At 44.1% G+C, this 142,996-nt stretch overlaps 4 protein-coding genes across 15 annotated transcripts; 2 read left to right on the top strand and 2 right to left on the bottom strand.

Moving 5' to 3' along the window:
- Positions 1-11,733: 11,733 nt before the first annotated feature.
- TP53INP1 (tumor protein p53 inducible nuclear protein 1) lies at positions 11,734-24,186 on the top strand. Of its 6 annotated transcripts, none has more exons than XM_074577459.1 (6): positions 11,734-11,864; positions 15,536-15,817; positions 16,305-16,653; positions 17,153-17,245; positions 18,348-18,381; positions 20,733-22,259. In XM_074577459.1, exons 2-6 carry the CDS (start codon positions 15,706-15,708, stop codon positions 20,748-20,750), a joined length of 606 nt encoding a protein of 201 aa, XP_074433560.1. In that variant the 5' UTR covers positions 11,734-11,864; positions 15,536-15,705; the 3' UTR covers positions 20,751-22,259. The 6 variants fall into 6 exon arrangements, with proteins under 6 accessions (XP_074433560.1, XP_074433559.1, XP_074433563.1 ...); XM_074577458.1 differs by having other exon boundaries at positions 16,302-16,653; positions 20,733-22,252; XM_074577462.1 differs by lacking the exon at positions 17,153-17,245 and having other exon boundaries at positions 20,733-24,186.
- Positions 24,187-35,551: 11,365 nt separating this feature from the next.
- On the top strand, positions 35,552-50,338 carry CCNE2 (cyclin E2). Of its 5 annotated transcripts, none has more exons than XM_074577454.1 (12): positions 35,552-35,570; positions 37,944-37,982; positions 38,073-38,181; positions 38,363-38,422; positions 40,366-40,517; positions 42,609-42,744; positions 45,279-45,425; positions 46,666-46,761; positions 47,018-47,152; positions 47,986-48,097; positions 48,841-48,995; positions 49,406-49,900. In XM_074577454.1, the coding sequence occupies exons 2-12, from the start codon at positions 37,969-37,971 to the stop codon at positions 49,505-49,507; spliced, it is 1,218 nt and encodes a 405-aa protein (XP_074433555.1). In that variant the 5' UTR covers positions 35,552-35,570; positions 37,944-37,968; the 3' UTR covers positions 49,508-49,900. The 5 variants fall into 5 exon arrangements, with proteins under 5 accessions (XP_074433555.1, XP_074433554.1, XP_074433556.1 ...); XM_074577453.1 differs by lacking the exon at positions 35,552-35,570 and adding an exon at positions 35,845-35,899; XM_074577455.1 differs by lacking the exon at positions 35,552-35,570 and adding an exon at positions 36,209-36,289 and having other exon boundaries at positions 38,366-38,422; positions 49,406-50,338.
- A 415-nt stretch (positions 50,339-50,753) lies between these two features.
- On the bottom strand, positions 50,754-76,532 carry INTS8 (integrator complex subunit 8). 3 transcript variants are annotated; one of them, XR_012585774.1, is made up of 27 exons: positions 76,307-76,530; positions 74,665-74,839; positions 72,132-72,272; positions 71,635-71,706; positions 70,456-70,507; positions 69,255-69,437; positions 68,638-68,745; positions 67,757-67,912; positions 67,149-67,249; positions 65,666-65,807; positions 64,409-64,479; positions 64,095-64,270; positions 63,065-63,198; positions 62,304-62,414; positions 61,411-61,612; positions 60,744-60,865; positions 59,501-59,685; positions 57,978-58,011; positions 57,260-57,316; positions 57,114-57,175; positions 55,904-56,022; positions 53,925-54,028; positions 52,286-52,343; positions 51,537-51,610; positions 51,391-51,455; positions 51,244-51,287; positions 50,754-50,966 (listed from the first exon to the last, which is right to left on the bottom strand). XR_012585774.1 is itself a non-coding variant. In XM_074577449.1 (27 exons), exons 1-27 carry the CDS (start codon positions 76,434-76,436, stop codon positions 50,850-50,852), a joined length of 2,988 nt encoding a protein of 995 aa, XP_074433550.1. In that variant the 5' UTR covers positions 76,437-76,532; the 3' UTR covers positions 50,754-50,849. The 3 variants fall into 3 exon arrangements, 2 of the variants coding, with proteins under 2 accessions (XP_074433550.1, XP_074433551.1); XM_074577449.1 differs by having other exon boundaries at positions 52,293-52,343; positions 76,307-76,532; XM_074577450.1 differs by having other exon boundaries at positions 52,293-52,343; positions 71,624-71,706; positions 76,307-76,497.
- A 3,403-nt stretch (positions 76,533-79,935) lies between these two features.
- On the bottom strand, positions 79,936-141,168 carry LOC141739697 (neural-cadherin-like). The gene is made up of 33 exons (XM_074577448.1): positions 140,989-141,168; positions 126,768-126,962; positions 125,877-126,102; positions 124,349-124,553; positions 123,206-123,317; positions 119,192-119,441; positions 118,119-118,261; positions 117,601-117,773; positions 117,081-117,249; positions 115,634-115,804; positions 111,928-112,100; positions 111,635-111,802; positions 110,613-110,862; positions 107,775-107,902; positions 106,392-106,578; positions 106,088-106,231; positions 104,090-104,373; positions 98,237-99,854; positions 96,243-96,336; positions 95,300-95,484; positions 94,463-94,695; positions 93,180-93,457; positions 91,277-91,491; positions 90,849-90,976; positions 89,863-89,990; positions 89,590-89,719; positions 89,327-89,507; positions 86,058-86,224; positions 84,878-85,142; positions 83,942-84,122; positions 82,294-82,547; positions 81,230-81,384; positions 79,936-80,807 (listed from the first exon to the last, which is right to left on the bottom strand). Exons 2-33 carry the CDS (start codon positions 126,895-126,897, stop codon positions 80,406-80,408), a joined length of 7,527 nt encoding a protein of 2,508 aa, XP_074433549.1. The 5' UTR covers positions 126,898-126,962; positions 140,989-141,168; the 3' UTR covers positions 79,936-80,405.
- Positions 141,169-142,996: the final 1,828 nt, after the last annotated feature.

The raw sequence follows: 142,996 nt of genomic DNA, 5'->3' as shown, positions 1-142,996 counted from the left end.
CTGGCCTCTGAACAGAATCCACTGATTCTGTGATTCTGTGACTGTGAAAAACGTAAATGATAGTACCAGTCCTCACTGGATCGACAGAAAGCGCTTGAGTATCCTTGGGCAGAGTTACAGGCAATGTAGCAGAAACTGAAAGTTCTGAAGAAGCCTGCAGAGGAACCCAGGTTGTGGACACCAAAGTAACTGAAGTAACTTACGAAGTGCTTCAGGGAAGTGGACAGATAGTAAAATATCCATGCAGCCAGGGAATAATGACAAATATATTTTCAAGGGTTTGGGTTGGTTTTTTTCTTTCCATCCCCTGGCTCTGAGCATGTGAGGAAGCTGCAAGGCAGAGCCATCATAGGTAGGGAAACTTCCCATCATTCAGCAGTTAGCATCCTTGCTGGTTTACGCATGGCGTTGCTACTCCTCAAAGGGAATCTCTCACAACTCTGCTTGGCCAAAGCAATTTGCCAGACCCAGGGGACCTAGGAGAGGGGGACACACTTGGGCAGGAACTGGGAGGATCTTCTCAGAGGACTTCAGGGCACAAACATACATGGGATCCGTAATACTGAGATCTGCAGTAGTAGGTAGAAACATCCTCCCCAAAAAGTGCCCCTTATCAGCCAACCATAATAATTAGCGAAGTACGGCAGTTGCTGGAAAAATGAGAAGCCTAGCTACTGCCCTGCTGTTCACTTCCCCACATTTTTCTGGTGATGTGGGACCTCAAAGCATTTCTAAAACACCTTTCAAAACCCAACTGTTTTCAAATCCACACACAGTCCAGAGTTCAGTTCTGAGCATTACAAATGGTCGTGCTAATTAAATGCAGCTAAGATAGTGAAAAGAGTTGCAGGGCAGACGAGATCAATGACAAAACACCCTTAGAGAGCACAGAAGGGGGAAAAGTGCTGATGTAGAAAGGTGATTTATGGGGATTCTCTGGTTTCTGAAACAGAAGAATTATTGAGAACCTTAAGGAGAAAGGAGCTTTAGGGTGGAAGATTGACGACTAAAAACCGTGGGGAAGTAATCCTTTCTGCATCAGTATGGCAAAGCTTCAGTTCTGGGAGGCAGGTCAATGCAGGTCAACGCTTGCACTGGAAGTGCTAAGCTGGGGAACTTCTCTGGTCGCCTCCTTCCCCCATGTTGCCTCCTCCCCACCCCCTCTTTGACAAAGGGAAGCCAGTGCATTTTGGTGTTGCGATTTCACATACCGAGCATTCAGCTTCATGGTCTTATTCCTAATCAAAGACTTCAGCGCCAGGCAGCCTGATGCAAAGATAAAATAAGTTACTCCGTGTATGGCGATTCTTATTTTAGCCTAGAGTTAGCAAGTTATTAAACGTGGCTGGCGTTGGGATTTGGCACCTGTGAGTGTAGAGGGTCCTTTTCTCACCTTTTGTCCTGTATAGGCCGTTATCATCTTTTAACATAAAAACATTTCAAGATCAATCTCATACACATACACAGCTGTGAGTTACTCACACACCACTGTGACTTACTTTGTGCCCCCCCTAGTAGCTGCATCAAAAATAAAGTGAAGAGAAACTTTTATTCAAAGTGCCATTTTTATGTTTTCTTACAATCTGAAAACATTGTGTGAAAAGACTGGCACTCCGTATTATACACAATAAGTAATATTCCAGCCTGATCTGTAATTCCATTGCAACACAGGATGAGGATCTGGGAAAAGTTAGCATGTTGATTTTTGAAACTTCTAAATTTCTTTTGGATGAATGGAGTTACATATTTGAACAATCATACTGTTATGTTTGGACAGTTATGTGATTATATGACCATCATAGGCTGTAATTAGATGTAGTTGTCTCACTTTAAAGATACCATTTTCTTTGTTTCAGGAGGTTTCAGCCAGCAATTATTGCAATTGGATGGCATTTCAATAGCCGGTCTCTAGCGAACTCCTATGATGAGTCACAGCATCGGCAAAACATGGCAAGTGTGGTGGTGTAATGTCGTGTAACAGCAAGTCAGTGTCTTCTGCTAATATTTTAATGACAACCCTCTCAAGTAGACCAAGTTTTCAGAAAAGTGTTTGTTATTCACACATAATAATCTAGCTTGCAAAAACACCCTTGGAGGATAGAACTAATAAAATAAGCAGCTAGTTAGTGCACACTTCTTTATTTAATTTTATTGTGTGGGAAGAGGCATAGTTTTCTCGCATGAGAAAGGCACTGCTGTTGTCTGGAAAGTTTCCATATGGCCCTGCAGCTTTCGGATTGCTCCAGTCAAAGGTGTCAATCAGAAGTTTGCTGCACTTTCACTGTTGTTGACTTGTACGTCTGTATGTATTTCACAGATTGGCTTTATTTGAAAAGCAATGTATAGCTGGCTGTAAAGTATTAGTCATTAATCTGGCACCACTTAGCTGCAAAATATTAATCATTAATCTGGCATCATTACATGCTGGGTTTCCATTCTAATTTCCTTTGTCTTGATTGTAAAATAACGTATGGCAAACAAAACGCAAGTTCGCTTTTTGTTCCCTCTGTTCCAGAGATGCATTTCAGAAACTGCCTGTTGTGCTCCTTTCCATCGGAGATGCAAGCAAACCTGCCCAGCTCAGCGAGCCTCTGCACTGCTTCCTGCACGCCATGACTAACGCAATTACACCAGAAGGAAGTTTAAAATAATTTCGTTAGCATTTGGAGCATGAGGTTCATCTTCAGCCAGACCTCAGACCGTGCTTTCCACAGCATTTGGATCACTGAAATACTCTTATATAAGCCTAATTGACACAATTAGAAGAATGACTCCTTACAGATGTGTGTTGCTGTAGCAACCTAGGGGGGAGGGCAGCCAAAGTGCCCTCCATATTCAGCAAAATAATATTAATCATAATAGGTAGACACACTTTATCCTTTTTATAAGGCACTTGCTCGGGAGCCAAGTGCCGTAGCATGTTGCAACAAGGATCACTGTAATGGAGTTGAGATAATTTGAAGGCAAGCTAAAATTCAGTAATAACCAAAATTACATGGAGACAGAAACATAGTCAATGTTGCCCAAATCTCCCAGGATATAGGCAGTTGGGCTAGCTGTTCAAGGCTTTGATTCTGCCACCACAGGAACACTGGGGGAGGAAAAACACCAAAGGCATCCATGGAAGCAGGAGGAGGCCTAAATTGCTGAGCTTGTCTCAGGTTTATCCTACCAAAGGGCCCAGTCATCCAGTGAGAGCACCGTGGGCAGACTTTAAATCCACCTGCCACCTCCTTGGTGTTAGAGGGACTCCAAGTCACTCCCTGTTGTTGGCAGTGGATTCGGATATGCATGAAAGTGTCGATGGATGCTGGCAGCGTGGTGAAATGGTAACAGGTCTCCTGCTTCCCCTGCAGCACACCGGAGCAGGAACAGCCGCTTTGAAGAGTGGATACAAATGCGTTTATTCCTGATTCCATCTTGCCTGTCCCAGTAAACTTGCACATTTCATCCGAGCAGCATGGTCTCTTTGAAGTGTCAAAGGGACCACGTGCACTACCTGAGACTCACGACTTAGGATTTGTTTTCATGAAACCTTTTGATTGGAAGCCAATGGTAAGTATTTTGACTGGTATGATTGTCACTTCAAAGTTATTATTTTGACTAGCACCATTTGAAACTTTGTCTTGATGTCCTTGCGACTTGAACAGTCACATTGTGTTGCTCCAGAGTACAAGAAAAACCTGAAGTCGGTGCTGACTGGGACTGAATAATGGGATTTCCATTTCCAAGATGAAGCAGCAAGTGAATAGCATGAATAAACAAGCAAGTCTGAAAAAACCCAAACACTTATCTTTTGGATGATCATGGAAAATACAGATGAAAAGGCATCTCAAGAAGTCATCTATACCATCCCACTCTCTATAGATGGATGAATTTTATCTCTGTCGTTCCTGACTAAGTTTTATCTGATCTCTTTTTAATAAAGATTTACAATCCCCAGGCAATCTAGCTTAATGCATCACTAGCCTTATTTTTAGAAAGTTTTTCCTGATGTCTAACCAAAATCTATTCCTGCTGCAATGGAATGTCTTATTAATCTGCAATATCTTTATTTTTGAAGACTGCTCTCATATTTCTGTCAGGTTTCTCTTCACTAGAGCCAGCACCCCCTATTTCTCCAATCTTCCCATGTAAATTGTTTTTCTAGAGCTCTGATCATACACGTTGCTCTCCTCTGTAGCCTGATGAGTGTTTTATCTCTCCCAAGCATGGTGCCCCAAGCCAGCCTCGCTGAGCTCCAGCTGTGCTTTGCCAATACTGAGAAAATTGGAAGAATTACTTCACGTATTTTATAGCCTCTATTTGTATTTGTACCTCTCGGTATGTAGTTTGCTTTTTTTGAAAGAGTATGCAACCTCCAGAATATTTCTGCAGGGCAGCTCCCTACTCATTTGCTCCTCAGTCTGTGTTTTTGCAGTGGATTATTCTTGACCAGACATAAAATCTCGGATTTCCTATTCTTAAATATCATCTTTTTTTTTTTTTTTCCTAGCAATCCCAGCTATGTCGTTAGTTAATGTGACATTGATCTGTTGAATAGTAAACTTGTATGTCTTCCAACTTACTTTCACTTTTTTTGAGCTTTATTGTGCTGCTTTGTGCTGGGGATCTATAAACATTCAGCTTTGCTCTAATTATAGTTCCAGAGCCCAGGTACAGCGTGTTCATGTTGAGCTGCACGTGGCCCCTTCGCTTACCCTGTTGCAGGTAGGGTGGTATGATTAGAGCTGTTTGACCTGTAGCACCATTGGAAGCTCAGCTTGTCCTGATAATAGCGCAGTTATGTTTACTGTCCTTGCAGCTCTGGCGGTTACGTCTTATTACACCACCTTAATTATTCAAGCACTGACATTTGAGTGATAATACGTCTAAAATTCAGGCACAGAGAAAAAGAGTTCTTTCAACTTCAATGTCTTTTATTTAGCTCTTCTCTTGAACTGCCTGTTTTCTCACAACACATTCCTTACTCTGTCACAACCAGTCATGATGTTTTTCCAGAAACCCTGGAAGACACTCTGAGGCCCTCCTTCTGCCAGGAATTTTTTTATAAAAAACATTTCTAATACTTGAGCACTTTCACCACAGCAGGATGAAAGATACATCTTTAAAACAGATCAGGCAGCATGTTTTGAAGCACTGGCACAGGTGAGACAAATGGCTCATAGCGCATCAGGTGTTGGGGTTGAGCCCTGGGGGGTACCAGGTGCTTGGAGACTGAGGGCATCGCTGACAAATTGTCACGTTCTGTCACACCCTCACTCATAGCTAAGAAGTGCTGGTTTGGTGTATATGTTTAAGAGTCGAAGCATACTAACTTACTTTATCTAGGGTTTGGACCTCACACTGGCTGAACCATCAGCTGGAAGAATACCCCAGGAGTAGCTCTCTTATCCAAGAACCTTTCCAACAGCTTACAGCAATTTGAAAAGTTCTTAGACAGCCTACAGTAAAAAGGGTTAAGTGCAAACAACTCTCTTGCATCATCCCGGTGGAGTGCCTGACTACCTGACCACATCCTACATATGAGGAACTTAGGCAGGGTTATGTAGGCATCCCAAAGCCACGCAACAGGTTAACAACTAAATCTGGAACTACAGGTCTCTCGCCGTGATGGCTGGACAAGATGATCTCGCTGGCAAGTTTTGCTAAAATCATTGCTGTCATCTGTGGAGTTGCATTGTTACGCAGGGAAGCTGTATGTTGCTGTGAACACGAACTTTTCCAGACTGGAAGGGCCTGTGGCAGGATCTGTCTCTTGCCTGGGGGCTTCATTAGCACAAATCTTGCAGAGACCGAGACCTCATTAATTTGTTATTGCGCAGAGCCAGTTTTAAAATGCTATCTGAAAAGAGCTCTTCTGATGAGTGTAATAGCAGATTCTGAGTTGTGGCATTTCAGTATGCAGCAATGACTCTTGCACCTGGCTTCTGCAAAATGCTCATCCCGGCAGACGAGACCTCCCACGCTCGTTGCTCATCCAGCACAGCTCGCCTGGCACGGAGCGCTGCTCCTCATCGGGCCCGACCTACACAAGAAAGGGAACCCAGCAATAAGTGCTTGGGATCCCAAGTCAATTCCTCCCTGTGTAAACTACATATACATATATACTGTAGTACGCTGTATAAATAATTTACGAAATACACAAAGAAACACATATATATTTGTTTATATGGTATGCTAAAATTAGGTTTGAACATGCGAGCTAAAGACGTTGTGAAGTATTGATTGTCTTTGCTACCGATGCAGTGCCTGAGACCTGGGAGCAGGAAAGGTCACCTCTTTTTTATCCACTGTGATCACCTCGGGCTCCAAGGCAATAGACGTTATTTGGTCTTCTCTCAGAAGTACTTGGCCTTTTGTGTCTTATCTGTTGGGACCCATCTGAGCTATGCTGAGAAATGTTGGGCTCAGTATTTGCAAGAAACACCCATGGCTGAAAAGAATAACAAAGCAGAATCGCGGTGTGCGGCTTTGTACCCTGCAAAGACTAAGAGATCTTGCAAAAATAATGGTAAATTTGCGATTGGATGGAGTCTTGGAGTTGAAATCCGAGCACATCCAAGTGTATGATGTGATTCACGTTGCTTGGTGCTAAACTGATGTTGCTAATTCTTTTGTAACTGGTCACAACAGAACAAAGATAGCACTCACTATTTTAGGAAGCGTATGAATCAGTGGGAGAGCAGAAAGGAAACAAATGAATCGCTGGTGAGACTAAAAATGCCTCAGAGATGTGAACAGTGTGTGTCTGCTGACTCTGCGGTTGTGCAGAAAAATTCAAGGAAGGGTTTTAAGCATGGCTAGCCACACAACAAAACACGCTCCGAGCTGACGATTTAAGGAGGAAGCTCTCTTGCGCGCTGGCTGTCATTCCCATATGATTTAAAGCACAGATATGCTGCAGACGGAGAAACCTACTTATCCTCTCACTGAACATTGCGTTACAATCATTACGAAGATAAATCCAGCACAGGAAAATGAGTTATGGCACTGAGGTAAATTCCTCCTAAACTCAACCTGTAGTAGGTGCTTAAAACCAACTTTTTACCGCCGTGAAGCCGCATCATCTTTCCCCAGCATTAATGAAGCACACTTCCCTATACGCTGACTGCGGGGTGCCCATCAGCCTCAGATCGCCACTGAAATAAAGAACAAAAAGGGATGAAGTGTTAATAACCATGGTAATAACCCATCAAACCCCGGAAGCGTGTGGGAATGTCATAAATGTAACAAACGCGTGTTCAATGCCAAAGTAAAAGATTCAAGGGTCGTTTCTCGTTTGGGTGATAAGAGCCCTTTATTTGGTTGTCTTAGGCGGGAGACGTGCTTCTGGAAAGCCTCTCTAATGACAGGGCAAAGAGGGAGACAGCAAGGCAGCACGATTCCTGTTGTCCCCAGGGCTACAATAGGGGCTTTTATTACTGACTGCTTGAAGGAGAGAACAGGTTCAGGCAAGTGAAGCCATGCTGGACTTTTTCTAGTCCCAGAGACAAATATGAAAGGAGGCAGACGATCCCAATGGGAAAATGTTTGATGAATGCTGCTGGGCTCAGGAGAAAAATCGTTCCCGTAATGACCCAAGTGGAGGCATCTGGCGCTGCGGTACGGCAGTGCCTGCTGAGACACCCGACACGCTCCAGCCCGAGCTAACCGTCCAAATGCTGCCACCCAAGGTGCTCTAGAAAAAAGTAGAGTTATTCCTACCACGGGCATCTATACTGACTTCTGAGAGGATTTTTTATTTTGAAAAAGCGGAGGAAAAGAGCTTGATGTGTGGCTAAAGCTTACCGTTATTTCTTTAATCTGGCTATGATTTACAATGGCTTCCTGCCAATGGCAATTTGAAGACAGAATTATACCTGGTTTTGCTCTTGAACAATATGAAATGCAGGAATTGTATTTTGACAGTTTCTAAGGAAAAAAAGAGGTTTTTTTCTAGCCGAGGACTTTTTTCTGAAAAGGAAGACGGGTTTAATGTTTTAATGTTTCTTCCACAGAAAACTGAATCCCCCAGCTTTTTCAGTCTGGTTTGGAGGATCATAACCAGTAATTTCTGCCTCCTTGGATCTCACTCAGGCAAATCATGAGGTTCCTAGTCACGTCAAAATTGGATTCTTGAATTTGCTGAGTTCATGCTCTAGAAATACAGAAACAGGTCTCTAACACCTGTTTTGCATAAAAGTCTGGAAAGGCCTGCTCTTACTCAAAATTTTAACTTGCTGCTTGGGAAAATAGCATTAGAAACTTGTGACTTACAGCAGGAACAATCAATCTCGCATCTTTAAGCCAGTGTTTCAGAAACCTTTGCACTAACTAAAGTCAGAGGAAGAGGAGCAGAAAAGGAAGTGCTCATTTTCATTGAGGCTGATGTTTAAATCTAGAAGTCCACTTCAAAAAAGGGATTGACATTTGTGCAAGGACACAAATGTCAGCTCGTGCTTTTTGAAGCTTGGGTCTGTTCAGACTGCTGGTGATTGGATTGAACAACAGGATTGAAGTGTTTGTACCTAAATTTGGATAGAAAAGCTTGGACTCTCAACAGCAGCTACTATCTTTTCCATAGGAAAAAAAAAAACAACCTTGTGTTCCATTGTGGTTAATCATAAACTTGAGAAATTTTTTAAATTATAACCCCCCACTATTTCTGCATATTGCATGTAGCAGGAGAGACCAAGACCTACGTGGCAGCGGTGACCTTCCAGAATCACTCAGAATCTCTTCCCATACAGCACAGGACTTTCTGCCACAGCCAGGTGGAAGTTGTCTTCCATGAGGCAAAAGGCATTAGACTTGGTCTTAATCACGATTAGGTTCAGGGCATCAGTTTTTAACTGAATATTAAACTGAAACTGTGGTTTTGGTAGCTGTGCTGCTCTGACCTTAAACCAATGACACACATTTCAACAAGGGTGAGGGCTGTGGCGGTTCCTGTACAGATAAGTCAAGTTTGTGCCGTATGGGAATGGTGGGTTCGCTCCTGCAAGTCACTCAGAGTGATATCAAGTGGTTTATTATGCATTTTTTGAAAGATTTTTGATTTATCTTTGTCTGGAGGACATATCTTCTCCAAAGTTTAGAGGGAGTTTATTTTTTCAGACTGTGCAGGCTCTATGCGGTGTCGTTCTCCCTCCAGCTACTCCATATTTCTCATGCGGAGATACATCTGCGTTCTCACGTACCGCGTAAACGGGCACGGTTGTGGAGTAAGGCCCTCTCCAAGAGGCACGACACGTGGCAGCGCTTTGTTATGGGTTCAGTGCGCTCTTTGTAACTCACAGGTCTTGTGGTAGGAAGGTCAGTGTTTCTGTACCCCAGTGCTAGATATATGCGTGTCCATGTGCCTGCTGAATGCTGCTGTAGTATTTCATCACGGTGGGAACCTGGACAGTAGGTCATGCCTTGCATTAATGAGTAGGATCTTGGAAAATCAATACAGTTCAAATAAGAGGGGACCTCTGCCCAGTCATTTACTGTTCCTACAACACACAGAGCACTCTGGAGGCACGGGGAAATTTTTGCAGACACGGCAATGGCTGTGCCATTAAGCTGCCACCAAGCACACAGGAAAGTACAAGGGGATCTCTGCGAACTCCTACCAATAATTCAGAGTCATGCATTGGAAACGTGAACAGTTCTCTTCCTCCAGAGATCTCTCCAAAATTTTGTTTTTCTGTAATACAAACACAAGAGTCAAATTCCTCAAGGGGAGGCCAGTCCCTGAGCCAGCTTTTGTGTCCAGCAAGCCCCAGACCAAAGTGACTGTCTGTCTTTTGCTGTCTGCGGGCCTGATCTAACGACCGGTAAAATCAATAGAAAGGCTAATTGATTTGAAAGGCTTTGGATAAAGCATCGAAGGCCACAGCCTGCTCCATTGCAGTCACCAGAAAATTTGTCATTGACCTCAGCGAGTGCGGGATGAAATACGCGGGCTCTCGGTCACCAGGTATTTAAGTCCACATACGTAATTTATTTCATTTGTAGCCATTCATATGCCCAAGTACTTCTCAGCTCTGGAACAAAAGCGCGCTGGTTGCCAGGTTGAGAAGAGGGGTAGCTTTCAGATCTGCTCCTCTCCCACCAACAGCAATGTGATTTGGAGGAAAGAATAAGCAAGTCCATTGTTTACAGCATTTTGGGATGCCAGGGAATTAAGGAAGGTAAGTCAAATGAAGAGGAAAGAAATGGAGAGCAACACTGCAGAAAGAGGAGCGCTCCTATCCCTTTAATTACTTCTCAGGCGACTTTAAAAAATATAAACGCTGGCCTTTTAACTTCATTACGAGTCTGTATCTCAAATACAACCCAAGCCTTCCTAGGGCTTGCCTACACTAGAAAAATACATTATGTTAATTGATTAACACGTAATGCTTAATATAATAGTCAATATAAACAAAGACTACTATGTTTAACATTTTTTGTTGTTGCTGACCCAAGGTAACCCAGCTGCCAAACATGACAGCTCTTGTCTACAGTAAGTGCTTTGTATCGCCTTAATTAACGTGTTCTAACACAATGTAATTTTGCAATACAGATAAGTCCTTCGGGGCATTTATTCTGTAAATTTAATTTTCTGTCTCGCCTATCTTGAATTCGCAGACACGCGCTGCTTCTGCCGTCTCCCCTCCCCCTTCGGTCCCGCAGCCCTGTCATTGGAAATCGAAGGAGCTTCATGGGCTTTTTCTCTGAGTTGCTTCAACTTATAATCCGAAAGTTCAATCAAACGTACAATCAGTCTACGTCCCTTGATGGTGCCGACATTATGAAAATAAAGTTGATCTCATAATTCAGGGAGGGTTAGTTTGTCCTAGAAAAAATATCATCAAATACCAGGCATTTGTGAAGTTTTTGCAAAAATCTTGCAAATTGTACAGCTTGGCAGTTTGTCAGTCAAATTGCACAGCCCATTCCCAGCTGTGGGAAGACACTTTTACTGTGTTTTTTTCCAAAATTTACTTTCTGTGTTTTGTTTTACATGGAAAAGCTTTGACCTTACGAGAAAAAAAAAAGGAGAAGGAAGGAAGGAAGGAAGGAAGGAAGGAAGGAAGGAAGGAAGGAAGGAAGGAAGGAAGGAAGGAAGGAAGGGAAAGAAAGAAGGAAAGAAGGAAAGAAGGAAAGAAGGAAAGAAGGAAAGAAAGAAAGAAAGAAAGAAAGAAAGAAAGAAAGAAAGAAAGAAAGAAAGAAAGAAAGAAAGAAAGAAAGAAAGAAAGAGAAAAAGAAAAGAAAGAGTACAAAAAGTATATTATTAAACACTGAGGTTAAAAGATCAAAAAGTTCATCTGAACTCCAGTGATGGTAACACGCCCATGCTGCACACCCCATATTTTAGTAGAAAATGTTATTATCGCTTGTTTAACATTAACATTAACATTAACATTAACATTAACATTAACATTAACATTAACATTAACATGACTCGAGCTACTCTGCAGGGCTGAAACCACGCAAAACCCGCTCTATTTTTACGGCGTGTCGCGTGCAGGGCAGTTTGGCCACGCGTCCATTTCAGCACCTTTCCACCGGTCGCAGGCATTTGATATATTATTGTATTATTTATTAGGGTTTAATTAAGCGAAGGCCTCCGAGGGGGCGGGGCGAGCGAGGGGGGCGAGGCGGGGCCGGACGGCCCCGCCCCGCCCCCTCGCTCGCCCCGCCCCCTCGCTCGCCCCGCCCACCAATCACGTGCGTTAGCGACAGCCGCCGCCGCCTCCCATTGGCAGAGGGGCGGGGAGGGGCGTGGCCAGGGAGGGGGCGGCCGGGCCCGTCAGCGGCGGCGCCGGGGCTATAACAACAAAGGGCTCCGCGGGGTGCGGACTCGGCGCGGCCGCGGAACGGGGGGAAACGGCGTCGGCAGACCGGGCCCGGTGAGTTTTGATGTTCGGCGGGGATAGGGTTGAGCTTCGGTGTCCCACCGGTGGTCTGAGTGCCCCGGGACTAGGCGGTGGAAGGCGGTCGGCGCAGCTCCCTGCATCCATCCCGGCTTTGCTTTCCGCGGAAAAACAGCGGGAGGAGTTGTTTGTGGGGGTTTTTTTGCCGGTTTTTTTCGGTTGTCGAAGAGCCGGTAGCCGTGTCCTACCCTCCCCCCCCACCACCCCCGTTCCCTCCGCCCAGCGGCGGGCCTGGGCTGGGCTCCGGAGCGCAGCCGGGAAGGTGCGCAGCTGCTACGGGCTCCGCCGGGTCAGCCGCCGGCTGGGCTGGAAGCGGCTTTTTGGAGCCTCCTGGTGGTAACGGAAAGGTGGCGAGATGGGGGCACGGGGGGGACAGGCAGCCAAAGCCCTCCGAGAACTGCAGAAGTCATTTGGGCGGGGTGTCTCTTTTGAGATTTTTTTGTTGGAATGCACCCCGTCTCCTCTGCTAGGATATAAACGGGGGAAAAAAAAAAAAAACAGGGAAAAAAAAGGGTTTTTTTGATGCAGCAACACAATGTTGTTGATCACCCCTGGAGTACTGTGTCCAGTTCTGGAACCCCCAGCACAGGAAAGACATGGACCTGTTGGAGCGGGTCCAGAGGAGGGACACAAAAATGATCATAGGGCTGGAGCACCTCTGCTATGAGAACAGGCTGAGAGAGTTGGGACTGTTCAGCCTGGAGAAGAGAAGGCTCCAGGGAGACCTTATAGGGGCCTTCCAGTACCTAAAGGGGGCCTACAGGAAAGGTGGGGAGGGACTCTTCATCAGGGAGTGGAGCAACAGGATGAGGGGAAGTGGTTTTGAACTGAAAGAGGGGAGACTTAGATCAGATATTGGGAAGAACATCTTTACTGTGAGGGTGGAGACACTGGAACAGGTTGCCCAGGGAAGCTGTGGATGCCCCATCCCTGGAAGTGTTCAAGGCCAGGCTGGATGGGGCTTTGAGCAGCCTGGTCTAGTGGGAGGTGTCCCTGCCCATGGCAGGGGGGTTGGAATTAGATGATCTTTAATGTCCCTTCCAACCCGAACCATTCTATGATTGGAGTGTTATCTGGAACAGCCTTTTATCACGGCTGTGGCAGAGCCAGTTGTTCCTAGTCTTGTCTTTTCTTGCAGCCAATAGTTCCTGGAGTGACTCTCTCAGCCTCTGTCTCGTTTGCCTCCCCTAGTGATGGCCCTTGATAACAGCGTCACTTCGGTGTCCCCATCTGCCTTGCACAATAGCATGCGAATGTGGCATTTTTCAAAGGCACTTGTCCAAGAGGATGTCAAAACATCAACCAGTTTCTAAATGATTCAGATGGCTTTTTGGATCCTCCTTGGCTGGGAAGGGGGAAATGGGGCGACCTGCTTTTGATCAATAGAAAGACATTTATGGTCCAAAAGCTGTAGCTTGTTTAGCTCTCGGGAGCAGTGATTTCCCTTTTCCTGGTTGGAGGTTAATTATTTGATGTTGCTGTGATGCCTGTGGAGCTGTCATGTAGGAGTGTGAGCTTTTGTCTTGCTCTGCTCTACATGAAGAACAAAAAGACAGCCCTTGCCTCAAGGTACTTCCAGTTTAGATCTAGGAAAGAGGCAACGCATGCATGAGGCCGTGGGAGTGTGGGGGAAGCCAGCACTGATCAGCAATTACGCTATGGCTTGTGAGTTAGCCTAAAGAAAAAAAACAAGCTCTTTTGTTCCTAGGCCTTGTGCCAGAAGAGGGTTAGGGGTGGATACTGAACATAACTGGAAAGCTACAAACTTCAAACTTTCACCTAGAATCCGTTTCCTTATCTGTGGCAAGCTCTGTCTGTAATTGAAGCACTCAAACCTCCTCAAGAAGATGCTTAGGAACACTGTGGGCATTTGGCGTTTCCTTAGGTAACCCGCCCCGGGCTTAGCGACATTAATGGTTAAAAGTGTTTCCTGCTAGTAACCACTGAAAATTGAACTTTACTGCAGTTAAAAGCCACTTCTGCTTACTGTCAATGTAGAAGAAGGGAATAAATGTTTGCATCTTTCTTCACATAATTGACTACTGTTGTAATTTTTTTTCCTTTCCTCTGTTAAGCTTTTCATTTTTTTAAACTTTATCCTTTTTCTGCAGACTTCTGATCATTCTTGTAGCTCTCTTAAAGAGAGCCCAGATGTTCTGTTTTCAAGCGTGGTCTTAAAAACTAGCCTTTTATCACTACTGCGGCTGAGCCAGTTGTTCCTAGTCATGGATTTTCCTGCAGCTGGTAGTTCCTGTTGAAGAACTAGAGTGCATAACTTCTGGAGTTACACTGTACCTTTTCATATCGCTTCTGAAGACTACTCTAGGCTTTAATCCTGTCCTTTTGTACCCTTTGGATAAGGAGGTAGCTGCATACGTGTCTATAGGAGCAGTATCATATGGAGCAGGTGCTTGTCCTTGCATCGAACAAGTGGGTGATGGGGTCTGGTGTCCTGGGGTAAGATGGCAAAGGCCAAAATGACCCTTTGGTGTGGCCTTTGGTGTGGCCTGAGCGTTACAGGATGGAGCTGGGTATACTGGCGTTAAATACAACCCTTTGAGTTGTATCTTTTAATGGCTGGGTTTGTCTGGTGTGGTGTGTCTTGCTCCTTTCTCTTTCTGAATGCAGACACTCATACCCTGCTACATGCATATCCTCTTCCCTATTAAATTATTAAACAGGTGTTTAATCTGTAATAATTCTGACATGCTGTGATAATTCAAGTATTACTATGGTGAAATTGACTTGTAAATTGGTGAATATTTTCCTTGTATAGCCTTTACTGATTCAGCTATGTCAATGGCTTATACTTACTGGCTCATACATAAATATTCAAAGGCTGTAAACATGCTGATCTGAGGTGGTTGAACATTCAGTTTCTTAGTAGTAACGGGATTTTTCATCTTAACCGCAAAATATAGTGTTCAGGTTTTTGGTGACTAATTGCTTGTAGATTTAGGGAGGTGTATTGAGAACCAAACATTGGTTTTAATTAAGTATACGTGTTACTTTTCCTTGTTGCTTGGACTTGCCATAGGTGACTAGTTGGGCTCTTGCTGTGAAAATGATCCCACTGGTAACTATGCGGTGCACTTTGAACCTGGAGAGGGGATGTGCCTTCCTGCAGTGTTAACTTGTAGGCAGCGGCCCTGGGCTGCGTGTGATGGGAGAGAGAAGATACGCTGCCTTGGGCACCCCTTGCAGGGATCTCTGGGAGAGGTGTGAGGCTGTGTCAGCAGAGGGGATGCCATGTCTGCAGCTGAAAATGTGTGCTTGCCCTTGGCATCTCGCTCCAACCGGGAGCAAGACAGGCGAGGAGCTGGGGGAGCACCTATGTGAGCGTGGAGGCATGAGGCTCCAGTATGAAAGTCCTCCTCCCGTAGGAGAAGGTGGGGACAGATGGCTGAACAGACATTTGCGTGAGGAGGAGGATCTGGAGGAAGGAGCTCAGCTCCAAGGACAGACCTAAACTTTTTGAGTGTTATCTAGCTGGGAGGGAATGGTGAATGCCAGTGAAGCTGCTTCTCCTCTTAGAAATGTTCACTGGCACCTCAGGCTGCGCTAATGAGAGGGTTTCTAATATGTTCTCTAGGGATGTTACCTATTGCTTTGTCATTAAGACCTCTGTCACTATTTTTTTTTTGCAGGTTTCACACAAGCTGTTTACCAGTCATGCCTCTGCATGTCCCGTACCTAAGCTGATAAAGCATCTATGCACTTTAATCTCGTCTATGCCACTCTTCTAGTACAGTGTGAGCTGTGCCTTGAACCTTGGATATAAAGACCTACCAGCCAAAGTCTTGTTTCTGCCTTAGTAATGTTCCAGAGGTTAAATAACATGCTCATGGGAGAGATTAATAGCTTGTCCAGCCAAGAGCCAGAGTTCAGCGAGAAAGAAGATGACGAGTGGATTCTGGTTGACTTTATAGGTAAGACGTCTGTCAAACGTAAGCTCTGCTTAGGAACCAGCAGCTTGGGAGAAACTTTACCTAAGCAAAACCAGTGTGGGTTAGAGCGTAGGTTGTCTTCCAAACAAATGTACCAAAACATGTTATGTAAACTGATGAGAAAAATGATGTCAGGTTTATAAGTCTGACACAGGCTTCAGCAGAACCACTTGTACAGATAAAATATGTTTGACTTATTACGCAATTGTATTGCGTTACTGATAACAGCTGTGTTGCGTGTCTAATGTGGCTTGTCAGGGAACTCCCTTTTCCCCTCCCCTTGCTTTTTTTTTTTTAAAAAAAGAAACCCAAACAAACATGTATACATGCTGATTAGGGGTTTATTCCTGTTTCTTTGTTGTCTTTTTTTATCTCGTTTCTGGCTACGTACAACCTTGTTATTTTTGACCTCCTGCAATCACCAACATCCATGGGTTCCTCTCCACTGACTGATGGCCACCGACAGCAGACACTTGCACTAATTGCTCCGTGGAGGAAGCGGACATCGCTGAAGCATCAGCCGCGGATGGCTCGCCTGTTTTCTCCTGTTTACCGTCTCCCTTGGAATGCTTGCCGGAGGCCAGCGAGTCTTGCTTCATCCAGTTTGAGTCGTGCCCCATGGAGGAGAGCTGGTTTATCACCCCTCCCCCGTGTTTTACTGCAGGTGGATTAACCACTATCAAAGTGGAAACCAGTCCGATGGAGAACCTCCTCATAGAGCATCCCAGCATGTCTGTGTATGCTGTCCACAATACCTGTCACAGCCTTAATGAGACTGGGTGTGGGGATGAGGAGTTCCGCAGCCCAGGTAGTCCCAGGTACGTCTGACTTCTCTTGTCAGGGAGCTCTGTTGCTGAAAATATCTGGTTTCTACTTGATCAGCTTAGACACTTAATACTGAATTTTCCAGCTTATTTCAGAGCAAGTGAATAAAGCATGAATACTACCCAAAGTGGGTAGGGTGGTCAGGGCTGCTTAGAAAAATGTTATACAAGATGACCGTGTCAGGAAACAGTTGGGTGTGCTATTTTGACACTGCAATAAATATTTATGGAGCCTAATTGTTCCCTCACAGAATGTGCTCCAGTCCTGTTGAAACTGGTGGCAGTTAGCTGTACGACTGATAACATAGATTTGAAAGCACTTTGCCCCCTCCATAGCTATATGTATTTTTCATAACTATTAGTCAGTACCCTTTTGGTCACCTTGTGAGATGAAACATATTACACTAACTATCCTGACAGGGAAGTCTGTTTTGGCGTTTTCTTGTTCCTTACACCTAGTGATAGATTAGGACAGGATTAAATTTTCCCGCAGGTGGCTTGTGGAACAAAAGCAAACTGAAATATTCCACAAAACTTACTCCCCTCAAGGTAAAAAGTTTTGCTGCAAACTTCTACTTTTAGCAAGGTAAGAAGTAGTGCTGTTTGACCTCTTTTTTTTTTTTGAGTGCTAAACATCTGGCCATGTGGAATTATTGCAGATGCATGTTTGCTGTGCACTGCTGCTTTGGGGGTAACTGTCCCATGTATACAGCTATATGAGCGCAGTACATGTAGATGTATACAAATAGAATATTTTTGCCATCGTGATCCCACACTTGCCTGTGCGTTCATTGATCTGGAAATAATTGGGTGTTTTGTGAATCGTGGTTAATAACAAAAACTGACTTTTCCTCCCATCTGGTGCCTACTGGTAGAAACAATTGGAGGGAAAAAAATCATAGTATAGTAAGCTTTGTTACACAGGGGAAAAAACGCATGCAGTGGTAGGCTTGCTGTAGGTAGATGCCCATCGACTTTTCTGATCACCTCCTTGCCACGTTTGAAGCTCTTATTTCAGAGGAACGGGTGACTGAGGGGACATACTACTGCATAATGTTGAAGCGTAGTGCCGATACAATTAATCTTGAAGAGCAGGGGACTTGTATAAATATTTGGGGAGGGCAGTTCGTGATGCTAAGTGTCAAGGGTCTAGCTTAACTTAAATCGGACAGAAGCTATAAGCACATAGCACCTTCAAAATGAGGGTCTGAAGGAATCTGCAGGAGAACTGTAGGCTGTGAGGCATATCCTAGTGAGAGACAGTAGATCAATTAATCTAAAATATCGATTATATTGGATAGTAACATGTAAAGTAAGATTCTGACTTTTCTCAGTGACTTGTGATCTAGGGATACTGGTGTAAATTCTTCTAGAGAAGAATCTTGTGTTATATTATGCTGTACACTTATGCTGCTTTAATGTGTCGGGAAGCTAAAGGTGTGGCGATCCTCAATGGGAGTGTGAATAAGTTTCTTCACACTGAATTCTGTGCCCTTGCTTCTGTCAGAGGATCCGGGCTTTTGTGTAAGAGTTATTTTTGTGTGGCAGAACTGGGAGTAGGCTTAAGTCTGAAGCTGATGAGGTAGATTACAGAAACTGGGAAAATCAATTACACTGATAATGCAGTAAGTTTCAAAAGCTGTTTTGAAGTCTCTAGTGGTTTAATGGTTGGCCATTTAATATTGTAGGGCCAAGAAAAGCTGCTTAAGGCACACTGGCACAGTAAGTACTACTGGTTTGGGACAGTGCTTCTTGTTTGATCAGGCTGCTAGCAACACTGCTTCCTCTAGAAGCCTTGTCTGCCAAAACAAGGTTTTAGGACTAACCTTTGTGCCAAATGATGTTACTTGATCAAGCCTAACTACATCTGCTTTAACAAGCCAAAACGCTAAGTGCAGAAAAATTACTTCAGTATTAATTGGGGTGGGGTCTGAAGCCTTTAATGTTTCTTGTGAAGTCTGGCTCTGTGGCGCAACTAGCAGGACACTTAACGCTTTCTAGTAAAATAGATGCTGGGGATGCAGCAGCAAATGTATGTAGCAGCGGTCTGGCTTTAGTCACAGCCCCTCTAAAATTATGTTTTGACAATATTGATGGTGGCTCATCAGCCCTGTTCTCTCAGTGCCCAGGGCTCACTAGTGCCAGGTGATGAAAGGCAACCGCAAAGATACCAAAAATGCTACTTTTCGGAAGAGTATGTGGCCTCTTAGCTAATTCAAACCACCTCTGCTATCCCAGTTTCACTTTCAGGTGGCAAGTGGAAGAATGTTGGTTTGTAAACCAGTGCTGAAAGGGTATTTGATAAGGCGGGGGGAAGCTTAAATATCTTCAACCAGCAATTATAAACCAGTTTTTCTCCTTTTGTGGAGGAAATCTATTTGCTCCTTTTAAATTCAAAGCAAAAGGATGTTGTATGACTAACTTGACGAAGAGAGGGAAGTTTATATTTTTCCATAACAAACCGCAACGCTTTGTATTAGCAGTTGCTGCCCTTTGCTAGCTAATGACATGCAGCAAGAGCCTGCTTAGGAAATTTGGGTTCTGGTAACACAAGGTGGTGTGGCTTCGTAGCTCCTTATGGCTTTCCCCAGAAAGGCTTCATTTGTAGTTCCACCTCTGGCACTGCTGAACATGTTAAGGGATTGCCCCATATAGAAAACAGTAGCCCTATATTTGCCAGCACCCTAATGTAAATTAAACTGGTGTAATCTGCATAGAAAGTGTTTACAAGGCACTGTAAATTGACTTGTGCTGTGTTGCTCGCTTATTTCTTGCTTTGTATTTCAAGTGGTAGGTTTAGGACAACCTCCAGTGAAGGAACATGTAGCTGTTCATGGCTTCAGTCAGTCAAATCAAGCTATCCAAGGAGCCAAGAGCAAGCAGATTTGGATATTTAAAAGAAAAAAAGTCGAAGGGAGGGAGTATTTCCTTGCTAACAGGGAGTATTTCACTCCAGTGTGGAGTTGGGGGAGGCAGAAGAGCTCTCTTCTGTGCCAGGCACCTGCAGCCCGCCCAAGGAGCAAGGCTACAAGGGTGTCCCATGGGCATGGCAGTCCAGACTTGTGTCTGCAGGGACATCATACAATAAATGCAAGTTAAGCTCTTCCAGAGAGACTCTCTAAAGTCACGCTAGTGCTGAAAAACAGATTTTCCCCAAAAGACCTCTTGCTCATGCCTGAGCAAGCTCCTGGTCTTGCAGACAACTTTCCTGGGCACCATGGAGTTGACAGCTGGTGGGCCCTGGGTGGAGAGAGAGAAGGCAAGCAACTCTGGTCATACCAGCAGTGGCACTCAGACTTGGGTTTTGCTTTGCTTTTAAAACTGCCAGGCTATTTTTAGCTTTGCTTTGGAAGTATCAGGAAACATCAGTGATTGTTCTGTTAAGTAGGGAAGTCCTTTCTCAATATGTCAGTCCCTGCTTGCATAGGCTGCTGATTTGTTTTTCCACTAGTGCATGATGGAGTAAGGGTTTGCCAAAACTGCTGACTGTCTGCTCATGAAATCTAGAGGGCTGGTTGAGGAACAATCCTTCTAAGATATTTCCTGTGTGTCACAACTGGTCTGTCTTTCCCATTCCTCTGCATGACCATTGTTTGGATTTACTTGTGTGGCTGGCAATCCAAACACACTTTCATTAGCGTGCTTCTGTTTTCAGGCTGGCCCACCTATGTTCAAGATGCTTTTAAACCAAACTTCACCTAGTCGATAGCCCCAAGTCTTCTAAAGCCGGAGCAGCGTGACACACATTGCTTTATATTTCTGGTCTATGTTGCATCTCGGGCTTAGGGAGGTGGGTTGGGGAAGGAAGGGTGCAATAGCATAATGCACCAAAAATCCAAAGGCTGTTGTGGTGCCCTTGCACTAAGATTGAGTTGGCGGCACCATGCATTACTTACCAGTGTGCTTTTCCTAAAGAGGCTTGACCTTGCATCAGCCCAAATCTCTGCCCAGTAGATTAAGAGTGTCCTTTTGAAATGCCGGGTGTTGATGTCCATGTTCTCCTGCCCGCTATAGTTTGCATGTCTTTCCAATGCACCTCAGTAACGACTGATATCTGCTCATTACTTTTCCAGACTGGAGGCCCGAAATGAAACAGGACAGCGTGTTCACTGCTATGTCACAGCTCTTGCTACTCGTTCAACTTTCCTGGAAAAAAACAAGAGCTTTCGTCCTACCCACTGGATAAAAGAACATAATGAAAGACACTATCTCAACAGAAACGGTCTCCGTCGCCAAAACCTCACCAGGGATTGCCACTCTCGGCAAATCAAGCACAATGGACTGTTTGTTCACCAGCCTTGCCAGCGTCAGTTCAATTACTGATGGCTCTCATGGTTTTAATCTATGGTCTAATTGTTTTTAAGTTGCTCTTGTTTTCATGCATAGGTAAGTGTGGTCAATCCCAAGCTGATCATCAAACCCTCAAACATGATCATAACTAGTGTTGCATTCTTTTGAAAAGACACATAAATCTCTGCACATCATGCAGCAAGTCCTAAACGTTGGTGGTAAATTTCAATGTCTTGGAAGCCTATCAATACAATAGTTTGTGTGCTGTTTTATAAACTATGATGTATAGATGGGTTCTTAGTTGGTATTTTTAAAGAAACTTCACTGAGATGGAAATCAGTTACATTTTGCATTAATCAAAGTGGACTTAGAAAACTTAAGGATAGCCATATGCTTTAAAGACCACTACTTGACAGCTTGTGTATCTGTCTGTATTCAGCATATATGATTACTTTCTAATAAGGAAATACTATAGCTGCTGGTGGATATTACATAGCTATGCTGAACTGTTACAAGAAGGACATCTAATCTAAATTGCCTAGTACCTGCTTGTGTTAGTGGAGTCTGTAGGTGTGTTGGGTACTAATTATGGGTGTCAGAAAAAGGTTAAATGTCCCCCCCAATATTGTCGCAGTATGATATGGCACTGGTGTTACAGATGTAGTACCTCACAGTGGAGTGGAAGGAAAAGTGGACCTAGGGGTTAAGTGCAGATGCACAACCCAGAGAGCTGAACTGGGTTTTACTTGGTACAGTTCGAGTCCTTTCTCTAACTCTTTCTGTCTTTTGAAAGATGTATTTCCCCTACCCTGTTTCATTTAATCTCTAATCTAGTTAAAGGAAAATGATGGTGGATCCACCATTCTTTTAATCTCATCATTAGCTGACTGCTCTTTAAGTAAGTCAGGCTGATGGATGGCTATTTCTGAGCTGCTAATTGCTGTTAGATTGTCTCGTATTTACAGATTGAGGGTAGCTCAAAAGTAGCTAGAAGGAAGGTTTTATCAGAAGTTCTTCTAGTTTTCTCTCTATGAAAATGAAGTCTGAGTTAATTGTGACTGGAAATGAAGGGCAGTGTGTGGCAGGGAGAGGAGCACGCTGAAAAACAGTCTTGCAGAACTAAACACAGTGATGGCAGGGGGTGTAAAAATTGAGATAGATGGGCAGTGGTTGTTCTCCTACCCCATTGGGGGCAGAAGGACTGGATAGCCATTCTGTTGGGCCAAACAGGAAAGAAAAGCTATTCAAAACTAACCAGTAGTTTTCTTTAAGAACACTGCGTGAGATGTTTTGGAAGCTGGCAGGCACTTAAAAAAAAAAAGTTCCCCTGTTAAGAAAGAGTGTGTATTACACAGCAGCCACATGGCACACAACCCTGATATATCAATCTGGGAAGCAAATTAAATGGCTATGGAGGTAAGGAAGCAGAAATCTGCACCAAAAGAAGGGAGGAAGTAGAAGTAAGTTTATCCCCCTTTCTGTCAGTGCTTAATGTGACTTACTGTTTTTTCCTTGTGTTTAGTGCCTCGGGCATTAAAGTGTTAACATTACATTCAGCCATGTCTTCCAGTAGTCCTTATACAGAAGTTAATATAAGGAGTCACGCGAGGAGTCTTTGAAATTAGGCAGGATCGATAACGTGAGTTATTCTAGACCTATGAAGCATTTTAAATTCAGCTAAATGCTTCAGTTTCACTGAAGCAAAAACCCAGCAATTTGGATTAACCTTGATGTAGTGGTACTGTTGCATGTTCTGCAGGTGGAACTGTTGTGGCACATACTTAGTGTACAAGAAACGATATTTATAACGTCCGTTTCAGTGCAGATGTGCTGCTTCACTGGGATTAGTTAGGATTGTTGCAAAGGGATGTTGACAAATAGTTAAATATATAAAAGAAAGAGGTGCTTTCCTGGATAGACTAGCTTTTTTTTTTTAACTCTAAAGACATGTTGAATTCACATAGACAGTGAAAGAAAACAGAATTGGTCACATCATCAGTTTCCAAAGCAGAGATTTTGTTACTACTCTTCTCAGCAGTATGTGCCCATGTCCATACAACAATTCTTTTGTGGTCCAAGTACTCTGGTTTAGCTGCAAATAAGTGTAGTTTCACTAGTCTTTCATCTGTTCATGAGTACTCTTACTTGCCTCAGATTATCTGCCTTTATCACTCCAATTCTTTGCCTGGCTTGAACTGCCTTCTCCTCACTGCCAACTTTCTAGCTCAGGAAAACTCTTTGCTTTCCTTTATTTTTCTTTTATATAAAAGTAACTACTTTCCTTCAGCTTTAATTTTCTTAAAGTGAAATGAAGGAAGATGGAGTCTCCACCTCCCCATGTTGGAAGGAGTAAGCGATCCTTTAACTCTTAATGGGGAGATGGAGTTGAGAGTATAAGGCTCCCAGGCGTTACAGTGAGAGCCTTGGTCCGTTCTTCTCAGTAGGCAAGTAAATGCAACTTTAGACTGCTCCTAGAATTGGGAGATACCGATCTTTTTATACTACATTACTAGATGACTTTCTGGTGATGAAAACCTATATCTTTCAGGATATAAACTGTTTTGTTGCACAAAGCTGTGCTTCTCAATTTGTAATATTGGAAACCGTATTATTGTGTGAGATAGTACTGCATCAATGGCTTTTTGTTGATTTGTTTTACGTATTTATGTTGGTCTAGCCCTGTTTTTTGCCTGGAGCTATTGGGCAATTAGATTTGTTTTGGTTTTCTGTTTTAATAGTGAGCTGTGTGGCTTTTTATATGGTTTTTGAATTGTATTAAAGTGTGTGTTTTTTCTTGTAAAAGTGGAGGCCTTGCACTGTCTCATACGGATTGATATTCATGAATCTTGCTGAAACTGTATTTTCATATGTATTGGTCAATAGACAGATTTGCATTTTAAACTGTGCCTTCTACACAGCAAACTTGAAGATTCAAAAGGGACATTTCAGTTAGGATTAATACTGTACATCAGTCTATGCATATATGGCAGCTTCTCTCCAGAGCCACCTCTCTATTTGTAGCAGTCCTTTTGATATGGAAGAATGTCTGGCTCTTATTTTTTTAATAGTTTAACACAAGCTGAAAACCGACAAAATACAGCACTTTGCCAAAAAGTAGCATTGCTTAACCAGTGTGCATTTACTAAAGCGATCTTCTGTATTTTGTTTTCATAGTGCATTCTGTGCACCATGGGGAGACATGATCTTAACTCTCAATAAAAAATGGCCTATCAAAAACTGTCAGTCTGTTCTTTTATGTTACAGGTCAGTCAAAGTCCAAATGCCTGAGCACCCCATTCAGGTGTGGTAGGTACAAGTACAGAGTATCTCAGAATGCTTGCACTAGTATGGAAGTTCTTCTGGGAACCAGTTAGCATTACTGATGAAGTGACAGCCCGCAGTCTAAGGAGTGCTATACATCCCTGCCAACTGCTGCGTTTCCTGATCATGGAATTGTAGGGGTTGCAAGGGACCTTCAGAGGTCATCTAGTCCAAACCCTCTGCCGAAGCAGGTTTACCTGGAGTAGGTTGGACAGAAACGCAGCCAGGCTGGTTTTGAGTATCTCCAGAGAAGGAGACTTCACCACCTCTCTGGGCAGCCTGTTCCAGTGCTCTGTCACCCTCAAAGAAGTTTTTCCTCATGTTGAGATGGAACTTCCTGTGTCCCCGCTTGTGTCTGTTGCCCCTTGTCCTGATCAGCGTGCAGAAGTGCTGTAGGTGAACAGGACAGTGATAAAAACACATTACCACTAAAAGTGTGTGTCTCCCCCCAGGGTGGGGGGAAGGTTTTTCCTTACCTAGGCTGAACCTCTCCTGTTTCAACTCATATCCATTGCCTTTCGTCCTCCTGCCATGCACCACCATGAAGAATCTGGAAGGCTGCTGTTAGCATTGAAGAGGTGGAAGCAGGGACAGATAACCTGTGAGGGACATAGAGACCCTCTGTGAATGCCCAGGGGTGGAGTTAGGCAACCCAAAGCCAAGCCCATCTGTGCAAATGTCCAGGGATGGAGTTAGGAAAGTCAAGCCCATCTGTAGCTGAACCTGGCAAGGGATGTCAAGGACAATAGGCTTTCCACGGGTATATCAGCTGCAAAAGGAAGATAAGAGAAAATGTGGGCCTGCTGATAAACTGGACAGAAGTCCTCATGACAAAGGACATGGAGAAGGCTGAGGCAGTCCATGTCTTCTTTGTCTTGGTCTCTACTAGTAAGACCAGCCTTTGGGAATTGCAGGCCTCTGAAGCCAGTGGGAAATGCTAGAGCAAGGAAGATCAGCCCTTGGTTGAGAAGGATCGAGCTAAGAAATGCTTAAAAAGATGGGACGTCCACAGACTTATGGGACATGTCCGTGACTGGTGAAGGAGCTGACTGATGTCACTGTGAAATTGTTCTCAATTATCTTAAAGGTTATAGCAATGGACGGGCTTCCTGAAGGCTAGAAGAAAGCAAATGTCCTTTCTATCTTCAAGAAGGACAAGAATAATAGAGACAATCAGTCTCACCTTGATCTCTGGGAACGTGATGGAGCAAATGATCCTGGAAAGCATTTCTGAACATGAACAAGAAGGTGATTAAGAGGAGCCAGAATAGACTTAGGCAGGGGAAAGATGCCTGACAGCCTGATACACAATGGTAGAAGGCTGGCTCAGTGGATGAGGGGAGAGCAGTAGATGTTGTTTATCTTGACTTTAGCAAGGCTTTTAACGTTGTCCCCCATAACATCGTCACAAACTGATGAATTATGCACCACCTAAGTAGGTGGTGAGCAGGTGCATCAAGAACTGGCTGAACTACTGTGCTCAAAGGGCTGTGATCAGTGGCATGAAGCCGAGCTGAAGGCTAGTTGCCACTGCTGTACGCTACCAATATTGGATCTTGCACTGTTAAAAGCCTTCATTAATGACTTGGGTCACGGGGCAGAGTGCATAATCAGCAAGCTTGCAGAAGATAGGAGGAGTTGTTTATACATCAGAAGGACCTTGACAGACTGGAGAAATGGGCACACAGGAGCCTCATGGAATTCAACAAGGAGAAATCTGGAGTCTTGCACCTAAGGGAGAAGTAACCTCGGGCCCCAGTACAGGCTGGAGGCGAACTGGCTGGAAAAAGCCCAGAGGGTCCTGGTGGACACCAAGTTGACCATGAGTCAGCAGTGCACCCTTGTGGCCTCAAAAAACTAAAAGCTTCCTGGGCTGCATTAGGAAGAGTGTTGCCAGCAGGTGGAGGGAGGCGATCCTTCCCCTCCACTCTGCTGGTGAGACACATCTGGGTGCTGTGTCCAGTGCTGAGCTGCCCAGCACAAGAGAGATGTGGACATAGTGGAGTGTATCCAGCAAGAGTCCAGGGAGATGGTAATAGGATTGAAGACTGACAGGATTGAACACCTGATGGGGCAGTAAAGAAGATAGAGCCAGAATCCTCTAGTGGTGCCCAGTGAAAGGACAAAAGGCAAGGGGAATTACATCTAAATGTAAGGAATAAGCTTACTGGTCTTCTCCAGGTTGTTCTTTTGGCTTTTCATGAAAATGTGTGTGAATATTTTTATTTCCCTCCAATCATGAGGGATCCCTGGTCTCCATGGCTTTTCAAAGACCATGGAGAGTGGCCTTGCAAGGACACCAGCCAGCTTTCTCGGCACGTTGGCTGTGGGCTGCTGGGCTCCGTGGACTTCTGTGGGTTGAGTTGTTGCAAGTAGTCCCTGACCTGATTTTCAACCACTGAACAAACTGGGTGGCAAAATAATCTGTTTAACTGACAGCGATGAAACAGAATTTGTGCAGCAAAGCATCCATCTTCCCAGAGGAAATACTGAGTAAAACCTCTCCTTTTCAAATGTAGATTTTGTGACTTACACATTTATCAAAGCAGCGAGCCTATGTTGAGAGCTGTACAGTATTCTGCAGGAGAAAGTTTCACCAATTATGCCTGTATAATCTTATCCATACAGATAATGTAATATAGCTATACTGATAGTGTTCCTCTTAGGGGTGCTTAGTTCAGACTTAATGCAACCTTTTTTAAATTTAGGTTGGATGCTTCCCAAAACATTACGAACTAGTGTTTTTTAAAACTTTTCTGTGCTGAAGCAAAGATGTTCATATAAAGGGTCATATCAATGTAACCATATTGACTTAAGTTCTCACTTTACATTCTGTTTTTTCTGTTTATATAAATCCTCGTATGTCTGTGATGAAGCTAGCATAGTAATTAGTGTTCTCTGGCACTTAATGCTGATGGAGGCAATCTGTTTCCTTATTGAGTCGTTCAGTATCTGCTTTCTTTGCCTCATTGACTTCTTTTGGTGCCTGTTTATAACCACAAAATGGTGTTACCTCTGTTATTCAGTGGTACTTGCAAGTAGGGTTCAGGGTTTTTGACAGACGTAGAAATGACTCATCAAAAGAACAGGCTGGTGCTGCTGCAGCACTGTTGTTCCCGTGATGTGGTCGCGATACGCCAGTCAGAGAATAAGTAGGACTGAACTGAGACTTAACAGGATGCATATAAAGTTTTGTGTATCAACCAGCCTTTTTCTTCATGAAAATACTGTCCTGGAGCTACTGCTGTATAACTAATACTTCAGAAGTTAAAATCTCTTGACTTGTTCCAAAGTTTTGTGGGTAGATTGATAGTTGAACACTCAAATACCTTAATGAGGCAGATAACTATAGTGTATTTTCATGAGTAAGCTAAGGAAAAGTAATAATAACCAAAAAAGAAAACCCTGATAAGAGTAACAAAACTAGGCTAGTGGCCAGGGGCACATCTCCGCTTGCAGACATGGGCTGTGCCATACGTCTATTCTTTCTCCTGAAGTGCAGTCTTCCCATTATTGTGTCCAAGCAAGATGACCTAGTCAGGCAATATAATAAGAAATACAACTATGACCAAAAATCAGCCTATCAGAGTATTAAAAGAATCCCAGATTCCCTGAAATGGGGCTCTGCAGAGAATTAGTAGAGGCAGGAGAGAGGTGGGAAAGAGGAAGGAGGCCTCAGGCTTTTGAGGTATGTGGGTAATGGTGAACAGCTCTCAATTTTTGCAAGGTGAATAAAGAAGATGCGATCACAATTAAGAAAGGGGGGGACTGACATGGGGCAGAGGAAGTGAATTCCAGCTCCAGCTTTTCTGTTTGTGGTGTAAGACCAAGGAATAGGAAATGGTTGTGTCTCGTATTAAATGGGGAGGAAAGAGAGGAATTTGGCTTCTGTGGCTTGTGACAAGCCACCTAACAGCTGAATTACTAGATATATCTTTACCAAATATCTACTAATAGAGGGCAGTTTGGGATGGGGTATTATCTCCTCCACATCTCCTTTGCCTCTGAAGAGATCCATGATGTGCCCTAAACACAGCCACGACTGGTGCCATGAAGAATCGTAAGTCTTAGTCCCCAGGTGTTGAAAAGGTGTTTGCTACAGTGCTTGGAAGCTTGGGCATCAGCAGTAAAAGCTCTTCACCTTGCATGCTTGGGAAGGAAAGTCCTGAGCCCAGGGCCCATCAGTTGCAGGTTTGACGAGGTAATGTGAGTCATCTGAATGAGGAACCACATACACTCCTAGGTCAGAGGCTGAGGCAGGGAGAAGGCGGCCTTCCCCTGCAGCCAGCTGCCTGCTTCTCGTGGCAGCAGGGGGAAGTGGTGTCTCCTAACATGCTGCCCACCTTAGGAGGTCATGGTGAGAATAAGTTAATCTATTTTGTTTTTAAAGAGTACTGTATTATTGTCCTGCTTGTGTTCTACACAGCTCTTTTCTGTGACCTGAGATTCCTTCTTTTCCATTACCTACACTTATCTCTTAGTCCAAAAGGTATCACATTTACAGCCCAGTCGTGAAACAATGCTGGAAAACACAAGGAAGGTGAGTCTTGTTATTTCCTTGAGCCGCAGACAGGAGATCCGACATAGGGGTAGGTGAAGATAGGCTCAGTGTTTGGCTATTAGTTACAGGTGCTGCTTCTCACTGCAGAAATGCTGTCCTTACTGAGGTTTGACTGTGGGATTTATTCAGGATATCAATGGTAAGGATTGTACTTTAAAGGTGTTTCACCCTTGGTGTATTGAAAGTGGGAGTTTAAAAGTTTGCATACAAGAAAGGATAGGGGTCTTTGACAGGACATGGGTAAAGCACCTCCTGTGTAACAGGGGCTCTCTCCCCACCAAATGAGAAAAAAAAAAAAAAAAACAAACATAAAATAAGTTAATCTTGTAAGGTCTTAAAAAAATTCCTTAATGCATATTAAACTAGATCATGCCTAATTTGAGAAAGACTCTGAAATGAAACAAGGGGAAAGCAGTAGAATATTATAGGTTCTAGTAGAAAACAAGGGGGTTTAAACCTCAGGGCTTCAACTTATCCCATGCTGCTCAGCAGAAGAATCATAGACTCATAGAATGGTTAGAGTTGGAAGCGACATTAAAGTCCATCTGTTCCAACCCCCTTGCCATGGGCAGGGACACCTCCCACTAGACCAGGTTGCTCAAAGCCCCATCCAGCCTGGCCTTGAATGCTTCCAGGGATGGGGCATCCACAGGTTCCCTGGGCAACCTGTGCCAGCGTCTCACCACCCTCACAGTAAAGAATTTCTTCCTAATATCTAACCTAAATCTCCCTCTTTCAGTTTAAAACCATTACTCCTCGTCTTATCACTACAGTCCCTGATAAAGAATCCCTCCCCACCTTTCCTGTAGTCCCCCATTAAGTACTGTAAGGTCCCAATAAGGTCTCCTTAGCCTTCTCTTCTCCAGGCTGAACAAGCCCAACTCTCTCAGCCTGTCCTCATAGCAGAGGTGCTCCATCCTTCTGATCATTTTTGTCTCTCTCCTCTGGACCCGCTCCAACAGGTCCATGTCTTTCCTGTGCTGAGGAATCCAAAGCTGGACACAGTATGCCAGGTGGGGTCTCACCAGAGCAGAGTAGGGGGCAGAATCACCTCCCTTGACCTGCTGGCCGCACTACTTTTGATTCAGCCCAGTATGTGGTTGGCTTTCTGGGCTGCGAGCGTTCATGTTGAGCTTTTCATCAACCAACACCCCCAAGTCCTTCTCCTCATGGCTGCTACCAATCCATTCTCCACCCAGCCTGTATTTGTGCTTGGGATTGCCCTGACCCACGTGCAGGACCTTGCACTCGTCCTTGTTGAACTTCATGAGGTTTGCACGAGCTCACCTCTCAAGCCTGTCCAGGTCCCTCTGGATGGCATCCTTTCCCTCTAGCGTGTCTACCACACCACGCAGCTTAGTGTCATCAGCAAACTTGCTCAGGGTGCATTCAATCCCAACATCCATGTCACCAACAAAGATGTTATGCAGCACCCGTCCCAGTACTGACCCCTGAGGAGCGCCACTCATCACTGGTCTGCACTTGGACATCAAGCCGTTGACTGCAACTCTGAGTGCGATCATCCAGCCAATTCCTTATCTGAGTGGTCCATCCATCAAATTCACATCTCTCCAATTTAGACACAAGGATGTCATGGGGACAGTGTCAAATGCTTTGCACAAGTCCAGGTAGATGATGTCAGTTCCCTTTTCCTTATCCACCAATGTAAAAGGCCACCAAATTTGTCAGACATGATTTGCCTTTAATGAAGCCATGTTGGCTGTCACTGATCACCTTGTTATTTTCCATGTGCCTTAGCATAGTTTCCAGGAAGATCTGCTCCGTTATCTTGCTGGGCACAGAGGTGAGACTGACTGGCCTGTAGTTCCCCGTGTCTTTTTCCCTTTTTAAAATGGGGGTTACTTTTCCCCTTTTTCAGTCAGCAGGAACTTCACCAGACCGCCACAACTTCTCAAATATGATGTATAATGGCTTAACAGCTTCATCTGCCAGTTCCCTTGGGACCCGCAGATGTATCTCATCAGGTCCCATGGACTTGTGCACCTTCAGGTTCCTTAGATGGTCTCAAACCTGGTCTTCTACAGTGTGTGGTTCTTCATTCTCCCAGCCTTTACACCCTGTGACTAGGGTCGTGTGACTAGAGCACTTTCTGGTGAAGACTGAGGCATAAAAGTCGTTGAGTACCTCAGCCTTCTCCATATCCCAGTGTCCTGGTTTGAGGATCAGGTCTCCCGTTTCCTTATGGAGGGGACCCACATTTTCCTAGTCTTCCTTTTATCACTGACATAGCTGGAGAAGCTTTTCTTGTTGCCCTTGACATCCCTGACCAAATTTAACTCTATCTGGGCTTTAGCTTTCCTAACCTGATCTCTGGCTGCTCAGAGAATTTCTCTGTATTCCTCCCAGTCTACCTGTCCTTGCTTCCACCTTCTGTAGGCTTCCTTTTCATGTCTGAGTTTGTCCAAGAGCTCCTTGTTCATCCATGCAGGCTTCCTGGTGTTTTCACCTGACTTCCTGTTTGTTGGGATGCGTCACTCCTGAGCTTGGAGGAGGTGATCCTTGAATATTAACCAGCTTTCTTGGGCCCCTCTTCCCTCCAGGGCTTTATCCCATGGTACTCTATCAAGCAGATCCCTGAAGAGGCCAAAGTCTGCTCTCCTGAAGTCCAGGGTAGTGATCTTGCTGTGCTCCCTCATCGCTGCCCTAAGGACCCTGAACTCCACCATTTCATGGTCCCTGCAGCCAAGGCTGCCCTTGGGCTTCATGTTCCCTACCAGCTCTTACTTATTGGTGAGAACAAGGTCCAGCATAGTACCTCTCCTCATTGGCTCCTCAATCGCTTGGAGAAAGAAATTATCATTGATATATTCCAGGAACTTCATGGATTGCTTGTGCCCTGCCATGTTGTCCCTCCAACAGATACCGGGGTGGTTAAGTTCCCCGTGAGGACCAGGGCTTGTAAACATAAGGCTGCTCCTATCTGCCTGCTTGGTCTTCCTGGTCAGATGGCCTGTAGCAGTCTCCCACTGTAATGACACCTGTCCCTGTACTCCCTTTAATCCTGACCCATAAGCTCTCAGTCAGCTCCTCATCCATCCCCAGGTGGAACTCCATGCACTCCATCCGGTCATTGACACAGAGGACAACACCTCCTCCTTGTCTCCCCTCCCTATCCTTCCTAAAGAGCCTGTATCCTTCCATTCCAACACTCCAGTCATAGGAGCCATCCCACCACATCTCTGTGATGCCAATAAGATCATAGTCCTGCAGGAGTGTGCGCATCTCTAACTCCTCTTGTTTATTCCCCCTGCTACACGCATTTGCATAGAGGCATTTAAATTGGGCTTAATACATTGGTTGGGCTCTCAATGAAGATGACTGACTGGCTGAAGTGGCTGCAATTCCTTTGTGCTGCACTCCAGGTGCTCTCCTGCTGACCTGTGGTCTTTCTCCAGGCTCTGGGCATCTATTGCTGGCACTGGCATCAAACTGGTAGGAGATGGATGGATTGAGGTTCCTCTGCCCCGGCAGCTTTAGTTTAAAGCCCTCTTCATGAGTTTGGCAAGCCTATGACCAAAGATGCTCTTCCCCTTCTCTGACAGATGAGCCCCATCAGCCCCCAGCAGAACTGCTTTCTCAAAGCGAGTCCCGTTGTCTAAGTAGCCAAACCCCTGGCTGTGGCACCAGTCTTGTAATCACTTGTTGACTTGCCAGATTCAACTGGCCCTTTGAAATCCCTTTCCTTTGACCAGGAGGACTGGTGAAAAAAACTATCTGTGTTTCAGAGTCCTTTACCACTGCTCCCAGGGCTCTGTAATCCTTCTTGATACTCCTCAGATTGCTTCTGGTGGTATCACTGGTGCCCACATGAAAAAACAGCAGTGGATAATAGTCAGCAGACTGTATGAGGCTTGGTAGTCTCTCAGTGATGTCTTATGATACAAGCCCCTGGTGAGCAGCATGCCTCTCTAGAGAGTGCATCAGGTCAGCAAATGGATGCCTCCGTACCTTTTAGAAGAGCGAAAACATTTCGGTTTGGGAAGGGTGCAACTTCCTACTAAAGGATTCGTCTTTAGGAGGGGTGTAAAGCTTTAACGGTGCTTTGCTTAGGCTATGTAGCTGGAGCCCTACTGTAATAAATAAGCTTAAACCTCCTCTTAAAGACAATGAAGTTCATCCACACAAGTGTCCTGGAGCAGGCCTTTCCCTTAACTAAGTTATAGAATAGCTTTGACAACACGGCTGTGAATCCAAAGGACAAAACCTAGCAGTACAAATGAATGACCATAGCGAAATATTTACTGCAACAAGATAGGAATATGGGGGGTGATATTCCCTGCTATTTTGTGCCTGGATCACAGTGGAGATGTGTGCAAGTGTTTGTAATGAAATACCGCTCCCTTCTTTGGGAACAATCGGAAGGATTCAGAAGCTCTGGGAGCACACTCAGTAAATGGATCGATCCTCATGGCTTTCAATCTCTGCTTTATAGGTCCCTAGCAGACTCTGGGGTGCTTCAAAGAGACCCATAAAAGGATAATCAAGAAAAGCAACCCCAGCTGTGGAAACTTGTAAGGAAGGCCCTGTAATTCCTACCTTTCCAATGGGGTTCACACCTTCTCTGGGACACACCGAGAAGTGGTAATGAGAAAAAAAAATTGAAAACCACTAGACTAGTCAAAAAGGGCTTACCAGTTCCCAGCACAAATACTGCTTAGCAGTTGTAGTGTATTCCCAGAAGCTTAAAAATTCTTCCCACTTTTACACTCATCCCTCCTAAGGAAGCATCCACATAATGAAAGAAGAAGGAGGTACAGTGTGTTAACTCACTTGGAAGTGTCCCAGTGTGAACGAAGTCACTTTAGATTTATTGCCACATCAAAAGGTCAGTACATTAACTTGCATTAAAAACATAATTTAATTGTCTGCAGCAGAATTTTATTACACACTAGCTTATGGGTTGTTGTGTGTTTGGTTTTTTTTTTTCTGTGCTGCTAAAAATTCATGGGAGAAGTTGCTGGCAGAGTGGAAAATACTTATGGGACCTGGTGCATTTTCTACTACTGAGGTAAAATGACAAATATGGTGGCATGTTACCTGCAGCAGCTCACATCAAAAGGTGTGGAAAAACGAGCAGCATAGTCATTACAGTCTTTGTGCTGAGACCTATTCATGGCAGACCTGATCCATTAAATTTTCGGCTGTTTTTCATTTTGCAGTATTCTCCTTTCACAGTGTGCCATGGAATTTATTCCTGATGCCCCAAAACCGCTTTGCTGCTTGGAGGCTGGCTGCCACCAAGCCCTAACTTGACATCTGTGAGGGGTGGAGGATTTTTAGAAAAAAAAAAAAGATACTTTGTCTCTCCTCTCATGCTAGCCCCTTCATGCAGTCCAGTTCTTTTTAACAAGTTGACTATGGTGGGGTTTCAACTTCAGCAAGTGAGTTAAAGGCCTGAGGTCGGTGTTAGGTCAAAAGTTTGCCCAAATTCAGGAGACCACCTTCTCTCTGTAGTCAGTGGAGCAGGAGATGCATTTCTAGACAGCAGGATGGTGTCTTCATCTTGCTGGTGAACTTCAGTGGAAACCAACTAACAGAGCCACCTGCTGAAGGCTACGTCTACTTTAGGCACCCCAAACTATGACATGAGTTAGATTCCTTGAGACGAGCTGGTGCAATATAGACAGTTGAAAAGGTTGTTTCTAAGTGCCAATGGGCTTGAACAGATGACAGTGGTTTGTGGGTTTTTTTACGTCCCTTTTGAGCCACAACTAGCAGATTTTCTTTATGATGAGGACTGGAATGGGTATTTTGCAGAGCTGAGGAGGCTGGGTGGCTGCAACATCTATCTCGCGCGTCTGTCATGCACGCTGCTTTACTTGAAGTTTGCAGGAATCGTTGTCCCCACTCCATCTGTTGCTGTAAGCACCCGCAGTTGAGAGACGGCCCTAAACTTGTGACCTGTTAAAATGTTGTCAGCAATCCTACTGTAACACCTCTGCCTTTGGTGGGCTGTGCTGCCATTTCTCTTGCCCTTCAAAATGGCAAAGCTATGAGAAGGTAAGCACCAAAACCTGTTTATTGTGCTTAATTACTATAATAGGTATTTAGAGGCAAAAACTATGTTTACTCTTCAATAGCATTACACTTTGGAGAAGAGAAAGCAGAAGTGATAAAAATGATGACGAGGTGGATTTACTTGAAGGCAGCTGTGGCTTCTTTTTGTGTTGTTTTGCAGCAGGTGTGCTCTGCGCTGCGAGAGAGGAGAGGGAAAGTACCCGTTGCTCCCCACCACCAAAATGGCCACGGGTGCCCTGCGCTCAGGTGAGGGCCTGCTTCCACGCACACAGGGGATGAGGCTGTCCATGGGAGACCATGGAAGGCTGTGCTTGGGGAAGGCTGGTTTCCTGCTGGGACGAATTTCTCTGTGCTTAAACACACCACAAAAATGGAGGGGGAGAGAAGGGACCTCAGGGAAGGTCTCGAACGCAAAGGCCCAGGCCCCTCCCGGCCTTCATGAGGCACAGCTGGGTGAAGGCCATCCCTTCGTGGTGAGGTGTCTGACAGCCATTGGGCTGACAACCCCCCACCCGTGAACGTGGGGTGAACGGGGGCCGCTCCCACGGGAGCGGGGTGTCGGTGGGGTGTCGGGGGGCTGCTCCCACAGGAAGCTGGTGGCACAGGGATAAGAGTGGTGTCGCCGAGCAGACACTCCCGGCGGGGGCAGGGGTGCTGCTGAGGGGCAGCGGGCTGCTGCCCAGCCGCAGGGGGTGCCGGGGTGAGGCGTCCCCACTGACCAGCGCTGCCGGCCCAGCCGGGCGGGTGCCCTGCGGCGGGCGGGAGGAGCCGGCCCGCCCTCAGGCCGCGGCGGGAGCGGGGCGGGGCGGGGCCAGGCGGGGCGCGCGCGGCGGAGCCGTGTTTACATTCCGCCGCCCGCTGCACGTTGCCGCGGAACGGCGCGCTCCCATTGGACAGGGCGGGAGGCGGCCCCGCCCCGGGGGGGCGTGGCGAGCGGCTCCCCGCCGGGCGCGCGGCGTGCGGGGCCGCCGGTGGAGCTGCCCCGGCGGCGACCGGGCCCGGAGCTGGAGGGAGCCTCGGCTGATCGCGGTGATGGTGCCGGGGGTGCCGCGGCAGCGGGGCCCGGGCAGGGGAGAGGGACTGGGGCAGCGGGGCGGGTATCCCCGTGGGGTGACAGCCCTCCTCCCGGTACTGCCCGCCGCTCTCCCGGGCTGCCTGCGGCCCAGAGGCGGGCGGGAGGGATGCGGGGGTGTCCCGGCGGCGGGCGGGGGAGTCGCGGGGCCCGGGGCAGCCCGACGGCGAAGGGGCGGCGCTGGTGCGAGTGGGGCGCGGGCGGTGGCGGTGGCGGAGGGCGGGCGGGCGGGGTAGCTGTCTGCCGCCCTCGCACATGCGCAGGGCGGGCCCGAGCCGCGCTATATAGCGGGTTGGCGCCGGCGCCAGCTGAGCAGCGCGGCCCGGGCGGCGGCGGCGGCAGCAGAGGTGAGCGGAGGGTGGCGGTCCAGCTGGTGGGGATGGGGGGCAGCGGTGATGGTGATGATGGTAGTGGTGGCAGCGGTTGTGATGGTGGTTGTGGCGGTGGTTGTGCTGGTGGCGGTGGTTATGGTGGCAGCGGTACCGGCAGACCGGGTGCCTGTGTGAGGGGGTGCGAGGGGCGCGGGCGGGAGCGGTGAGGCGGGCTGCCTGCCCGCCCGGCACGGTTTTGGAGGGAGAGCGGCAGAGGAGAGCCGGGAGGGGGTTGGTGGGTGTCCGCGGGCGGCCCCATCCGCCCCGCCGGTGCCCTCCCGCCCGGGGCAGGGAGCGCTGCGGGGGGTGATGGCCCGAGCGGGGATGTTGGGCGGGAGCCCGCCATCGCTTTTCCCCCCTGCCCCATCCACCCTATCCCGGGTCCGCTCGGCGGCGGAGAGCCCCGCGGGGGCGGCGGGGGGCGGGCTGCCGGGTTTTGGAGGGAGACCGGGCGCGGTGGGGGCGGGGAAGCCGGCCGAGCCGCTTGGCGGGCTGACCCCGATTGCCGGCCCGCGCCCGCCCGCCCTCACCCCGGCCTGGGCCCCGACTCCCCCTGACCCCAGCCATCAGGGCAGGGGCTCGGCACCTGGTGGGGACTTTCCCCCCCACCACCACCTCTTTTCGAACGCCCCGATCCCTGCGGTACCCCGGCCCTAGCCCGCCTTGGGGGGACCCTCCATCCTTGAGGGTTGGTGTCCCCCTTGTGTGGGGTCCCCGGCCCCCCCCCCCCTCCCCCGAGGGACAGTGTCCCGACTGGGGGGTGTCCCCGTGTGTGGGGCTGCCCCCACGTCCCCTCCTCCTTCCCCCTCAGGTTTTGGAGGGAGCCTCGCTGGCAGCAAGGCGGGAGCGCGGGGGAGGGGGGCCGCCGTCCTGCCCTGCTCCCCGGCCCCTCACGCGTCCCCTCAGCACCCCCGGCCGGGGCGGGGACGGGGGGGGAAGGGGCAGGGGGCGGCTCGGGCCCTTTTGGAGGGAGACCGGGCGCGGGCAGCGGCAGTGCCCCCCTTTCCCCTCTCCCCGCCTGACCCCCGGGGCTGGACCCGGCGCCCCCCCCGGCACGGCACGGCTCGGCACGGCGCGGTACGGCGCAGGCCGCTGCCGCCTCCCCGCTCGCTGCAAATTGGCGCGGAACCGGCGCGGCGGGAGCGCGGGCGGCGGCGGGCGGGCACGGCCCGGCTCGGCACGGCCCATCCCAGCAGGTGTGGGGGGCCAAATCCCCCCGGGGGGAGCCGCTGTGCCTGCGGGGGTGCAGTATGAAGGCTGTAGAGGGACCGTGGCGGGGGTCACAGCTCCCGGGACACCCCCCCCCCAACATCCTGTCGCGTGGGAAATGGCCCTTTACAGGCTCCCTCCCGCCCGGGGCTAGCCGAACGCAGCTAGCCTGAGCCAAACCAGCTGGGGGCATATGTGGGCATCCCTGGGTAACCCCCTTCAGCAGTGTGTCTCCCATCAGGACGTGGAGCTGCCTGTGGTTATATACCTCAGGCATTCCTCGCACCAGTAAAATGCTTGTGCCCTTCTATTTCAGTTGGGTACACCATGCTGCTCTTTATGATGTGTCTCCAAAGCACGGAACTCAGTCCTAACTTATTGAGGATACATTAACTGAGTTTATGTTATTCCTTTGGTCCAGGTAGAGATCTTACAACCCAAAGAAGATGTCAAGACGCAGGTAAGCCATTAGCGTTGTAATACACCAAGCTGATCTGTACTCATCTGCCAACTGCTGTCCTAATATCTGATGTTTTTCTGCTCTTTGCAGTAGCCGGTTGCAAGCCAAGCAGCAACAGCCACTCTCATGTCAAGAAGAGTCTCCACAAGAACTGCAGGGACCAGAACATCTCCAGACCCGAAAAAGGAGAACTGCAGAGGTGACCAGTTTGGGCAGCTTGAAAAGTTTAATAATATTGGAAGTTCTCCCATGCGTTTGGATGGGAGAATCTTTACACTGCTGATTTAGAAACTTGGGCAGGAGTAGCGACAGTTTGCTTTAGCTTTAGAGGTGGGTGTGCTGGTCATTGTCAGTGTACTGATGTGTATCTCTCTTCTCAGCAGGAGATTAAGAAAAGAGAAGATGGGAAAATTGCTAAAAAGCATCAATATGAGATTAAGGTAATTCAATCCTGATTACCGGCTCAAACTAGGTGGGGGAGTCCATCTGGTTTGTGTTGGTGGGTGTGAAGTCATGCATTCCACACTACAAAGTATTGAATAGGGGAAGTTTCTACCTTCAGATATTAAAAACTAAGGGAGCTCTGAACTTTAGCATCTCTTCATACGTTTTTGCTTTTTTATGCATGACTTTGGTGCAGATAAAGGGTCCTTCAATGTGCAAATAACTGCAGAGTAAGGGTAGGTGTAAAAATGAGAATAAATCCAGATATTTCAGAACAATTCCACATGCAGAGCAGGTAAGGCCTAGAGGCAAGTCTAAACAAGATCGTTGCACTTGTTTTAACTTAAGGTGTGGTTTCACAGCCATTTAGCGAAGAAGACTCGTAACTATGCAGGCCCTCTCTAATTTAACAGTTCTTTTGATTATTTAAATCAATTTAGGAATCTGTCTTAGCTAACGTAGGCTACTCCTAACCAAGTGAGGGGCTTTACAGTTGTTTATTTTAAAGTGGGTTAATAAAATAATGTAACTTTCTCTTGCTTGTTTGTAAAGCGGACAAGACAAACAGCTATGGTGAAGCAAAACGCTTCTGGTGGTGAAGTAGTCTTTGCAAACTTTGTGTAGGGAAAAATGCGGTGTAAGTACATCAGCTGTACTTGGGGTGAAACTTACCTCTGCCAAAAGGGGGAAATCCTGCTCCCCTTTCTTTCCTTCCTCGATAGCTGGCTGCATACTCCATCCCCTGCCTTGCTCCATTTTTGGTTCTCTTTAAATGAAGCAGTGTGCAGGTTCAGCTTGCTAATTTGGCACTACAAAATGAGTTGATGTTCTGCCAGGTTAGTGAGTTGAATCAACCCAGCAGAGAGTCTAACAAGCATCAAAGCTGGCAAAAGAAGGAAGGGGTGGGACTGGGGCAGTGAGGATCACAGGAGAGAAGAAGGAGCAGGATCTCCCTTTTCTCATAACTCTCTACTGTTAAGATCAATTCTGCTGGAATACGTAACTTCACTCTTAGTACTCAGTCTGGCTATGCATAGGTTTAGATATGCTAAGGAAGTCATATGTAGTTTAGCTTGCAAAACAGCTATATAGGAAAAGTTTCTGTATTCAGGGGTAGCTGTTGCCATTCTTTGGGAATGGGATCCCCCCTAACTCCACAGAGCATGATTAAAGTTCTGCGTCACTGTTTTGAAGGCTGTCAGCCATTACAGCATTGCATATACTCCATGCATTTGTTACATGCTTACTTGTATTGGCTATGTACGACCAAGTAATTATTAGTGAAACAAGTTACAGAGTTAACTGAAGTAATCTAGAATTCCTTCTTTGAAGCTTTCTGTCCAAATAACTTTGGGCTCCTCTCCTTTTGAGTCATTGCATCCCTTATTTGGCATTGGCAGACTGAGAGATAGTTCACAGCTGCTGCTCCCTCAGTGGGTATCTAGCTCTGGAGCTGAGATGGGTGGCTCCTCTCTGGAGCGCTTAATTGGAAGATAACAAGTTGCTGAGTTTCCACTGAGACAGTAGAACCTCCACCCTCTCCTTTCTTTTCCTTCTGAGTACATAAGTAGATAGGCCCAGCAACCTAATGTCCTGTGTTTTAGTAGCAATGAGTACCTTTGCCTTATGTAGTGTAACTGAGCAGCTTAATCAATGGATAGGTTACTCGTGGGTTTATAAACTAAAGATAGTTGTCTTCCTCAAAACTGAGTTTCCCAAATTTATCAAATTTGTTTATACGTGTTCTGTCTTGACTGTGTAAGGCTTTGTTGTCATTTAATCTCCCTGTCTTTCTTGGTTTCAGTACTTGAATTGATGCTGATGTCCAAAAAGACTAACATAAATTACATATATTGTTGTTGTTACTGTAATCTACTTCTTGCTTTTGTTGCTTTCACAGTAAAATCAGCATTTAAAAGATCCCTTGTTTATGTTGCAGAGTTGTTGGCCGCCCACGATAACAGGAGGCATCTCGCCTTGCCTAATTATTGAAACGCCTCACAAAGAATCAGTAACGACTGACTTCTCAAGATTCAAAAAATACAGGTTCAGAAACCTCTTCATAAATCCATCGCCCTTGCCAGAACTCAAGTAAGTTTACCAGATGCAGCAGTTGTCAATGTTTTATCAAATATGCTGAACTACTGTAGTAAAATCTGTTGTTGTATTGTGTTTGTATAATTGTGGGCAGTACTCAACCCATACCTCTACTTGTCTCCTCATCCCACAAACAGTTTCAACGTCCTGGCCCAAAAAAAGACAAATTCTGTTTGTTTTTTTACCCCCATCTTATAAATGCACCAGACAGATAACTTTCGCCCTTCAGAGCTGTCCTTTTATAACTTAACACTGGAGAAACTCTAAGTGGTTAAGAGGCACATAATGGTAAAACTAAACTTCTTTCAGTGCTATTGGAACTGAGTGACCAAAAAATACTATGCAAAGTTTTCTTCAAGAATTTAAAAAATGTACAAATATGCAAATAAATTTGTGGCAATATTGCTGTGCAGGTAGCTTGTTCATGCAATGCAGTATGCTTGGTGCAGTCACAGTACTAGAAAGTTTTCACTTCTGTGAAGGGATAGACTAGCTGACTAAATTGGATTTTTCAATTTCTGAATTTCTTAGCCATTCAGGTGTGTCGGTTAAGTATCCTGGTTGCTGTTTGTATCAGCCTGGTGTTTAATGAAAGAGTTATTAAATTTACTGCAGTGCATTAGGGAAAAAATTCTGCTGAGGTGAATGAGAGGAGAAGCAGAACACGAAGCATTACTTTAAGAGAACCTTTGTAGATATACCATGTTTTTATTTGTTCTGGCCAAAACTTGGTCAGAACTGGGAGATGCTGCATGGTGATGTTTTGCCTCAGAGCAAAGCAGTAGGTCTCTTGCAGTCTCTTTCACTGAGTTTCAAATGCAGCTGCTCCTCCCTCTCAGTATTACTCCCAAGTCTGATAAGCTGCGCTTTAAAGGAGAGTATGCCCTTCTCTATACCTAGCAAATCATGCTTTCGTAGTGTAGTTTTTTTTAAAAAAAACTAATTACAAAGGGATGGTGAATGAGGGAATCTCATGTACTCCTTCAGCAAGTTGTTGGAAAATGATGGATCCCAAAGATATGTTCAGATACAGAATTCCATGCAAGAAGTTTAGTCTTTGATCTTCACCTCTCGTCAATAGGTATCTGGTAAAGCTAAGCTCCATCCTTTCCAATTAGCTGAATAAGAGGATCGTTCGCTCTCTCCTGCCTTTTTCATGCTTTTCTAACTGCTGCAGGAAGATTATAATAGGAGATTTTTTCAATGCCTGCCCACTTAAACGGGGAGACTTGTGCATTATACAAGCAAGTATCTCTCTGACTTTTAACTTATGATGGCAGCAGAATGGAATTGATCTGGGTTAGAATTTGTAGGCGATACCAGTGATCAGGTCTGTTTAATCTCTCTCTGCTTCTGCTCTGAGAAAGGTAAATATGGACTCCAAAAACTTCAGTACGAAATCTCAGCACTGCATTGACTAATGTGCTGTCACCCTTAGGATGAGAAGTACATCCAAGAAAGAAAACCATATCAATTCATAATAACAATAAATACGAATTGAAAACAAGCCGTATTAATGATATAGGTATCTTCTTCTTCCCAAGTAGACTTGAATGCTAATGAATTATAAGTTAGCAATAAACAAGAACTCAGTTTTTCTCACAATAGCCTGTTTCTGAGCCTTAAGGTAGGCTAGAAAAGGAAGGGATGGATGAGTGACTCTTAAACACCATCTGTAAATGTTTTTTCTTGAACTAAACTGGACAGCTTTGTGTATGTTTTGTGTTTCTTGGGGAGAGGGGTGTGTTTTTCTTTTTTATGGGGAGGGTTTGTTTTTTGTCTTGCTTTCTGGACAGCCACCTAACTAGGCAAAATAGGAAACTTTGTATGTGTGACTCTGGGACGCACACATTCAGTTTTATTGTCTGTTCGATGAAGCTGGACTTGTTGATGATCTTGGCAAGCTGCTGTTAGGGTGACGCGAGATGTTCAAAGTGCGGTTTTCTAATTACCATAGGGAGCTTTTACTATGCAGCACTTTTCTTGTTGTTCCTGAATGTCTGTAAACAATAAATAATGTTTTTATACTCCTTTTGTGAAGGTGTATATATACTTAACAATGCTTTGTGTAACTTTATTCCGCAGCTGGGGAAATTCCAAAGATGTCTGGCTCAACATCCTGAAGAAGGAGAACAGATACGCTCATTGCAAGCATTTCACGTCGCTACATTCTAGTTTGCAACCTCACATGAGATCAATACTGTTAGACTGGCTCTTAGAGGTTTGTTCTTTTAGTTACTTTGCCATGTGTTATGCCTGTGAAGTAGGCAGATAAAAGCACAGCTTTTACGTAAAAGACCTAATAGCAAAATGTACTGTATGGTAAATGCTTAAACTAGTTTGCAACAAAAGGGTTACAAGTTACTGCTTTTGATCCTTTTGGTGAGCTACGTTCAGCCTTCCCTGGCAGGAGATGCTGAATCTTCCACGCAGGGCAGAAAGCAACGGTACTGAACTTTTGCTCTTACCACGTGTATTTCCTGGGAAGGGGAAAAGTCTGGTTTTGAGGCGCTTATACTGAAATTGCTATAGACAGATTAGTTATGAAGCTCAAACTTTACATCTTAAACTGTATCTAAGCCATGAAACAACTGCATCTGTATTGAGGAATTAGGTACCACCCTGGCCCTGTCTACATCAAGAGCTCTTAGGTGGCAGCCCCTGACACGAATTTCTGACTTACTAGTGCATTTTTAATTCTGTCCTATGAAGTGAGCGGAAGAAAGTAGTGCATTGGTAGCTGATGTCTGAAGGCTCTTGATATAGACAGGTTCTTGTTGGAAAGCGATTGCGAACAAATCATTCATATTCCAGTCTAATTGCTGTAATTCAGGGTATTCCAGTTGTCAAACAAAATGGATGCTCTCAATCTTGGCAGCCTGTGGGAAGGAGCCTTAGTGTTGTAAATAGAGAGTTATGTTCTGGGGGTGTTTCCAAGAACTCTATATTAAGCGTATTCAGTCGCCACTGCCAAAAGCAATGCTTGACGCATGTAATCCTGTCCCATCAGCAGAAGGGATCTTGCAGGTTTACCAGTTCCATATCGAGTACTCCAAGGAAGCAGATGTTACCGCGGCACTCTTGGTGGAACAGTGCTAATAGCAGGGAATTTCAAGGGAAAGGAGAATGAGGGTTGTTTTCTTAAAAAAAAAAAACAAAAACAAAAACAAAAAAAAAAACACTAACAAAAAACCCCCCAAAACTCCCCCAAAACAAACAAAAACCCAAAAAAACCCCCCAAAACCAAAAAACCAAACCTAAACCTACAGTCTGAATATAAAAATTATTCCAATTGTGCACTTCTATACTTTAATGTGTAACTTACATACCACCATTAAATTATGTTTTGTTACCTTCTTTTGAAAAATCTTAGGAAATCATCTAATTTCCAAACAAAAATGTCAGCAAGGGCCTTGTTGTTATTGTCCAGCTCAGTGGTTCTAAACCCCACAGTGGGTTAAAATCCCAGAAACTTTGATAGCCCTCAAGTAGCTCCTAACATTATCTTCTATAATATCATAACTGAGATACTATTTAACATGAGCAAGCATTATTGCTTATGTCTGAGCAACACTCTTTTACAGAAATTGTGCCGTTTATTCATGGGTGGGCCTGGTCTGTATGTTTTTAGTTCTGAATCTTGTTTGGAGCAGTGTTGTTAATATCGGAGTAGCATGTCAAGTGGCAAATATTAGATCAGGTCTAAAAGAATGAGCTGGGATGTTACTGCCAACCGGTTGCATTTTTTGATGGTGAGGAAGAGTTTTAATTCACAAATGGGTTTTCAACCTTATCTTAGGAAATAGTAGTAGGGAGATTTCATTCTGGCTGTATCTAAGTGAAATAATGAAGCAGGGCAGGAAGCCTGGACTTGGGATCTATTTATTGGATATTCTTTCCTGTTGACTGCACCTAGATGATAAGTAATTTATAAATATCAAACTAGTGTCTAGTTGTGGAAGGGATATACAGAGTTGCAGTCTCTGTTCTCTGGGCAGTCTCCTTTCCTTTTTTTTTTGTGTGGTGTTTTGTGTTTTTTTGTTTTGTTTTTTTTTGTTGAACTGGCATTTGAACCACTTTGATAGAATGCAAGTATTAAAAGTTTTCCTTACCAGGGAGACCCGCAACTGTATGGAGCAGATGGCCGTTCTTGCAGTTTTGTTTCTGCTTAGCGAGGTGGTCGGCGTACCTGACGGGCTGCAGGCACCGCTCATGCCTCGCCAGAGCCCCCTCGGGCAGCACCTTCCAGGGTCCTTTGCTGTAGAGTCAAAGACTTCAAGGTTTTTATTAGTGGTTCTGCCCTGGGACAGGCCTATCAGGAATACAGGGAGGATCTGCTCTGCAACATCAACTTGAGGTCTGAGCCCAGGGTATTCTTAATCAAGGAAATTAGTGGGGGGGGTTTTGCTGTTTTGCTTGTTGTTCTTTGGTGGTTTTTTTCCCCCCCCCTCAATAAGGCTTTCTTCTTTCAGTGGGAAATTGGTTCTGCAGGAAAACTGGATGGAATTTAGATTGGAAAAGGTATACTTTGGATGTATGTTAGTGCATCATAGACAATCTCTGTTTAGGTGGGAGCATGCGAAATGCTTTTTTTTCCCCAGTCCCACACTAACCACAGATAGGTATGTGATAGTTTGTGTGTGCAAAAGATAAAATTGTGCATATGGTGTTTTACTATTAAAGCTTGAATCCTTTAATGCATTTACATAGAGTTTTTTAACATAAAACTGAATTGTTTTTCTTTCCCTGTTGTAGGTATGTGAGGTGTATGCACTCCACAGGGAAACCTTCTACCTAGCTCAAGACTTTTTTGATAGATTCATGTTGACACAAAAGAACATTAACAAGAGCATGCTCCAGCTCATAGGAATTACCTCATTATTCATTGCCTCCAAACTTGAGGTAAGAAGCTCTGCTACAGGGAGGAGGATATTAAGTTTGGAATAACTAAAGAGACAGTGATAATGTATTTATTTCTTCTGTCTGAGTCTCTTGAACTTGGTGGTGTACGTACAACGCTGAAGGTCAGAAGGGGAAAACTTTTTCTCTTCCTTCAGTTGTGCATGTGTCAATCTCGTGGAGTGTAGTCTTTGTCCTCCCTTTCCTCAGCAGCAGGGAAAAGAGACCACATAAACTTAAAAGGTATGCAAATGTGCATAGGAGTAGTTCTGTTTTGTTTTGTCTTTTTCCAAATATACAGCAGTCGGCAAACAATCTCAGGAACAGGCGTGGGGCTTGAACAAAACCAAGCCTAAGTCTCAAACTGCCTGTGCATCAGGCTGATATCCCCGTAAACCCATTTAGCGGAGTTGTTTTTTTTTTTTTTTTAAGTGCAACAATGGTGATGCATTACACTGTGCACAACATCTGTGAGCTAACGGCATATTTTTGTATAGCCGTGGTAGGCTAGGCTGGGAGGAAAATTTGGGATATTAAGTTTTTATACTCGGAAACCCCCTGGTTTAGCTGTTGTTCCTAAGGCTGAGGTAGTGCGCTACAAGCAGTTTTCTGTCCTAGAGAAGTGCGTGGGGCATCAGCCAGTAGGGAAGTGGTTCTGCTGGTGATTCTCTTTTGCTAACACACCTAGCTATAGGTGGCCCCAACTGGCATAACTGGGTTGGAGAATTTCTTTGTTAACCATCTCTGCACCATGAATTTTGCCAGCTACCGCGGCTGGGGGATTTTGTCTCCTCTGACTTTTTTTTTTTTTTTTTTTAATCAATGAGACTACATGAGCACTAACTGGCACCGTGCACAACCTGAATGAGCAAGACTTTTCTAATACCATGGTGTGCTGTGCAAGAATTAAGGTGTTTTTACATCAAAGGCGGTGGCTGAGTAGAAAGCAGTATAAATGAAAGGCTGTTCTGGTTGCTTGGTCAGCATTTATTTGCCCAGAAACTAAAGAAGTTGCACTAAATCTATTGTGTTTTACAACAGATAACATATAACCTACTTGTTTTTAGTATCTCCTCATCCTCCAGTAAGGTTCAAGTTACTTCGTGTAATGAGAAAAACACTTTTCTAGCATAAAAAGATGTTAATATTCCAATATGGATTGAAAAGTATTTGCCAGTATCTTCTTAAGCTTTCTTAGAATTGTAAGGCACCCTAATCTTCACTTTTTCCCCTCCCTTTAAAGGAAATCTACGCTCCTAAAATACAGGAATTTGCTTATGTCACTGATGGTGCTTGCAGTGAAGATGATATTGTAAGAATGGAACTTATTATGTTAAAGGTAATTATTTTGCTGTGTTTGTAAGTGCCGGTTGAAAGACCGTCCAGCTGAGCCTTGTATTTTAATATAATTTATCTGCTTTAGAAAAGGAACATGTTTAGTATGTCCATCTTTCTGAAAAAACAAGGAAAGCTTCCGTGTCTTTTGAGGATCTGCACAATAAGTTGAGCAAAGGGGAGGTGTGGGAAAAGAAGTCAGAGCACAAAACTGTCCTTGCATGGTTTAAGGTGCTTCACTGTTTGTTTAATGTTCGCAGGCTTTAAAATGGGAACTCTGTCCGGTGACAATTGTCTCTTGGCTGAACCTCTATCTTCAGGTGGATGCTCTGAAGGATGTTCCGAAAGTGCTGCTACCTCAGTATTCTCAGGAAAAATTCATTCAGATAGCACAGGTAGGTAGTAAGCTGTATCCGAAAACGCTTCTTGGAGTGATTCAAGCACAACCGAACGTTACACCCCCAAAAGCCATTAAAAAACGCTTTTCCTTGTTTCCTCTCACCTGTTACTTTGTTAAGGAATGTGCAAGTTTCACTGCTGGAGACCTTCATACCCAGTTTGGAGGAGAAGTGCCCGTGTGCGGCTTGTCTCCCTGCTCTCACCTATTTTAAGACTTTTTCTGTACACTGGAACAATACAAATCCATCTTTCTTTTTTTTTAATCACTGCAATGTTCTGCAAATAGCAGGCAGCAGCAACAGCTCTGAGAGGAGGGGAGATAATTTAAGACTGTTGACTGTTTTTACCTGTGTTATTGGTAACAGTGTTTCTGTGCATTTGCCTAGAAGGCAGTCTGACAAGTGTTTTGACTACCTCGAAACTACTGTGGTTCAGCTTTTTTATGGGCATGTGTTGTGTCCAGCCTCAGAGAGGCTTACTGAAGAGTAGACACGTTGAAGTCACTGAGCTGCTAGGTAATATATTTCAAGCTAAGAAAATCCCTTCCTGGAGCTCTGCTAAGAGTTTAAAGGTGTACTTAAATTTTGTGCAAGTGAAGTGTCTTGCATGTTACTGGTAAAAGCGCACGTTGGTTGGTATCATCACTCTGTGAGACCCGATTTAACTGCAGTGGGTGCCAAAGATAAAAAAAAAAGCTGTGTGCAATTGGTGCTGAAAAGCAGAGATGTGTTAGCATAGACTATAAGAGGACTGGTGTATGCATAGCAGTTTCTGAGACAGAATTATACTAAAGTATCACCTTGTTAAATTTTGTACCTTACTTCCTCAGCTCTTAGACCTGTGTATTCTGGATGTGAATTCTTTGGACTTCCAGTACAGAACACTAGCTGCTGCAGCGCTCTGCCACTATACCTCAATTGAAGTCGTTAAGAAAGCTTCAGGTAAGGAGCCTTTGTAAAGCTTGGCCTCCTTAGGCAGGGGGTTCTGAAAGCTGTTACGTGCCTGAGGCTGCTCAGAGCAAATTGGTTTATCAGGCTGCCAAAGAGCAAAACTACGCAGACACCAATACTTCTGTTCTCGGAAGAGAAGGAAATGCTTTCAAAAACAGAGTTTTAGCTAAGGAAATGAAGCAGACTTACCCTCCTTGCTTTTGGGCTAATACTGCTGCTCTCTGACTTCCAGTTGCTTTGGGGATTGTTAGATACCCAGTATTTGGCTACTTTTTCTCCTAAAATGTGGTCATCCTCAGCTGTCAGCAGCATTCTATTCACCTTTGTGCTAACTCCTACAAGCCAATCGCTTAATAAGTGGAGGGGGGGAAATAAATTGCTTAACGAAGCTCAGCACTTGTGTGTTGCCTGAGGTACCATACAGGACTGTGACAATAATGGATGTTTTTATAATCTTGCACTCAAGCTGCAGAAGTGGCTTCAGCCTTCCCTGGTAAGCACCAGAAACCCTCCTGGTCCCAGAGGTGCTTTGCTCGGGAGGCCAGTGCTCACCATCTTCCCACCACACCACTTTTAAGTAGCACGCACAAGGAAATGCTGGGAGTTTCTGTGAGGATGTTTCTGAATCTTTATCTGCACTATTATTCACTGTTATTTTTAAATTTATGACCATCCTGGAACGCTGTGTGACTCCTCCATGATTTCTAAATATCTCGCTGTGTTCTACCCTCTAGGCTTAGACTGGGACAGCATTTCAGAGTGTGCGGAATGGATGGTTCCCTTTGTGAGCGTGGCAAAAAAAGTCCCTGCGAAGCTGAAGAACTTCAAGAAGGTTGCAGCAGAAGATCGACATAATATCCAAACACACACCAATTACTTGGACATGCTGGTAGGTGGTTTGTGGCAGCTGGGAGTCCATCACACCCCCCTCCTCCTCCTGAGGCAGGGAAGGGTGGCCAAACACCTTCCTGCTCACACCTGGCCTGGCTCACCTCAGCCAGCGTGGTCAGCGGTGCCTAACCTTCTGTTTCTGGCTCCTGCTTGATGATGCCATAAACTAATGGTGTTTTATCATAACACTCGCAGACTGTAAGCAAAGACTCGGAACAGAAGTACTGGTGAAGCATTTAAAAGATAATTATCTGTGTAATACTGCCTTGGTTTTTTATTCAATATATTCACTCTGAAGTACTTGAGTTGTACTAGCAGTGGGAGGAGTGCTGCTGAATAGTATGAGCGAAACAAAAAAGTAGAATTTCTCACAGATATTAACTGTCCTCTCCCTCCCCCCATTCACAGGAAGAAGTTAACAGTGGAGTAGCATCTACTGCCCCTGGTCAGTTATCACCTGTGTCAACAGGAGGAATAATAACCCCTCCCAAAAGCACAGAGAAGAAATGAAATATGGACAACAGTTTCAGAAACAGGACTTGGTGCTTCAGAATAAGACCACACTAAAGGTGACTCATGCTCTTTACTGCTCTTCAAGACTCAGGCAGTAAAAGATGCATCAAACAGAGCAGCAGATGGAAGCTGAGAGCAGTGCCCTCCTACAGACTTGATATGAGACTTAGACCAAGCATCCCTCTGTGCTGTCACAGGAGCCTGGACCACTTAGGTCCATTCTCAGACAAGACTTAGTTCAACTCTGACCATTCCTAACTTATGAATTTCAAGAACTCTTTAAATGTGGATGAGTGGCCAAGTTTGTCCACTCAACTTTACATGTCAAATGTGCTTTAACTTGGGCTAGCCATACAGGAGAACTTAACCACAGCTTGTACATATTACCTCTTCTTGACTTGTGTTTGTTTTTCTTTTCTTGGTAAGGTCAGAGCTTAATGCCTGTCCCTTAGTGACCTGTGAGCTCAGGTGCAGTATTACAGAGGTCAGTGGGAAAGCAGTTTACTTTTCTGAAACCACTCTGCCCTTACATTACAGTGTAGCCAGCCCTGGATCAAATTCTAGCTCCACATGAGGCTGATGAATTTAAGGTGGCCCTGAGTGGCTACCATAAACTTCAGTTCTAGTATAGCACTGACCTCAGGTAAGAGTACACGCAAAGAATGTGCTGCTCAACTAACCTTAACTGGAAGTAGTACAGGCCTTGAAGGAAGGAGTTCTATTTTATAAGATCCAGCCATGAACTGTCAATGAGAGCAACCGTAAATAGAACTGGAGAGGGTATGGCAAAAAATGAGCCGCTGGTACTCTACAACCACTGATGGTGTAGGAACAGTATTTTAAACTTAACTGTGGAGCTGTGTTTTATCAGTGTTTATAAACAGCATTAACTACTGTGTATTCCTTGCAATATTCACTACCTCTGCCTAGGAGGTGCTTCTCTCCTGTGATGAAGGGACAGTACTGGGGAGGAGGGGTACCCATCCTCCTCCTCCCTCTTTCAAGGTGCTCGTGCCTGTGCCCTACATCCAGGGACAAGGTGCTCATGCTGCACTAGAGCATCAGGTGCCACCCCCAACCACATTAAACTCATGCTCTTGGCAAACTTGAATTCATGTCTTCTTCAAACAAGCCATTGTGGAACTAGCTGAAGTTGCTTCCAGCCTTCTGTACAGTTTGTAAAAATAAGGGGTTTATTATAAGATTTCCTCTATTTCTAAAAAGAAAGATACTAGACTGTAAATGTTGTATAAAAATTTAAATGAATTTAAAAAATAAAGTCTTCACAGATTTTTTTTTTCTACTTCTACACATTTTATAATAGTCTTCCAGCATTAGCCTAGAAGTAAAGTTTTGCCATTGCTTGAAGAAACTTCTTTTTCCTTCTCTGTGCAGCCAGCTGTAGGACTTCCTCAGGGTTACTGGCATTCAGCTCTGTCTGGCCAATGGCTTTTATCTGAGAACAAAAGGGGAGCCATCGCTGTAGTGACACTCACTCTAGTACAGATGTTTTATTACAAGGCATTTTCAGCTCCAGTTCAAGGGCTGGGTTTTTTTCTGTACCACGACACCCCACCCCACCCCTGTACAGCTTTACAGCAGCACCCAGCCTCTGCTGAGCATTACGCAACAAAATTCAAACTGGAAGTGGTGATTCTTTTCAAAGATAGTTTCAGGGAGGGGAAGACACACTAAGGGAATCCCATACCCCAAAGCAGCCTGTGTTCACTTACTGCTATCTGCCGCTTGTCTGTCTCGCCTCTTTTGTGGTGGAGATCTGAGGGTGAGTCAAGAAAAGACACTTGGGTAGGAAACAGACTTTTTCCAGACACAAACATCCCCTATGAGCTTGCTGTAGTGGTAGTGTAGTAAAAGGATACATGTCAAGTACTCCAAGATGGTGACATCCCAGATGTACTCGTAGTAAGAATCCATGGCATCATGGCTGAAAGAGAATACAGGTTACATCAGCTAACACATTCACATATTGTGTATACAGCTTTATAAGCTTCATTGTAACATTTACCTGTTTTGCTCCTGTAGCGCCTTAAATGCAGTTTTATAGTCCACTTCTCGAAGGAACTGGCATAAAATAGCTACCTGTAAGGAAGGACAGGTGATTTTCACAGCCTTAACCCCCCACAAACCAAAATCTTCCACAGAACACCTCAGTAATCCCACCCCCTTTCTAGACCTAACCAAGGGCTGGTTTCCACAGCAAGTTTGAGCACCTGCACTTAGACAGCATCCACAACACATTCTGAAATACCAACAACAGTAGTAGCTAAAAGGAAGAAGGAAAAAAAAAAAAAAGAGGGACTGACCTGGCTTCCAGGTTTCTAAATGCATTTAACAACTCTTAAAATCAGAGCCTAATAGAAGCCTTGTTACTTCTTGGAGAATGACCAATCCCAGCGAACAGCAATGGCCACATGCAGCTATCATGAAGAACAAGGCCAGGCTCCCAACACCACCCCACAGACACCCTACTCTCTCTCAACTCTACAGAAAAAAAAAATATCATCTATATCCTAAGATAAAAACAGGACACAACCCCCCCCGACTATGTCTAGTTTTTACATTTCCAAGTATATGTTTATTTACTCCTTAATTTGGGTCATTTTAGTGTCCTAGAAGCAACAGTAACAAGAAAATATTTCACTGTAGATTGCATTTACAAGGAAAGTTGGATTCAGTTTTACATTTCAGAAAGTTCTCCCCCCCTTTTAACATCAAAATATCCATAAACATGTTTTACTTAATGCCACGTTTCACCTGTTACCTGGGTGTGACAGTTGAGTAAGGAACAACACTTGATCATTCTTTTTATCACCTACAGAAGGGTTAAAAAACAAAACACAGGTTTTGAAATGCTAGTATTGTAATACAAGCAGCATTTTTTTTTTTTAAATGCGAGGGACCAGCTAAATAACTATCTATGCTCTTCTAACCCCCCCTCCAACAACTCCTGGGTTTTAGCACATCCACTGATCAACTTTCATCACTTCCAAGACTTCCCAAGAGCAGGATGTGTGCTGCAGAACACAGCCCCGTGTTGCTGGTAAGAGCCGGGCCATGCTCTGTTCAAGAGCTTCACCTTTATCTCCTGCTGCCCACAGACAAGGCCTGGCCTGGCTGGGAACAGGCTCCCCGGCAAAAGCTCTCACACAAGGCAGACACGTGCCAGCGAGCAGCAGTGGTGCTGTGTGACAGCATGGTGGTCCCACCGGCACTCCTGCACCAGGGCAGCCTGGCATGAGGCATAGCTGAGACTGGGCTGTGATCCCAGGATCCCAGTGAGCAGGAAAGGAGTAGCAATTGGACAGGCTACATAAATAACTTCCCTGGGTCTAGACAGTTCCTTCCTATTGCCTACCAAAACGCAGCCTACAAGTAACGCAGTGGTTTCCTACTGAACATGACAAGTGCCTGGATAAAGGTTAAAGCGACTACAAGACGTCACCAGAACACGCTGTGGCTGGGACTGAAGATTGCCCCCAACACACACACAGTTATTAAGGGGTTCTCACTCATGACCCACTTGCAAGTGGCAAGCTGCTTGTTACACCATCGTGCAAAGTAGGCAGGTACATGCCATACACAGTGCCGTAGCTCTGGCACGCTCTGGCAGAGGTAAGTTACAATCCTACCTATCTCTGGACAACCTTGCCCAGCCCTGTGACACTGCTCTGCTCACTGTCACAGTCCAGAGAAAAATACAAGCGTGTGTGTGAAAAGGAGCCAACCTTGCCTGCATCTCACTGCTAATGTGATGCCACTCCTACCCCTCAGCTGTGTTAGCTACAGCAGACAGTATTTCAGAAGCATTTAGATAACACGTTTGAGCTCATCTGCACCACGCGTGGAAGCAAACAGGCTCCGTCCATGTGATGCCAGCACCAGAAGCACAGTGGGAGCTGGGTATATCCAGTGGCTGGAGGCTCTGGCCAGCGCTGCAGCGGAGCCAGCAAGGCAGAGCGAGCGCTGCTGCGCTGCCCTGAGCTGTTCCGCCCGCCTGGCACCGCAGCACACAGTGCAGCCTCGCAGGGACGAGCTGAGGGAATCACCATGTCACTTGGTATGCTCCTGGCTGTTTCATTTGCTCACTACCGCACCAGAGCCCAGCACCGGTGCTTTCCCAGATGGCTGCTCTGCACGCTCAGTCTCTACAAACTAACAGAAAAGCCTCCTGTGCTTCATCAAAGGAGAAGCTTCGGATTTTCTATGGCCTTCAGGCAACAAGCAAAGAAAAAACAATCTGTGAGGATTCACACCCCTAAATGCATCAAGATATAAAAACCTTACAGGCTACAGGAACGTGTGCATGTTGAGCAGTTTTGTCTCTACAGAGAATTAGGATACTGACTGAATCCAAAGAAATATTTTTGTACATCTAAATCCCATTTTAACTCACCTGGTCGGTGTACACATCTGGTGGTACCATCTTATTAAAGAAGTCTGAGCATACAGCTCCTGCCTGTAGATAATAGTGAAGCGCTGCTGAATACTGATTCGTTGCTGCAGTGGAAAAAAGCAAAATAAGGTCTTAAAAAGTAAACACAACAGTTATTTCTAAGACTCAGATCAATTGTTTATAGAATTACTCAGATACATATCTCACAGATGAATTGTACTGGGAAAGTGACTTGCATGTCATTGTTTAAAGATCACAGACACACAGGAGGTGGTAGAACAGCAACAGGCAGAAAACTACACAATCAGGAAAATTAACAACATAGGAGAAGTTCTGCCTTTTGAGAAATACTTTTGACTTTTCAAGTATTTGATCTTAAATCTTTTTTCTTATTTCTTAATTCTTCTTATATTCCACTAAAGTGGAAAAGAAGTTTGAATTCACTGCGTGTGGATGGTGTGAAGGAGTTCAGTTGGTGTGAGTTAGAGAGGGACGGCTGATGCCACTACACACCTCTCATGGTTCAGCACTAGTTTTACTCCCAGTAAGTTCTTACTGGACCGACGTGAAGACAGCCTTCAGGGGCTCTGTGGTGAGAGCAGTCTGCTTGTCCACATAGCTCCTGAAATACAGACCTGACACATGCCAGGAGTGCTCCAGCCATCACTCTTTCAGGTACCAACTTCTGAGGCCCCCTGCATAAACTTCCTCATTCTGGGATGCTGTTCCTCTTTGTACAAGCAGTAAATACTGCCAGTTTTGAGGTCTGACACCTTGAGTCACTCTCCCATATACAAGGTGACGGCCCTAAACACTGAATTAAGACCTCTCCCCGCACCCCAAGGATTATGAAGCATCTTCTAGACAAATCTGTCTCCTTTGGAAGCAAGAGGCTAGGATTCCTGCACTACATCTTACTGAGCACCACAGTCCAAAAAAAAAAATAAAAAAAATAAAAAGAGATTTGGAAACATGCACCTTGCCTCCTGCAATAGCCCAAAGTACCAGCAAGTAGACGGCAGAGGCACAGCATGCAACCTGTTTTATTGCCAGAAAAGAACAATTTGGCTTAAATGCTAACTTTCACTAGAGTGGTCTCGACAGATAATTTAAGTGGAAGAAATGCCCGACTACCTTTGAGGACAGATACGGCCATGTTCTTCCCTAGCACATACACCAGGTAGTACCATACTTGTCTGGCTATCTTCTGAAAGTTCATTCTCCACTCTACTCACACTATAAAGTAAGCCCCAGGAACCGACTCTAGATTGGGCAATAATTTAACATGGCACAGCATCACATAGGTCGGGCAAGATTTCCCCAGGCAACCGCTGCCCTGGTACAGGCTGGGTGCGTGGCACGGAGCCCAGAATTTGAAACACTTTATGTCCCAATTCTCCTGGCTGCTCTCAGCTGAGGAGCAAGGATGCGTATTTGGGAAGTGGCAGGTGAGGACAGAATGACTGGGAAGAGCTTCTCATCGCAACCAATACCAAATCAAGAGTTCACACTTCCTTATTTACAAATCCTAGATATTTCCTTATATAAAATACAGATCCTCTCTACTCTTACTGTCTTCTGCTCCAGTAAAGCTGATCTCCACATTGAAAAGCAACCACCGTTCACACAACTTTCCATTCACTTAATAAAAGACTGAAATGTTAGGGGGTTGCATAATTACACCCCTCAAGGACCAACTGCACCCACTTCAAAAGTGAAGTTAACAATGACTCTTACAGTAAAGTTTCCCTTACTCTAAAAGCAAGTCCTCGTGACCCATTGAAAGCCCAGTCTCTCCGTGGGCTCAGACAGCCTCCCAGACAAATTCACCTACACTACTGCAACTAAAGGTTTTTAACTCATGTATCACTTCAGTTTCTTTTCATAACAGGAAATACAAGGAGGGTTATGTCAGGCAAGTCTCAGAGAAGCAAGGTACCCCTACACACAGGCAAAAAACAGACATTGGTTTCACTTACCAAAATAAATATCTGCCTGAATAATTAACCAGAAGTGGTTGTTTGCGTTGATAGTCAATGCATAGCTGACTAGCTCTTTTACTGTAACAGCCACAGCTTCAAAGTCCACTGATTGAAGACTAAAGGAAAAAAGGAAGAAAAATAATTCCTAAATGATTGTTCTTTTTGAACTCTAATCTGATTTCACATCTAGTTTAACTCCAAAGCACCTTAAGTGTCAAGCAAAAATAACTCCAGGAAAGATTTAGTGTTGACTAAGGCTACTGTTGAATTGTTTCAATACAGTAAATCTGACAGAACAAATACACCTTCACAGATTTGGACAAAAAGTCAGAACTTTATCTGTGTCTGACACCATAAAAGTGTTCATGCAGAACATACGTTCTCGGTTTCAAGAAGTTTGAAGACAATACCTGAAACCACTACAGATCTATCACAGCATCTGCATAACTGGCCACAGACAGCAATCTCTGGAACCTTGTGAAACTAGCTTGGAAAGGAAGGCTGGGAATGGTTTGGCACATTGCTTGGGAAGCCTTTCCCAAACCTCATGTGGCATCTCCATTTTTGAAAACATGTTTTTTTTCCCCCCTCACCCTACTGCTGAATTCTGGTAACACTGAAAACTTTCTGCTGCTTGACCTTACAATATATTCTGAAGCATATATCAGTAACAATGAGATGATTCAATCAGATCAGTTAAAGACAGATTAACCACACTAAGCATTACACACTGTCTCTCACAAAAGAGATCTTTCCCAATGCATACAGGGAATCTAAAAAAGTGAGGTTCTAGCCCCACAGAGCCTCTAAACTTCATTGGAGAAATACAGTTCAATCCAGCCACAACAAATCAATACGTACCATATGCCACTTAATATCTTGGCAATTACTCAAACACACCTCAAAAATATCACTTATTTTGTATTAAAATATTATATAGTTCACACAGTTACATATAGCTCAGTAAAGCACACAGCTAAAAATCCCCTCAGTTTCTTTTACCCGTATCTCCATCAGGACCATCAAATCAGGAGCAAAAACCTCCACGCAATCAGACCAATCTGCCCGCAAACAGAATGGGGGGATCAGTGATGCCCTTACACAGCAGAAATCACACTAACACACAATAACTAGTACACAGTAACTTGAAACAAACCAACTACGTAAACACGTATTTTGAAAATTTAATTTTTAATTATCATCTTACTTGGGGATGGATGAGGGCCAGATGGAAATGTGCTCTGCTGCAATATCATTCACAATATCTTCCTAAGAGAAGAAAGATGGTAAGAGACATCACACAGAGAAACATTTACAAGAAAACCAAGTAAGATGTTTATGATATATACTAACCCGAACATTATGAAGCTTGACAAACAGGGACAATATTGTGGTTAAAACTAATGGTTCCTAGAAGGGAAAAAAAAAAGATAAAATAGTATTCCCATGAACTAACAAAACTCCACTTTCTTCCCTAAGAGTTTTAAAGCTATGTAAGTAGTTCTGACATCACTACAATTTACTTTTGAAATAGAGCAATATTTTGTTAAGAATCTTGCAACACAGGTATACTGCGAGAATGTTTCTGTAGGAAGTCTTTAATTACTTCAGATTTTCCTAAATAACTGCTTGGATATAAACTTTGTTATCCTTAAAGTTAAGCTAGGCATACTACAACTTTCTATGCATTTACAAACCCACAAGGCATAAAAGAGCTTCCCTTCCTCTTACTTCTGCTGCTTAGTTACAATGCAAGTAGCAGCTTCCTTCTCTCTCCAAAGGGAATGCTTTGCTTCATGAAAGCTGGAATAAAATTAACTTCATGATAACTGGAATAAAACACACTCCTGATGTTAACAGATCTCCACTGTGAGAATTTTTTTTTTTTTTTTTTTTTTTTTACAAGCTATTCCACACTGCTGTGTGGCAGATATGGCAAATTCAGAAGTTCTGCAGCCATATAAAACCACCTGTATAGATATCAGATTTTCTGAATTTAACAGGAGAAGTGCAGAAGAATATTATATCAAAAGAAAGTTCTGGTTGCAAACACATTCTCACTGTAACTTACCCGAAGCTTTTTGATAAAAGACAGCAGTTCACTCCTAAATTAGGGACACAAATACCCGTGTTAAGTAATTACCCACAGCAAAGAACATATGCAAGCTTAATACACTGGAAGTGAGGGTTGGTAAAGCGAAGTCTTCACTCACCAAAATACTCCTTCACCTCTAAGTTTACAAATGCAGGGTATATACACAAAAATGCTCAAGCAGGTCATTCACTTTTAATACAGTCACTGGCAAGTTTTACTTTTACATTTAAAAAAGGTTAAATAAGAGGTATCTGTTATTCCATCAAGCTATAAAAGGGACGAAAATGACTTTGTAGTAAGTCAACCATTGAATATAAAAGGGAAAGCAATTGAACTGTACTGTAATTCTCCAAGCTCGGATTGCAACAATGATCTACGTGCTTACAGAAGAGGGTACACAGTGATCATTTACAATGTACATTGATTTCCTTGTCACCTCACATCAGATATTGCCACCATAAGACAATCCAGACAAGCACAGACTGTTTGGAAAAGGTTTCACTGCTTCTTTTCCATAACAACAAGGTCACTGCTCTTTACTGTTTGAATCAGGAGAGGTCAGAAAAGGTTCAGTATCTTGGAGTACACCTATACTGCTTCCTTTTCCTTGCCAGAGTATACAACCGAAACCTACACCAAGCGCACACCTTCTTCCACCCAACCCACAGCCACATAAGCCAAAGCAGCTGGCCTTTAGATATACATTAACCCGATGATGTCAAGAAAGGCAAAGAAACAGTCAGTAGTTTGACAGGGGCACTTTTCCCAAGTTTTTAACTTGGAAAGCTGTTCAACATAATCATACATTCCAGAATTTACTGTAACAGGCAACTTATAATCAGGCCTGGACTTCAGAACAGGCTGAAAACACTTAACTGAGTGGACAAGTCAGAGAATCCTGAATGAATCAATTAGTTAAGGCCAAAGCTGGAAGAGATTAGGTAACTGACAGTGAAATTACTCCAGTCAACAATATTGTCTTCCTTTCCTTCTCCCCAGGGGCTCAACTGAACCAGAATTTCATTTCCAGGCTGAATAACATTTAGCTTTAGATTCAGAAACGTAAAGCTCAGTGTAGACATCTATGCTGCAAGCTAGGTTTTTAATACAGTTATAAAAGCAGTTAATGCTACAGTCAGTGAAGTCTGCAGAGCAATTCTGTTTGACGTAAAGGAGACACCTCCAGTCGGTCAGCTAAACTGCCGTCTAGACGCCACTGACTTTACTGGAAGACATACACTGATTATAATGGGAGAACAGGCGTATAGGCTTTGGTGTCTGTATGTTAACCTGAACCCCACACACTCCTTTTCTCTCTCGAAAAAGGAAAGTCAACACATCACCACTAATATGTAATGCCACCAGCAGGCACATTTTTCACTCAGCAGAGATCTTTGCTGCTGCCACTCTATCACACTCTGATAGTGGAATCCAGACTATTCTTGAAGGGTCAAATACACAATTCAAGCAATCTTTAAAAATAACTTAAGAAAACACACCTGTACATAATGCCCAGTGTAGACTCCCTATGTTTTATCAAACTCACTCTGCCATCATTCCCCCGTTTGTGCTGGTTGGATACACTGCAGATTTGTACGACAACTTCCCAAAGGTCTTTAGCTGTCCGTCTACTTTCTTTGGGACCTGGAAGTTCTTTGCATGTAGCAGCCAGCAACTGTCCTAGCTATGCAATGCAAGAGAAAAAACACAGTGACTACAGCTTCCCTGAATATTGACTGCAGCAAAGGAATTACTAGCATTTAAAATGGCCAAGCAAGGGATTTTAAGTTACAAACTACAAAGCAATACGACTAAACTTTGCAGCACAGGACACTGCTGAGGAACCTGGAAGAAAGGAATTAAACAGATGATTTTTTTCTTTTATTAGTTTCCCCAGGGTACATTTCATTACTACAGGCTCCAGAAAACAAGCTTTACACTCTACTTAAATATGCTGCATAAAACCTAAAAACCATAAAAGATACTTTTACAAATACTGTCTCCCTAGAACTCCCTTTTATATAATAATTAATCTGAACTGAAACTGGCACCCTCTACTACACAGAAAAAGATGAACCTCAAAATGGAAATTAGGAAATACCACAGGTAAGCAGAGCAGGCCAAAAATGAATCTGTCCTGTAATACGATCTGCATTCAGTTTCATTGCCTGACTTTCAAGTAGCAACATTGCTGTAAAACCATTTTGAAAGCAAAGTTTCAAAAAAAGGCAGTGCTCGAATGTCTCCAGAAATTCAACGCTGGTGTTGGGTTCAAAAATGGAACCATTACAGCGCATTTGGAAAACAAGTGTCTTAAGAACAGAAAAACCACCAGACATGAAACCTGAGATCTGTACACTTCTCACACCTCCTCCATGAATCTAGGCTGAGTTCTAGCTGAGAGGAGAGTCCTTTATGGAAGTCCTACAGGGTCTCAATCAGCTTATGGATCAGAACCACACATGCCTGATGCTTATGGAACCAACCTCAGTTGGCAGCCAATGAGGGCTAAGACGCAGTTTGTTTCATCTGTTCTTGCAGCACAGCCTCCATGTCTTTCGTCAACCATCGAACACCCTTGCTGCTTAGCCCTGCTGCCTTCTACACCAGACGTAATTCTTTATAGCCACAAAACCCAACACTCTTGAGACAGAAGGGTACATCCTTTTTAGAGTACAAAAGATTTCAACAGGAAAAAGTCAATTACAGCCTGACAAGGCCTCAAGACAGAGCATTCATTACCTTCACATAAGGATTAGTTTGAACCAGAGGTAATGGAACTTGCATGGTCAAATACTCATTCTCACGCCAATTTAACAGGAAGGCAACACATTCTTCAGCTATAACTTGTCGAAGAGGAATATCTGGAAGAAAAGGGGTTCTTCGCTTAACTTTTTTTTTTTTTAAGAAAACACAGTGTTATATGAAAATAAGTAAAACCCACTCCCCTCTGATTAGCCATTTCTGTTCCATATCTATCACAGAAACACATGATGCTTAGCCCTACAGGAGACCCCACATCTGAAAATTAGGAGCAACAACAGCTTCCTCCAACCACAACAGCACTACGTTACGCCCTCAGTATGAAACCATGCAAACTGTTTTAACAACTAGCACAACTTCTCAGGCTAAAATGCAGACATGTTTATCCTGTTCAAGCCTTTTACGTGGCACTAAACATAAACTGGTGTCTAGCAATATGTAGGCATGACGATGTTGCTGTTCTCGTTTCCAGCTCCTAAAAACTAACCAAACTTCTAAAGACTCACTAAAACCAGTGTCAAACTTTACTGTTTTTCCAATTATGCACCTAAATGGTAAATCTACAATTAAAAGTTGGGTTTGTTTTTTTCCTTTCTCTCAAGCTTTGTGCTTTACTGCATCACAGGAAAGCCAGAAATATATTTACCAGGTACTCTCATTTCCAAATATCCTCGGACTCTGCTTATAAGATCAGAAGGAGGACGTTCTCCAGAAACACCAGCTCCAGCTTCATGAGTGTAGATGTCCAAAAGTAGCATTTCATTCAGCATGACTTGACGGAGTTTTGGAGAAAACTCTGTCACAAGCTCCAAGCAAGCAGCAAAAAGCTGTTTTGCATGGACAAAATCCTGCAATAAAGAGGATATGCGTTAATGATTCCTAACGGATTCATAAGGGAAAAGACTAAGAGTTAAAATGCTCTTCACTCGGCACCCTTTATCATTAGCATTACTCAAGCATCTCACAATTACCATTTACATTTTTGAGTCCTTTGGACTTGCTATTAAGTTAACAGTTCCAACAGTTCCAGATTTTTCAAACAAAACAAGAAGTTTAAGCAAAATACCAGATGTAACTACTGGCATATTAGGTACACTTCAGTTTTACCTTGTCGTTTTGCAGAGTACAGTATTGTCAATTATACGGCAAATAAAACAGCACTCCAATAAATTCCTTATGTAAAACAGTTAGCCAGAAGAACAGCACTTCATATAAGTAGTCAAATCACCACTGGGTTTAGATACAGTGTGATTTAGTACATCATAATCGAAACTTTGTACGAATGAAATTGTCTCCAGGCCCAAGTAATGGAAAGTCATTATCCTTGCTCTACTGATGGAACTTTGCGAGACAGAAATATTTAAGCATTATACAACACACAGAGCTCGTTACTACATATCTCTCACCTCCCAATTTTTCTTCCCCCAGCCCCTACCCCCCCCACCAAAAAAAAAAAAAAAAAGGTTTTCCATATTTTCAGTGTTGTTAAAATTCAATTGCTCAACCTAACTCACCAGTAACTTCAGCTGGCTTGCTCACCTTAATTGCGCAGCAGTGTAATCCCTTCGCCATAAGGATGTAGACCAAATCCCTAGTCAGATTGTCTTTGATGCCTAAAATAACATTGCCGTAAACATTTGGTACTTCCCACTGGGAGAGAAATACATAAGATATTTGCACAGAAACAGGTTTTAGAATTCACATCACTGTTTAAAACATTAAAACCAAAACTCAGATATTGAAAATTATTGACATTTAAGTGCCAACTCTTTCATTTTTACATCTAATCAGAAGTAATGTACTGTTCATACAGAAGTACAATAAAAATGGCTAGCTACCCTACTTAGTTCTGAATATGCAATAATTGGGAAAGGGAAAAAAAAAAAACCAACAAAGATGACAAGAAATCCTTACTCTAAAAAAAAAAACCAAACCAAACAAACCCAACCTCTTCCTCTCTCCTGGTCCCAGCTTTTAATAACAGAAATTTAAAATAATATTGCTAACTAGTCAGAACACTGAAAGCAAAAGTTACATTTTTTTTTCCACAGGGAAAGCTTGAGATACAGACAGTAATGCCTTAACACAAAGGTTATAAGTTTTGTTGTAATACTTTTCATAGAGAAAGTTAGTTTAGACATGTATCATCATTCTTATTAAACCACCACTATGCGGGGGGGAAGCGGGGGGGTGCGGAAATCACACTGTGGATCTGTGACAAGGTGTTTGCTGTTCAATGCAGTATGGTAACTAACCAGTCCTTGAATTACACTCTCTCAGGACCACATGAAATAAGTTACCTTATTTGAAATTGTCCAGAACTGGCGTTCTGAAGTCATACCATGCAACTCAATTAAGATCTGGCGAATCCTCCAAGGATCTACTGACAATATGAGCTGATGTTCAAGTTGTCCAATATTGACACTTGCTGAAGCTAGAAGAAAAGCAATCAGGTCTCCAGCACATTCCTTCTTAATGTAGATGCTTCCATTTCATTAGTATATAACATTTTAAACATAACACAGCAAGAACCGCAGACAGATCAACGCTTTTGTAGGCCACGAACATCCTTTCATGCCCTTCCACAAACACCTTGTGCTAGCTTCCCAACTCCCCTGACCTAAAGGGCTGCTTGCAATGTCCCCTTTTCTTACTGAGTATTTCCAGCTCTGAGTATTTCCTTATACTTGCTACGCTGAAGCAATAGGTTCAAGATCCGCACAAAAAAAAGTGTTCCTATACTGCCTTAGTGACAATATGCATTTTCACAACTGGCTTAAGTCAATGCAAGGCTGTATTAGAGCAGAAAAGTAAGTTCTCTCCAGCTCCAGTCACCATCTGGCACGTCTTATGTTAGCTTTGACTTGTGCAACTGCACAGAGAGACAATTATATCTGGGAAATGAAATGGCCAAAAAGATTTGGGTTTCACTTTAGTAGGTTTAAAACTTCATGCAGATGGTACTCCTGGTTCAGCTCACCACACAATCACATGAGCATTGGTGCTGGTGTGAGTCCAGAGGCAGGGTGCCTTTTCTGGGAACAGCTACCACCGCCAGATTCAGTTCAAACCAACCGCCACACCTCTCTCTCTCACTTGGTCAGCTAGGACACATTCATTTAAGCATATATATTATACTCAGTTGAGATACAAGCAAAATACAAGCAAACAACAGCCACCTTCTTGAAGGAGTAGGACATTCACCGACTAAAAATGGGAAGTATTCTCTCAACTTTTTTTTGAGAGCAGACCTGAACACAGTAACCTCAAGCCTGGGAACAGGTTAACTGCCTGCATATAATAAGTTGATGGAAGTACTGTGAATATTACCTGGGATATCATAAAAAGAAGTCACAGGTTTTGTGCACAGGTTGATTCGAGGAGATCTCTTCCGCATTTGATCAATGAGCAGCTTCCGTTCATCATCTTTCAGCAGTTTTATGAACAGCTCATGAGAGGAAATCATGAAGACAAGCTGAAGATCTTCCAAACCCAAACACAAGTTTCTAAACAAATAAAAAAGTTAACACATGAGCAGGAAGAAGCTGCTTATTTTTCCAGTCAGAAGTGCTCAAAACACCAAAAGCAACATAATACAGCGCAATAAAAGTGTCAATTCATGGTATCTTAATACCAGCACATACTTGAGAAATGCTGCCATTTTTCTCTTCAGTGCTTCAGAAGCATTTTCCAGGTTTATTGATCTTGAACAAACCTGGGAAGGAAAGCAGTAAATAATTAAGCAGCCCCTTAGAACTCTAAAAATATTTAGTTATAGACAGTGTTACTGCCCAGTTTTCTGACTCACAATTAGTATCAGGCAGTAAACCTCTCTCTCAAGGGAGGCAGCAAAGTTATCTGATAAACACTGTAGCCATCACAGATAGATCAGAGTTCTTTCAACCTGTACACAAGACAAGCTGTTTCAGACAACTGTGATCTTCCCTCAGACACAATTCACATTCCTTTTTCCTATTCCTGTGATATTTAGCTGTGCTCATGCTGAGTACCATAGTATCAGTCAGCCTCACAAGATCACTAAGATCATAAGCCCTGCTACACGAGTTTAAAAACGAACAAACATTTCTAAGTGCAAAACCGTAAGATTCACCAGGACTAACAGGGTGGGTTGTTTTTTTTAAAAAAAGCAGTAGTTGAAAGATAACTAGATAGTTGAATTTAATTGCCAGCTTACAAGAAATAACTTTTTTTGTTTTGAGAAATATGTTTAAGTCCTAATACGAGCAGTTGATGGAACAGCTTTTACTTGCTCTGAAGAACAAAGTACTGTCAGTCAATTTTTGCCACATGCTTGAAGAGACAAGCAAAAGACAAGGCTCAAATTAAGAAAAAAAGATATAAGAAGGACAGCAAACCAACAAAAGGAGTAAGTCAAGTTTGAGAAATAATAGTTTCCTAAAAACTTCACTGAGGGCAATAGTTTAAGTCTCACATATACAGTAACTAAGGATCATTTAAAGACATGCTAACTTCAACAACAAAGGGAAAGTGGTCATCTTCAATAGATTCTTGTTTTTCTAGTATCTCCCTCTCTCTGTCTTGGAGAATTTATTTCTTTGCTCCTTGAAAATAAATGTTCATCAACAGCTCTATGTAATTTAATATCAGGAATAACAGCAATTTCAAATACAAGCTGAAGTAACAGGTCAACATTGGTTCCTCCCCAACAGATAGAAATGGAGCCATGAACACAGATGCAAAATTGATCATGTACAGTGTAATTGTACTAACTGCAAAAAAGTTGAATAAAGTTTGAGAAGTTACCTTACAAAGTATTTTTCTCTGCTTCACAAGTTTGAGCACTATTTGCAACAATACGGTTATATGGGGAAAGAGACAGCTCCTACAGTTTCCCCTTCTAATTTCAGATAATTTCTTACCTCAAGGAGGAAGTCTATTTTCTCTTTGCTGGGTTTCAGGAACAGCTGACAAAACTGAATATCAATTGTTCGACCCTGCAATACATCGCAGACTGTGTTGCACACGCAGACTTTGAAACAAACTTCATCCAGAGCATCATTCCTGCGTGAACACAAAACTGAAGATCACAGAACTTCTCTGACAAACACAAGAGTTGGTATCAGAGCAAAGCTCCAGCTGCCAGATCTCAAGGTAAGCTTGGAGCACATGCCTCTGTCCAATTCCCTCCTTGCCCACAGCTCTCTTTCACATGCAGGCTTCATTATTGCTTCAGCCTGAGCACCACTGGAACTCCAACTAGAGCAGTGCAACCGACAGCAAAGATGCATGGCTGACAGCCCAAAAGACTTCATGAATATTTATGCAACTCACAATACACAGTCATTGGACAAAAATCAAAACAAATAACCAGAACCTATACCTTCCTTCTCTCAACCCTTCTCTGTATGCCTTAACTAGATTGCAAAGTCATGCTCCTCCATCCTTGTCTGCCTAGTACTCATCGCTTGATGGCACTCCCTATCAGCCATATCAGAGACGAAAACAACCCTATATATATTGCTAAGTTACAGCCTCTAAGATGCTCTTCCAAGAGATGTTTATTTGACTCCTCTCTGGCTGAAGCTGAATGCAGGAAGTAACAAGCTCTTACAAAACAGGCTGTCACCATCGATGCTTCTTCCTCAAACACATTTGTAAAAGTGAGCCTCTCTCAATTCTTCAACTGAAATACTTGTAGGCACTCTCCCTTCAGAGAAAAATTATCATCATAATTATATGAAGAGCCTTTACATATAATCCTCATTCAAGTGCCTAAGCCCCACAGAAAGTTGAATTTTGGACTCAGCCATGTGCTCGGCATTTCTCAGTTGGGAGCAATCCACAAGTTGCCCTTGTAACGTGCCTAATTCTCTCTGCTTACTGCATATGGTTTTTTTCTTATAGTAAGTGTACCATACTAATCCTTCAGCACTGGGCTAGTTCACCAGGGCACAAGACTCCTAATCACAGATAACTACACCGCCAGTGTTCCCAATGAAGTACATGTCTCCTACAATATTACTGTTCAGTATGGTTAACCAGATTTGACTTCAAGTTTTAGAAAACCTCTAAAGAGGCACTAACTTAGTTATACATTTTATATATATCTGTATATATATTCAAACACATGTATGATAGATTATGACTTCTACCACTTCACTGATATTTTTATTTATGCAAGCGTTAACGCTCATAAAGTTTTGCCATGCATGGCCACAGTGAGATACATCACAACACAGCTCCTCAGTTGGAAGATGTAGACTATTGCTAATAGAAATAAAGGCTGAAGTTTCTTGGATGTAAGTTGTTGTTAGAAGATTTTGTATACTTTCCATGAAAAACATAAAACTCATGAAAATTGTTTTTCAATATGATTAAGCAGATAATTTTTTGATGTCTCACCCTTGTTGAGCTTTTTGGAAGAGTTCTCTCAGCACCGATTGCCTGAACTGAACAGGTAAACTGAGGGTTAGATTATCTTCAAGGAATATCTTCACTAAGTCCTATAACACAAACACAGTTGGAACAGTCAATAGATAATGCAAAAGATACAGATAAAGTAATTTTCTGTCTCGTAAAAAATGATCAAAATAACAGAGTTGCTTGCACCCATATGTAGTATTAAAATTCATTAAACAACCAGAAAGGGACCAAAGAAAAAAAAGTTCTCTAGCATCAGAGAATCAAAGAAAAAAAAACAAAAACAAACCAAACCCGAATTTGCACATCTCAGCAGCAACTCTTCCTGAAACCCAAAGAATTAGTTTCTACCTGAAAATTCCATACATCAGCTAGTAGGAATTATTTACATTGTATGGAATCCAAGATATTTTAATCTAATATGTATCAGATTATGTTACATTCCTATATAAGTGTTATATATTCCTATATAAGTTCTAAACCAGTATGTTAATGGTTAACTGGAACACTTAAATTTATTCAAATCCCTATCAGCCACAAGGCACGATAAAAAAACCTCAAATATGTGTGGGTTTATTTAAGCACTCTACCTGATAGTTGCCAGATTTCATACAGCTATGGATTTGACTATAAGGAGTTGCCTGTTGAGATGCATCATCAGAAGATGAGGTAAGAACTCCACAAGCTTGACAGTACCCAGCTAACCGTTCTTCATCGATGGTAAAATGAAGTGACGATGAACCATTCTGAAAAATAAGAGTTAATCAAATCTTAGTGGCAAAAATATTATGAAACATAAGCGTAATTCAGAAACACAAACAGACACTCACAATTTCCCGATGTAACAGTGGAACAACAAAAGAATGTGCACGTACACACTTCTTCTACAACAGCATACTTTTTTACACGCTCTTTACAGCTTAGACCATGTTTTGTCTATTTAAATAAAAATCTAAGTTTTGTGGGTTTGGGAATACAAATATGAAGTAAAATAAAAAAGGAAGCATACCTTAGTTGTAAGTTAAAATGTTTTATTTTTCAAAAGGTCAGAACAAAGACAATCTAATTTCCCACAGAAAGTTAAATAAAAAAAAGAATAGGAAGTGCTGTATGGTTACATTCCTCAGAAACACACCACCACGTTCAAAATAACACAAGGGACACAGAATGTACTGATCAGTCAAGTTAATATTAGCACCGGAGATGTTATTCTTTAATTCCACTCATCAATACGAGTAAGAGAATATTCATTACAAAATGTAGACCAAAGCAGCAATACATTGCAGCTGATTAATATAATTTAACAAGGCAAAATGTGAGAAAATAATTTGCTGTCAAAATCCCATGAAGTTTCTTTAAAGACCATGTGTACCAATTTAACAGTTATTAAACTGCTACAGAAGGAAGCAATAATTTAGAAAAGTGTTTTTTTTAGAAGAGTTAACATACACGCTAATAAAACACTCATTACCTTTGCAATCAATTCCTTTGTTTTGAAAAACTTTTCTTTCGCATTTTCATGAACAGCTGCATTTGTAGATCCTTGTTGAAAATAAATTGCACCCAAATCATAGCAAACCTGCAAATAGCATTGATATAAAACGTATTATCTTGGATATTTACATAACATTTACAGTCAAGATTCAGTATTTCAGATCAAACCTTACACATACTTTAAACTATTCCTAGTTTCTTCCTAACGTACCAACATACACAGCATACCTTTCCTCATGTACTTCAATTGATTCTTCTTTAACTGCGATCTCAGTATGAGCAATTCTGCACAGTCATTACAAAATTACAGAATGATTTCCAAATAATCGTTAAGAACAATGCAACAAACTCTCCCTGCCATACAATGGTCTGCTCCAGAGGTGGCGGGAAAGTAGAAGTGGGGGGAAGCAACAATTTTTAGTGTTAAAAAAAGTTCTAATAATGTAAAAATGAAGTCAATATCTCATTGCATTAAAAAAAGAACACAGGAAATATTAATAGAAAAATACTGCAATTTATCTCAAAAATATTACTTAACACTTTGTCTAAAGAAATATATATAAATTGAAAGTTTTAGTATAGAATGTAAGGTACCTGGCACTGTATCTCCTCTGCGCTGATTTTCAGTCCAGCAGTGGAACTCTCTGTTTCTCCATTCACCATACCAGGCTCCATGGCTAATAAATCCAGAGTTCTTATAGTGTGGACATAAAGGTCTTTGTTTAATTTAAGTGCTCCTTCTAGGACCAGGATGGAATCAGCAGCCTGCTCTTTCAACTGTAATAGTTCAAATGCATTGAAAAAATTAACCTGTTGGTTTTGGGTTTAGCTCTGGGTTTAAATTAACACCAGATATGTAACAGTACAGTAAAAGGTTTGTAAAAAAAAAAAAATTGTCCTTATACACCTGTCTTACTGCTATGTAGAATCTGCTCCTGTATTTCTTGTACAATAAACAAATTTGTTTTGTTCTACTTCAGTTTCAGGTACTCAGAGAAACAGGATCAAACCCTTACTTCCAATTGAAACAAAACACGTTTTCTGTTTCACCTACACCTTTTTATCCATTTTTGGAGCATTAAGTTATGCAATAGTCAGATTGTAAATTTTAAGTTATTATTTCACAGCTAAAACAAAACCAGCTTCTATGTGAACAGCAAGATTTTTTCAAAAATCTTGATGAACTGGTAAAAGAGTAAAAAAATTATTCACGCTCATCTATTTGAAAAAATATGAAAAAGTAAGAAAATGTATCAAATGTATAATATAAATTCTCTAACGGATTCCAAGTAGTACAAGAGCACGAAAATGACCTAGGCTACTTATGGAAGTAGAGGGTTTGTTCTTCCTTTTTCTTCTTTCTCCCAAAGGGAAACGCTTTAGGCACAATGAGCATTCTGTTGAAAGCCACATACAGAAAACACTTAGGTATTAAGTCCTTTTGAAAAAAAAAGTTTTAAGTGTTGAATTTTGCTGCCATATGATTTTGCAGCTCAAGCACGGTCTTAATTACTAATCACAAACTGATTTTGTAGAGGCTTGCTCAATTCACATGGCTCCAAGGATGGGCTGATGAAAGAATACTTCAATCCCACGAAACAAATTCCATACTACATGCAATGCAGACACAACACTGTCCAAAATGCACACAGTGAAACTGTAGCAAATATTAAAAGTGGCAAATATAATGTAAATGTACTGACTCCAACAAAACCGTAATGCAATTGTTTATTTCCTGTCCATTCAGATTTACATGTAAATTAGGGCAAAAATAAGAGGGGTAAAAAAGTCTCACCACTTTCAAAATATTTTCAGTTAGTTCCTTTTCTTGCTGCATCTGGTTCATCCTGGAAAATACAGATAAGAGGTCAAAATCTCATTTATAAAGCAAACCTGCATGTTATTTTACTTCATGCTCTAGCCCACAACAATTCATTCATAGTAAGTTTTGCTTAATTACATTTTAAACATGATTATGCAGGACCACTGACTGTTCTTACCTATCTATATCTGAAATACAGAATTTTATAACAAAAAGACAATACAATTCAATACAATGGAAGTCACAAAGTTTTCATTGCTTTTTTCTTTAAAAAAATCACATTGTTAATATCAGCAAAACTATCATGAAGAAATATGCTTCCACAGACTCAAGTCTCTTGAAGCTTCACTAAATCTTTTCAAGCATCTGTCAGGGGCAGAAGTGTGTTCATGTGAAAAATAGAAGTATTTTTAAATTATTTCCCCATACAGAATTTTTTGATTTAGGATCAGACTCTGATACATATAGGACAATACAAGACTGATAGTAAAATGAGTAGTAGCAGTATTTTTAATCAACATACTTAGCAGATTCTCTCAAACAAGTATGGCCTAATGCTAGAGTATAAAATTAACACAAAACACATGAAAAATACCACTGAGATACTCCCAAATTTATCGGAGAAATTTGTAACATAAAAGTCGATTCGAAGGACAGGTTGTAACTAACGTCACACAACTTCAAACAGGCAAAATGAATACTGTCTTTAAATTACAATTTATTGCCTAACAAAGCAAGTGAAAATTCTTCATTATTTCTCAGGTTATCATATATAATGCAGCAGATTACTATAAAACAACTGCATTAAGCAAGCTACTGTAAGTTAAAGCAGGATGCAAGAAATGCACCCTGTTTAAACTAGAGAATAAACATTCTGCCTACGCAAACTGCCATCTCCCTTTCTCCCATGATTTTTCATGCCTCTGTGAAGTCACAGTGACATTTAGAGTGGAACAACAGACAAGCACATATATGTATCAAGCATGTCTGACAGGAAAATAAGAATATATTTGAAATAAATACAAGTTTTCCATGTTACAACTAGCCATTTTAAGCAACCGTATGTTACTAACATGATTTAATCCCATTAGAAATTAAATTTCTGATTACAAAATACACATGAAGTCCAAATGAATTATACCTGTGACTTACACATTTAACTGAGGTGGACCTGGTTTCACTTGCTTTACAGGAAAACTACTTTGAACAATGGTCCTTATGGCCCTACATAGGAGAGAAAATTAAGCAAAGAATGGTATTAGCCTCAGAAGTGTAATAAGCGGATTATACACCTCTTAAAAACATCACTTTATAATTTCAGATGCATCATACCATTAGAATACACATTCTACTCAAGAGCATTTCTTAAATACTAGATATGCTCTTATGTCCATAAAAAGCTAAAAGACAACAAGATTTTTATCTTTATAAGGTGACACTTCAAACCACTATCTTGACTATTTTTTCAGGGGACAAAACCAGCTGTAGAATAGCTTTTCAGACTCAGCTCCTCACTACAACCTACCTACAGATCACAAAATTATTATTAGTTTGAGATTCTTTCTCCTTCTATGTACAAGTATATAGATAGAAGAAAACACTGTTTTGTTCTACCATGATTTTAAGATTATTGCCTTAAAGTAGTTTACCATCTATTGTAGAGTAGTATTGCCATTGCAGTGGTTGGGGGTAAGCTGGATAGATCTACATCCACATGTTTAGTTCCTGGGGGAACCTTGCTGATACACAGAAGTTCATTGAGTAGCATGTTCAATACAGGAACAGACAAACTATTAAAAAAAAAAAAAAGAAAAAAGAGAGAATCAGATACTTCATATAGTAATCCTACTCTGGAATGTTTAAGTAATATATAGTATTATTCAGTACTATATTATTACTTAACATCCCATGGAAGTAAGGGTAGTATAAACATATTTATAAACAAAAAATTTAGCATAATGAAATGCTCTATTATCAGATGGCATTCTAGATCAGATATGTAAAGCAGTTGCCAGTACTAGCAGCATAAGCCCGAATGGAAGGTTGCCCTGATACCCGAACTACTACCATGCACCACTGCATTAGTCCACACACATCCCTAGAACAATCCAGACACCTATAATAGCAGGTCCCAACTAATAAGAAATTATTTTCAAAGTATTCCCAGAACATACTTCTAGAAGGTAAGTAATGACATTTCCATTGCAAATGGAATTTCACTCACGTGTAAAGGGAACACTTCTCTTGTGCTATTATGGCTTATTTCCCTTTCTGCAGCATTCACTAGCAAACAGTGAAGACTAGGAACTGGAATAGAGCACTGTAAGCCGTATTAAGTAAGAGAACTTCATAGGTAAAAATGAAGGACTCCTCATTCCAAGCTCTTTTACTACTCACTATAGCACATTTTGAGAAATACAAATAAAAGTATATAAGAAGAAACAAGCCATACCAGTAATTTGAAGGAATATAGTTTTATTTAAAATAGGTCTGAAATGAAAATATTTCTGTATAATATAAGGAACATATGACTTCCAGACCAACTCATAACAAATAAGACAATATAGCATGATTATTTTTTTTTAAAGAAACTTTAACACACACAAGAGTTAATGTAACTTTTACCTAATGAAGAACTTTCTTCTTCCAAGGTGTCTGCAAGCCAAATGTTTTAAATACATTTATCAATTATCTGGACAAGGGGATCAAGTGCACCCTCAGTAAGTTTTCATATGACACCAAGGTGGGAGGGAGCGTCAACCTGCTTGAGGGCAGGAAGGCTCTATAGAGGGATATGGACAGGCTGGATCCATGGGCTGAGCCCAATAGTATGAGGTACAAGGCCAAGTGCCAGGTCCTGCTCTTGGGTCACAACAACCCTATGCAGCGCTACAGGCTTGGGGAAGAGTGGCTGGAAAGCTGCCTGGTGGAAAAGGACCAGGGAGCGTTTGTCGACAGCCAGCTGAATATAGGCCAGCAGCGTGCCCAGGTGGCCAAGAGCATCCTGATCTGTATAAGAAATAGTGTGGCCAGCAGGACTAGAGAAGTGATTGTCCCCCCATACTCAGCACTGGTGAGGCCGGACCTCAAGTACTGTGTTCAGTTTTGGGCCCCTCACTACAAAGAAGACATTGAGGTGCTGAAGTAAGTCCAGAGAAGGGCAACAAAGCTGGTGAGGGGTCTGGAGCACAAGCCTTATTTATGAGCGGCTGAGGGAGCTGAGGTTGTATAGCCTGAAGAAAAGGAGGCTGAGGGGAGACCTTATCACTCTCTACAACTACCTGAAAGGAGGTTGTAGCCAGGTGGGGCTTGATATCTTCCCCCAAGTAGCAAGTGACAGGATAAAAGGAAATGGCCTCAAGGTTTAGACTGGATATTAGGAAAAATTTCTTCATGGAAAGGGTTGTCAAGCATTGGAAAAGGCTGCCCAGGGAACTTGTGGAGTCACCCTCCCTGGAGGTATTTAAAAGACATGTACACTAGGTGCTTAGGGAGATAGTTTAGTGGTGGACTTGGCAGTCTTAGGTTAATGGTTGGACTTGATGGTCTTAAGGGTCTTTTCCGACCTAAATGATTCTATGCAAAGTACAACCGAGGCAAATATTGCCCCACTAAGATATTACACTGCTAAAGTGCAGTTCCCTCATTTGCTTAGCACTGACAACTGTTCTACCCTATTGGACCATTCAGCAGCTGAAATTATTTGGGTTAAAAAACTCAAAGGAAAAATGGAAAGGTGGAGTTTGTTTGTTTCAACCAGTCAGTTCAGTGATCTAGTTCACAGATATATGGAGTGCCTTACATCAACAAAACTGGAGCAAGACCTCCAACTTTAAGCATATCAGAATGGGGAAACTTATGCTAGTTTTGTCACTGAAGAAAACGTAACCTAAAATTCATCTTTATACAGTTTAGACATGCACATCTTAATGCCTAATACCCACTATTCTTCCTCTCTAAATTATAAACTGTATTGATTTGCTCACAGACATTGCCTTTATCAAAACACTTTTCTAACTCACAGATAAAAACTGAACTTGATTTCAGTTGTCACACCCAAGACTCTTCTTAATGTAAGAAATACACGCTCAGAAAAGGGAGCAAGAGATTTCCATTTGTTAAAATAAAGATCTCAAGCCACTTCAGTTTAGTAATTTCAGCATGAAGATGTATAGACTATACCTTTTCTCCAATACATCCAAATCCCACTTCAGATGAGCAGCAACTTTAAGGGCAAGAAGTTTTAAAATGCGATTTCTTTTGTTATCAGGTGGTGGCTGGACTTGGTTCTGTTCATTCACTGATGGTTTCGAGGCTTGTTCCAAGAATTGAACAATCAGCTGTACAGGTGGTGGATCTGCAAAAAAGACACAGCCGGTCTTCAAATTCTTTGTAAGCCCAGACATCAGTTTCTTGTTGCAGCTATGAACAGGGATTTTATCTCATTGCCATTTATACAGCTGACATTGTCACCTGGCAGATTCTAATCCCAAAGGGTATCTTCCTTATGCTGACTCAAATCAGACTATTGACATATTTTTGTTTAACCTTCGACTTTACTTGACTACAGTAACCACACTCTCATACTTTTATTTATTTTCACTATTTTGTATTAATTACGTTTAAATACCTGCATCTACAGAAAATAAATGCTACCTATTGAAATCACAAGTTAACTGTTGTGAAAGTATACACCTTCTTGTAATTCTCTTCCGTATTTTATAACATACTTTCAAGCAAATGCTGGTACTTCTGAATACATTTAGAAGACACTTTTAGACTGTGAATATTTTTTTTTCAGAAGAAAAAAAAAAAGCTCCAACTCTCTCCCTTACAATAAGACGGTCCCTCCAGCACCTTTGAGCTGTTCTGAAAATCTGAAGCCAAATCATAACTACTACACTCTCACTGAACTTTGTGAAACATGACACTAGTATTAATCATTATTTTTAATTGCAAAATAGCAGTATAAGATCTAAGCACAGAGATAAAGCCTGACTATGCTTAAATTTACTTTTTGTAGAGGCAATACTGTCCCAGGTTTTCCCATTTCCTCCACCTGCTCATAGAATTCAGGTACTGAAAAAGACAAGTCCCACTTACGATCATCAAAAGATCAGATACTTTTAAATATGGTCACTTTCTTACTATACATCAGATTAGGTTTCTGTTCACTGCGGGTCTGAGATGACAAAGTAATTTCAGCACTGAACCTTTAGGAGGACTCTACTTCCTGGCGCTAGCAAGACTTGAATGAGAGAAAAACAGCTGCAAATTGTAATGATTTTTACAAACAGCACCTCACAATGTAAAAATAAACAACTTGAAACATTTCCACAAACAAAACTCACATTGCTAAAGCAAAAGCACAAGAAAGATAGGGAAATTAAGTCATTAAATAGGAAATTCAATGTAAAACGAGAAAGATACATTCTTGTTTGCACTAACTAATGCTGCACGGCCGTGGCCTCACACCCCCTGGTCCCGAGGTCCCCGTCTCACCGCTCTCACCCCGACTTCCCCAGCACCGGGGCCTACCAGCCCCGGCAGCAGATCCCCCCCCGCCGCCTCACAGCCTCTCCGTGCCCAAACCTGCGGGAGGAGAGGGAAGGAGGGAGAGGGCGGGCGGGAGGCGGCGCCGGTGCGCGGCCGGCAGCAGGCCGCGGGAAGGCGGCGGCAGCGGGCGAGCTGCAGGCCGCAGCAGCGAGGGAAGAGGCCCGCAGGGAGACGAGCGAGCGCTTCTCCCCCGTGAGGAGGCGGGGAGCGATGCCGGACCGCGGCCGAGGGGTGGAGGCGGCGGCCGGCAAGGCCGCGCCGCACGCACCGGGAGAGGGCTTCTGCAGGTGCTGCTCCAGCAGCGCCTCCTCCAGCAGGAACTCGAACCAGGAGGTCTGCGGCGGCGTGCAGGGCCGGCTGGAGGTAGCGGCTTCCCGGTCCGCCGCTTCCGCGCTCATCGCCGCCGCCTGAGCCCGACGGCGGCCCCACAAACCGGCCGCACAAGTCGCGCCCGCCCCCGCAGGAGGCAGCAAGATGGCGGCCGGCCACCGCCCCCTCGCGCAGGCAGGGGCGGGGCTCCGAGAGGCTCCGCCCCTCGGCGCGCGGCACCGCCCACCACAGCGGGGAGGGAAGATAGCACCGCCCACCCCCCGCCCTCACGGCAGCGGCCCACAGGCCGCGAGCTGATGTGTAACCCATTGCTTTGCATCTCCCTGCTTCCCTTCCCCTGCCACTGCTTAATTAAGTAGCGGTAAATACATTTATTTAATTAGTGTTGACTAGCAGTTATCTAGAGAGGTGGGCAAGAAGAGCCGGGCCCCTCCAGTGGCTCCTGCAGCTCAGCCTAGGGTTACGCGGCTGATCCTCCGCCACCCGATGCGCACCTTAATGCCTTATGAAAAGGCAAAGAAATTGAGACATTGATCCATGAACAAGGGCAAGTGACCGAAGTGCTGCGTCCTGCACTTGGGCCACAGCAACCCCATGCAGTGTTACAAGCCTGGGGAAGAGTGGCTGGAGAGCTGCCTGGCAGAAAGGGTCCTGGAGCTGTTGGTTGACTGCTGGCTGAATATGAACCAGCAGTGTGCCCAGGTGGCCAAGAAGGCCAATAGCATCCTGATCTGTATCAGAAATAGTGTGGCCAGCAGGACTAGGGAATCGATTGTCCCCCCATACTCAGCACTGGTGAGGCCCCACCTCAAGTACTATGTCCAGTTCTTGGCTTCTCGCCAGAAAAAAGACATTGAGGTGCTCAACCACGTCCAGAGAAGTGCAACAGAGATGGTGAGGGGTCTGGAGAATAAGTCTTATGAGGAGCGGCTGAAGGAACTGGGGTTGTTCAGCCTGGAGAAGAGGAGACTGAGGGGAGACCTTATCGCTCTCTACAACTACCTGAAAGCAGGCTGTAGAGAGGTGGGGGTCGGTCTCTTCTCCCAAGTGACAGGCGATAGGACGAGAGGAAACGGCCTCAAGTTGCACCAGGAGAGCTTTAGATTGGATATGAGGAGAATTTTTTACACTGAAAGGGTTATTAAGCATTGGAACAGGCTGCTCAGGGAAGTGGTTTGAGTCACCATGCCTGCAGGTATTTAAAAGACAGGTAGACATAGCGCTTAGAGATATGGTTTAGTGATGGTTTTTGTCAGAGTTAGGTTGACGGTTGGACTTGATGATCTGAAAGGTCCCTTGCAACCTAGGTGATTCTATGATTCTAAGTCAAGTCAAGGGGCAGAAGCAGCTACTTCCTTTCAGCAGCAACTTCCACCGTTACTAAGATGTCCACAATTACATAGTCCATGTCTATCTACGCAAGACTCTAACCTGCAACTAGCCAGGTGTTGGTTCTCAAGCTCTTCAGATATCCCTCTTCCTAGGATGTCAATATCTGGGGGAGAAGAAGGATGACTAGTAGAAGCTTTTAGCTATATCATTTGGCTGAATTTCTCAAATATTTTATCAAGAAGAGAGATCACAAAGGCTGAACAGCAAATTTTCAATGTAGTTATACAATGCAAATCTCTTTTGCCCCTGTCATTGCTGCACGCGACTAGGCTGTTTTTCCATTCCTACAGCACTGCTACTTACCTAGTCAACAGCCACAGCTTCTGCAGCAAAAGAAACAGGGGACGCTCCATCAAATGAGTGCCTGGTGTGGCCCTTTCTCAGTCTCAGTCCACCGAACTATGTAGCTAGACAGTGACCTGCCAGCCATCAACATTCTGCATTTTGCTATAAGTGACACAAGGAGGCAGAAAAACTTTCCTCATCTTCCACGAGGATAGATGTCCATTAAATATCTTGACTACAATGCAATTTGTTACCTTCTGTCATGCCTGTCACTCTGTATCCTCAGTTATTTGAGGGGAAAAGAAATTAACTACTGCCTCAACTTTCCTGAGTTATTGTTTAATGCATCCATATGAAAAATGTTCAGTTGCAGGACATGAATTACAAAATAATCCTCTGTGAGGTGACAGCCTGTCAGCGTTATCTGTAGCACGTTGTTCAAATTACTGTCCTTTGGAAGAGACAGTTTACCAATAATTATGCTAGGCTTTACTTGGTGCCAAGTTCAGAAGAGGCAACTTAATAAAGAGCAATAAAAATGTATATGCACTTCATAAAAATGTTCTAAGAGTTCAAGACTCAGAATAGTTGCCTCACTGAAGCTTTGGGGCTCAGCAGTTTTTGTTTGCAGCACAACATATGTAACATCCCCAGATGTAAGAGATTTTGTAGTTTCTTACCACACCATACATCTTTAGAAAGGAGGGGAAATTTACGTTAAGCAAGAAGAGGCTATATGTTAATACAGCTGTAATATTTCTTTTTTATGACTTTGTAAGAATAATCAATGCCTAACCATGTGAGGCTTTGGTATGAAGTTGTGGCTCATACTGACTCTTTGCTCCAAATCTCTCTAATATTAATATTGCTACTTTAGTATCATTTATATAAATAATTTTATGGAATGAATGCAGATCGTTTTATTCAGTTCACATGGTGTTTTTGTTCAATCAGTTTTCAATGTAAATTATACTTGTTCTAATAGTATCAAAATCATCCTTCTAGGTACAAAACTAATTTACATTTGCACTTTTTATGCCAAGTAAAATGATCAACAGTGATGAAAGACTTAATTTTAAAACAATGTTTAGACATCAAAGGAAGTGTCAAGACTTCAATAAAAAGCAAACATTGAGTATCATGTTGTACTGATAACTAAAAAACACTGAGTAGAAAACAATTTCAAAAAACCCGTAGCACTTCAGAGCTTTCAAGCTCGCTGTAAGCACCCATTGACATTCACACATCACACCAGGTGTTGGGAGCTGCCCCCGTTTCAGGGAGGTAAGAAAGAGAGAAAGGGAAAGAACAAGTTAAGGTGATTTACCCATGGTCGTGGGGGTGAGTGTTCAAGCCAGCATTAGATTTCAGAAGCTCCTGACTTCCGTTCCATGCCCAAACCACAGTCCTTTTTTTTGGGGGGTGGGAGGAGGCAAAGGGGAACAGGATAGGTTTCCCATGCTTTTTCTTTTGAGGATTCCAATTTTTACAATGACTGTCCTGATTAAAAGAATTCAGTTTCAACTTTTGCCTGGATTCCCTTCTAGCTTCTCTTCACACCTGTGCTCAGCTCTTCTGTTTTCCAGCTGCAGACTTTGAAGAAGGGTTCCATGCAGAAAGCAAAGTTGGAAATAAATTTTACTGAATATAAACTTTTCCCACGTCTGATAACTGCCTTTAAGAGTATAAATTTGTCATGTCAGCAAAGTGCTATCCACACCTGGGATCTTTCCACTCTTTTCCCCTCTTTACAAATAATTAGAAAAAGGGTCAGACAGAAGAAAGTTTCATGTGTTTGGGCAGCCTGTAATAGCAAGTGAGGTGGTGTGTGTGATGTCAAGGGAGACTACAGTTTAGGAGGATAAGACAAAAACTGACAAGAAAACCAGAAATTTAAAATGTTTTATATTTAACATTTGTAATAATTATTTCACAGTCTAAAATGAATACAATTTTTAAAAAAACACCCTATCCATTGCTACCCACCTGATAGGATTCACGTTAATACTAGGGAGAAAATAATTCAAGTTCTTGCATCCAGGATAATTCTAGTAAGTTACTGTGGTCTACACAAATAAAAAGGGATATTGTAATGCTATTCTATACAAATCCTACATTCCAAAGTTTTCACGAAAATTCATGCTTTAAAAGTCTGCACTTCTACCATTAAATAACTGTTTGTACAGTGCATATAAAAAGACAGTTCAGATTATCACTCCTGGGAAAAGTGAGTATATCATACTACTGTAACTAAAAACTCGCACCAAGTAAGTTACTTGATGTACCTTATATATAAAAAAAGGCATTTTTAAAAGTAGTGTCTGTATGTCATGGCAATGTGTCAAGATTTTTAACTCTGGTTACAAATGTTCTTTTGAGATCTTATAGAGTTCTTTAAGCTTGTCAAACTTTGGACCCCACTCTTGGAGGCAATCATAATTTAGATCTTCATCACCACTAATGGAGTCTAAGGAGCTAAGGCTCCCTGCTAGAGAGCACTGCCCTTCTAAGCAGTAAAAATGAAGAGTGTCAGCTGGAAGACTCTGTAGGTCATTGTCTGCATCCCAGATGAGTTGAGAAACATATTCCTTGAAGTCTGGAACACTGGTAACAGCTGATGTTGATTGTTTTTGTTGTGCACATTTTGGGAGTGAGTCTCTCTTGGGGCCAGTGGGTATCTTGGAGCGTGGAGCAGCTTCCCTCAAGGAGAAGTGGGGAATGGTATGGAGAGGTTTCTTCAGTTCATCTATATCATAAGCATTCTGGAAAAAAAAGAATGCAAATATCAGAGAGAAACAACACAAAAGGAAACAGGTTCCAAAAAATGTTTTAAAACTCAGTACAACACAAAAATGGATTCTGTGAGTTTTCTACAAGCTGAAGAAAAGAGAGGGCCTAGTTCAGAGGGCCGAATTCAGATCATACCAAATCCCTTTGCCTAATGATAGTCTTCAGCTAAAGCAAGAATGCTCTGTCCAGAGCAGGCCCCTCAAAGGTGGCCACAGATGATCAGCATTGTGAAAGCTACAAATTGGGTTGAAATAAAAGCCTCCCACTAAAGAGTATTTCAGGTTTAAAAAAAAAAAAGCCAACTGGATAAGGACAATAATATAAATAAAAGGTCTGGGAAAGGAAGGCGAGGAGAGTCTGGATTTGCAAAGACTGGATTGAAGCTGCATCATACCTGGTCATGTTCTCCACCTCCTTCTTCATTATAGTTAAAGACATTTTCTCTAACATCCTCCCAGCTTTCACGCTCTTCAGGAATGTGGTAAATTCCTCCTTTCCGAAACCCTGAACTTCCCCACTGGCTCCACACTGTGTAGGAGACCAAGAGTGCTGGGAGAAATAAAGATACGTATTTGTTATATGACATATGACAAAGTATGATGCATGATAGACATATGACTCCTGAGATATTACGTCAACTCTTAATGAAATTCCCAGGTAAGAAATGCATAACTGTTAATATATAAACAACTTATATTCAGGAATGTAAAGAATCATCTATGTATATTACATCATAAACTTCATTAAAAGGGTATTTTACTTACCTAAAGGAATCCATTTAAATAGAAGGCATTTTGGCCAATCTCTGGCCTTTCACCAATCCTGAGTAAATAAGATACCCAAAGTAAGTAAAACACTGTTTTAATGAAGGTTACAAGTGTAATATAATCATGGAGTCTTTACTATTCTGAGACGTGTATGCAGTTTTTCTTTACCAATATGAGAAACAGTTTTATGGTGTTACTAACTTTTCAGCCAAAGTGCGCCTGAAACTGGACACACTGTGAACATCTCTTTCTGCCTGACACTCTTAATGAGGCTTGGCTGTTAAGACCATAAATGTTCTATCTCCCCAGTATGTGAATAGCACATACGAGCTGTAGGTCCTACCTATTACAAACATACGGGCTCAGGGCAAGTGGGAGTTTCAGATGGATGTGGATGCACACAGATTTGCACTCATAGATGGAAACCTCTTATTTAAGAAGGATTGAAAATAAGTGATGCTGAAATATATAAGTCCTAAATTTGCTTGAACTGGCTTCAAAGCAAGTAAACTGTAACTATGTGCTGATGCCTGCCTTTTAGCATCCTCAAATGAACTCCGAACTGGGGGCCTCCAGAAAAAGTGAAACACTGATCACAACATCCAGGGGTAAAGCAGACTTAATTCAATGGAGCAAGGTACAAGATTTTTAATCTCTTTTTAAGAAAGACAAAAAGTACTTGCTTTCCTACCTAGGAAGACAAGGAGGCACATGCTGATTGCCAGAATAGAGCCAGAGCTGAGTCCAACGGGTCTTCCAGCCTTCACCTGGCTAATTTCACACCATCTTCCCCTGTAACCTTCGGGGCACTGGCAGATAGTCTTCTCTTGGGATTGAGCCACACAGGTACCCCCATTCCTACAGGTCCAGTGTCCACAAGGAGATGAGGTACAGTGTCTGAGCCCTGTAAGGTTGTCAGTCACTTCTGCTTTCCCAGCTGGACACCTGAATAACAAAAGCAGAAGATATCTTTTAGGCAGGCAAAGCACCTGGAGTTGCATGTTGTTTTGTGCAAGGTCTGCTACTATTTCTTTAAAGCCAGTAATTAGTCTTTTCAAGCAAACCCCCAAACCACGTTGAGAGTATGAAGTAGATGTACGCTCTAACATAGTGAGCTAGTAGGCTTATGAAAACATCAACATAGGTTCTGCCCTCCCTATCCAAAAGATATACAGGAAAGCTTCACTCCTTCCTTAAAAAAGGGATCTGTCAGCTCAGCTTCTGAACAGATTAACCCTTTTTCTAAAGACGTGTCGAAAACCCCTAGAAGGAAATGGATAGCTGAGATTGATGTGGAGAGCAAACACTTAGTATAAGCTTTGTAACGCTTATTTGGGCCTTTGGGAAAGAGATGTCATTGACCTCCTCAGAATGACCCATCTTGTCTTCTAGGACTTTAATCTGCAGAGAAAGTGACTTCTCATATATGCAATTGGAGAGGCCATGCAGGAATACTGTGAGGAGCACGGACCTGCTTTCTGCAATCCAAAGAAGAAATACTAGTGAATAAATGGAAGAGCCTTCATATTGTTCTCTCACAAGTGGTCTGAAGGAGGGACTGTCTCAAGGCACACTTGAGACTATCTCATAGCCTTTTCAGCAGTGAATCATGAGGCCTCAGAAATGCAAATTTTGGCTGATTTGAAAGAATTCAAGTGGCACCTTCTCCCAGTCTTGCATGTAAGTATGTTTGGTTTTTTGAGCAGACATGCCTGTATTTTGATTTGCATATTTTAATACATTGTTTTGAAAAATTTCATTAAGGAGTGGATCTTCTCAAAGGAGCTAACTGCATAGGATACCCACTGCTGGTGGGCTTTGGTTCTGGCCCTGGGCAGCCCATTTTAGAAACCAGTTTTGTGACAGTCTGATTATGAAAGTCTCACTGTTTCATACAAAGTAGGACTCGTTTCAACTTATTTACAGAAAATATATGAGTATATACATAGTATATATGCAATATATACTTTATATAGATATATATACACACAATATATATAGACTATATCAAAATATATAGAATTTTCACACAGAGGAGCAGAGACTAAGGCTTTTGCAATCCACTTTTTATGAAAGGGAATTTAATTTCCTCACTGGCCTGTGATCTTCTCACCATGTGAAAAAAATAGTGGAGTAAATAGGTTCCATATCGGACTTGCAGGAAAAGGCAAGTTTGGCCCATGCTGGAAGGTGAGATGGAGAGCAGGATTTGTCATTGGGATGCCTCTCTCCGGCCAGCAGCAGCAAGGATTTTCAGTGTTAAAACCACATTGCCTGGCAAAAGGTGTAAAGAGCGAGCTTCCCAACCACCCCTGGGTGAAAACAAAAGTTTAATGTACCGGCATTCATATTTTCTCCACAGGTCTACACAAAGAAAAGGGCTGTAACAGGGCTGGCTGCTGCAGGCACTGGAATGGCATCCCATGGTGACACCTTGCCGCCTCAGAATTAAGCCAAACTCTGTGCTTTTGCCTTCCACGAGAAGCGGCTGACCATTCAGCTGGACGTCACGCATACAACCTGCATCGAAGCAGGGGAGTATACAGAGAAATACGTTGAGTTAGCAACTTTCCCACCTCGAGCCTTGCCCCCAACACATGTACAGGAGATCTTAGAGCACTGTAGAAAACTTAAAACATCTTTTAAAAAGATACTTATATTGCTTATCAGTTTTCTTTTAGAAGAGCTACAGGACATGTGCCTGTGTGCCCTGGCCAATATACAGATCAACAATACTTCTCCAGGACAGCTTGTTTGTAACAATGCAATGACTTATCAGAACTGTGCTATGAACCAGAACAGCTCCACTAAATTAATCTAGATCTAAAATATAATCTTAAGAGTGGGGCTGAATAAGAAGCAGCAGAATGGAAAAAACAGTCTTCCGTTGAGCTACAATCCCCAGTCCCAGCACCCCGCTCCAGCAAATGGAGAGCTTGCCGTGAATTGCCGTGCAAATCCTTCTCCTCCCAGCAGGTGTTGTGTCTGTTCCTTGGACCCTTTTGAGGCAAAAAGTGAGTGAAGATTGCAGCGTGAGTTCCCTATTTGGGGCCTCTGGCCTGAGAAATAAAAATCTCACATCTTCACTAGAACCAGATACAATGGCAAATAAAGAGTTGAGCATTAGCTCTGAATCCTCTAGTAGAGGAGGAGGGATTTCATGGGCATAGTAGTCCCCATGGGAATTCTTATCTGGGTTTTAGACTCTCCAACACACTAAGATACCACTTCTAGGCTTTAATTCCCTCCTTTTGGGAATCCATCATGTCACTTACCTTGGAAATCGCTCTCTGAATGATTGGGAAGGCGGTTTCCTAGCACAATGCTTGCCCAATCCATTTCAAACCATCTATTTGTACCCAAGACAGAGGTCACTTCTTGGTCACCTCCACCGCTGTTAACGCGCAGGGTAAATTCATCGTTGTAGCGCTCCATGGTCAGAAGAACCCACTGGCCATTGTTTATACGTAATGTCTTCATTCTCAGAGAGTGATTTTTGTCCCCCAAGCTGAAGTTAACACTAAAGAAACCCTCAACCACCTAGAGGAAGATGACAAATACCTTTAATAATAGAAATACACTTCTAAATATTTTTACACGGTCCTGCTTCAAGAATGGACCTGAGTTTTTAAAATGAAAACGGCACTCTTGTTTTTTAAGTGCTTTATTCCCAGATAAAAATATATCACAAGAAAACCGCAGGTCCAGGAATTATCAGCTCTCTCTTCTTTACAGGCCACTTTTCTAACTCGGATGAACCTTTTTATCAGTCTTCTCCCTATTGATGTCTACCTCTAAGTCTTCCCAGCTGACCCTCCTGTTACAATTGGAATAATTAGCCTCTGCCTAGCTAATAGAATCCAGACAGCTTTTTTCAACAGCAACAAAAATGTAGAGACAAGTTTTATAGCCAGAGACAGAAAGAAGCAAATGGAAAAGGCAAACAAGACAAAATAATCTTCCCCATTCATGTGTATCACATGCACTCATCTGTATTTTTTGCAGTGAAACAACTAGAATATATGTTATGAAAGGGTAATATTGAGAAGGACAACACAAATGAGAGCAGCTACTCTTATGTGGAAAATTCTTGCTCTTTATTACATTAAAGAATAGCTGTCCTTAATTGGAAACTGCATCTTTTTCTCTTACTGGGGTACTCCATGACAAATTGTGCCAGGGGAGGTTTAGATTGGATATTAGGAAAAATTTCTACACCAAAAGGGTTATCAAGCATTGGAACAGGCTGCCCAGGGAAGTGTTTAAGTCACCATCCCTGGAGGTGTTTAAAAGACAGTTAGACACAGTGCTTAGAGATATGGTTTAGTGATGGTTTTTGTCGGTGTTAGATTGATGGTTGGACTCGATGATCTGAAAGGTCTCTTCCAACCTAGACAATTCTAAGATTCAATGAAATTAAGAGTACTGAAACAAAATGGCTTTTGGACTGCTCACCTCCAGTTGGATGTATCCATTCCCATCTGCAGAGGCCAAGCTGAGAAGGGTGCTGTGGGAGATACGGGTGCGCACCATCAGCTGGATCTGAGTGCTCTGAGTGCTGAGGGTGCTTCTCGGCTCATAATGGATCGAACTGTCCCTTCCAAAAGCCCATTCTGGAAGAACTAAGCACAACGCACACAAAATCAAAGTGAAAATCTCAGAAATTACTGCTCACTCAGATCTCCACTGCTTGAGAACTTTTTTAATTACAAAGAGATATTAAGTCAGTGTTTATTAACTTAACTAGGGAAAATGCACTGAAATTAATTCTCTGCCCATCATCCTGGGGAATCAGTCTGAGGGTAATCGAGCAGGCAGTTGCACTGCACTTTTGTGGGAATAAAAAGACACTAAACCACCCAGACCCCGGTGCTTTTATGCACCCATTTCAGTCTCACTGCCTGACAGCAGTCCTAGAACTGCTTGTTCTGGGCACAACTTAGTTGAAAAAAAAGAAGTTTCTTCCTACCAAATAAAGACATAGTCCAAATTAGTGACTGGACAGGAAGAATGCTGCGTCACCAACAGCTAATCTGAGGTCAGTTTCATGCAAATAAAAATTCAGAAAGTCTGGTTCCCAGGACATAGAACCATAGTATGGTTTGGATTGGAAGGGACCTTTAAATGTCATCTAGTTCAACCCCCTGCAATGAGCAGGCACATCTTCAACTACATAAGGTTGCTCAGAGCCCCGTCCAACCTGACCTTGAATGTTTCCAGGGATAGGGCATCTACCACCTCTCTGGGCAACGTGTTCCAGTGTTTTACCACCCTCATTGTAAAGAATGTCTTCCGCATATCTAGTCTGAATCTACCCTCCTCCTCTAGGTTAAAACCATTACCCCTTGTCCTGTTGCTACAGGCCCTGCTAAAAAGTCTGTCCCCGTCTTTTCTGTAAGCCCCCTTTAAGTACCAAAATGTTGCAATAAGGTCTCCCCAAAGCCTTCTCTTCTCCAGGCTGAACAACCCCAACTCTCTCAGTCTGTCCTCATAGGAGAGGTGCTCCATCCTCCTGAACATTTTGTGGCCCTCCTCTGGACTCACTCCAACAGATCTGTGTCCTTTTTATGTTGAGGGCTCCAGAGCTGGACGCAGTACTCCAGGTTGGGTCTCACCAGAGCAGAGTAGAGGGGCAGAATCCCCTCCGTTGAGCTGCTGGCCATACTTCTTTTGATGCTGCCCAGGATACAGTTGACCTTCTGGGCTATGAGCGCACATTGCCGGCTCATGTCCAGCTTTTCCCCGCCCAGTACCTCCAAGTCCTTATTGGCAGGGCTGCTCTCAATCCCTTCATCCCCCAGCCTGTACTGGTACCAGGGGTTGCCTCAACCCAGGTGCGGGACCCTGCACTTGGCCTTGTTGAACCTCATGCGGTTCACATGGGCCCACTTCTTGAGCTTGTCCAGGTCCCTCTGGATGGCATCCTGTCCCTCAGATGTGTCAACAACACCATTCAGCTTGATATATCTAATGACTTATCAAATGATCAAGAGACTTAGTTTTCACACTCTCTTTTGCTCTCACTGTTTCTCCTCTCTCTTTTCTTTCTTAAAGCATATTTTCTTTTCCCCTTTAGCTTATTCCCCCCTCTATTATTCTTCCTAATGCACTGTTCTCTCTTGTTCACTATCTCTGCAGCTACAGGCTCTAGCTGATGAGCAGGGATGGAATTTTTTGGGACACTACAGTGACTTCTGTCCCCAGATATCTGCTCCTTGCTGCAAGCACAGCTCAACCATTCTTAAAGCATCAGCTGAACACCAGCATTTTGCAGCCCAGTATATTAGAAAAAGCTGGAACCAATTGAAATTTTCCTATTACATCAGGATATGACTTACAGATTTTGAGTAATTACTTTCTGAGCACTTGGTTTGTCCCACAGTGGTGAAGGGTAGGAGCCAATACAGCAGTTGGGCTTGTGAACCAGCATCCCAAGATAATCCAAAACAGAATAAGACTTACATCTGCGCAGATGTTTATAAACCAGTATCATCTGTCTGCAAAACATTCATACCAATAACTGAACCCTGGCTGCCTGCATAGACTATTCTTGTTCTGTATACAAGAAGGAAAAGTAAGCGCACAGAGCTGAAAGGATATATGTAATACACCACCAGTCCCGTCTATGAGTCACAGCACATTGAGTCAATGCTGGCTTGCTTGTGCTCCTTCCCAACTGCACACTGCTGCTCATCCTCACCTGTACCTCATTCAAATTACAGGACTGAGTGGGTTAATTCTCTTCCAACACTACTCAAAGCCCCCAGAGTTATGGGGCACTGGTGCTCATTGTAGACTGTTATGATCAACCCCACCGTTTATCTTGTACTTAGATGGAGAAGCCAGTTACAGGGCAGGTAAAGTCCCAGTAAACACCTGTAACTCACTTCTGATTTCTGCTTCAGAGCAATGGCTCCTGAAGGTGTTAAGATAGGGAGGAGAGAGCCAGCTTCCAGTGTATGACCCCTGTACCCTGAACATGGCTGTGGGCTACTAGGAGTTGAACAATTTATTTCCTAAATTTTTGAATTGTGCTAAAATTTTGCACTTTCTTACAATGTCTCTGAGGTTTTCGTTATCCACCCTTGTGTGCTTTTGTTTTCTGGTACATATTTCATCCTGATTTTGTGCAGGATAACATATTTGCTGGAGCCAGACTAATATTATGTCCCCATATGCACCCACTGCTGTGGACTAGGGGCATTGCACAACCTTCAATTCATTCCAGTGACAGAGGCACAGAGGCAATTATCCCAATTTTATAGATGGAAAATTGGGCCTGAGGACTGGAGGGTTGTGCCCCCAGGTTTCACAGAAAGAACATACCAAGCCAGCAACATCATCACTCTTATAACGGCTGCAAGGTGGCAGATAGATAGTACCATGTTCATTAAACTACATTTTGTCATCAGTACAGTGAGAAGGCACAATGCAAAATCTTTCACCATTGAGAAATAAGATGCTATGATGAAAAGGAGAAAACAACCCTACTGACCACTTGCCTCCCCCACAAAGTAGAGCAGGTCTCGACAAGACCCTCATCTATGACATAATCTTTACTTAACAAGATTTAGAAAGATCTTTACATTGCTGCAGATCTAAATCACTCCCACAGTACAGCAGGGTCTAATTAGGCCACTCAGATCAAAGTTGTGGCAAATTTAAAGCAGGATGTTTGATGCTGATCCTCACCATTGATTTCTCAATCAATCAACTCGCAGTACCTTTTTCACAGGCTGGTCCAGCATATCCTGGGGAACAGTCGCAGCGAAAGAAATCCCAACCACCAACACACTTTCCGTGGACCCCACAGGAGGCCATCCCTCCGCTCTGACACATTTCATCCGTAAGGACACAGCCGGGAGCGCTGTTCAAGGACTCTGCAGGGTGTTCTAAATCATAGACCTCGAAAAGGACAAAGAGAAGCGTCACATCAGGTGTCCACAGTTAACAGCAGTAAACCCAAGACTGGTCTTAGCAGCCCTACCTTACTATCCACAATGACATTGCGGATGCAGCCAACAAACCCTCTGAAGCGCCTTTGTGAATCGTGGTACGGCAAAGTCTTCTTAACACCACCCAGCTGCAGGGGCTGATGGCCGCTGAAGAGCCTCCCCCTGATGAAGGGAAGGGAGGGAAAGAAAAAATTAGTGGCATGCAAAATACAGCAACTTGGCAGATTTGTCCCCCCATCTTTTTCCTTAGGTCTTACGAGTAATTATGTTTCCAGTTCTTATTGTTTTGTTTGGGTTTTTTTTACCTTTGAGATCCCACAATCTCTTCAGAGGCTTCACAGGCAGACAGATCCATTTGGGAAACCTTCTTAATAACACTGTCATTGTCTCTAGCCAAGACATTTACGCAGTGGTCAAGAATCAACTTCACTTTCTAGAGAAAGACATTATTTAAAACAATTGTTCACAGAGACATGCATACATTTTAATTACACATTTTCTTTCACTTAGCAGAAGGGGGAATAGTAAGTAGCAATTACAGTGCAGAAAAACTTTATTAAAATAATAAAACACTCCCACATATTAATCTGGAAGGTTATTGCACACGGCGTATAACTAAGAAGCCACACAAAATAAAGATCTGACTTTACCTTGACCATGCCAAGTCACTGACATGGTAGAGGGACAATGGGATTTTCTCCGAGTTTTCTGCCAAATCAGAACCCAGAGAGACAACCTAGCAGAGCAGACGGTCTGCCAGGCTCCCCATCCCGCATCCTGACACGCCCCCAGCTTGTCTTATGGAGGAGAGGAAGGGGGAGACTAGCAGATGCCTTCACCAGTGTTAATATCAGCAAGATGTTCACAAAAGCAAGATGTTCCCTTACACAAAAGCATATCTATCTCCTTTGTGCTGCATGTCTAAAGTCACTTGGTGGGGCAGAGTTTCCCACTCAGAGAAATTAAGGATATTTCACTCCATCAGTCCAGGAAGCATTTAGCCCCTGGCTGGATTATCACAACTCCATGGTCAAAGTGATAGATAGGATTATTAAACAAAAAAATTTGCAGGGCCCATTTCAAAACTGGATCGGACTGCTCCAGGCCTTGCTCGGCTTCACTGGCTCAAGACTAAGGGGGTGTTTGAGCTGACAAACTCCAATCCCCGCTGTTGCAGAGGTGATGAAAGACTGATTGATGAAAGAGCTCTACAGAAAAGAGGAAGGATTTGAGAAGGATAACTAGGTACATGAATTAGAGCTTCCACAGAATTGTCCACATTTACACTTGCCTTTCCATCATTTATAATTTTTATATTGTGCCAGCGACGATCTGCAACATTAACTTTTCGTGACAGCTGCAGGAAAAGCTCACCAGAGCTGTGTTTCACGGTCAGTGACGGGACACCACTGGAGAGCTCTGCAAAGAAAAGACTCTTATTGGATACGCACGAACTGAGTCCCCACTCAAACCCAGTTGAACCGACTGTTACAGTTAGATTTTAGTTGGAGGAGTTCTTTAGCCAGTTCAAAAAAATCCAACTTCTAACACAGGATACATGTGTACCAGGCTGTGCTGGTAAATTGTTCTCCATTTTCCTTTTTCTCCAAAACTAACTTTCTGAACCTTTTGTAAAGAAATCCTATCAACTAGTACTTTCACGAAGTAGAATCCCACCTTCACACAAACACAAAAGAACAAATACTCTAAGTTGCTAACCTAATGCAATGAAATCTTCCTGTTCTCCAGGCTGCCCTCGCGCCACTGGTCCGTGGTACAACAGAAGTCCATCAGCAACTTCAGTGATAAACTCTAAGGAGATGCGGCTCTCAAAGCAAGGCTTAAGAGGAGGGAACCAGGCATAACCATGGCCTCTGAAGCTGTGTTTTGTCTGCTGGCAGTCTGGTCCATGGAAATTTGCAGGACATTTGCATCTATTAAAAAATAAATAAAAGCGAAAATCCACCATCCAAGCAGAAGTCGCAAAGGGCTCTTTCCACAGCTTGACTCTCCACTTTAAACACAGGAGCCCATGTTGCCTAGCCCGTAGCACAGGTTAAGCACTTGTTAACTCCTGTCATAAAAACATTCCCTGTTGACTTGTTTGCACAAACACAATTTAGCTTTAGTTCTAAATGATAATATGTCTTTGCAAGAATATTCTGTGAATAAACGATGAAGCCGTTGTAATATACAAAGCACATGAAAACCTCTAATATCTTCAGCAAAAAAAAAAAGAAACCTGCTTTTCACTAGGCTTAGTTATCAGCTTGTTTAAAGACTTTATAATGTTGGCAGGGAAAGCAGAGGAATCACAGACTCATAGAATACCGGGTTGGAAGGGACCTCATGAATCATCTGGTCCAACCTTTCTTGGCAAAAGCATCGTCTAGACAAGATGGCCCAGCACCTTGTCCAGCTGAATCTAAAAAGTGTCCAATGTTGGGGAATCCACCATTGCCCTGGGAAGACTATTCCAATGCCTGATCGTTCTCATTGTGAAGTTTTTCTCTTCTGTCCAATCGGAATCTCCCCAGGAGAGGTGTGGGAAGGTAGCATCACCGAGGGAAAGTGAGAACAGGTGTGACAGTCCTAGATCTTGACATCTTCATTCTTATTGCAAGCTATTTGCTGGTTTATTTCATTTACACTATCAAAAATAGGTTCTTGGGGTTCTTTCCTTAATACTCTGGGGATTCTGTAGAGAAGAATAATCACAGCGCGACAATAACAAAACCTGCAAGGGGGAAACCAAAGGAGCAACAGAAATGGGCAGGAGTATGGGAAGGGAGACCAGCTGGGCCCCTATTTCTTAGTTTCTGCTTCCCATAGATTGCTAGTACCTACTGAGAGCAGAACGACAGGGGTAGGATGCAGAAAAAGATCACTCACAAAATTACTGAAAAGGGGACAAAACTACTGAAAATGGAGCAGAAGCAAAGAAACCTCAGAGCTGAGCAAATGATAGGTGGCAGAATCTACCAAGGGTTTCTGGGCAGCAAAATTTCCCTTGTTGATTACATCTGAGCAGCAATGTCAGACTCAGATCTTTACCATGACCAGGGCTTCTGTGGCTTCAGTCTGAGTCCTGTCACACCTATCAAGGGTCCTCAGAATTCTGAGGCTGTCCAGTTGTTTATTCTTTCCTATGTTGGGATGACCATTTTTAAGCAAACAAGCTTAAGGCTTGCCTTCTGGAAGGGGACCAGGCTCATTCTGAGCTAGTATAGTTCCATCATTTTTTTCATCTTTATACTATTTTATCTATAAGATGTCATTTTTGGAGAAAATGAGGTAAGAAATGTGGGGAAGAGGTTATTAAGTGACGTAAGTGATGCGATTAAAATGTTTAACAGCAGTAAGGTAGGCTGCACAAAATAAGAGCATTTTGCAGAGTGGCATTAATGGAAGCGGTGCGGCCTGCAAACTTCCCAAGGATTTCCTGGAGACTATGACAAACCTAAGTACCTACCTGAAAATAGAGGTTTGTTTGCAAGACATGTGCGACCAGATCTGCCACAGTGAGAAGACACACAACAATGCCTCCTCAAGCTTCCAGTCATCCTCCTGAAGGACCAATCTAGAAGCATTTTGTTTGCACACCAGACAAAACTTTACCAACCTGTAGCCCAAATCGGTATCCACGCATGTGCCACCATTGAGACAAGGGTTTGTCTGGTATGAGGAGCAGGAGAGATGAGGACTCTCCCGAGCTGCACAGCCACACAGGGCATGACTCAGGACCGTCACAGACACCAGTGAAACGCTTCCAGCTGTGGTTATTGTTGGCACATGAGTCTCTTCATGCTTGCTGAGGCATCCGCTGCTGTGAGTGCAGTTTGCAGTCACACATTCATCAATGCCAATCTGGGTGATATTTATATCCAAGATGTTTTCCAGCTGCGGAGAACAATTAGTTGCATTCATCTGACTTTTCCACAGAAAGAAAACTCACAAATGACAGCAATGAAAAGACCAAGTTTTATTTATTTTCAAAACTGGTTGCTGTGCCACTTCCTTCCAATATCTGCCTCACCCTATCCAGCCAAAGGCAGTTCAGCCTGGCATCTGTTAAGGCAAAAGCCTTGATATAAGTCAACTATAGCATAAGTAAGCACACAGAGGACAAAAATATTGTCATATTCATCATAAGCTGCATGGATAAATTTTTAGTGCTGATGGTCCTGATGGATTGTTTACATAGCATCTGAGCTGTATATTTGATTTGGACTTACGTCTTAAAAATACCAGGAAGGGTGGACAGGCATTGGGCAATGAAGAAATACCTTTTCTGGCAAGAGCGAGTTAGTACTGCAGCACTGATTCTAAACAGAACTGTTATTTCACCCTCTGTGTACCAACAGACACATTTCCAACACAGCGAGTCATTTAACTCTTGCTGATACTTTTTTTGTAAGAGGGGCAGGAACTTTACTAAATTGTCAATGCACCTTTCCAACCTGGTTTTCCACTGGTGAGTGATTATTTCACTGCTTTGCCCTCTTAACTCAGAACGTTGGAACTTTTGACTGGTTTGTGAGTTTCAGCTGCAGAACATTTCCATGTAGAGGACTGAAAATTGAAACGTGTAGAAAGACAACAGCCAAATACATCCTTTATACCGAGTTTTACAGTCTTCTCAACAGGAATACATGTTCACACTCCTAAAAGCTCATTGTGTTTGGGTGGCTTAATATGTATTTATAGGCCAGCTTTTAAAACATATTTGAAACTTTTAATGTAAGTGCTAAAGGACTGTTTGACTTCACTGATTAAAACTATCCATTTTTCTCACACATTACTCCCTTGGTCATTCTAAGTATGTGCATTCACTAGGCAATGGACCTTATCTGAACAGACACAATGAGAAGATGCTGTGGTTTCATATGTAGTATGGATACTTACCCACAATCTGGAGGCTGCTACGTTGCCATTCAGTTTTTCTGCTTTATAATAAGGTGGACCATAAACTGCAAACCAAACATCAGCCCCTCGGGTTTGACCTGGGCTATTTAATACACTGAAAATGTGAACGTTTTCCAGTTGGACTGATATAATTTCTGAAAGCAGCTTCTTCATCTGGTAGTATTTACTCTGTTTTTCAGGGGATTGGGATATGAACTCCTCTGGTGTGATATCTGTAAGAGAAGTTAAAAACCTGACAAACACATATCTTGCAACTGTTGTAGCAATGAAAGAGAGGAGCACCACAGAATAAATATTAAGGTTGCAGAAAATGGACTCAACTGCAAATTCAAGAGTATTTTCACTTTTTGGCTCCGAAATTTTCCATGCTGGCTTCTGCTCAGGGTTTGTGTTCTGAAGCTTTTTTGACTCTTAGTAATTTCTTTTTTTTTTTTTTTTAATTCTTTTAAATCAGAACCATGTTTAAGAAGATTTTACTTTTCTACAAAGATTGAAACAATTTGGTGAATTTCAGGCAGACACTTGCTCAAATAAAGTTTTTTTCAGAAACATAAATTGCTGTTTTCTTAAAAAGTTGCTGTAGAAATCTTTCATCTTTGTCTTCTGCATCAGACAAGCTGTCTTTTTTCTCCATAGATGCTATTTCATGTGCAGTGTCAGAGGACCATGCAAAGACCCATTTTCAAAACCTTACTTGGAAAACTATTAACTCTCATTCCATGTCTAAGAGCTTTAGAATTCTAAGTAACACAGCAGCAACATCAAAGAGGTAGATTTCAGTATTATGATCCTAACATATTCCATCACATTGCTTACCTTTTATTCGTATAGAACCAGCATTATGGAGGGCATCGTCTTTGATTTCCTTCACTATAACCTTTACGGTTGAGACAACATCTGGCCAGACTCCGTCAATGACTCTAACTCTTATGTTGTATGTTCCTGGTGGGGTTCCTTCTTTAATAGTCAGCAAACCTGAGTTATCATTAAGGATAAAGTACCTGTAATAAGAGTTAAGCCAAGGAACAAGCTATGAGAAGTTCAAAAGCTAAATAGTAATTATCATCACTGATGGTTTTCCTGATCCATTTTATTTTGGGAAAGCTATCCCCTCATGAAGGGATGGGGCAGAGCAGAACTTTTTACTCTGTTGGCTCCTAATCACTCTTCACCACTATATTAAGAAGGTTTCTTCCTGCTTCTATGCCATATTAACTGTGTAGAAAGACTCAGGCTACTGTAGCCGTAACTTTGGAAATAGTTCAGACTCCTAGTTTAGATACATTAATAGGGAGTTACACCTCTGTCAAAGCCTCCAAATGGCACATGTACATCTCAACTCTGGTCACAATCCAGACACTTTGGTGTAAATACATCCAGTACAAATAAGGTCTTAAAACCAATGGTGACACAGAAACACCAACTCTCCAGGAGCTTGGATGAAGGAGGATGGAAATTAGCAGGTACTTCTTCTGTAGTGGCTCACTGATACTGATTATGGGTATGACTGTGAACAGGAATTTAGAATAGTGTTCTAGCCGATCAGGCAATGGGCAGTGGAGTGGTTTGGCATGCAGCATTATTTACTGCAGCCTCACACTCAGAAGGGCTTTTGGAGAGTTACAGACAAGCATCTAACCAACAAAATGCTTTTGCACACTTGTTTTCAGAAAAAGGCAGTTTAAATACTTTTTATGGTTTTATGTGTGGGCGAGATTTCCCTACATTTCACCCAACTTCCATTTTTCTCTCCAAATACCTTGATGTTTTTCCTTCAAATTGATAGATTTTGCGATCCCAGTCATCGTCATCAGGAGCAGGGACCTGTCCCAGTACAGTCGTGGGGAGGATACCTAAAACAACATAGCATGTAAGTGGCACGGTCAGACCTCTCACACATACACAAACAGGTTGGCCATTCAAGTTTTACTAGTTTAAGTCTAAAACCTCTACAAAAATAGCCATGATGGTTCCCGAGAGATGTGCACCAGTTTGCAAATACCACGTGGTGTCCTGCTTATTGTGTGTTTGCTGTATGGCTACATATATTTAATTCAACAGGTGGCTGCAATGAAAAGCAGATGAGAAGGAAAAAAAGACAAGCACCTCTGAGGAAAGATGTACAAGGTATTTAGAAACATCGGAATCACTCATTTTCACTATTTTGGCTGCAGTATCCAACCAACTTACAGAGTGGTTTAGACAGGGATTGGGGTTTGGGCAGGATAAACAACCAAAATGCTGACTGGGTTATAAAGGCAAAAAACAAGAGCAATTTGGAGAAAATGACAGCAAGATAGAGAGAATGTCCAAAACACAGTAACCATGCTTATTTTGAGTAGATGGTGAGACTTTGGGGTGAGATAGAAAGCAGCTGGGTCTGCATCCTCTCAGCAAAGCTCACAAATTAGCATTTTTTTGTTTTACAAAAGCTATTTCTGGAGGAAAGATCCACAGGTATCCGGATTCATATATCTACGGGGTAAAGAATCAAGGATACAGAAAGAAGAGGAAAAAATGTGGGACTTAGCCTTGTGAAAGGGAACAGCACAAACCCTGACATCTGAGGGACTGCATGCAAAAAGCAGAGAAAACTGCACCTCTCCTGCAACCGTGGCTACCTTCATTGGGTATTTTGCAGGAGACAGTACACAGGATGCCCTGGTGTTTGACTCCCACATTATGTGAATGTAACATACAACATGATAGTAGCCTTCTGATTCTGTCTCTTTATATTTTAAATGACCAAAGGTCTAAGACTTGAATAGTCCCTCCCAGAAATTAAATAGCACAGATGAGTTTAGCCTTTAAAGAGGAAACTAAAAGGGAATTCAGGTTTAATGAAAAGATCTGGTACTTAGGCTACAAGCAGAGTTTCTCAGCAAATAGCAAAAAGACTTGGTTTCAACTTTACAATAAGATGATCTTGAAAGTGCGCCCACACAGGCAGAACAACGCTTCAGTACAAACAAATGGTCAACAGCATCTATACAGAAGTAGCTTCTAGTGTGCCCACAGGCAATGTGCTATCAAACCACAGGATACACTGCAGAGTAGAAGAGGAAGGAACGACCTGAACTTACGTGGATGCAAGCATCCCAAAATCTTTTTACCCATGTGGTTTATTTCGCTGTTGGGCTTAGTATGTGGGGACACTGGATCACGAGATAACAGCTAGCTAATCGCCAAAGGAAGAAGGGAAAAGTGGCCTCTCTCACACTGCCTGCAGCCACCATTCACAGAAAATTCCCCCATAACAGGAGTTGTCAGCTGAAGGCTTATGTGAATGTCTCAGGCATGAACATGAGTTCAACCTAAGAGTATTCACTGAAACTTAATGTAGTCTGGAGGAGTAAAAAGGTTTAAAGAGGAGACAGAAGGTTCACAGCATTCAGACTCATCACTTCTCAGCAACGTTATGAATTTTGGTATTTTTTTTCCCCCTGAAATGTTAATGCTGCTGGAAAACTGCATCTGAAAATAAGACCATTACTCAAGTTTGATAGAAACGTGCATAGAATAGCAGCTATGCTCGTCCTTCAAGGCTGGCTCAGTTTCTTCCACAAACCAAGTGGCCCAGCGTCCTGTGCTCCACACACCTACTGCTCTCTGGTGGGGCTTAAGCAAACTTCAGTAGCACCTCTACTAAGATCTTAGCTTATGTGGAACAGGACAGAGTCCTCTTGTGAATCTCACAGCTGCTCCTTTGGCCTTACTGTCAGGCTTGGAAGCAAGCATCAGGGAGTGATTTACCATCATAGCTGTAAATGAGACATTCCATGTAGCCAGCAGAATGCGGATGGTCATTTTGGTCCCCGATATTTACAGTGAGTGTGTTGGTGGAGCTCATCGGTGGGATCCCGCTGTCTGTGATCAGGATGGGCAGGTAGAACACCTTGTGCACTTCCCTGTCAAAGGTACGCAGCGCGGTGAGCAAGGCACTTCCATTGTGGAAGTCCTGCAAGTTGAAGTTAGTCAGACTATCGAAATCACTGAGAAGGTGAAAGGAGAAAGGTGCTCCGTTAGCAGCAGTGTCTCGGTCCTTAGCATACAGCAAAGTAGAGGTCTCGTTCATTTGGACAACCTGTGGAGAAGCTGTGTTTTCCCAGACCACTGGGTTATAATGAGCCTCAAACTCTGGCCCGTTGTCATTTACGTCCTGCAGCGTCACTAAAACAGTGGCACTGCCAGCCAGTGGGGGCTGCCCCATATCAGTGGCAATGACAATAAGCTGGTACTGTGTCACTGTCTCATGATCCAGCGGTCCTGCAACCATCACCCACCCATCACTAGCCACAGAGAACTGGCCACCTGGGTCTGACTTGTTTAGCAGCTGGAAAGAAAACCTTCCATTCAGGCCAGAATCCAAGTCAACAGCGGAAACCTGAACAACTTTGGTGCAAACAGGCACATCTTCCTCCAATGCAGCCACTTCATAGAACTGGGGGTAGAAGACAGGAGCATGGTCATTGGAGTCCTCCACATAGATCACGCAGTGAGCGATGCTGAAAAAATCCATGTCCTCTGCTTTCAGGGTCAAATTGAACACTCTCTCATGAGGTTTCTCAAAGTCAATCCGCTTCCGTAGCTTGATAAACCCACAGTTGTTGACTTCGTCTGTCTCTATCGAGAACTTGCGGTCGTTGTCCCCATCAAGGATGCTGAATGACACCATGGCATTTTCTCCCTCATCTCTGTCCACAGCGGACACCACTGCAACCTCAGTGTTAATACTCGCATCCTCAGAGACAAATGCAGTGTAGATCCTTTGTAGGAAGACTGGAGCATGATCGTTTACATCAGTCACCAAAATAGTGGCAGTGCCTGTACCAGTAAGCCCTCCTCCATCTCTGGCCTCAACCACTACTAGGTACCTGTCTTCCTTCTCCCGATCCAGAGACCCGAGCACTGTAGAGATGGTGCCGCTAACTGAGTCAATTGAGAACAAGTTCAGATTAATTTCATTTTGGACATTCCGAATGATGCTGTATGTTAGTACAGCATTCGTACCAGCCTTTGGGTCATCGAGGTCCACTGCGCTCATTTCCATGACAGGAGTGTCTGCCGGAGAATCCTCAGGGACGTGGCCCATGAAACAGCCATCCAGCACACAGAGGAAAAGGGGTGCGTTGTCATTCACGTCCCTCACCTCTATGATCACATCTGCAAAGCCAGTCAGTCCCTCTCCGCTCTCATCCGTTGCAAGAACAAGAAAGCGCCACGCCGATCGCTTCTCACGGTCTAACCTTCTATTTGCACTGATCTCGCCTGTGTTCTCATTGATGCTGAATTCACTGCTGGCTCCCTGTCCGTGCAGGGAATAGTTAATGGCATTTTGGTCAGCCGCTTGGTCGGGGTCTGTTGCAGAAACCTGGAACAAGCCACAGCAGGTACGTGTTTATGTAAAAGAAAAGAGTAAATCACTATTCTTTTACTGATGGCAGTTGGTATTGTGCAGACTAAATAAATAGCATGCATTTTACCAGCAAACATCTATTGGTTTGAGTCATTCAGGTCAAATACCCTTTCAATAAACAACATGCACAGCCTAGAGAAATAAAAAGAACACATTTAGACAGACTAATATATTTTACTTCCCAGTATATTTTGGAAAGAGGAAATAACAGCAGGAAGAACCAAGGGGAAGTAATAACAGATCTACTGAGCAAATGTTTCTTGTGAGAAACTCTTTGGAGCTGGAATACAAAGGCAAACAGGGGCTCTTTCTCTCTGAGTGAACAGAAGGCTGCGAAAACAGGGTGGCCATATATCCAAGCTGATTATCTGCACAGGCCGGAGAGAACTCCCAGTGCCTGATTTGCATCCAGGGATTGTTTGGGAGACTGCTAGTTGGGCCAACCAAGCAGTCCTCATGCCAGGGACTGCTCTAACAACAAAACAATGAAGATGATTTGACATGCCAGGGTTAGTGGGACGGGGTGCTACTGAGGGCCCTCAGCCTGTTGCTCTGAAACATGCTGGCTAAACTGCAGCACACCTGAAGTCTTACAGAGATGAGCCAGGGAATTCTGAGGTAACAGGAGCCAAGAGGGATACACCACTGAAATACCCCAAAGGAATTAAGGGGTGTTCCTCTTAAGAAGATGACACAGCCAACAGCCCAGCTGAAGTGCCTCTACACCACTGCATGCGGCGTGGGCAACAAACAGGAGAAGCTGGAAACCACCGTGCTGATAGAAAGCTACAACCTAGTTGTGATTACTGAAACTTGGTGGGACAAATCCCTTCACTGGAGCAAGGCTATCGACGGCTACAGGCTGTTAAGAAGGGACAGACAAGGAAGGAGCGGTGGAGGCATTGCTCTCTACATCAAGAAATGGATAGAGTGTGAAGAGCCGTCTCTGAAGAATAGCCATGAGCAAGCTGAAAGCTTATGGGTGAGAATTGGAGACCGAGGCAACAAAGGGAACCTTGTGGTTGGTGTCTATTACAGGTTGCCTGATCAAGGGGAGCCTATTGATGAAGGCTTCTTGCTCCAGCTACAGGAGGCATTGCGCTTGCACGCTCTTGTCCTGCTGGGGGACTTCAACCACCCTGACATCTGCTGGAAAAGTAGCATGGAATGCTGCAGGCAATCCAGGAGACTCATGGAGAGCATTAAGGATAACTTCTTAAGACAGCTAATAGACAGCTAATAGACAGCCTTACCAAGGCGATGCGATACAGGACCTGATTGTCACCAACGCACGTGAGCTCATCAGTGATGTCAAGATCGGAGGCAGCCTGGGCTGCAATGATCACACACTGGTGGCATTCGCAGTCCTGAGGAACGTGTGTCCGGCAAAGAGTAAAGTCAGAACCCTAAATTTTAGGAAAGCAAAATTCCAACTTTCAAGAAGGTAGTCAATAGGATCCCCTGGGAAACTGCCCTCAGGGACAAGCGGGCAGAACAGAGCTGGCAGATCTTTAAGGATGCTTTCCACAGAGCACAAGAGTTCTCGACCCCCAGGTGCAACAAATCAGAAAAGGGGGGCAAGAGACCGGCATGGCTGATTTGAGACCTGCTGGTCAAACTAAAGGGCAAGAAGAAAATGCACAGGCAGGGGAAGCAGGGACAGGTATCCTGGGAAGACTATAGGGACGCTGCCTGGTTGTGTAGGGATGGGGTCAGGAAGACCAAAGCGCAGCTGGAGCTGAACTTGGGAAGGGATGCAAAGAATAGTAAGAGGGGCTTCTACAAGGTATGTCAGACAGAAAAGTAAGGTTAAAGAAAGCATGCAGTCCCCAATAAGCAAGATTGTCAAACTGGTAACAATGGACGAGGAAAAGGTTGATGTACTCAAGAACTTTTTTGCCTCAGTCTTCATTGGCAGCTTCTCTCCCCACACCTCTCGAGTGGATGCACCACAAGGCGGGGACTGGGGGAGAAAAGTCCCTCCCACTGTAAGAGAAGATCAGGTTCGTGACCACCTGAGGAACCTGAATGTACACAAGTCTATGGGACCTGATAAGATGCATCCCAGAGTCCTGAGGGAACTGGCTGATGTAGTTGCCAAGCCACTTTCCATGATATTTGGAAAGTCATGGCAGTCAGGTGAAATCCCTGATGACTGGAAAAAGGGAAACATTGCACACATTTTTGAAAAGGGTAGAAAGGAGGACCCTGGGAACTACTGACCTGTCAGCCTCACTGTGCCTGGGAAGATCATGGAACAGATCCTCCCAGAAGCTATGCTAAGGCACATAGAATCATAGAATCATAGAATCATAGAACTGTTGAGGTTGGAAGGGACCTTTAAGATCATCGAGTCCAACCTTTAGCCTACCCTGACAAGAGCCACTTCTAAACCGTGTCCCTCAGTGCCCCATCTACCCTTTTTTTAAACACCTCCAGAGATGGTGAATCCACCACCTCCCTGGTGGGAAGGGCATGGGAGGTGATTCGAGACAGCCAGCATGGCTTCACCAAGGGGAAGTCCTGCTTGACCAACCTAGTGGCTTTCTATGATGGAGTGACTACATCAGTGGACAAGGGAAGAGCTAGAGATATCTTCTGTCTGGACTTCTGCAAGGCCTTTGACACAGTCCCCCACAACATCCTTCTCACTAAATTGGAGAGATATGGATTTGATGGGTGGACTGTTCGGTGGCTAAGGAATTGGTTGGAAGGTCACATCCAGAGGGTAGCGCTCAATAGCTCAATGTCTAGATGGAGATCGATGTCAAGTGCTGTCCCTCAGGGGTTTGTACTGGGACCAGTGCTGTTTAGTATCTTTATCAATGACATAGACAGTGGGATCAAGTACACCCTTGGCACATTTGCAGATGACACCAAGCTGAGTGGTGCAGTTGACATGCCGGAGGGATAAGATGCCTTTCAGAGGGACCTGGACAAGCTCAAGAAGTGGGCCCATGTGAACCTCATGAGGTTCAACAAGGCCAAGTGCAGGATCCCACACCTGGGTTGGGGCAACTCTTGATACCAATACAGGCTGGGGGATGAAGGGATTGAGAGCAGCCCCGCTGAGAAGGACTTGGGGGAGATGAAAAGCTGGACATGAGCCGGCAATGCGCACTCACAGGCCAGAAAGCCAACTGTATTTTGATGCAACTTGGCCTGCATCAAAAGAAGCATGCCCAGCAGGTCCAGGGAGGTGACTCTGCCCCTCTACTCCACTCTCATGAGACCCCACCTGGAGTACTGTGTCCAGCACTGGAGCCCTCAGCACAGGAAAGACATCGACCTGTTGGAGCACATCCAGAGGAGGGCCACAAAAATGATCAGAAGGATGGAGCACCTCTGCAATGAGGACAGGCTGAGAGAGTTGGGGTTGTTCAGCCTGGAGAAGAGAAGGCTCCAGGGAGACCTTATTGTGGCCTTTCAGTACCTATAGGGAGCTTATAATAAAGATGAGGACAGACTTTTAGCAGGGCCTGTTGCAACAGGACAAGGGGTAATGGTTTTAAACTAAAAGACAGTAGATTTAGACTAGATATAAGGAAGAAACGTTTTATAATGAGGGTGGTGAAAAACTGGAACAGGTTGCCCAGAGAGGTGGTAGATGCCCCATCCCTGGAAACATTCAAGGTCAGGTTGGACGGGGCTCTGAGCAACCTGATCTAGTTGAAGATGTCTCTGCTTACTGCAGGGAGTTGGACTAGGTGACCTGTAAATGTTCCTTCCAATCCAAGCTGTTCTATGATTGAGTTCCAGAGTAAAAGAACCATCCCTAGTAATGTTTATTTGGTTGTATAAATGTAGCCAAAGCGTTTGTGACTTAAATGCGTGAGGTACATGTGTCAGCCCCGCTATGCTTATACAGTTACTCAAAATATGCTATCTATCTCTGCTTTGTAAAGGAAAGACATCAAATTTTTTAACATTTAGAATCATAGAATCATAAAATTATTTAGGTTGGAAAAGACCCTTAAGATCATCAAGTCATTTATGCTGGTCAAGGGAATAAGTCCATCATGAAAATTCAACCAGGCTTTCTTTATTCTCTTCTTTACAGAATGTTGATAGATAAATCCTAATATCAGGGCTCACCCACCCTAAAGAAATCAAAATCTTTTTGGATTTGTGTAGACGGATGGGATTGAGCTGAACAAAAAGTCAGCCCTGCTTTGTGCAAACTGCTTTACCTTTAGGACAAGAACAGGCAGATCTGTGAGCTCCTCCAAGACACTGCCCTGGTATTCGTTCTGAGTGAAGACTGGTGCTTCGTCATTTTTATTGACAACATTGATGATGATAAGCGTGTGATTTTCCCATTTTCCATCAGAAGCTACAAGCCGGAGCTCGTAATGATGTTCTTGTTCATAATCCAGAGGCTGAGCGATGAAGACAGTTCCAACCTCAGGTTCCACATCAAAAACTCCTTTTGCATTTCCTGATGTGATCTGATACCTGAGTTTGGCATTTGCACCTACAAGAGAAAGCAAACAACCGCTGCCTGTCCACTCTCTGAGTGCTCGGTCCAGATACACACAGTGGACATGTATCCAAGAGAAACCTTATTTGCCCAGACTTTTACACTGTGTGTGGGAGACAAAACACAGCCCCAGCCACAAACAGAATGATCCGTGTATGTCATTTGACGGGTTTGTCTATGGTAGATTGGGGGTTAAGTCTGAATTTATATTGACAAGTCACAGACAAGCATCTGTTTATTTATAATGAAAGAATGGTGTGCCTCTAGTTTATTGTGCATTTATTTGCCGATCGTAAAAAGTAACATACTATTAAAATACTAGAAGCTATTTTTGCTCAATGTTTCCTAAGCCTCCCGTTTCAAATGCCAATACTCCTGAACTTTTTTTTAACCACTGGGTGGTGCTAAAATATCAGTCATCCTCTATTTTGAGCAAGAATTCATCTCAGAATAACATTCCACCTGTACAATAGCAGTTGTTTGATTGCTGAAAAACGTTTAGGAACAAAAAAAAAAAAACAACAATTCGTTTTGTGCTTCATGTTTACTTACTTGAAAAGGAAAAAAAATACTTGACAGTGCACCTCATAACAGAAAGTCATTTCCCAAGTTAAACAGGTGAACGGTTAGGAGTAGAAAGAACTTTCAGCATTTTAAGTTGTGAGTCAACTGTGGATGAGAAAGCTAGAGCAACATGGATGGCAAGAAAGTGAAAAGGCTGTGCTCAACATTACTGCTTGGAAGAACTTGACTGCCTTTACAGCATGAGCTTGAGCATCACTTGCTAGTCACTTTTGCCAAACTCTCTCAAGTGCCAGCAGCCAGTTTTAAACGGCCTCTTTACTTCTTCATCTTGGGCACCAAGAGGCACAGGCATTACACAACTGCCACTGAAAGGAATGGTCAACTCTCACCTGGTCCCAGAAACACACTCCGCTGGTGCTCATTTGGGCTCTGTCGCCAACGCACCAGCTTGCCGCCTTTTTTTCAATGGGTTTGTTTTTCTCCAGCAAGTCGAGCTGGACCAACTCTTGAAAGGAGCCAAAAAGCTGCAGCAGAAGCAAGACCAGGAACTGACTGGTGGTGCATGCTGTTGGACTGGCTCAGCCCATCTGGTCTCACCACACTGTAGAAGTTTGACACCATCAGAGCTGATATAAGTGTGAGCCCAAAAAGAAGGTCTGATTTTCCCTTGTTTCCTGCCTTATTCCTGCCTTCTCCCTGCCTCCATTTCTGGCCATGTCATCCCACTTTTTCCACTGTTTATCAGATTCTTCCACAAGCATATTCAACCCATTAACTCACCAAAAAGCACACAGGTTTGGTTTTCTTGCAATAGTCATACGTAAAACTGACTCCCAGGGAGATCTGGAAAGCACAGGAGCCAGCAAAAAGCACGCACATGCTCAAGACTGAGTGAGTTTTTATGTTACCTCTTGTGAAGTTACAGCAGGGTTGTGACTCCAGGTGATTTCATTCTGCCCCAAAGAGATTGCCAGCTAGCTCTAACTTTGCACTGTAAACATTTGCACTTAATAAAAGAAAATGCTCCCATGTTCCCAGAACTTCTCTCCTCACTTTTACAAATGCTTGAAAGGCTTAATCATCTCCTGAATGCAGAGATTTGTTTGCCCGTGAGGGAAGTAGCCCTACACACAACACGCAGTAATACTAAGAGGACTTAGAAAGACATGCAGGGTCCACTCACCCTCATCTTCATCATCTGCTGTTGCTGTCACAACAGGACTTCCAACATCCCTGTCCTCATCTATGCTGACCTCGTACACTGACCGAGGAAATGCCGGAGCGTTGTCATTCACATCACTGACAAAAATCCTTACATAGGCTGTGTCTAAGAAGGAGATGCAAGAGGAACATGCAGACTAGAAATGGCAGAGGTGGAATACCTTGTCATATTCCAGACAGCTCACATATCCCCCAAGGCTAGAAAAAGTTAAGGAACCCAATCTCTGATATCTTTTACCCAATATATAATTCCTTACTAGTTTTACCTGTGTTGGGCTGCCCATGAACACCAGGCCTAGCAGATTCTGAAGAGTCCTGAGACTGAACTTCAATCAAGTAAGAGGCTCTTTTCTCTCTGTCAAAAGATGCATGGGTGGAAATAATTCCTGTCTCAGGCTCAATGGTGAAGAACTGGTAATCCTCACTAGCATCTTTCAATATTAAGTAGTGAACCTAAAAAGGAAATAGTTAAGAGAGTTTCCACTTTTCCACTTTCACTTTTATGACCAAGTGCTGTGACCTCCCCCTTCCCCAGTAGCCTCCTGACTCTGTCTGCAAAGTAGCAACACTCTGAGAAAAGACAGTTCATCTGCTCATAATTTTTCTAAGTCTTTTGCCCACTTTGATATAAAAAAACCAGAATTCTCAAACAGAAGAACATCTGTACCAGCGGTATCGAGGCCCATCAAGCCCAGTATCTAATCTCCAACAGTGTCCAGTAGGAGCAGTTAAGAAAGATAATGAATAACAGAAGGACAGAGATCGTATGGAATGAAATCTTCCCTGGTGTCTGCCCAGCTTCTAGCAACCCACTGTGCTTCTGATCTCAAAAAAAAATGGGGCTAACTGAGAGTTTGGGTCTCCTTCAACAGGACTGAGCGAATTAAAACCTCCACTGATGAAAGCTATCCACATTTTTCACTTTAACAAAGGTTTGGCTTCCTGTTCTGAAAAAAACATTTCCACCCTTACCCCCAAGTCATGCCCAGAGCACCACCAGGCGGTTCTGTCACACAGGTTGCTCTTCAGCAGTTGCAAAATGACAATTACAGAACAGCAGATCTCTACTGGCCAGAGTTCCCTCCCAGAAGAGCTAGTAGGATTTTCGGAAAAGGCTCAGGAAAATGCACAGAAAATAAGCAGTTTCCTTCATAACACTGCTTTTTCCTAGGGTTGGGTCATTATGACAATGATGGTTAAATATTGGTTTGACCAACCATTTGACCAATGATGGTGGAATGAAACTTTTTTTAATTGACCATATTTAAACGGCTGTGTTTAACTGAACATAATGACTGATGGTCAATTAAATAATGAGCTGAGGAGGAAAGAGTTTGGAAACATGTTCTGCAGCCACCTCCACTTGTCTCGTCCTGGGAGCAACCCTGAGAATTACGCAGCAGTTCTTTGTCACGGTTGCTGGATCAGGATGAGCTGCTATGATGCAGGATCCCAACGATCGTGAACAGCATGTTGTGTGCCTACATCCCATATTGTGCACATCAGGCATATGCTAGACAAATGCTTGACAAGTGCTGTAAGAAGTGTTTGTGGCTCATTACCCTGTCATCTGCTGTCTGCGCACTCTTACTAATTACAATACTAAAACTTGCCTATTGGGAGGAAAAGAATTGGATGTAAGGTCAAACCTCTCCATGTAAGCCAGAATCCAAGTCCGTAGCTAACACCCGAACCACAGATGTGCCAACATCAGCTCCTTCTGGCACAGACACCTCGTAGTTAGAAGACACGAAGAACGGAACATTGTCATTGACATCTGCAAAAGGAGGTGATGGGGACCACAGTAAGAAAATGTTTGAAGAAATATTTTTTTTTTACTGTATTTTTTTCCACAGTCTTAATTTTGCTTGGAGAAAGAACTCGCATTGTTCATAGTAAGAAGTAATCCTGCTTTGGGTCTTCCCATTTTCATGGCAACTGTCAGGAGGCATTTTATAGACATTGAGCAGTCTCTGGGACACGGTGGCCTAATCTCAGGTAAGATAGTAGCTAATGATTTGACCAGCGATCTTCTCATAGTAAGTCCATGAATACCAGCACCACGAGGCCTTTCATCCACAGCCTGCCAAGAGCTGGTTATCTACAGTAGTAGTTAATTTCAGCATTTTATTAAGGGCTGATTAACATGCAATGGAAATTAAAACTGCAGAGTCTATAGAGTTGACAAGAACATGTGTAAAACAGTCTTTCCTGGCCTTTGCATGGCAGTATAGCCAGAGTTATGTTAAGCTGTAGGACCTAATGATTATTTAGGATGCAGTTGCACATTAGCCTCCCCTCATCTAACTACTGGCCCATGTCCAAAGGAAGCATGCTGATCTTCCCATCCTTGTCATCCTGCTCTAAGCCATGGGATCCCCCTTCCCATGAGCTGGATTAGGTGGCCCCATGTCGACAGCGCTCATTGCGTTGCTCTGAGAGGGACGACTTTCTGGAGAGAAAAAGGCTAGCTGAGATCTGAGATTCCACGCTCTGCAGCTGTGGAATCACCAGATCCAACGCAAGGGACATGGTGGGATCATCCAGGTGAAGGAAAGGAAGGGCTGCCCTGGTCACAGCCATCTGCAGCCAGGTCAGATTAGGCACAAGGCAAAGCCACATTAAGCTTATATCAGTGCTGGTCTTGCTGGTTTTCCTTGCCTGACTCCTGTAGAGACCTAAACTGGAAAAAATATGTTGAGTGCTTTGAAGGGCCAGTTTCTGACTGTTTTCTCCCTAAAACTGCTGTAGGACCGGGTGAGCACAAGGGACAGGCAGGAGAGCTATGCCAGCCCTGACTCAGATCTGTTTAAACTGCTCTGGAGTCACGTCCTCCTGCTCAACCACGACAAATCAGTCTGGTGCTCCTCTTCGTCTGTGAGACGGCTAAACGCAGAAATGCTGTGTAGTCCCCTACATCTTTTCGCACTTTTCACAGTTTAACAGCCACATTTTAAGAAAGCCATTTTCCTGTGTTGTGGCACGGTGCCAAAACAGAGGAGCTGTAATGACAGTTCCTCAGATCCATCTGTCTTTATGAAGAGCAGAAAAATTCTTAATATCTCATTCTGCAAACCCTTAAGCACAAATTTAGTTTTACTACTGCCACGTGACTCCATTCATTCTGACACACAATTATTTGCAGAACCAATGTCTTAAATTACTTTTTTTTTTTTTTAAGTTGTCTGTGTGGGCTCCCGTAAATCCCAATATTCTTTCTTTCTTATATGCATAATTGTCTGTGAAAACGTCTTTTCTAACAGGCTTTTCCTCCCTATTTTATAGAAGAGAATATGTCTTGTTAGAAATAAGTTTTAGCAAATTCACTGAGCAAGGTCAGGAAAATGAGAAGCTATAAAAGATTTCCTTTTCTGTGTGCTTGTGCATAAATAAAGGATGATTCCGCATATGAAACTTCCTGGTGGTTATTTCTCTGTTAAAGGTGTTCAACTTGCTTTTTTCTCCCACTAATACATTCACGCATGTGTAAACCTTTTTTTGCATGAAATACTAAGTTACTGAAAAAGGATTTTTGCTTGTGAGCAAAATGAAGTTTCTGCCAAATTCTGATACCAATAACTGCACTATAGGAAAAATCTTTTGGGACAGGGTCCATAATCTACAATGAGGTTCAGACCCTGACCTGAAGCACTCTTGCTCTACAAACCTGAAGGGTTTTTGCATTGGTGGACTGTGGAAGACTGGGCAATACTGTGCTGAAGTGAAGCAGGGAAGATGGAATTCCATTCAAATTACCACTTCGGTCTCTCATTTCCGTGGTGGTGAGCGAGAAAAATGGTTTTGCTGGAGACTTCACTTATTCATATTTTCGTCTAAATGTCTATGTATCAAAAGTAACTCCACTAGTGCCTCAAAAAGCAGGGATTAAAATCAGATTTCTGGTTTTATGTGGATCTTCAGGAGTAGAGCCTTACAAAAAGATCCTACTATAAGGAGGGTTAGATCAAATTTTTGAAAATTGCACCTATTGTAAGGACCTTTGCATTTTCATTTCTAGAGTTTTAATCTCGGTGTTCAATAGAAAATTCTGAATATAACAAAAAACCCTAAAGAGATATCAAACACAAACCCAATCTGTCTGGGATGTTTCTCTTTTTATAGCACAGAATATTTCCAGGAACACTCGTGTCCTGTGTTGAAGCAGCTTGAGGACATTTACTAGATTTCTCCTCCTATCAAAAGAAAATCTTTCCAATTACATTTATAAAAGCAAGCACCAGTGTTGCATAAACATTCAGACAGCCCATTTTTGCACTACCACATTTCCACATTTGGTAATCGTACTTAGAAATCGTCTCAAATAGGCCTTTTGAACAACTGCATGACTTCCTTTTACAGTATAGAAATGTACAAAGCATTCTTAGGTGGCTTGGCATTTCATGGATGTTACCTTAATTCATGGTGTAATACTAAAAATAACAAGAATACTGTTCTGAAAGAGCTGTTCTAACAGCAGCGAAGCTTACCTGTTACGTTCACACACACAGTGGTAAAGGAAGCTAAAGGAGTCATTGCTACGTTTTGTGCCCGGACTGTCAGGGTGAAAAACTTAGTTGTCTCAAAGTCAAGTGGTTCAGCGACTAGAAGAGAAGCAGATCCATCAGCTCTGTTTGGCTTCAGATAGAAACGAACTGGCATGTTAGTCTCTGGAACTTGACCCTCCTCCAGATTATATGTAACCCTGGGATCACCAAGAGGGGATGTGGCTTTGATGGTCTGAAGAAGAAAAGAGCCACCACATATGTTCATGAAGCACGGGGTTGCAAGCGTTAAATGTTCAGTTTGATGGCAAGAACATACACGCATGTATGTTCTCCAAGAACATACATGCCTGTATGACTTGGGTAACAGACAAAAAAGAAACTTTTTACAGAGCTGAGTTTCATTTTACAACATTTAGGTTTGATGCAGGTCTTTGCAAGTGCTTGGATATTACATGCAGGAGGAGCAAGGCAGGAATTATCAGGCAATTTATGGAAGAGACTATCCTTAAAGAATATGTGTGTACAGGTTAAAAAGGAATTGGTTTGGGTTAGAAGAGCCCAAAGCAAACTACAGCCGTTCCATGCTGTAGTGCTAAACTGAGAAAAGCTGTAGGAAAGACGTAGGCAGGCAGCACGGTCTGCTGAGGACGGAGGAGTGAGGAGCTGGCCCTTGGTGGGAACACTCAAGGACTTCCCTCACCAGCAGGGCATGGGCCTTGCTTCTCATTCGAAGCCGCTGCCTGCAGGAGTGCACCCTGAGGGCCGTTGGTGTAAGAAGTCACTGGCAAAACTGCTGCCAGCTGAAATGCTGGCCTATTCTGCAGCCGGTACTCCTGACACACATTAACGGGGTACGCGGCTGGGAGGGTTGGGAAGGAAAGAGCACAACGCAGTAAGGTTGGAAAGTGAGCATCCATGCACTCTTAACGCGGAGACAGTGCACAACAGAGGAAGAAGCTGGAATGGAAAGCAGAGGGAGGGAAATAATTGCACTTTTAACATACCACTATCTTGGTGTCACGAATGGTGTTTTCGGGGATGGTTACCCAGTACATGCTCTGCTCCCACCGGGGCGGCTGGCTGAGCGCGTTGGTGACAGTTACCGTCAGCTCCACAGTGCTGCTTCTGTTCCCTCCGTCTGTTGCTACGATATAGCGACTAATGCGCGTTGTCTGTGGAACAAAGACGACTGAGGATATTTGCAAACCATTTTGTACAAATCAAGAGATTGCAGTTAACCCTTTGCAATGGATTTGAGGGGTCGGAGGTTGCGCTGTTCCAGGCAGAGCTGCTTTACCTGGGATAGCAGGTGGTTCACGTAGACCCAGCCCGTGCTGGGGTTGATCTGGAAGTACTCCAGTTGGTGCTCCAACATTGAGTATGTGATGGCAGCATTCACACCTTGGTCACTGTCATGAGCTGCAACACGGAGGAAACTGGTCCCCACTGGAGTGTCTTCACTGAGGAAATCTTTAAAATACAAAGGTCCTGTCACAGAATCACAGAATTGTCTAGCTTGGAAGAGACCTTTCAGAGCAGTGAGTCCAATCATCAACCTAACACTAACAAAACCCATCACTAAACCATATCTCTAAGTACTATACCTACCCGTCTTGAATACCTCCAGGGATGGTGACTCCACCACTTCCCTGGGCAGCCTGTTCCAATGTTTGATAATCTTTTCAGTGTAAAAAATCTTCCTAATATCTAATCTAAACCTCCCCTGGTGCTACTTGAGGCCATTTGCTCTCATCCTATCGCCTGTTACTGTCAGCAGGTCTGGCTCTGATTCACCAGGCTGTGTGTAATAGAAATATTCCTGCAAAACCTCATAGTCCCCTTCATGGGGGATTAAATGTTTCTGTAGTGAGGCAGGCTGTAAAGTATCATCACTAATGGAGGGCCTACAGTCCTCTTTCAGCTTCCCCTTCCCTTTCCCCTGACAGGCTGGGTTTTTAAGCGAGCTGTGAAGTGAAGCAGGTTTACTGACTGCGCCGCTGCCGGCACTCGTGCCTGGCAAACCCCACAGCCGCCCGCCCGCCCGCCGCTTCAGATCACAGCCCAGGCTGCCGGGCGCAGCTGCTGATAAAAGCAGGTTGGCATCAAAAGCAATTTCGTCTGAATCGGATTAATCCTGCACGCGAGTGGCGGCAGCAGCATCACCAGCGGGAGGCAGCAGGTAATCGCAAAGCAGGAAGATGCGGGTGATAGCGAAGATCCCCCCCAAAAGCCCAATGTTTTGGAGAAGCTGCCCAGGGCAAGGATGCAGGGGGCATTTTATATATCCCCTTTCTTCAGGTCTCGCTCCCTGTTCCCTGCAATCCACCTGAGACACAGGCCATGCCTTTGTGTCCGCAGTCCCAGACAGACTAGTCCTTCTTTGAACCCGCTTCTATAAACATCATCTAAAAATCCAGTGGCAAAGAGTTGCACAGCTGAAGTACCCATGGCACAGAAAAGTTACTCATTTTGTCTTCCTAAAGCCTGATTCCTGGCAGGGACACCAAAAAAATGATGGGAAATCGTGAGCAGTCATTTCCTACTTCACTCTTCTCTATGAGGCACAATTTTATAAAAAGCCATCACATCCCTGCCGGCTGCCTCTCTTCCATGCACCAGTCTTTAGACTGCTCTGATCTGACTTTCGTCCTGCTTTTCCCTTCATCCTCAGCCATCCAGCCCCAATTCCTCCTCCAAGTAGCCACGGGTGCTTGCCCGACCACGTTCTTGAGCCGTTTCCACGCACTCAGGCTCCATCAGCTCAGCGTATTGAAACTGGCAGCGGGAAGGCTGTCGCAGTTAGGTTTAGACAACCCAGTCACTCGAGTTCATCATTTCTTCTTCAGAAACTGTTTCCTATCTTTGGTCTCCTTTGTATGTGTCTCCTTTAGCATTTTTGAGGTGGGACAATCAGATTTGCACATTATTTATGAAGTGGAGTGGCCATGTTTTGTGTTTTGGTTTTTCTTCCTTAATATCTGCAGTCTGTGGCAGCGAGGCACTAAAACCTTAAACCACCACCACTGCTTACTCCATGCACGCAAGTTTGAGCTTTAATTAGCTTCTCTTGTCCCCCAGGACATTTAATTGGCCTAGGATTCATGTCGCCGGTACGTCAGTAACAGCCAAAGCTGCTTTCAGAAGAGACTTACTGGCACTAAAATAGATTAATGAAAATGGAATCCTTTTTTCTGTTTAAATTTATGCCTTTATAGTTGAATCCTGTTAAATCGTATTGTAAGAAAAAATACAAAATTACTTGGAAGGGCCATGCTCTCTCATTTCACGTACTTCTGCTTGCCGCTGGCATAACTCTAACACTCACTACACCATCCCTACTGCATAGAGTTAAGCACTTCTTTAATGTCTGTTTTGCAGAGAGATGATAAGATGCAAGGTTTAAATCGGGGATTTGACCAACATTCTAGTGCAGCGCAATAAAGAACCAGCAGTTTCCAGGAAGAATAGAAACCTATGACTAATGGCATTTGATCTTGTTAGAGAAGCAGCTATTTTTAATTCTGTGACGTGCAAACATCGATTACTTATGTATAGATGCTGGAAAAGCGCTATGCATAAAGTGACCTCATTATCTGCCATTTCCCCATCCCAAAGGAGTGCTTTTGCTACAGGGCCTTTGCTGGTTCTCTGTGTTCATGAAAAAAGAAGAAAATCTGCCAATTCCTGAGAAGTGCTGAGGTCACCATAATTATCAAATGCGACCTCTCAGCTTCACTACTTTTGAAAAAAATAATCCCAGGCAGTCTCACCTGAAGGACATGTTTGAAGGTACAGAAGAAAGGTTCATCTTTGCACAAACATTACCTTTACCTCAAGGACTTCTCTGCCCCATCCAAAAATATTTCTCTCTAGTGAGATCACTCCCACCTGACTTCCCAGCACTGCTTTGGCCAGGCTTGCAGAAACCATCGGTAGGAACGCAGAAATGGCTATTCCCAATCTGCACACTTTAACCAATTTGGCACTTGGAGTTAGTGGCTATAAGATACTCTAAAAGGTGCAACACGGTTTTCTTTCTATCCTTGTGCATAACTCTGAAGTGTGGATGTCTATTTAGACTGTTTCCTAACAGGTCATTTCTCCTTGTTAAAATCCTGCCATATAAGCATCCAACCTTTAAAATGCTGGCCTCTGTGATGCTAAAGATGACTTATTTATGAGCTGTCTTCATTTTAGTAAGTCATTGGTCACTGCTTGACATTTCCACAGAACTAGCAGAACATCTCCAAAATGGAGTTGTTGTCACGTGAGTCATCAACCATTTTTTGCCATTCTTCCCGAGGCAATTATGCAAGGGCCTGCCCTAGTCCAGCAACTAGGGAGTACGCTCATCACTTGTGGATGGCATCAAGTGTAGAGGGTCCGAGTGTACTTAAGTGCAGGATACTGCTGGAGAAGCATCAAGTAAAATTAAATGAAAGACTGATGAAAAGCACGTTGTGTGGGGGTGAAAAAGGGAAAGGCACCAGAGCAAGTGGGAAAAGCTAGCTCAGCGGCACAGTCACAGGAGGCATCGGGGCTCCCAGCCAATCGCAGGCTGGAAGCCAAGGATTTCGGGCTATTTGACAAGAGATAAATACCGCTCCAGTCTATTCGAACAGGGGTGCTGTGGCAAAGGGACACAGATGCCAATTGCTCTTCTAGTTGGGGCTGATGACTTCTCAGCTAGGATGTCACGTCATGTTTTGGGACATTGAAGAAAAATGCAGTCTGCAGAAAAACTGGGCATGGAAAAGCTGCAAAGGGAAGGGATCAGATCTGCCTGATCTATAGGAGTGAAGACAGTCAATGTTTTTAAGAGTATTACAATGAATAAAGAGGGCAGTGACCAATTTGCATATTTCCACTGACTGGTTTAAGCAGTAACTGCCTTAGTTGGCAGCAAAGGAAGACTGGCCACCTAAAATACTGACCACTGTGATAAGGAACTACTAAACAGGTTCATGTTGCGGTACTGGGACAGGTAGTTAAGAAACACTCACACTGATAGCGACTGTTCTCGAACTTGGGGTCGTTGTCATTGACGTCAGCGATGAGAACGGTGACCTGACACACGCCGATCAGTGGCTCCTGTGCCTGGTCGGTCGCCGTAACAGACAGCGTATACTCCCTCTGCTTCTCCCGGTCAAAACTCTGCGTGGTTGTGATGACTCCTGGGGAGGCAGACACCTCCTGTTTTGCATGTCACAGCCTTGGGACTGAATTCGCAGAAAGGGAGCAGCATGTCTCCCGCACAAGAGCAAGCTCTGACTACACACAGCACAACTATCAAGCCTAATCCACACCAACCTTTCCACGTGTGTCTTGGACAAGACCAACTCCAATTCCCCTGTCTCTCCTCTTCTCACATGCCACATACTGCCAGGGGTCAACAGCTTTCTCTCCTGCTGCCCTGATAAGGAGCTTCAGTCTGAGTACCTGGTTATCTCACTCCTCATGGAGCAGAGGACTTTCTCCTCCTCATCAAGAGGCCTCTTTTAGGTTTACTCCAGTGATAGTCCAAGTAACTGAATATCTCAAAGACAGCTCATTATCACTCTGGGGAAGAGTCACACCACAGAAGGCACAAATGATGTGATCAAAGTCATCTCTACTACAGGAGCTGGAGGCTGCTTTGTTGAACAGATTAAAATAGGGTAGAATCACATAGCTCAGTTAGTAAATCGAACAATTTTCTCCCAGTATTCAGCTTTTCCTCTTTACTGACCAAGTCCCTCCCTGTCTCAGATCTTTTTTTCTGGTTGGGAGGCTTTAAACTGGCCTTCTGGAGGCCATTTCCAGACCTATGTCTCTACTATGCTAGGATAGTAGATAGATATGCTAGGACGAGGATCCAGGATTCTGCTGCTCTGTTGTCAGCCCTTCCAGCCTCCTGTGCAGTCCTGGACACGCACATATCACATCTTACTGTTTTGACTATAGAAACATCAACGACATTTATAACTACTTCATCTGAAATGCATCAAGACTGTCTGTCACTGCCCTGTTCTGGTTCTCTATACGCACTGCACTAGGCCTCCTATTTGTGCATGAGATGAGAAATAAACCCTTTTAAAGAACTGTCAGGCCACACTGAAGGGAAGAACACACTCAAGCTGTTAGAGTCACCCTTTCTGCTCTGCATTTTTATAGCTACACTTGATCCAATAGGAAGATAATTGATGCAGAATAGCTTTTTATCTTCTCATTGAACTGTGGTTTGTTTCCCCACTTAATTTGTCATTCAAATCACTATCTTCTTATCTTAATCTATGTCCGTGGCTATCCATATACCCCGAACTTTTTTCAGTGTTTATTCTTCAAGCTGCTACTGCTAACACAGCAGTTAGACTGTTAAAGCCTGAGCCCACTTGGACACGCTCACTGTGGCATTCTCATTACAATACAACGCCATTTTCATTTTCTCCCCATAACCTGCGAGCTACTGACCTGTGTCTGGGTCAATGCTGAAGCCTAGGGAAGCTCCGTCTCGGTGCATGAGCCCATACTTCACCTCTCCGTTAACGCCGAGGTCTGCATCGTAGGCCTCTACCTGTAGCACGTACGTGCCTGGAGGCTGATTCTCCAGAACCCAGGTGCTGTCGCTGTAGTAAGCGCACTAAAAATACACCCAAACATCCAACCCTATTTATTACACAGAGCCACATGAATTCACTGCACAGCGTCAATATTTTTTCCAGCCCGTTCTTCCCAGAACTCAGAAGAAAATCACTTCTATTACTTATATTCACAAAGAAATCAAGCTCTAAGGGAGAGGAAAGAAAAAAAAAAAAAGGGAATGAAGACTTTGCTCTTTAGGCACGAAGAAAGCTGGCTGCACGTTCTCTCACAGATTCATTCTGCTCTGCAAACACAGTCCCTTCAGCCCACCGGCAATCACCAGTAGCCAAGAGGAGTCTATAACCCCAATCACGGATGGGAAAAGAATATCTGCAGAAAGACACCTTACCTCTCTGAAGACAGGCTTGTTGTTATTAATGTCGTTAACTCCTACAATAACCTCAGCAAAACTGCTGAGAGGGGTGGGTCCCCCCGAGGCGTTGTCATCTATCGCAGTGATGTTCAGTGTGTATTGTGGCCCTTCCAGGCTGGGGGGTGGGTTTCTGCGGAGTTTAATGATACCTACAGTTGGAAGCATAAAGTGTCACTTTATTTTACCACATAAACAAACAAACAAAATCAAGAGAGCATCACATTTCTCTGCCGCTGTATTGTTGGTTCTGTTTGTATTTTGGTTGCAAAGCACAGGAATCACTCATCTTAGACCGCAAAGACCTTGGACCAGGATCCCAACTTTTGGGTGATTGATACGAGCATCGTATCAAAGAGCTAATTGTCACTGATACAAAGCATCCCCATTTGAAGATGAGATAAATATGGTGCTTTCTTATGGTTTTTGACACAGAGGCGAAGCAGAGTCAATACAGATTAGACAGTAAATAACTGTTCTAAAACCTCTTTCCTTACCTTTCTGACTATCCAGTTCAAAGTTGCCCTCCTCGTTGCCACCTGTAATCAGATACCGCAGCCCATCTCCATCGGGGTCCTTTGCCTGAACAGTAGCCACTAAGGTGCTGGGACCAGCATCTTCCGAAAGGAATGTTCTGTAACTGATGGACATGAGGGAGCAACGGCAGCACATTCAGTACCGGAATAGCCATCACCATGTTAACCATCAGCCAAGGATTATAAAGTCATTATGAATGTAATTTTCCTTAAGCTTCAGGCATGCAATCATGCAATCTTTAATCAGTTTAAGGCCAGACTTCCAGCATCTTTGTTCAGTATAGGGTATGTATTTTAAGATTGTAATCCTGCCTTTTTGCCTTACGTAATTTCCAAGGATCTTTTGGAAGATATCAATATTTACATAGTACTTTGCACTGCAAAACAGGATCACTTTTCTCATCTCCTAAAGATGAGAAAAAGGACTAGTATCTGTCATGCAGTGTTTGTTATGTCCCTATCTACTAATGGAAAGCATCAGATACTACAGAGATGAATGTAAAACAGTATTTCATTTTGTAAATAAATGTATTTATGTTTTATATTTAAGACATGTCCATACTTTAAACTTGTGCAAAAAAATATAAATTGTATTAGTTCAGGAAAATGCATTCAGAAAACAGGGTCTTGTAAAGTTAGCTTATAATAGAATCTGCTGATGGTAAAATTAAGTTTTAATGTTTGCTAACTACCATCTTAATCTGCCATACATTTATACATGGACAATCACTTTGAGAACTAGAATTCAACACAGTCAAAATCATTCCCTATCGAGTTAGGTCTTTTTTACTCATTCCCTTCTCTCTATATAAAACAGTTGCTCCATAAAGTCAATACACTGGTATCACAACTGGTGTATTTTTTGGATACAACCTAGAGGGCTGACTTCTATAAAATTCATACAAGTTACCCCTCAATTTCACCGGTACTTATAGTTGCGCAGAACAAGAAGTGACTGTTTAGCCAAGTGTTATTGAGGTTACAGGTACGAGCAGCACCAGTAGAAACCAAAGCAGGCGTTCAAGCTGGCTTACACGGACTGGGAGAAGACAGGAGCCTCATCATTCACGTTAGCCATTCGAATCCGCACAGACGCCGTCCCTGTCCGAGGGGGATGTCCTTTATCGACAGCTATCACCACAAACTCATACATATGGTTTGCTCGCTCAAAGTTCAGCCTCTGGTTAGAATTGATGACCCCATGACGCGTGATGGAAAAATCAGTGCTCTGGATGAAGTAAGTGATCTCAGAGTTGGAGCCAGAGTCACAGTCTGTTGCAAGCACTGTTAGAGAACACATTTAATAGAACGGTCATGCTGCAGAAGAAGTTTGGTTATGCTATTTCTTACCAAGTAAACTTCAGATACTCTTTTTTTTCTTTTTTTTTTGAGAACACACGTCATCCAACTCTGTTTTATCCATAAAAGCCTTGTTTTTGTGGTAAGAGTCTGGGAACTCAGCAGGAGGCTGGGAGTAAAAAAGCAAAACATCTCTTCCCCCGGCTCCGACCCAGCCTGAGGGACGGCAGGAAGGCGGGTTTGCAAGAGAGCCGTGATCCCAATGCTACACAACATGCTTTGTACAAATAGCAGTCAACACTGGTAATTACTGCACAATCAATATGCATGTTGGTAGAACATTATCAGTCATAAACTGTGTCCTCGCTCTCTCCAGGGATGCCATTCAAATTTAATTAGCTCCCAGCTATGTTATAGCTAAAGTACTTTTTAATTACCTGGTGCTTCAAGGTACAAAGAGTGATTAAGCATTCCTCCCCAGCAAGTGTTTATTCAGTATGTTGTGTGTCCCATCTGCTCAGAAGCAGCAAATCAGCAGAACAAAGAGCTAGAGCTCAAAACGTAGTATCCAAAGTGATTTTTAAGAACAGGAGCTCACCTCTTTAATTACCCTGCCATTTTTCTCACCAAACAATGAGGTTTCTACTCACACCCATGCTGGTATTAAACAAACCCCTTATTCCACCAGGATACAGTCGCAGCCATCATGGTATCACACAGCTTTTTGGAAGCGGAACAGTGACTGCAGGGCATGGACACCCTGGCAGACAGCTATCACATCATCCAAAAATGAGATGAAGAGAAACACTACCTAATATTGGCTCAAAGGGGTTAATTCCCCTCAAAGGCGAAGAGAAAGATTTCAAAAAGTGCAGTGAAATGATGTGCTACTTAGTTGCAAAAAACTCAACTACCTCTGCCTGTGCAAAGTTACACAGGGGGGTTTGAAAGGACATTTAGGGTGGTTGTAATACTTTGTTTAATATCTCTCAAAATCCTGCTGTGAATAAATGTTTGGGTGTGTTACAGACTACTAAAGCAAGGGCTTTAGAGTTAATCCCTCTCTTGCCGCACTGAAAGACAAAATATATTAAAAACTCAAGAAAGATTGAAATGAAAGCGACTTAAACCAGTTAAATGTAGTGGTTTAAAGTATTGTTTCTATGAAGGCGTGCAGAAAGTGAAAAACATACTTGATTTGAAAAGTTATAATTTAATCTACAGCGCCATTATGGAGACATTATAATCATTCACAAAAATGCATTTTATGTCCTTAACGATCACACTTCTTTTTCCCCAGATGTTTTCTGGCAAATAGGGAACGTGACGCTTACTTGTACGTGACAAAAACATGCCTTACTTCCCAATGGCAACAGGGAATTCCGTTCCCCTTCCATTTCGTTCCATCCTGCAAACTCATCAGCATTGCAAACGTATTTTGAGGATCATGCAGCAACCACAAACAGGTCTGTGCTAGCTCTACCCATGCTCTAAGCTAGCTTAGTGCAAGCTAACTCTGGCTCAAAGCCTCATACGATAGCACAAAGTTGCCAACCACAACGCCAAGCCTTGCTCTGCTGGCGCAGTGGTGCAGCTGGAGCATGCTAACCTCTGCCGAGAGCATCCCTCCATGCTTTTCAGATCACAGCTTGCTTGCACCCAGGCATCCTAAAGCACATGCAGAGAGCATAAATCTGCCCATAATGACTAAGTAGACAGACTGACTCAGCTAGTGTAGCATCAGCACTACAAACACGATACCAGCTAGACTTCAAGTGTGTTAAAATAAAAATGGTTGGCGACTGAATCCTACATTTACATCACCCACAGTTTTAACAAATGGCATATATCATGGTGTCTTTTTCAGTACCGTCGATAGCAACCCAGTCAGTCACAGAATGGCAAAGGTCGTCTTGAATTTGCATTTCTTTTTGTTTGTGGGACATCCAGAGGTTGCAAACATCCCACCCAGGGATGGAGCTATAGCCAGGGCAAGAGCTGCTTTTTTTTTTGCTTTTTTTTTTTCCCCCTGAGATGATACTTGCTTTGTCAGTCGGCGTTAGCGGCACAACACTCAACCCGGCACAGGGTACAGGTGACTGCACATACCGCTTCGTTGCAGCCACTACCAACACTGCTCAGCCCTTCAACACCCCATGAGCGTTCACCTGCCCATTCTCACTGACTGTCACCATTCTCCCACCTCGCATTTTCTTTTTTAAGAACGCTCTTTCTCTTGAAATGTACCCCATATGGCAAGACAACCAAACAGGATGCAATTGCGAACCTTCCTGTACAGCTTTGCTGTTCTGCTTGCTTTGGACATGGGGCATACTTTTCTTCCCCTCAACTGGGTGAATTTTGATCAACTTTACAAGTCTCCTGGGGAGAAGAACATTCATCTTTTTAACGAAAGCCACACGCTTAGGAATTTTTAGGAGCTGATTGTTCCAATCAACTTATTTCTTCCCAAGAGCAATTAAACCAAAAAACGAGCCACAGGAAGCTCTGAACTCCCTCGATAAGTGTTTAGAGAAAGCAGACCCTGCAGCCCTGTTATCAGTATGTGGCTACACAAGGGAAGTTAAGCTTCTTATCACCACTCCATCCTGCATGCGTTCAACTTCGAATACCCGAAATTTACATCGTTGTCTTCAAAAGACACATCTTAGACATATTAATTTTTGCTAAGTCTTGCCTTGGCACTCACCCATTTCTCACATGCTTCACAACCCCTTGAGGTCTCAGCCCATGTTCCCGTTATTATCCCAGTACCTGCCTCTACTTCCAGTTTGAATACAGACAGTGAGCCTGTAAGCATTCTCCCAGTTTCAGGCAGAACACATCTGTGGCATATCTCATATCATGACAGACTATGTCAGATCTCAAAACATCTCTGAAGGCATTTAACCGACACCAGTAAAACAGGTTGGAGAATGGACTTTAATTCCTTGTCTGTTGGACCCCCTAGACTGAGACACAAGACGCAGCATCATTCAAGTTCAATCCTTATTTATGCAACCACAGTATTTTGAGAGTGACCTTGAAGTTTTGATTGGAATTCGAGGCTTCAAATTATTTCCAACAGCTTTAATCTTTCATCAGGATACTATCCTAGCCTCTAAAAACGTCATCTGTGCACTCGGGGTTTACGTGCAAGTGGTATGTGGCCATTTTAAACACAACAAACTTGGAACAATGACTGGTAAGCTACAACCACAAATATGAAAGTTCACAGGCTTTCCAAAGGTTTCTCCTTTAACACTTTGTACGTCAATTATACAGTGTTAATACCTATTTGATAAAATTAGCTGCCCATTTAAAAAACTCGTTTTTTTCTTAACACGTTAAGAAAAAAAAACCTAGTTGCAGTTGCTTCCAGGACACAAAAAGATGACCAAGCTGAGTTAAAAGACAGCCACAAGATTTAAAGGAAACAAGTTACAACAATCCAGTAAAGTCACTGCCTGTCAGCTGCCTTAACTGCTCTTGGGATACCCCGAGGTCCCTCCTTGGGCACAGCTATGTGACCCAGCATGGTGGTCCTCACCTGAAGACACTCCCAACTCTACTTCCAGGATACCTAAAAGCCACCTACAGACCTCCAGGAAAGCTACCATCCACACCTTACAAAGCCAGTGTCCACTGTGGAAGAGCTGGCACTTCCTCACAGTAAGAACATGAACGTGTAACACAAATTGGCAGGTCCATGGCAAGACTGAAACAAAAGGCACCAGGATGGTCCTCACCTTGCAGTAGAGATGTGCCAACAGGAATGGTTTCGGGAATGTTGTCCCTGCTGTAAATGGAGTGCTGGAATTCAGGAGAACAGTCATTTTCATCAGTGATATGGACCATGACCTGAAACAAAAGGACATGTCAAGAGGGAATTTTAGTTTCTACACTTAGGGGAACTGGCACCTCATTCTGGACACTGCCTGGGCAGTCATTACTTCTGCTGCTGTCCCATTCTTGCATCTCCGATGTTAAACTTTTCCTCACCCTACTGTAACACAGAGAAGTATTATCTCCTTCAGTTCCAAGCAGACAGGAGGCAAAGCCAAAGAGAAATAACAAGAGGCATTTCACAGAATCACAGAATGATAGGGGTTGGAAGGGACCTCTGGAGATCATCTAGTCCAACACCCCTGCCAGAGCAGGGTCACCTACAGCAGGTGGCACAGGAATGCATCCAGGCGGGTTTGGAATGTCTCCAGAGACGGAGACTCCACCACCTCTCTGGGCAGCCTGTGCCAGGGCTCTGCCGCCCTCAAAGTAAAGAAGTTCCTCCCCATGTTTAGGTGGAACTTCCTATGTTCAAGTTTGTGCCCATTACCTCTTGTCCTGTCCCTGGGCACCACTGAAAAGAGCCTGGCCCCATCCTCCTGACACCCACCCTTTAAGTATTTATAAGTGTTGATAAGATCCCCCCTCAGCCGTCTTTTTTTCAGACTGAAGAGACCCAAATCCCTCAGCCTTTCTTCATAAGAGAGGTGTTCCAGTCCCCTAATCATCTTGGTAGCCCTTTGCTGCACCCTCTCCAGCAGTTCCCTGTCCCTCTTGAACCGGGGAGCCCAGAACTGGACACAGTACTCCAGGTGCGGCCTCACCAGGGCAGAGTAGAGGGGGAGGATGACCTCCCTCGACCTGCTGGCCACGCTCTTCTTGATGCAGCCCAGGATGCCATTGGCCTTCTTGGCCACGAGGGGACATTTCACAGAGTCTAGATCTGAACGCAGCTCAGAGACCAGCCCTCTGCCTGCACCTTAAGGCCTCCTCCCTCAAGAGCACCTTCATGAGTTTTCTAGGCTACCCCTGTGTGTAACTGGTCCCACTAACGAGGTAACGAAGATTGCAGAGGGAGTGGGTAGGAAGTCAAGCGACCCACGTACCTCAGTCACGCTGCTAAGAGTGCTCTCAACTTCCACGGCTTTCAGGAGGAGGTGGTAGAGGTGGTGCTCACTCTCGTAGTCCACGGGGTGGGTGAGGCTGAGCTCTCCGCTCTCCTGCCTCACCCTGAAGAGCCCGCTGGGGTTCGTCAGCAGGGTGTAGGAAAGAGGTTGGCTCTGGAAAGAAACAGCCTCGACAACTGCGACTCTGTAAAGAATGAGAGAATAACCCTTTGCTTCAAAACAACAACAAGAAAAGCTGTCTCCTGAGCACCTAGAAGAGGAAGATGGGGATGACAAAAGGTGAATTGCTCTCTCCCTGTCAATGCTGGCTCAGCTTTGTATTCAGACTGGAAATCCCCGTGCTACAGGGAGCCCTCCTGCTCTCTCTTCTCTCACCAAACCGATCCCCTGACATAGCAAGGTTGGAATAACAATCCATTTCAACGTCCTACTAACGTGAAAACATCTTTTTCTTCCTTTTTGTACCCTTCTAAATACTTGACAGCAGTAACTGGTTTAGCTTCAGTTACAGTGATAACTGAGCTACTATATTTTTGACTTTCTTTGAAGCTGTATGTTCAGAAAAGGAACTGGTTCAGAGATGGATGGGAAACCCGTGAAGCACAGGGCCTTTCCAGACCCTGCTGCCCCCCTTGTCAGGACGTAAAATAAATGTTTGCCTCCCTACTGTGACTTATGCTTTAAAGCTCCACCTCTCACAGCAGTCTCTGGCCAGCGTGACAATATACTTTAAGCACATCTCAGCGAAAGCTCCAGGGAAGGAGACAAATTTCCCTCCTCCTCCCATTCAGGCTCTTTTAAGGAGCAAGTGGCACATCTCCAGCAATTTTTCCTACTTCATCAGCTAATTTTGAGGTTTCCTACTCCTTCAAGGCCCTGTGGCACTGCTCCACCTGCTACTTGGAGCCTGAAAAGCCCACGCTGCTCTCAAGCAGCTGAAGAGTGACAATAAAACCAGAGCCAGCTCGGCAGCATCTCCCCACCGTGGCTTAGCTACTCTTCACGCAACGGCAGAGCCCCTTGGAGACTTAGCTGGATCTATTTGCACTTCACGCGGGTGTTGTTATCTCAAGAGTCTGGCAACGACTTGCCTTTCTAAAAAATTAAATACAAGTCAAGCTGGATACAAACAACTCCAAATCTGGTTAATTAAAAGACAGCATTTTTCAAGCATTCAATTATATCTGAAGTGCTCCAGGAGATGCGTAGCCAGGAGTTTGGCTGCTTTAATACACAATGCAATGCAATAAGACCACAAGAGCAATAAAATAATAATTTCAGCAGAAGTCTGGTAGCCCAGACTGCACCATGTGCCACACTGGAGACTCTCAAACACCAGAAAAGCCATCATTTCTTTTAGAAAACAGAACACTATTTTTAAAGTGTAATAGGCTAACACATACACATAACCCTGAGAAGCAACAACACAAAATTTTCACTTTATTGTGCTCTGTGAAGTTCCTCTTAGACTGCAGGGAGGGAGCTCACCTAACAAAGTTCTACTTACTTTTCTCCTGCCGGAGTATTTTCAGGGACAAACACACTGTAGGACATGTTAGTGAACTGCGGAGGCCGGGAGCCCGCCAGGATGGAAACAGAGGCGTAGGGGCTTTTGTTGCCATACTCATCGGTGGCTTCCACAGTAACCACATACTCCTTGTTCCACGTCAAAGGCAAGCCAGTCGTCATGATAATGCCAGTATCCTTATCTACTTGGAATCGCTCTTCACCACCTATAAGTGTATGCACAAAGCTGGTCTGAAAAATGCCCCACTGCAAGAATCATAGAATCATAGAATGGTTCGGGTTGGAAGGGACGTTAAAGATCATCTAGTTCCAACCCCCCTGCCATGGGCAGGGACACCTCCCACTAGACCAGGTTGCTCAAAGCCCCATCCAGCCTGGCCTTGAACACTTCCAGGGATGGGGCATCCACAGGTTCTCTGGGCAACCTCTTCCAGTGCCTCACCACCCTCACAGGAAAGAATTTCTTCTTTGCATCTTCACTATTTTAAGGTAAGGTATCCTCAAATCATCTGCCTATGTCCTTGCATGGACTTCTTTGTTCCTCTCCAGTTGTGCACTCACACCATGTCCTGTTGACTGGTGCAGTGCGAAAGAGATGAGAAAGGGTGAGAAATGGAGCCTTAAGCTAACGGTAAGGCTGCAATCGATTTCAAAATAGAAGTAAAGCAAAGAAAGTGGCAGCAAGAAAGATTACAATCTACATAACTCTTTTACTTAAAGCACCTCTAGTTTCTATTTGCTGTACGTGCTATATCGTTAAGGATTCCCCAAGGGAAAAAAGAAATCTACCAGTGAAATGATAAAATGGGAAATTGTTAAGAAAAATCTGCAACTTAACAGAATTTTACCATTTTTTTCAGAATAGACCTACCTGCAACGAGTGTGTAAGTTATGCCAGCACTGGTGTTTTCATTGTTGCTGTAATATGCGACCAGCTGGTAGATGAGAGTGCCTTTTCGGGCCTCGGGATCGACACGTGCCAGGTAGGGGTATGGGTACATGCCCCAACACAGAAGTTCCTCTTCTGGGGCAAGGAGTGTCACGTGGCAGAGGTACCAGTCATTATCTGCAAAAGATGCACAGATTTATAGCTTTTTATCAAACTGTTGTCGGGAATGTTTAAGACCTTATCCATTGGTATCTGTAAACAAACCGAATTGCCCATCACATCCATCCTATCGCGTGCACAAAACATTCAGTACAGATCCAGACTTTGGCAGCTGGACGTGCATTAAGTGCAGTTAACAACTAATGAAAAATACCTTCAATAATAGCTTTTAATTAGTTAGATATCCACATTAAATACTGTGTCAGTTACACCACTTGCCATGACACAGTTTTAAGTGCGCGCTTATCCAGACTCAGGTGAAATTTGGCCTTTTTATTTTCAACAAATTCAGCAAAAATGCTGCCAGTTTTACCAGATCAGGTTTAGGGCTTATTAAAATACTTCTCTTAAAAATCAGTGGAAGTGGTAAGCAACCAAAATTCCCTAAAATTCTCCCTGCTTTAGGACTAACTTGTGTCATTTTCTCAAACCACTGGATATTCAAGGAAAGGCAGAGGTGCATTCCCCTTCTGCCCCCAGCATCCTGTCTGGTTGCATCTTAGGTGAGTGAAACACCAGCTTTGACACGGAACTGCCCCAGGACAAAGCCCTGGGCTTTGCTTTTGCAGGGAGAGGCAAGGGAAGGGGCAGGTCAGGCAGCAGCTGCAGGGAGAGAGCCAGCCCTGTCTCCCAGGAGGGGAAGCTCAGCACAAACTGCTCCCTACTGGGCATGGAGGATCTGGCGTTGGCAGCAAGCACCTCTACCTGAATCCCTGGAGAAAACCAGCACAGACATTGACTGCGCCTGTGTAATTTTGTGGCTAAGAAGCGAACTCCGATACCTAAACCAATGGGTGCAGATGATGGCAGATGTCTAACCTTGGACTGTCAGACTTGGGAGCAGCCTGGAAGGACCCACACCACTGAGTGTCCAACCTAGATCCCCTCTGGTCTCTGACCCGTAGCACGGTCCAAGGGCGTTCAAGTAGCAGGGTTGACCATCAATGGGACAGCTCCTGGGATCACCCCAGATCTGCTCCCAGGGTGGCCAGGCCACCGCTACTGCCAGCCCAAGAAAAGGGGTGAACCCCCGACATGCAAAAGAAACCACAGAGAAGAAAGAGAAGGAACCTCCTACTGCAAAGAACCTGTAGAGATTTAATCATAGTATTTTTACCTCTTGGGAGACCTAAATTCAAACCTTTTGAACTCACAGCAACTTGATAACAGATGCTAAAGGTACATATGAGCTTCTTGAAGAAATTTTCCTAAGTGCATTTGTGTTCCAGAGGTGGCCTTGAGATTTGACTTCAAATCAGAATGAATATGTTATTGAATATATAAAATAAGTTCAAATAATTAAAAAAATGAAACTAAATGTAGAAAGGGGGGGAAGTAGAACAGTACATACGAGAAATGCACATTGTCCGCCTTATAAAATATGATTACACATTTGAACGAACTGCACTGAGGTCTGTTAAGGGCTATACCACCACCAAAAGAAACACCCAGCCAGGCGCACTTATGGCTTATATAGGAAACCCTTGACTTCTGCCTCCAGGAGGGTCACATTTCACAGAGGGTGGAAGAGAACAGCAGCATGTGGACAAAACCAGCATCAAAGGCAAGAAGTAAGCTAGAAATTCCAAACAAATTTTAACTGTAGACCTCGGGGATCTGATACTAAATAAAAGACTACCCACAGATAGAGACATCTGCTGACATGCAAGACCTCTATTTACAAGCAGCCTTACCCCGCAGTAAAAATATCTGCTGGACAAATTTACCAGAGGTAATCATTCCCAGGAGGGAAAGGACTTCATTGAAGTTTTGTGGGTTTTTAAAAGTATTTAAAATAATTTAAGACATGTTTTCTTCAGCTAGAGGAAATTCTTAGATTGTATGGTTTCTCGTTTTCTAATGTACCAACATTGCATACATAGGAACATTTGTTAAACATGCTCCTCTAGGAATTTTTCCTCTGTATTGATCAGTGTAACATGAGGCACAACGCTCAGCACGAGCCAGTGGCTCACAAAGCAGCTCTGCCAGTCAGTATTTTATCCATACCCGAGAGGGAGGGCTGAGAAATGCATGCCTTAATTAACCCAGCTACAGACAGTGTCATTTTGCTATGGCCAAGTAACGGAATGAAAACTTGTAAGCACATGGCATTAAAAAATATTTTTGTTCATTCACTGGTCTAATTCAGGCACTTCTAATTTCTGTGGAGATGAATATCTAATCGGGCGTTTTTCCCATTTAGTGAAACCCAGAGAACGATTTCAAAAAAGTAAAATTATACGGCTTATTCCTTAATATTGTCCCATGTGAGTGATCCACCCAACAACGAAGTACTCATCCTGCTGTACAAATCGTTAAAACCACCACCATGCCAAAATGTCAGCCCTAAACCAGAGCTTTATGCTTTAAAAAAGGCAGAGAAGGGAATAAATTTCACTGAGTTCAGGGCACCATGTCAGGGAAAATATTCGTCTTGTTCAAGTTAACAACCATTTCCTGGACTTTTACAAAAACTTCACCTCCCTCCTCTCTGAAATGTGTATTTAAATAGATTCATAGAATCAGAGAATCATTTAGGTTGGAAAAGACCCTTAAGACCATCAAGTCCAAACATTAACTAACACTGCCAAGTCCACCACTAAACCATGTCCCTAAGCACCACGTCTCCCCATCTTTTAAATACCTCCAGGGATGGTGACTCAGCCACTTCCAGGGGAAGCCTGTTCCAGTGCTCGATAACACTTTCCATGAAGAAATTTTTCCTAATATAGAGTATAAACCTTGAGGCCGTTTCCTCTTGTCCTGTCACTTGCTACTTGGGGGAAGAGACCAACCCCCACCTCGCTACAGGCTCCTTTCAGGTAGTTGTAGAGAGCGACAAGGTCTCCCCTCAGCCTCCTTTTCTCCAGGCTGAACAACCCCAGCTCCCTCAGCCGCTCCTCAGAAGACTTGTGCTCCAGACCCCTCACCATCTCTGTTGCTCTTCTCTGGACACGCTCCAGCACTTCAATGTCTTTCTTGTTGAGAGAGGCCCAAAACCGAACATGGTATTTGAGGTGAGGCCTCACACCAGTGCTGGGTAGAGGAGGGTGATCACTTCCCTAGTCCTCCTGGCCACACTATTTCTGATACAAGCCAGGCAGCTGTTGGCCTTCTTGGCCACCTGGGCACTCTGCTGGCTCATGTTCAACCCTTACTGAACCTTGGTAAAATTCTGACACTAGCAAAGCCTCAGATCACAGACTCACGGGATGGCTAAGGTTGGCAGGGATCCCTGGAGGTCATCTGGTCCAACTGCCCTGCTCAAGCAGGGCCACCTACAGCCGGTTGCTCAGGACCGTGTCCAGATGGCTTTTGAATATCTCCAAGGAGGGAAACTCCACAATCTCCCTGGGTAATCTGTTCCAGTGAACTAAAGTTCTGGGGACTGGATTTCAAGAAAGATGTGGACCAGCTGGAAAGTGTCCAGAGAAGAGCAAAGAACACCACCAGAAAACATGGCTTGTCACGAAAGGATTTTCAGGAGACTGCAAGGGAGATGCTAACAGTGCTATAAGATGCCGAAGGATCAGTGTGTGAAGTCAGTCAGCTGTTCCCTGCCCCACAAAACAAAAAGTAAAAAACTTCCCAAAATAAATACGTTAGGTCTTGGAGAAGGAGGGTGCAGGACGGGAGGGGGGCAGGAGGGAGGGGAATCCCCCAGCAATTTTTGAATCATAAGGATAATGGAGCACTTGATAGCTGCTGGAGAGGTACGATATCATCCATCAATGAGATCTTTAAGACCTGACTAGACAAATATCTGCCAGCAATCACTTTGTTATAGCAAAGCCTGCCTCTAGGCAGGGGCATGGTACCAGCAAGACTGTTAAATCCTTTCCATCACACTTTAATCCCCCTGCCCTTCAGCTTTTGCATCTCATTGATTTCTGAAGCTTACATGTTCACATGCCACTCGTTCCCCGGCAGCCTGAGGGAATTTCTAGCATAAACATTCTTTGGACCTTGTGTTTTCCCTTGCTGTTCACTTAAAGGTAAGGAGTGAGGGAAGGAGCTAATGCCACTCCAGAAACAGACAGTACATGAAAGGAAAAGCACAGGATGAGGCCAAACCTGGAGGGCTGTAGTGCAGCAGCAGGGGGTAATAAACTTCAGATATCAGGTGGAACATCTTTCTGCAGCTGAGACCTGGCTCACCCCTTCAGCCCCTCAGCATTTATTTCTGCTTTTAAGGCTTGAAGGACCAGAGCTGTTCTCTCTGTGCAAGTAAACAAAACTTAAACTGAAGTAACCTGAAAGGGTACTCACAAAGCAGCCCGGGTTATCTGCATACAGACATCAGAGCTCTAATTCTGGCAGGGAGTGAATGGAAGTCATGAGGTTAGGGTCTGTCTCCTCTCCCAAGCAACAAGTGACAGGACAAGAGGGAACGGCCTAAAGTTGTGCCACAGGAGGTTTGGATTGGGTATTAGGAAAAATTTCTTCACTGAAAGGGTTGTCAAGCATTGGAACAGGCTGCCCAGGGAAGTGGTTGGAGTCACCATCCCTGGAGGTATATAAAAGCCATGCAGATGTGGTGCTGAGGGACATGGTTTCATGGTGGACTTGGCGGTGTTAGGTTAACAGTTGGACTTGATGATATTAAGGGTCTTTTCCAACCTAAATGATTCTATGAAAAAAAGATTGTTATATAGGTCAGGTCTAAGTTGCAGCAAGTCCCAAACTCTATAAAAAAAGCAGTGTTGAACAGGCACTAGAGACTAACCAGAGGCCAGTCAAACAGCACTGTTCTGCACCATCATTCAGAAACAGCTGTTGAGAAGCAACACTTTGGGCCTTCGCTACTCAGGAGTACAAACATTTCTGTTCTGGTAGCTGTCTCCTCTTTAAACGCTGACACCAGGTGAGAGAAACTCAAGGATTTTAAGGTACTACAGACACATGACAATCAAATACTATGGAAAATTATTGCATTGACTTGAAGCGAGTCGGTGAAACAAAGACAGTCCTGATAAAGTAGGGTTTTTTTCCCAGCAATGCATTGGTTTTTCAACTGTCATAACTGCAAAGGCATTAAAAGATCAAGCCTCTGAAATCAATAGTGCTTTATTTTGTTCCACTGACAAAACCGCAGCATCCTATTAAATCAAGACGAAACATCACCCACTGATGTTAGAGCTCACCCATTTTGTCAATATGAATCATCCACTGAAAGGAAGGAAATAATCAGTAAACCAGGCTCTACAGCCTGTGAAACAAGACTATCAAGAGGATAAAACACCTGGCCTCTGCACCACGCATTTGGAAGAGAGTCTTGGTATGATCAATCTAGGAGAGAATATTAAGAGGCTGGTTTTGCTTGAAATACCAGTATATCCCCAAGGCTTCAGCTCTACCCCTTGTTTACATATAAGAAAGGGATGTCAGGGATGGCATGAAAGGAATGTCAACCAGCCAAGAGGAACCTAAGTAAAAGGGTTAGGACATAGCAAGTGCAAGGATGGAGGAACTCACCACATGGCCACCCAGGCAATGAAGAACTGAAAACTTTCTGTCTTTGAGGGTTAAACACACTTCAGCAGATCAGAGCAGATTCACCTGCACCATCCTTGGACAAGAGCACGAAAGCAAAGAAGGAACTGGAAAGGGATTTTAAACTGGAAGTGGCTATTCTTGGAAGCTTTTACCAATTACGTGTTCCTTTAATCATTTATTTTCCTCCTTAACGGAAGGAGGAAAATGATAGAAGTCATTTTCTTTTGCCAAGATGAGGATCAGAGCTGCACTGACTGATGCGGGTTTGACGGGACTAATGTTGGGAAGCTGAGAAGTGAAAAATGTGCATAAAAAATGGTAGTTTATGTTTTACTTATATCCCCTCTGGCAATCATTTGAATGTAAGAGACAGCATGGTATGCAAAGACGTTTCCTAAGTACCCAGCCTGAAATAGGACATCGAGGTGGGATGCCAGTCATCACTGACACCTGTGCAAGCCAACAGGGATAGAAATGGGGTGAAACTATCCAGCTCGGTTATTTAAACCACAGGTGTGATGGCTGAAGCACTGAAAAGCAACTTTTATGCCCCTCAAAAGCCATAGACAACCAATTTTCCTTACTGTCATCTCATACTGGCATGATATTAGATGAAATGTCTCTTTGGTTTTGATTGGTATTTTTCTTGGGGGTTTGGGGGGTTTTTCCTTTTTTTGTTTTCAAGCACTTTTCACTTTTCTCACTCGGATTTTTAAGACAGCTTCACATAAATCACCTCACAAACCACAAATGCCAGTTCATCAGTCCTTTTCATAAGCAGATGCCCTATGGTTGCAAGACACACTGGTGCCTCAGTTTCCAATCACTACCCTTGACTAATGACAAAGAATTTTAAAATTCAAGCTGATTTTGAATATTACAGTCTTTGTTTTGTAGTTATGGTCAGTCACATGTACTCCAGTCCTACCGGAGGATCAGGCAAGATTGGGTCACTCTGTTAAGTATCTCATAAACAAACTCTTACACATCCCTGTCCTCAAAGCACCTGCAATCCAGTCCTCATCCACTATGTAGTATCCTACAAACGCTACTGAAAAATATGGAATTTGAAATAAAATTAAAATACATATGGACATGCCTCATGAAAACTCTTCCATGTGTACTTTTGTGCCTTTCAGAAATTTCCCCAAAACTAAAGTACACGTAGGAATAATCTATTTAAGGGCATTTAAACTTCCAACAAAATGTCTTATAGTAGTAAGTAATCTTTAACCAGAGATCATTATGACTTTTAGAAATGCTTTTAGTGTAAAGAAGTGATATTTACCCAATTTGTCCACTGCGCCCCCTCTCACTTGCCCAAGTGACTTTTGAATCTGGTGGAAAATTTGTTCCTACAAGCTCTATGAAAGTGAGCAACTGGCCAGAAGATGGGCATCCCAAATGCTGTCATGAAAATGATGGGTCAGCTCCACCACAAACACTAATGAGAGATGCCTGAGGGTGAAATTTCTGTTAATTAACAGATTTGATTTCCCACAAATACTCCTAAGGTTTGGATCCCATGCTTGGGGGTATGACATCCCCTTGTAACACACTAGCGCACCAACCAGACTCTGTCGGACTAAGTAGTGAGGGCCATGTCTTGAAGGCAGGGTAATATCCTCACTATCCCAGTTACAGAAATAGGTCTCTCTATTCCCTTGGAAGCCCACAAACCATGACATTAGCTTGTGGAGGAGCAGCCCACAGCCACAGAACAGCTGGGCAACGTGACTGTCCTGACCACCTCATCTAAAGCTACGTCAGTGGGTTTCGGTTTTCCCTTCTTGGTTAATTACAGCCAGCAAGCTCGTCAGACCAGCCTGCAGAGATTGCTTTGCATTATTTTCATTACATATTTGTCAGTATATACAAGGACTTGGACACATTTTCTATTCATGCACCACCCCTCCAATTTTAGGAGGCAAGGTCTCACTTACCTCAGTACTACCTGTAGGCTTAGCCAGTGAGACCATCAGAGCTAAAAGGCAATTGCAGATGCTACTGCACACACGGGCAGCAAAGACAAGTCTTCAGATAATTTTTCCACTTTCTGCGTGAATGCAAAGCTACGGTGAGTATCTCCATCTCCAAGCTACACGGAATATCTGAGACACCCACATCATTTGTTGGTCAGCAAGGACATCTCCACAGGCAGATGTCCGTACACCACAGGAAAAGCTTCAGGCAGATACAGGAACAGGACTGCAAAATCTGTCATATCTTTTCTGCTACCACATCATCCTGCCCTACTCTTTAAAGCCTGACTGTGGTGTCATCCTCTAGTTTCTAAAATGTTTCAGTGGGTTTTTTTGTCTCAAGAGGAAGGCTCTGAAGCACTGTCAGACCCGTGATTACAGAAGTAGCGTCTTTGCCTCAAGCCTTAAATCTACACTATCTGCCAACAGTTGCCCATTACCACACAACCACGAGGATTAGAAACCCTTCACAGGACCGCAGAGAAGGCGTGAAGTACAATTAATTACAGGATCTCAAAAGCTTCCAGATGATAGGATTCTTCATAAAACAAGTTTTTTACTACAGCTTGCCATGTTAACAGCCTACTAACACCATTAAAAGGAGCTATTAAATGCCACACAACCCATAATTATTTGCAGGCATGTCAGTTGGTGAAGAAGTCTGTTCAGCAGCCAGACCATGCCAACATAGTAAGAATAGCTGAGGAGTCAGCACCACAGCGGACATTTGGGGGATTTTATTTCTTCTTTTTTTAAAGAAGGAAAGTGCTGTAAGTCACAGCTGCTATCTTGGCATGAAAAAGTTGCTTCTATTTGCAGATCATTCAGCTTTTACTGTTAATAGGATGGAGAGGCGTGTTCTTTGGTTTTGTTTCCATCTCTCACAACTTCCATCTTCCACGCTCCCATCAGTATGTCACAAGGCAGGTGAAGCGATACAGACAAAACAGACATTTGTGCGGTACAGCACACCTCAGTAAGAGAAACAAGGCTCTACTTACACAGTGAAATGATCTGCAAAGTCTCTTATCTGCCAACAAAAATGAGGCTCAAAATGTATAGTCACAAATTCTAGGAGGGTTCATGAACATTTTTGCAAGGGCAGCACGAACGTAAAGAGCATTGAACTTCATCATGACATGCCTACCGATCAACCTGCATGTTGGAAAAACTAAGCACTGCATGTCGTCACCATTAAAGAAACCCAACATCCTTCAAGGCACCTACGACTGGAGAAGCTCCTAATCGCTGTCTCCGCCTTCCTGATGTCCAACACAACACAGCACCTAATCTGCCTCATTAAAGTGGCACTCATTAAGTTTAAAGTAGTTTGTGCGGGGCATAAAAGACCCTCTTCCTGAGAGGCAGAATCTGGTTGCTCCAGTGGTTAGGAATCACCTCGCTTCCAGACCCAGTCCTTCTGCAGAAATGCTACAGGTTCTTGTGTCAGCATTGCCCTTTAACATAAGTAAGTCTTCTCTTGAGGCTTGTTCAAATGGTTTTAAAATAAAAAGTTGCTTGCTGAGGGTTTACATAACAAGAGCTGTTCCTGTGAACATGCTTTGAGCACACAAACTTCTTTCCAAACCCCAAGTCCTTTCCATCAGCCCGTTTCCTAAGTTCAAACTTTTGAAGGCTTTTCTTAAACTTTCTGCTTAATTTTCTCTTAAATTCTGGACAGTTTCCACCAGCATGCCAACCTCACCGCTCAGGCTGAAATTCCAGTACTGATGAGTTTCGCCCTAGCCGGGCTCTGGTTGCTCTAGCAAGGAAACACCGATGCTCGCTGAGGAGCCAGCACCGCTCTCCAGCCAGGACAGCTTTCAAAGCCCAGCGGAGACGCGCGAACGGCAGCAAGTTCAATTCGACTTCAGAGTCGCATACCCAAGCGAGAGCGCCACATGCACGTCTGCTTATGTGAACAAACTGCCTGCGCAAATGTGGCGTGCGGGAATTTTGGGCTTCCCGTGTGTAACGCCGGTGTGAAAAGGCACCGCAGACCGGCCCGCTCCTGCTGGTACACGACAATTAAACCCTGCCGCGCAGCCCACGGGGCTCTTGGAGCGTGAGACAACGCCGAGAGCACGCAGGGATATTTCTGGCACGGTGCAGCTTTGATCTGGGTCTAAAACAGATTTTTAAATGCCTTCCTGCTGTTGTAATGCAATGAAAACTCAGAAATATTAAATCAAAGGCTGTATAAAAGGATTTAAGCTGTTAACAATAAGAAGAAAGGGCAGAATATTCTATTTTAAGGTCTCCTATTGCTTTTCTCTTTAACTTGTTATGATAAAGGCTTTCTCATCATTGAAATAGCTTCTTATCTACCTTACTAAGAATACTTGTAACATAAACTCTTCAGTTTTTAAGCTTTTTGTTGGTTTCTCAGCTACAGATTTATCAGACATTCTTACCACTTATTTATTGCCTCCAGGTCATAATATATTTTTACATCAATTTTTTTTTAAAGTAAGATTCTTCCAAAGATACATACAGACAGGGTAACACAATAACCTTCATCCTGGAGCTTGCTGTTTTGTCTAATGATCCCTGGCCATTAACATGGTTTCACGGTTTAAGTGAAGCAACCTTTTTCTCTGTCGGCACCTGAATTTGAAGGCATAGCAATGGTATCCACAGATGGTTTTAATCAGTCCGATACCAGGAGGGGGAAAAAAACAACAAAAAAATCCCCGTAGCATATAGTATGATCTCCAGACCTGATTGCCAGGTCAGATTTCTGTTTCTGGAGTCAGATTTATTTTGTTCTAAAAATGCCAGGGGGTGCCAGGAAGCAATGGGCCATTTCTGGCTCCATAAAAAAAAAACAAACAAAACCAAACCCCAAACCCTAAGGTATATCTTGATTTGAAATGATAGCCAGCAATGTATATGGATTACTTGCTAGTTTTTACAGAAGCTATATTATGTGGATTGAAAGGTTTTCCCTTCCCAGTAGGCATCCTGGTGGAAGTTTCTTAAGAAAGTGCAAGGGACTCAAACGACGTAATCTCTCCTTGTGCGGTCTAGGCTGTATTTTCAGGAATTTCAAGATTTGACAGATGCCTTTTTAAAATGTGCTTTGCTTCCAGTTGAGTCATAAGGGTTTGATACTGATCATATTCTGCCACAAGACACTACACCCAAGGAACAGCACTATGCTGCAGCCTCCGTGGCCAGATTTAAGATCTATCCATCTCCTTGGAATTCAGTTACAGCAGTAAATAGTTGTTATCCCACCTTAAAGAGAACAGGGGACGAGCGATCCATCTCACTCCCCAAACATGAAAATACCGAACAGCCTTGCAACTGTTTTATTCCTTTCAGTCGTAAACTAACTGCTGGTGTTTACCTCTCGTTGATGTCTTGAGGCATCCCACACTTAAAGTGTTGCTAGCCTCAAGCTTACTTTTCCGAGCGTTGCAGACATACGGGAGGGGGAGAGATTCGTCTCGCTGTGCTTTTTTCTTTTGAGTCTCTCTTGTCATTAAAGAAAAAGAACCCTTGTAGATTATGGAGTGACTGCTTACCACGGGTGTTTTCAGTTTGATAGCATTGTGGGCTGTATCTGCAGGAGCGTGGAAATCACCCAGTGGGTCTCACTATTCCAAGCCAACGCAGCATGCACTCTATAAGCCCTTCAAGGCAGGCTCTTGAGATTAAAAAAGAACAAAACAGAGCTGAAAGTCTGCTAGGGTCGAAGAACAGGGGTAAGAAATTGTGTTCCTTCACTGTTTGAGACAGGATAGACAAAGTCCTAAACGTGAAGCTTCTACACAGCGTGCACCAGTACGTATCGCCAGCATCAGAAAGGACGGCTGCAGGTGGAGGAAGAGGAAATAGTTGCGTAAGTCGGTAACAAGGATGAGAACCTATGTAGGTGCTCGCAGGGTGCATGAACAGAGGCAGCCTTGGAAGGGAAAGGGAGCTACAACCCTTCCCCACCACCCCCAGCCCTTCCACGCTCAGCGCTGCTCTGATGGTGCCGGTATTTCCAGGGTGTTAAGAGTCCCAGAATAAAATCTGGATGAGGAAATGGTGGGTTTGCAGCTCATAGCTTTGGATAAGAGTCTTGTCTGAACTCCAGGTCCCAATCCCACAACTATGCCTGTGCAGAGCCCAGAACAGCAAGGCTTTGAGAGAGGGAGGCAACCTGCCAGATTCCTAAAGAAGCCGCTAACTGCTACTGAGCAATGGGTAGGATTCACAAGGTTATTGTACTCTATGCTCAGTTTATTTCAGTATTTCAACTGTGCACATGAATACCTCGTCTTCCTAGGACTACACATGCAACGAACAGTGCTCTAAGTTACTATCTGACCTCCTTTTTTATTATTCTTTTTATAAGTGCCCAAAAAGCTTTGCTTTTCTTCAAAAAAACAAAACAAAACAAAACAAAACCCCAAGACACAGGCTTCACTGGAGAAGCAGCACCTACTTCCATTCATGACTTTTACATGGGAGACAGCAATTAATAAGGGTCCAATAGTTTTGTTTTTCAATTAATGAGAGAATTAAAAGTTTGGCACATGTTCCATAACATTGATTACTATGTGACCCACTGTTAATGCAAGAGGCGTGGGGAGAAATGAGGAGATCAAAGGCAATTCTGTTTGGCTTTAGACAGTTCACCACTTTTCTTCAGAGAAAAAAAATGGATGCTTAAAGCCTCCCACCGTTTCATCATCTTCCTGTGAAATAAGCAGCTAGAAAAAGATCCCAAGTTCATTACTGTACAAGGTTATGAACAGTTTTGATTTTCAAAGCAGCTTAAAGGAGTGTCTAAATGACCTTGTCCCACTTGATCATCGAATTCCTTTCTCCCTGAGGCTCATCTCTTGTCGATACATTATCAGTGCATGGACAGTGGTAAAAACACGCTGTGCAGCACCAGACTGGAGAGGACAACACAACTAATCGTCTGTACAACACTGCTCACAAGGTTATTTGCTTTCATTATAAACAAGCAAGACAGTCAAGCGATACGCCACCTTTCCAACTCTATCTTTAGCTTGAATGGGAAGTTCTACTTTCAACGTCCGGTGATTTGCCTAAAGTTAGTACCTAGAAATACTGTGCAGCTTCTTTATTATGATAAATGTTCCTCACTTGCACAACACAGCCCATTCCTGCAAGAATACATTTCTCAGGCAGGCGGCTCTGGGATTCTCCGACTGCATGCCGTGCACAATGGTAAAGGTCACAGCCCCCAGCATCCCTCAACACACTTGTTTTCCTCCCAGCTCTATGTTTCGCAATTCCTGAGCATTAGGCTGTAAAAACCATTTACAGGAAACTGTAAATATTCCCTCTATAGTGAAGCTGTAAACATCTAAGAAAAAAACCCAAACAAATCCCAAACCCCCAAAATCCACTTCCCCAAGGAAATGATAACCAGTAACGTTATCAGAGACCTGAGCCACAGTTACAAACACAGTACAAAACTTACTCAGAATAAGATGAAAGTAACACATGGAAACGACACCTCTTGTAGCCATAATGCACCTCAAGCTTGGAATTGTCTAGGTTGGAAGGGACCTTTCAGATCATCGAGTCCAACCATAACATAAATCCAAACCAGCTTAACATTGTTTAAAAAGTTCAACAAGTCTAGCCATTCTCTTTGGTGTGTTATTAGGAGAACCGTATGCAGTATAAAAGTTGTTGATGTATAGAGGATTTACACAGTGGTATAATGATATCTCCATTTAGTTCTCTACACCAACTCCTAGGATGCCAGTTTCAGATAATTTGGGGGTTTTTGCTTGTCCTAAACTCATTGACATCTATTTTGCAACAGCTTCTCTCCCTTCTCGCACGCTGCTCTGCCATTGCTGTGCCTGATTTCCAGCGCCATTTCAGAGGGGTTCAGCGAGCAGTCACAGAAGGATCTCCAAGCGCAGTGGGCTGCAGCAGCAGGTCTGTAAGCGCGCTCTGGCAGGGCAACGTCACCTCTCCCGTCCCAGGTCAGGGAGGACCACAGCGAACAGAAGAGGCTCTCTGGCAACTCCCCAGGCTGTCTGTTGTGATGTGCTCCCCCCTCTAACTGCTTGTTACCCCATGAGCAGACCCCTCCCGTTCTACAGAAGTGAATCGCTGAGACAGGAACCCCTTCCAACACACCATCAACCAAAAACCACACCATTGTCCACGTTTCATGTGTTCCTTCAGAGGTGGAAGCTTCTCTCGGTACTGGAGAAGAGCCAGCACATCCCCACGCCACCAAACCCAGCCTGGGGGGCAGCTCCCGCAGCCGCCCGGGGCTCCCCACACCCCACGGAGGGCGGCATCCCCGCGGCCGCGTCTCCCCGAGTGACAAGCGCCCGGCGCGGCCGTGCCGGTTCGGCGTCCCCCTTCCCTCGGGCGACCCTCCATCCCCGCACGGCCATTTCGCGGCCCTCCCGTCCCGTCCCGTCCCGTCCCGCCCCACCCGGGGCAGCGCCGCGGGGGGACGCTCCCCCATCCATCCCCTCCGCCTGTCCCGTCCCGTCCCCACCCCCTACCTCGTCCGCCGCCGCGGTGCACCTTGACCAGCACCTCGGCCCGGCCGCCGGCTCGCAGCTCCCGCCGGAGGTACAGCCGCCCCGACGCCCTGTCGACGGCCACGGGGGCGGCGCCGGGAGAGGCCAGCTCGAACCAGCCGCCCGCCGCCCGGTCCCGGCTCGGCGGGACGGTGAAGACGGTGTCGCCCACCCGCGCCCCGGGGGGCAGCCGGGCCGTGTAGCGCCGGGACCCCGGTGCCGGCGGCCGCTCGGGAGGCGGCGGCAGCAGCAGCGATCGCGCTCGCCGCCGCCTCCCGCCGCCGCCGGCCGCCGGCCGCCCCCCGCGCACGGCCAGGCGCAGGCAGCGCGGGGGGCTGCGCAGCGGCCGCGGGCGGCCGTGGTCGTGAGCCGCCACGCAGAGGCGGAGCCGGCGCAGCCCCAGCAGCGAGCCCACGGTCAGCACCTGCCCGCTGCGGGGCACCACGAACAGCAGGCGGCTGCCGGCGCCCGGCGGCCAGGGGCGGTAGGTGAGACGCGCGTTGGGACCCTCGTCGCCATCCGAGGCGCGGAGCCGGGCCACCTCCGTGCCTAGCGGGGCCAGCTCGTCCACCTCCAGCTGCCGCGCCGGCGGCAGGCGGGGCCGGTGGTCGTTGCGGTCCAGGACGCGGACCCGCAGCAGCGCTTCCCGGGGGGACCGTCCCGCCCGCCCCCGCCGCCGCCGCCGCAGCCGGAGCCCGTACTCGGGCTGCGCCTCCCGGTCCAGGCGCTCGGCGGTGCGGAGCAGCAGCAGCCCCCGCCCGCCGCCCGCCCGCCGCTGGAGGGAGAAGCGGGATGCGCCGTCGCCCTCCAGCGCCCACTCCCCCGGCGGCTCCCCGGGGCCCAGCAGCCGCCGCAGCGGCACCCGCAAGCCCCGCACCCGCGTCCCCGCCGGGCTGTTCTCCGGCACCTGGCCGCAGAAGCGGAGCGGGCGGGGAGCGCCGCCGCGCCCCGGCCCCGCCGCCCCGCAGAGCAGCAGCAGGAGGAGGACCGGGAGCCGCCCGCCGCCGCCGCCCCGCCGCCCCCGGCCCATCCCGCCGAGTGGAGCTGATCGGCGCGGAGCGGAGCGCCCCACGGAACCGCACCGCCCCGCGATCCGCCGCGCACACCCACGGCACGTGGAGAGACCGCCCGCCCCCCGCCGCCCCCGCCACTCAGAGGCCGGGGCGGGGACGGGGGCAGGAAAACTAAAGCTAAAAGAGCAACCGGTGAAAGAAACGGGGAAAAAAGCTATGGCATAAAGGTGAGAGGGCCTTGGGGTAGTTTAATTGTTGAAAAATCATAGAATTACAGAATCGTCGAGGTTGGAAGGGACCTTTAAGATTATCAAGTCCAACCATTAACCCAACACTGCCAAAACCACCACTAAACCATGTCCCGAAGCACCACGTCTACCCGTCTTTTAAATACCCCCAGAGATGGTGACTCCACCACTTCCCTGGGCAGCCTGTTCCAGTGCTTGACAACTCTTTCTGTGAAGAAATTTTTCCCAATATCCATCCTAAACCTCCCCATGTGTAACTTGAAGGCCATTTCCTCTTGTCCTATTGCCTGTTACTTGGGAGAAGAGATCAACCCCCACCTGGCTTCGGCCTTCTTTCAGGTAGTTGTAGAGAGCGATAAGGTCTCCCCTCAGCCTCCTTTTCTCCAGGCTGAACAATCCCAGTTCCCTCAGCCACTCCTCAGAAGACTTGTGCTCCAGACCCCTCACCAGCTTCGTCCGGTGACCCCTCACCACCCTTCTTGCTCCAGCACCTCAGTGTCTGTCTTGTAGCGAGGGGCCCAAAACTGAACACAGTACTCAAGGTGGGGCCTCACCAGCGCCGAGTGCAGGGGGATGATCACTTCCCTAGTCCTGCTGGCCACACTATTCCTGACACAAGCCAGGCTGCTATTGACCTTCTTGGCCACCTGGGCACACTGCTGGATCATGCTCAGCTGTCTGTCGACCAACACTCCCAGGTCCTTTTCTGCCGGGCAGCTTTCCAGCCAC

Source organism: Larus michahellis, chromosome 2 (genome assembly GCF_964199755.1).
Source record: "Larus michahellis chromosome 2, bLarMic1.1, whole genome shotgun sequence".
Taxonomy (NCBI): domain Eukaryota; kingdom Metazoa; phylum Chordata; class Aves; order Charadriiformes; family Laridae; genus Larus; species Larus michahellis.
The sequence above is the reverse complement of the archived record's forward strand: the minus strand, read 5'-3'. Positions and strand labels throughout refer to the sequence as shown.

Coding starts and splice junctions, on each gene's coding strand:
- INTS8 (XM_074577449.1), bottom strand. CDS start 76,436: ATGAGCGCGGAAGCGGCGGACCGGGAAGCCGCTACCTCCAGCCGGCCC. Junction 65,808..67,148: donor TTCCAAAAAGCTCAACAAGG/GTGAGACATCAA, acceptor GTGTTCACGCAG/GAATGATGCTCTGGATGAAG. Junction 56,023..57,113: donor TGGCCCTCATCCATCCCCAA/GTAAGATGATAA, acceptor TTTTTCCTTTAG/TCTTCAATCAGTGGACTTTG.
- CCNE2 (XM_074577454.1), top strand. Junction 40,518..42,608: donor TCGCCCTTGCCAGAACTCAA/GTAAGTTTACCA, acceptor TTTATTCCGCAG/CTGGGGAAATTCCAAAGATG. Junction 45,426..46,665: donor TCATTGCCTCCAAACTTGAG/GTAAGAAGCTCT, acceptor CTCCCTTTAAAG/GAAATCTACGCTCCTAAAAT.
- TP53INP1 (XM_074577456.1), top strand. CDS start 15,706: ATGTTCCAGAGGTTAAATAACATGCTCATGGGAGAGATTAATAGCTTG. Junction 15,818..16,301: donor GATTCTGGTTGACTTTATAG/GTAAGACGTCTG, acceptor GGCCACCGACAG/CAGACACTTGCACTAATTGC. Junction 16,654..20,732: donor CGCAGCCCAGGTAGTCCCAG/GTACGTCTGACT, acceptor TTACTTTTCCAG/ACTGGAGGCCCGAAATGAAA.
- LOC141739697 (XM_074577448.1), bottom strand. CDS start 126,897: ATGTACCCATACCCCTACCTGGCACGTGTCGATCCCGAGGCCCGAAAA. Junction 106,232..106,391: donor TCATGGGCAGCCCAACACAG/GTAAAACTAGTA, acceptor TCTCCTTCTTAG/ACACAGCCTATGTAAGGATT. Junction 80,808..81,229: donor GAGGTGGAGAACATGACCAG/GTATGATGCAGC, acceptor TTTTTTTTCCAG/AATGCTTATGATATAGATGA.